At 38.2% G+C, this 144,179-nt stretch overlaps 1 protein-coding gene across 3 annotated transcripts; it reads right to left on the bottom strand.

The window, feature by feature from the left end:
• Positions 1-11,623: 11,623 nt before the first annotated feature.
• LOC136867037 (venom allergen 5) lies at positions 11,624-118,110 on the bottom strand. 3 transcript variants are annotated; one of them, XM_067144134.2, is made up of 5 exons: positions 118,068-118,110; positions 113,683-113,767; positions 95,017-95,158; positions 62,054-62,112; positions 11,624-13,026 (listed from the first exon to the last, which is right to left on the bottom strand). In XM_067144134.2, the coding sequence occupies exon 5, from the start codon at positions 12,984-12,986 to the stop codon at positions 11,808-11,810; it is 1,179 nt and encodes a 392-aa protein (XP_067000235.2). In that variant the 5' UTR covers positions 12,987-13,026; positions 62,054-62,112; positions 95,017-95,158; positions 113,683-113,767; positions 118,068-118,110; the 3' UTR covers positions 11,624-11,807. The 3 variants fall into 3 exon arrangements, with proteins under 3 accessions (XP_067000235.2, XP_067000237.1, XP_067000236.2); XM_067144136.2 differs by having other exon boundaries at positions 118,068-118,104; XM_067144135.2 differs by having other exon boundaries at positions 113,687-113,767; positions 118,068-118,095.
• Positions 118,111-144,179: the final 26,069 nt, after the last annotated feature.

Below are 144,179 nucleotides of genomic sequence, written 5' to 3' on the forward strand. Positions count from 1 at the left end.
TTAAAAACTATGATAAAGATTTAAAAACCATATTATAATTATAGTATATCCGAGTCCATATTGTCCAAGACTTGCAATTATTAAACTTTGGATTGCTAAAATCTGATGCAATTTGCTTTAAATAATCATTAAAATTAAACAAAACTAATAATAAAATCACGATCTTCTTAAAAACATTCACTTGGTTTGACGTTTTTAAAAAAAAAATTGTTTTTGTAGAACCATATTAAAACCGCTCTATAAAGTCCTCAGGCTATTGCCATGTAGTGAACATAATGTCGCAGAATAAGGTTAAACAATCTTCTTAAATGACATTGGCACTGTTTGACACTTCAAAATCTTTTAAAACCATATTAAAATTATTCTATGAAATCTTCAAAATGTTGAAATGTGGCGATCGTGAAAAGAAGCGGACTCAGAAGCAGAAAAGTAAAAAAAAAGTCTTAAAAATTAGTTAAAGTTTCTATATAAGAAAAAAGCGTTTTTGAATCAGCAGTTATATGAGACTCACCTCAAGGCCGCTGCCTTGCTTACTGAAGCGCAATGGAACATTTTTCAGGATTTAGTACAGAAGAAATTAGATTACCTTCTTCCTGCTAAACAGCAAAATTTGGATAAAAAACTAGAAACACTAAAGAAAGAATCGCTTCCAAGAAAGCCAGTCGTAGAAGCTAAACAATATCAGGTTAAAAATTTACTTAGGAATTTTCATACACCGGTTATTAATCTTTCTAAGACCAATTTGAATGAAAGGGAAATCCAAATTCTTTCTAAAGGCTCAAAGCATAACTGGCCTAATTTTAACCTAGCTAAAAAGACAACAAAATTTGTGGTGGAAGCGGAGGTTGCAATTGGTATACTACCGCAGGAGATACAGGAAGAGGTTAGAATAGATTTAAAAAGAAAGTTGCATAATAGTCTAGCTACTGGTAACAAAAATGACGCCGTTTTCAAGGACACCAATATTGATAAAAAGTGTATAATAGAATTTAAAAAGAAGGTTAAAGATGCGGAGCTCATTATCACAAAAGCAGATAAAGGGAATGTGACAGTTATCATGCATAAAGATGATTATATTTATAAGACTAAACAATGTTTTTGAGAATGAAAATTTTTTGTTGATCAAGAAAGATCCAACGCAAGCGCTACAGCGTCAATTAAAGCAGACATTAAAGGATATATCCTTCCTTTTCACCGAACAGGAGAAACAAAAACTAGTAAATATGAACCCGGGCCTTCCCACAGCAAGAGCACTCCCCAAGATTCACAAGGCTGGTGTTCCCATTCGACCTATTATAAACTATAGACCTAGTCCTCTATATAAATTAGCTAAATTCATTCAGAAGTTCCTTAAAAAGCACTATAAATTTACGGCAAACAAATCCATCAAGAATTCCATAGAACTGGTTAATAAATTAAGCAATTTCAAATTACAAGAGCACCATACCTTACATTCATTTGATGTTGTCAACATGTTTCCGAGTATTAACACTAATAGGTTACTTCCCGTTATTCTTAAGAATCTAAGATCCCACAGTCAGTTCAGTGAGCTTGAAATACAAGATTTCATGAAATTGGTCAAGTTACTTGTAAGTAATAATTACTTCTTCTTTGACAATGCCATTTATAAACAAGATGGTTTGGCAATGGGTTTGCCGGCCTCGGGAATCTTGGCAGAAATTTATCTGGATACTTTGGAAAATGCATGATGAAGAATGACAAAGTCTTTGATAATATATTGTTTTGGGCTAGATTTGTAGACGATACTTTAGTAATTTTGGACGAAAGTGTTGGAGAAGCAAAGGCTACTCTTGATTTACTTAACAATATTGCCCCCAGATTAAGTTCACGTTGGAGTCAGAAAGTAATAAATCAATTAATTTCCTCGACCTAAAAATCAACAGATCGGGTTCTGCTTTTGAGTATTGTATTTTTAGAAAGCCTACACAAACGGCAGTCACTATCAGACAGGACTCGGATCATCCACAGAGTCAAAAATGATCTGCATATAATAGTTTAGTAGAACGGGCCTTTAAGATTCCTATGACAAAAAGTAATTTGAAAAAATAACTCAATATAATACGTTCAATAGCTAAGGCTAATGGTTTTAGTGAAGGCTTTATTGAACGTATTATTAACAAGTTTAAATTCCGATTGCAAACCACTTTGGTCAAGGACAAACCCAATCATAAGACATTTGCAACTTTTACTTATAACAAAGATATTTATAAGTTTACTAATATTTTCAAAAAACATAACATGGAAATTTCATTTCGCACTGATAATAATAATACTATAGTATTGCACAATGCAACTTTGGTTAATACGTCGAACCCTTATACCAGATCGGGAGTATACAGATATAAATGCAATGACTGTGATAGTACATATCTAGGCTAAACAGGACGCAGTTTTAAAATTAGATACACAGAACATGTCAATGCAATAAAATATAACAGATTTTCAACGGTAGGCCAGCATGTACATGATTTAAAACATAAATTCACTTCTATAGAACAAGACATTGAAATTTTGAAGAGCTTAGGGAAAGGTAATTTGCTGGATTTTGCGGAGGGCTGTTATATATATTTAGATCAGTATTTTAAACCAAATTTTAATTTAAATGAAATTTCCGAAAAACCAAATATTCTTTTTGATTTTCTTATTGAGATCTTTAAAAATATACATATACCGGACAATAAGACGGTTTTTCATATTATGCGCAGTAGCTTTACATACTGCCTTCCACGATCACGCCCTCCGGAGCTCCAACAGGTTGTCGCCCTTGAGTTGCTCCTCCCTCCTTCCCCTAGTTCCCCTCTTTGACCCAAAAACCAACCTTGGACACTGGATTGCTAACACAACAAGGTTCACTTAGCTACATGCTGCTTTGCAAGGACAGCGATCTCACGAGGTGAGTCACATGTTATAGGACATAAAGTTTCACACTTTTTCAGTTAAAGTGAAGGTTAATATATTTATATTATTTCAGGTCCGCAATGAACTGAGAATGAAATAAGTGGTAGCTTCATAAAGCACCGGCTTCTGATTCCGCCTTTTTTGACGATCGCCACATTTCAACATTTTGAAGATTTCATAGAATAATTTTAATATGGTTTTAAAAGATTTTGAAGTGTCAAACAGTGCCAATGTAATTTAAGAAGATTGTTTAACCTTATTCTGCGACATTATGTTCACTACATGGCAATAGCCTGAGGACTTTATTGAACGGTTTTAATATGGTTCTACAAAAACATTTCTTTTAAAAACGTCAAACCAAGTGAATGTTTTTAAGAAGATCGTGATTTTATTATTAGTTTTGTTTAATTTTAATGATTATTTAAGGCAAATTGCTTCAGATTTTAGCAATCCAATAATTGCAAATCTTGGATAATATGGACTCGGAAATAGTATAATTATAATATGGTTTTTAAATCTTTATCATAGTTTTTAAAATGTGTGTGACGTAGATAAACTTATATATGTTTGCCAATGTTTCCAGTGTATATCAGCTGATGATGACGCAATTTAAAGCGTCGAAACTAGTCCTGATAAAATAAATATACATGTTGTAATTTCATCTTAACAACATTTTTGGTATTGAATAAGGTGGATACGAATTTTAATAAATTGTAACCTCGATAGTTGTTGCAATTCTTCCTGTTCCCTTGCTTATAAATAGGTGCAATTACTGCTTTGGTCCAATCTGAAGAAACCTTACCAACACTCCATGCTAATCTTACTACTCTATGAAGCCATTTCATCCCTGCCTTCCCACTATACTTCACCATTTCAGGTCTAATTTCATCCATTCCTGCTGCATTATGACAATGGAGTTTATTTACCATCCTTTCCACTTCCTCAAGCATAATTTCACCAACATTATTTTCCTCCTCCCCATGAGCTTGGCTGTTTGCAACACCACCAGGGTGATTTCCTTTTACATTGAGAAGATGTTCAAAATATTCCCTCCACCTCTCCAGTGTTTCTCTAGGATCTATTATGAGTTCACCTGAATTACTCAGAACACTGTTCATTTCCTTTTTCCCTCCCTTCCTAAGATTCTTTATTACTGTCAGGAAAGGTATCCCTGCTGCTTGACCTAGCCTTTCCAGGTTGTTACCAAAATCTTCCCATGACTTCTTTTTGGATTCAACAACTATTTGTTTTGCTCTGTTTCTTCTACATACAAATCCCGGTCTGCCTCAGCCCTTGTCTGGAGCCATTTCTGATAAGCCTTCTTTTTATGTTTACAAGCTGCTCTCACTTCATCAGTCCACCACGATGTTCGCTTTTTCCCACCTTTACACACAGTTGTTCCTAGGCATTCCCGTGCTGTTTCCACTACAGCATCCCTGTATGCCACCCATGCACTTTCTATATCCTGAACGTACTTACTGTCTACTGTTCGAAACTTCTCACTAATCATATCCATTCCATGTACTTCTGTCTAAATTCCTTATCCTGGAGGTTTTCTACCCTTATTCGTTTGCAGACAGATTTCACTTTCTCTACCCTAGGCCTAGAGCTACGTAGTTCACTACAGATCAGATAGTTGTCTGTATCATCGAAAAATCCGCAGAAAACTTGTACATTACTAACAGATTTCCTGAATTCGAAGTCTGTTAAGATATAGTCTATTATGGATCTAGTACCCCTAGCCTCCCATGTGTAGCGATGAATAGTCTTATGCTTGAAGAATGTATTCATAACTCCTAAACCCATACTAGTACAGAAGTCCAGCAAACGCTTCCCATTCCCATTAGCTTCCATATCTTCCCCACATTTACCAATCACCCTTTCGTATCCTTCAGTTCTATTCCTAACTCTCGCGTTGAAATCGTCCATTAGCACTATTCTATCCTTGCTGTTGTCCCTGACCACGATGTCACTCAATGCTTCATAAAACTTGTCAACTTCATCCTCATCTGCACCCTCACATGGTGAATACATGGAGACAATTCTAGTCCTAATTCCACCAACTGACAAATCTACCCACATCATTTGCTCATTTACGTACCTAACAGAAACTATGTTGCGTGCAATGATATTCCTGATAAAGAGCCCTACCCCAGACTCTGCTCTTCCCTTTCTAACACCCATCAAGTACACTTTATAATCTCCTATATCTTCCTCCTTATCTCCCCTTACCCGAATATCACTTACTCCTAGCACATCCAGATGCATCCTCTTAGCTGACTCAGCCAGTTCTACTTTCTTTCTTCCATAATCAATCAATCAATACTGATCTGCATTTAGGGCAGTCGCCCAGGTGGCAGATTCCCTATCTGTTGCTTTCCTAGCCTTTTCCAAAATTATTTCAAAGAAATTGGGAATTTATTGAACATCTCCCTTGGTAAGTTATTCCAATCCCTAACTCCCCTTAATATAAATGAATATTTGCCCCAGTTTGTCCTCTTGAATTCCAACTTTATCTTCATATTGTGATCTTTCCTACTTTTATAAACGCCTTTCAAACTTATTCGTCTACTAATGTCATTCCACGCCATCTCTCCGCTGATAGCTCAGAACATACCACTTAGTCGAGCAGCTCTTCTTCTTTCTCTCAATTCTTCCCAACCCAAACATTGCAACATTTTTGTAACGCTACTCTTTTGTCGGAAATCACTCAGAACAAATCGAGCTGCTTTTCTTTGGATTTTTTCCAGTTCTTGAATCAGGTAATCCTGGTGAGGGTCCCATACACTGGAACCATACTCTAGGTGGGGTCTTACCAGAGACTTATATGCCCTCTCCTTCACATCCTTACTACAACCCCTAAACACCCTCATAACCATGTGCAGAGATCTGTACCCTTTATTTACACTGACTGACAGAGCAAATGCAACACCAAGAAGGAGTGGTCAGAACTTTATGCCAATTGCGGGGTAGACTGACGTCACTGAGGTATGCTCATGATGTGAAATGCGCCGCTGTGCTGCGCACGTAGCGAACGATAAATGGGACATGGCGTTGGCGAATGGCCCACTTCGTACCGTGATTTCTCAGCCGACAGTCATTGTAGAACGTGTTGTCGTGTGCCACAGGACACGTGTATAGCTAAGAATGCCAGGCCGCCATCAACGGAGGCATTTCCAGCAGACAGACGACTTTACGAGGGGTATGGTGATCGGGCTGAGAAGGGCAGGTTGGTCGCTTCATCAAATCGCAGCCGATACCCATAGGGATGTGTCCACGGTGCAGCGCCTGTGGCGAAGATGGTTGGCGCAGGGACATGTGGCACGTGCGAGGGGTCCAGGCGCAGCCCGAGTGACGTCAGCACGCGAGGATCGGTGCATCCACCGCCAAGCGGTGGCAGCCCCGCACGCCACGTCAACCGCCATTCTTCAGCATGTGCAAGACACCCTGGCTGTTCCAATATCGACCAGAACAATTTCCCGTCGATTGGTTGAAGGAGGCCTGCACTCCCGGCGACCGCTCAGAAGACTACCATTGACTCCACAGCATAGACGTGCACGCCTGGCATGGTGCCGGGCTAGAGCGACTTGGATGACGGAATGGCGGAACGTCGTGTTCTCCGATGAGTCACGCTTCTGTTCTGTCAGTGATAGTCACCGCAGACGAGTGTGGCGTCGGCGTGGAGAAAGGTCAAATCCGGCAGTAACTTTGGAGCGCCCTACCGCTAGACAACGCGGCATCATGGTTTGGGGCGCTATTGCGTATGATTCCACGTCACCTCTAGTGCGTATTCAAGGCACGTTAAATGCCCACCGCTACGTGCAGCATGTGCTGCGGCCGGTGGCACTCCCGTACCTTCAGGGGCTGCCCAATGCTCTGTTTCAGCAGGATAATGCCCGCCCACACACTGCTTGCATCTCCCAACAGGCTCTACGAGATGTACAGATGCTTCCGTGGCCAGCGTACTCTCCGGATCTCTCACCAATCGAACACGTGTGAGATCTCATTGGACGCCGTTTGCAAACTCTGCCCCAGCCTCGTACGGACGACCAACTGTGGCAAATGGTTGACAGAGAATGGAGAACCATTCCTCAGGACACCATCCGCACTCTTATTGACTCTGTACCTCGACGTGTTTCTGCGTGCATCGCTGCTCGCGGTGGTCCTACATCCTACTGTGTCGATGCCGTGCGCATTGTGTAACCTGCATATCGGTTTGAAATAAACATCAATTATTCGCCCGTGCCGTCTCTGTTTTTTCCCCAACTTTCATCCCTTTCGAACCACTCCTCCTTGGTGTTGCATTTGCTCTGTCAGTCAGTGTACAATCCCATTTATTGATTACCTCAATGAAGATCTTTCCTTATATTAACACCTAGATACTTACAATGATCCCCAAAGGGAACTTTCACCCCATCAATGCAGTAATTAAAATTGAGAGGACTTTTCCTATTTGTGAAACTCACAACCTGACTTTTATCCCCGTTTATCATCATACCATTGCCTACTGTCCATCTCACAATATTATCGAGGTCATTTTGCAGTTGCTCACAATCTTGTAACTTATTTATTACTCTGTTCAGAATTACATCATCTACAAAAATCCTTATCCCTGATTCCACTTCTTTACACATATCATTGATATTCATAAGAAAACATAAAGGTCCAATAATACTGCCTTGAGGAATTCCCCTCTTAATTATTACAGGGGCAGATAAAGCTTCACCTACTCTAATTCTCTGAGTTCTGTTTTCTAGAAACAGAGCCACCCATTCAGTCACTCTTTTGTCAAGTCCAATTACACTCATTTTTGCCAGTAGTCTCCCATGATCTACTCTATCAAATGCCCAGGTCAATCGTGATACAGTCCAATTGACCTCCTGAATCCAGGATACCTATATCTTGCTGGAATCCTACAATTTGGGCTTCAGTGAAATAAACTTTCCTAAACCCAAACTGTCCTCTATCAAACCAGTTATTAATTTTGCAAACATGTCTTATATAATTAGAGAGACTGCTTTCCCAAAGCTTACATGCAATGCATGCCAAACTGACTGGCCTGTAATTTTCAGCTGTATGTCTATCACCCTTCCCTTTATATACAGGGGCTACTATAGCAACTCTCCATTCATTTGGTAAAGTTCCTTCATGCAAACAATAATCAAACAAGTACTTCAGATATGGTACTATATATCAACCCATCGTCTTTAGTATATCCCCCGAAACCTTATCAATTCCAGCTGCTTTTCTAGTTTTCAACTTTTGTATCTTACCGGTACTGTAAATGTTGTTGTTGTCATAGGTAAATTTTAATACTTCTTTAGTATTAGTCACCTCCTCTATCTGGATATTATGCTTGTAACCAACAATCTTTACATACTGCTGCCTGAATATTTCTGCCTTTTGAAGATGCTTGCATACACACTCCCCTTGTTCATTAATGATTCCTGGAATGTCCTTCTTGGAACCTGTTTCTGCCTTAAAGTACCTATACACACTCTTCCATTTTTCACTAAAATTTGTATGGCCGCCAATAATGCTTGCCATCATGTTACCCTTAGCTGATTTCTTCTTTCAATTTCTGCTTACTTCCACAGACATGTCTATATCTTTTCTTTCCAACCTGCACCTCCTTCTTAGTATCTTTATTTCTCTGTTATAATATAGTGGATCTTTACCATTCCTTACCACCTTTAAAGGTACAAACCTATTTTCACATTCCTCAAGAATTGCTTTAAACCTATCCCAGAGTCTGTTTACATTTTTATTTACAATTTTCCACTGATCGTAGTTACTTATTGAAAACTCCCTCATGCCTGTTTTATCAGCCATATGGTACTGCCTAATAGTCCTAATTTTAATACCTTCCTTTCTTTCACATTTATTTTTAATTACCACGAAAATAGCTTTGTGATCACTAATACCATCTATTAGTTTGATTTCTCTATAGAGCTCATCTGACCGAACTCAATAGCTGCAGTCGCTTATGTGCGGCCAGTATTCAGTATTTGGGAGATAGTGGGTTCGAACCCAACTGTCGGCAGCCCTGAAAATGGTTTTCCGTGGTTTCCCATTTTCACACCAGGCAAATGCTGAGGCTGTACCTTAATTAAGGCCACGGCCGCTTCCTTCCCACTCCCAGCCCTTCCCTGTCCCATCATCGCCATAAGACCTATCTGTGTCGGTGCGACGTAAAGCAAGTACCAAAAATAGAGCTCATCTGGTTTTACCAGCACCACATCCGGAATATTCTTCTCTCTAGTTGGTTCCATCACTTTCTGAATCAGGTGCCCTTCCCATATTTATGCACCGCCAGCAGTTTTTGTAGTTTATCGGTTTCTTGTAATTAATATTGGATTATTATTATTATTATTATTATTATTATTATTATTATTATTATTATTATTATTATTATTATTATTATTATTATCATAGTGTAAATATAAATAGTATTTAGCTTTTAACTCATGTTCATAGATCACTGTTTATGGCCATACTTGTACTTCCATTACCGTACTTAATTATGTATTGTGTTCTATTTATGCATTGCTTGGTTATTGTCTCAAAAAGGACTTTACAAATTTGACAACTCATAGACATAGTTATTCATTCATTTTACCTACAGACATGGTTTTGGAGTCATCTTGACTGACAATAGATCAAGTTTTATCTAAACAGGTTGAATGTGACCTCCATCAGTCATGGGACACACACCCCATCTGAAGTCAATTTCTTGCCAAACTCGCTGCAGTATGTCAGGCATGACTCATTCAATTGCAGTGCAGATTCTACATCTGAGTTCCGGTAGAGAAACTGGTAAGGATAGAACAAACGCTGTATCCTTGACAAATTCCTACAAAAAAAGTCAAAAGGTGTCAGGTCCATGTACATGGCACACCTAGGCCAATCCACTTACGCGGAAAGCGTACGTTCAGGAAAACCCAGACATCAGAGAGGTGGTGTGGCAATGCGCCGTCTTGCATAAAGTGTATGTTACGTTCTTGGTCATCAACTTCAAAATGGGGGATTAAAAACTTTTCCATAATATTTACGTACACTATTCTGTGGATAGAATTTTCACTAAAGAAGAAAGGCCATAAACTTTGCTCTTGCTCAATGCACAAAACACGTTCAATTTTGGGCTATCAGGTTCATGTTTTAGGACTTGTCAGGGATTATCACTGTCCCAAATCCTATAGTTATGTCTATTAACTTTATCACTTAAGTGAAAAGTCAACTCATCGCTAAAGATAATCTTAAGTAAAATTATTTCAAGAATAAAATTTACTGTATCCACCTATTCACTACAATTCACAGTTTATAGTGATTAAATTCTACATGAATTACATACACTTTTTAAGGGATCTTCAGCATATTGACAATCTTAAGGTCAAGTCCAAGGCCTTGTTTGGGTTAAACATTTGAACTTCATACTATACAAAATTATCTTATTCTGATTTTTTTTTTTTTTTTCTAAACAAGTTTTTTTTAGATGCTGTGTACATGGGTTTAAAGTGTGTACATTGAATAAAACCAAATTTTATGACATGAATACAATAAAAATTATCTACATTTAACTAAAATTGTCCAAAGCAAAAAATGGATCTTTATCAATTATGGGATGAATCATTAGGTTAATAAAGTTTGTAAAAAGTATGTTCATCCAAAGCCAAGAATAACGGCCAAGCCAATTTGTCGTGCTGACCACATGACACCCCGCAATCTGCAGGCCTTCGGGCTGAGCAGTGGTCGCTTGGTAGGTCAAGGTCCTTCAAGGGCTGTAGTGCATGGGGTTTGGGTTTTTATATATCTATTAAATTAGTTAATTCTATTCCTTTGTTTACAATACTTCTACAGTTCAACACTAACATTTCAATGTCATCCCTACTTGACTTCCAGATCCCTGGACCCTTATCACCTCTCCATAGACCATCCCGTTATCTTTGATTTTGTAACATAATTGTACATTTCTTTTATATGTGCAATTTATGTGGTTAAGTGTAAGAAAGGGCTACGAGCCGTAACTTTGCCACTGGTAAAGTCAAATAAATTAAATAAATAAATAAATAAATAAATAAATAAATAAATAAATAATCACATAACCTTCGGTGGTGCTATTTTGAGATCCAACCTAACAGACAACTGTTTGGCGCCTCATTTTGTATTAATGTCATGAATACCAGGAGAATCCCCAAAATCAGAGGTCTGTATGGAATATGATTGCCAATTTCCAGCTTCTCCTTATGTAATAGAAATTGAAAAATTCTCCAATGTACTGAATTTTATGCACAAAATTTAATGTTAGCTAACAGAATATCCCATTCCATATTGTGAAAAGAAACAAGTACAGCAGTAGTAAATATTAGTTCAAGCTCTTGAGAAAAATTATATTCTATTAAACTTTAAACAAAATTCAGGTTTTAAAAGAAACAATTCATTTACACTTCCATAACATGAGCAAATGATGGTAGAAGTTCTGAAAAATAATTGAACCATAAATTACTTCTTCACAATTGATGAACAGATGGAATAATGTGGCCAAATACTACCAACAAATTTACAATAAATTTCTTCTTCAGAATTAAAGACCATACTATCCAAACTGGAGAATCCAGCTGTAAATTATGCTTTATTAAAACTAACAGAATCCATAAGGTATGGCTGTTTGATACCAAACAAATTGGTATCAAAATCACTAGATGAAGACTGTTATCTATGCAGACATTATATTTTAATACAGTGTAAAAAATACACATGTTTTTGAAATAGTAAATATAAATATAAAACTCAAATAGTCGGCATTTTCAGTTTCTCTCATTTTCCATCAATTCTTAACCAAATGTCCAGTAATATAAACAAGAGGAGAATTCATCAAACAACATTTAATGTTAGCTAACAGAATATCCCATTCCATAACTTCCTTCTTTAGGGTGAGTTAGTTGTTGATAATGCACTGATGGAGGAAAACGTTGCTCTGTCTGAGCCTGAAACAGTTTTGACTGATCATCTGTATCCTGACTTCTGAATGGATATTTTATCTCAGAAAATTCTGGATAGGCTGCCTTATACTTACCAGTATTCTCTTTCTGTTTATAATTTTGTGGAGAATATGGTGGTATATTAGATTGAGAATTACTATCAAAGCTATCAGACATCTTATGAAGATCATGATATGAGGTTTCATCATTTTGTTCCTGTGAATGGTCTGAAGATTTGTTAGGTCCGCAATCACCGGAGCACTGTGTGTTGCTAGAGGACTTATCATGTTTTTCAGATGGCTCTACAATTATGCCAACATTATTACTTACTTTAATCATTTTTCCTTCTGATGCAGTTCTTGATATTGCATTTGGTCCAACAATCAATTTGAGAACTTTCAAATCCTGTTGCTCTCCTGGTGATTGGTCGATGATGATAGTGAGTTGATCTTCTTTTGCATGGTTTCTCAGTGGATCATATTTCTTATGGCCATTAAGTGAAGAATAATTATTCATTTGAAACTGATTTTCTAATGTTGATTGTGAAGCTGGATGAGGAAATACCCTTTGATTATTTCCTTCTGTTGCAGGCTGATTTCTCGATGAAGACGCAATGTTATTTGCATGTGAATGTTCAACAGGTGTTGAAGGAGTCGTGAGCCATTTGTTGTGTTGTGGAGAAGGTGAAGTTATCCAAGAGTAATTCATATCAGGATATCTAGTATATTGAGATGATGTCCTCCAGTTACTTAATGGTTTTGGTGTTGACCACTTATGTCGTCCACCAGAACTTGGAATATATGATGGAGGGGAAGGTGGTGGAGGAGGAGGTGGAGGTGGTCTCTTCAAAATACTTGTGTTCATGTGAGCTGCTGAAATAGGTAGGCATAGTCCACTATAATTTGGGCTGATCAAACCAGCAGGACACTGAGATGCTGGAGGTCCTCTCTTATATACAGGCATCGTTAAAACATTACCAGCAGGGCCATAGTTACAAACAAAGTGTTCCATGAGGAATATATCTCCATCCACATTTTCCTTGTAGACGGCACGACCACATCCTATCAGATACGTCACTGCCCAAACCATCTGTGTGTAGTGGCCAACTTGGTTCTTTTTGTTTGCTTTCCTAATAAAACAAAAAATGGAAATGAAGTATAAGAGTAATTTTTACTTGTACAGAAAAATTCTGTGTCATTATATGATTCAGCAAAATGTTAATTAGAGTTCTTAAATACGGGAAAGGAAAAAACAAATGACAAATCAGTGCATGAAAAGAAACACATAATATGATAAACATGATGACAGGTCAGTGTGGGGGGAAAAGGGAACAATAGAAATTGGAGACAAGGACAAAAATGAAAATACAAAAAGACAAGAATGGTCTCCACATTTTCATACATTGCCATATTCAAATAGATTGTCTTCATCCTTATCAGTCCTAGTTATTCTACATCTATTTCATCTTGTAACATTTATAATCCTCAGCCTGTTTCTCAGTCATTCAATCGGGTCAGGAATGGAATAAATGAAGCCCCCATCTAGCGGTGAGGATAGGAACTGTGCCGGCTGCCAAAGCCATGATTAATCAGGCATGATTAATGACTGACAGAGAAAAGGAAATGATATTGGAGAGTGTTGCTGGAATTAAAGATAACAGGGAAGACCGTAGTATGCGGAGAAAAACCTGTCCTGCTTCCACTTCCAGCACAAATCGCACCTGGAATGACTGGGATTTGAAGCATGGAACCCAGCAGTGAGAGGCTGGTGTACTGCCGCCTGAGCTATGGAGGCTTCACCAGTTTATAATATGCATAAAAAATTATCTTTGGGGTTGCATGTGTAAAAGGGGGATCCTTGTTCTGCATTATTATTACTATTGTTATTGTTATTGTTATTATTATTATTATACCAGAGGTATACTGGCTCCGTACATTTAAAATGACCGCCTTTTAGAAGGCCATCTGTAATGTGAACCTTGAACTGTGTACTGGAAGAAGTTTGAACTTTAACCTTCAGATGTCTCTACTATCGACTTACGTCTTCTGGTGGGAGGATGGACAATTAATTTTCAAAGAAATTTGTAGTTTCTAAGTTAAATAACCTGAAGTGTTTGCAGATTGTTTTTGTGTTCTAAGGTTAATAGCACTTCTATCTCTTCATTCTTCATGAAATTATTAGCCAATCAGAAATTTTGGTGTGCCGGTATATATTAGGTAGAGTAGCCAATCAAAATTGAGAGTGTTTACTGGCCTTCAGTCTAGAGATTTCTGGAACCTTCTCCTCTACTATAAAAGCTAGGAGCTTAAGGGCCATGTTGTCTTTTCATCGCTCAAGTCTTGAGGTCTAGAGTGCATACATAGTGAAGGCAGGGGTAAAGCCTTGCCTGCTGTCGGAAGGCCCATCAGCTCAAGGTAATGGCAGACATATTTGAATTATGTGATAGTTTTAGAAAGCTTACTTGAGGCAAAGGTTTCAAAATTCATTCTTAATATAAATTTCTAAAGTTCAATATCATCTTTTAAATGTAAATTCTCCAGCAATTATAAGGACTTTATTCTAATTTAGGGAGTAAAGACTGTTCGCCCTCTTTTAATTCCCAATCAACTTGGTATTGGGGTGACTATGATTTTGTAAAACTTTAAATTCTATCTCTTCTTTTGGAACTTAATATTTTTCTCCAACTAGTCACCCTCTGTAGTATAGGCTTAACCTCTGTAACTGTAACTGAGGTTATGCTGTTTTCCCCTTCATTAACATTTTTAGATATGACATCCTGCCATGGAAATTTGTGTTACTGGATAATTTATTTCTCATTATTATTATTCTTTTATCTTCTCTGTGACTGGATGTCACAATTTTATTTTAAAACTTTACTTCACCCCTGAGCGCTTCTCTCACATTTGTTCAGAGAATCTCTCCATCTCTGCTCTTGGAGCATTCGTTCCTGCTTGGTGCTGCTCCCAGCTGGCAGCGAGTCTAACTTCATTTACTCTGACCAATGAACACACGGCTGCTTCTTTCTGCCTAACAGTAGCAGTGAGTGAGCGTTTGTACGCCATTCTGTGCTCAGGCGTCATGCTGTCAACTTGTGGAGTGGAACACGGTGGTGTATGGGCTTGGCCTGTAACGATGGAGCCGGGATAAGCATCCTTGTGTAGGGTATGATTGCCCAGAAATGTTTCTCAAGTGTCTTCTATTCTATCATTTTATTCTATCATCTTTGCTGTGGATTACCCTATTTTAGAATAACTTAAGGTGATTTAAACAAAAAAAGATCCTTCTGGACCAAGACATCAGCTTCTCATGGTCATCGTTTTGAACTAGGTCGCGGAGCTTGTGAATATTACATCCATGTTTCGAACCTTTGAAAATGTTTTCTTCCTAAAATTATCTCTTTTCTTTGAATTGCCATTCTTTTGTGTAACTTGAAATTTCAGGCTGCTAACAAGTTATGTTATTTCCATTTGGGTTGAGTTAAACCATCTCACCACATATGAAGTGGGGTTGATTACCTTTATTATTATTATTATTATTATTATTATTATTATTATTATTATCATTGCCAGAAGGCTCCTTTAAAATATTATGTAATGCATTATTGATTTCAAAATTATATTAGAGGCGGTTTAACTACCATGTGAGTTTCTGCAAGTTTTTCAGATATTATTATTATTATTATTATTATTATTATTATTATTATTACTATTTGATGCCATTCTTAATATTATTTTCTGTTTCCCCTTTTATTATTTTATATTAACTTGTAATTCTTTGAGTTTGGGATATAATGGATTCTCTTCGTTTAATCTCATGTGAGCTTCCTATTGTTGTGTATTGTTTCAGGATTGGTTGTTCCATCTCCTTGTTTGGTGATAGTCATGATTTTTGTTGACTGAGGAAGCCATCGTGGGTGTTTTTCTGTGGACATACTTAGTGTTTATGGTGTATTTTATGTTAATTCTTCAATTGTAATTGATTTTTGCACACTTTCTTTACTTCCTCATGGTAATATTTTTCTGGTTTATTTGTATTTTAATGTAAATGATAGAAACTCAAACTAGTGAATTGTTACGGTGATATGCCTTGCGGAAACTCAGTGGGACTTCTTGGTAACATCAAGAATTTAAGGAGAAAACTGGGAATTTGTTAAAAGAAATAAGTTAAGGATGTACATGCAATTATTATTTTAAGTTAAATTTATGATAGGTTTAGCATTTCAACTACTTTCCTTTTGAGTTGGCTGATCGTGTTTAAAGTAGGGTTAGTCTTCTGGTTGTTAATCTTGTTCCCATTTTAAAGGATTGTTCTTATTTATACACTCCTGGATTTTTAGTTGAAGATGACCTTAATTTTTGCTCTCTGTTAATTTAATTTTAAAGCTTAATTTTTCCTAAAGTAAATTTCGTTGTTTGACTTAAAAAGGTTGTTTTCTTTAATTGATATTAGTCAGATACCATATATTGATGTTTCCTGATCCACTCCTTCCATGTCTCACCCTGGGTTTTAAGGTAAGTTTTTCTCCCTGTCTTCTTTTGGCCCTTGTGTTTTAATTCTGTTATTGTAATCATTCCTTTTTATTACTTGTGTCTGCTCATTTTGGTACCATGGCAGTGCAGTAACTCAGGGCCATAAGCCCACATAGGATCTTAAGTCTTTCAAGGTATATTTTAAAAGGAGTGCAAGATTTTTGCCTCCTAGCATTTTGTTTATGGCTGATTTCTTAAACCTTTTCTTTTGACCACTAAGGCTATTTAGTATGGGCACTTATTACACCTGTTTGATTTCTAACTATTCATAGTCAAGTGTGAATCAGACTGTTAAGCAGGTAAGACAGCAATTGTAATGATCTAAGGTAAAATCTGGATTAGAAAATTGTGTATTAATATTAATATTATACTTATTATACTATATTATATTATTATACTATATTATTATACTATTATACTTATATTATCTCTGCAAATAACCTTACTCCTTGTGGGTGGGGTTAACTTCCAATAAGTAACCAGGGGAATCTGACCCCTACAGAGCGCGTCCCCAGGTGGCAGATAGGGGGCCCCTACAGTATGTAGGGCTGGTTGAAATAACCAATACAACCCGGGGACCAACAGGTAGCCCTATTCCTGGGGGTTTTAAAATACTGGGACACCCTCTCTCCAGGGGTCATAAATATGGAGGGCCCTTGTCCTGGGTTAAGGGTGAAGACCTCAACGGCATCTACGGCGGAGAAGATGGACTTCAGTACGGCGGAGATGGCGGAAGAGGCAACCCATCCTTCTGGGGTGTACAGATGGAACCTACTGCCTTGTAGGACAAGGAAGGCATCCTCAAAGGCTAAGGGAGTAAACCCTGAAAGAAAATCCTCTTATGTGTTAGGCCTAGCAAGTCAGCAGGAGAGTATTGAGTATAGTTGCTTTCAATAAGAAAAAGAGCCTTGGAAAGAATATTATAGACCGGACTGACACGTCCTCTCAGACAATTGTAAAGTATGATGACCGTAAGGCTGATGATATACAATGTTCTGAAAGGAAACCCCAAATAAAAAAGAGACCCAAATACCGAATTGGAACTATGAACATTCTATCATTAACTGGAAAGTTAGAAGAACTCCTAGACATGATGGATAGAAGAAAAATATCAATATTGGGATTAAGTGAGACCAAATGGAAAGGGATTGGAAGTAAGACACTTCGTGGAGGTTATAAATTATACTGGAGTGGACAGGAGAAGGTAGCGAAAAATGGTGTTGGATTCTTAATTAACGAAAGGACTGATGCTACAGCTGAAGTTATCTGCAAAAGTGATAGAATCATTAAAATGTCCATGAAACTGGAGAACACTAAGTACACCATCATACAAGTGTATGCCCCACAGACAGGCTGCAGTGAGGAAGACAAAGAGAAATTTCAGCAAGACCTGGAAGATACAGTTAATGAGGAAAATGTTATTATTATTGGAGATCTAAATGCGCAAGTTGGGGTAGACAGACTTGGGTACGAGAACATCATTGGTCCACTTGGATTTGGACAAAGGAACCCAGAAGGAGAACAACTATTAGATCTGTGCAGAAGAAATGATCTTATAATCAAAAATACATTCTTCAAAAAAAGAGACAGTCACAGAATAACAAGGTACAGTTGGGATGGCCAGTATAGAACATTAATTGACTACGTAATCACAAATAAAGATGGTGGCAGGTACACCACAGATGTAAAGGTCATCCCTAGTGAAAGCATGGACAGTGACCACAGATTGTTGGTAGTAGACTTCAAACATAAGACAAATGAAACGCAGAAACTTATTACGAAAAAACCAAGGATTAAAACTTGTAAGTTGCAAGAAGTCCAAATAAAGGAAGAATACAATTTAAGGATTCAACAGAGTTTGCCGAAGTGTGAAGTAACCAGCATTAATGAAGAATGGAAGGCCTTCAAAGACACCTTTGTGGGAGAAGCCAAAAACCTATGTGGAGTTACAAGTTCTATCAAAAGAAAAAAGGAGACACCATGGTGGAATGATAGAGTGAAAACAGCGGTGAAAGAAAGAAACCAAATAAAGAAGGCACTGGACAAGGAGAAACAAAAACAGGGACAAGAACGAAATGAACAAGAAATACAAAGACTTCAAGGAGTATACAGGAACAAGAAACTTGCTGTAAAGAACATTGTAAGGGAAGAAAAAGAGAAGTAATGGAATGAGTTTGCAGACAAACTGGAAGAGGACAGTAGAGAAAATATGAAATTGCTATACAGAGTTGTGAAAAACAAGCGAAGGGATCAAGAGACCATAAAAGCAATAGAACATGATGATGGAACTCTGGCACAAGAAGAGGGAGAAATTAAACAAGAACTCAAGATCTATTTCGAAAAGCTGCTGAATGGAGATACAGAAAACATAACAACGGATAGAGGAGAGCCAAGTCGAGGAACCACAACTGAACCACCAATTACATGGCTTGAGGTTGAAAATGCGCTCAAGAGCATAAAGAAAGGAAAGGCAGTGGGCATAGATGAACTAAGTGCAGATATGCTGAAAGCAGCGGGAGTTCCAGGAATCCAATGGCTCTATAGACTGCTCAACAAGATATGGGAGGAAAATAATATTCCTGAGGACTGGAAGATGGGCATCATTGTACCTCTGTTCAAGAAAGGAAGCCGACGAAAATGTACTAATTACCGTGGTATCACACTACTGTCTCATGTCCTGAAAATATTGGAAAAAATAATCGAGACCAGAATCAGAGATATTGTTGAACCAATTTTGGAAGAAGAGCAGTATGGTTTCAGACCAGGAAGGTCAACTACAGACCTTATATTTGCAATTAGGATGCTAATGGAAAAATACTGGGAGAAGAACAAGCCTTTATTCCTAATATTTTTGGACATTGAGAAAGCATACGATAGTGTACCAAGGGAAAGAATTTGGCAATGCATGAAAGAACTTCAAGTGCGAGACAGCCTCATAGACAAAGTGAAAATGTTGTATAGTGGGAACAGAAGCTGTATTCAAGTAGGATGTGGTTTGTCGGACTGGTTTGAAACAAAGAGAGGAGTGCAACAGGGCAGCTCATTGTCACCACTTCTATTTATTATTGTAATGGATGTAGTAATGAAATCTATTAAAAGGAAAGAACATGGAGATATCAAAGCCTTCACATTTGCAGATGATGTTGCGATCTGGAGTGACTCAGAAGATGAATTGGGAGAGAGAATACAAATCTGGAATGAGGAGTTTAAGAAATATGGTTTAAACATCAGCAAGACCAAGACGGTGGTGATGAAAGTGTATGGGGAAGGAGCAGAACCAACAGTCATGTTAAATGAAGCTCAACTGGACAGCGTTCCAGTTTTCAAATACTTGGGTAGCGTTATATCAAATGACAACCTAGCAAAACATGAGGTGAACAATCGAATCAATAAGGCAACACAATTCTACCACCAGGTAAGACACCTGCTGTGGGATGAGCAAATACCCATGAAAACAAAAATTACATTGTACAAGTCCTATTATACACCAATTCTTACATACAGTCTCGAAACCACAACACTGACCAATAGAGATAATTCCAAACTTCAGGCAGCTGAAATGAAATTCCTATGCACTATGATCCAGAAAACCAGGAAAGACAAGATTAGGAATGAGAAAATTAGAGAAGAAGTAGGAATAGATAATGCTCTCCTAAATAAGATTCAGATATCAAGACTGAAGTGGTTTGGTCACATGAAGAGGATGCCCGTAAACAGAACTGCAAGGAAGGAATTTGACAGAAAGGTAGAAGGAAGACGACCCATGGGAAGGCCACGAAGGAAATGGATAGATTTAGTTAAGAGCGATGTAATGCTGAGAGGTCATGATTGGGACAAGTTGGTGGAGGAAGAATGGTACAAGGACAGGATGAGATGGAGGAGGCTCATATACCACACCCGGGAAACTGGAGATGGTTTATATTATGCTAGTTGCTTTACGTCGCACCGACACAGATAGGTCTTATGGCGACGATGGGATAGGAAATGCCCAGGAGTGGGAAGGAAGCGGCCGTGGCCTTAATTAAGGTACAGCCCCAGCATTTGCCTGGTGTGAAAATGGGAAACCACGGAAAACCATTTTCAGGGTTGCCGATAGTGGGGTTCGAACCTACTATCTCCCGAATACTGGATACTGGCCGCATTTAAACGACTGCAGCTATCGAGCTCGGTGGAGATGGTTTAGGATGATGATGATGATGATGACTTATATTATACTTATTATACTATATTATTATTATTATTATTATTATTATTATTATTATTATTATTATTATTATTATTATATTTTCCTCTACAGCTTAGTACATATCTCTGACAATGAGTTGAATAATGGACAACTTCCTCTCGAAATATACAAGATAAATCCAGTATTTGACCACCTGTTAGCAAAATTTTTGGAAACTTATACCCTGATGGCAAAGTGCCAATTGATGAGAACCTCTTGCTATGGCAAGGGTGGCTAGGGCGGAAAGTTTGCATACCAATAAAATGATTGCGTTTTGGAATGGAATCATATAAATTATGCAAAGCCAAGACAGGTTATATAACATTATGTGCTTCCATGTGTATCATAATGAACAGCTGTAAAAGACATAACACTGTGAAGACTGTAAATACTGTAAATATTACCTGTATTGTAGTGTAATTTAGTCCATGTGTGTCACTTATGAATTGTGGGTAGGCTATATAAACTTGATCCTCAAAAGCGCTAACCAACATAACAGAAATTTTGTGAGTATTGTAACTTATTCCGTTGTAAATCTTTTAAGTACATGTAAACTTTGTAAATCTACTATTTATGTATACAGAAACATTTATTTCCAGGCAGAGGTCGATAGTAAACTGCCTTAAATATTCAGGTAAATGTTACTGTATAAACGAAAACCAGACTTTTGATATTAGGAAGAAGCAATCTTGATATCACAGTGTGAAAGCACTTAGTATGTTTTTGCACAAAGTATTGAAAAATTAAAATAATAGAATTTTTCAACAATTGAATATATTATATTCAAATTAAAATAATAGAATTTTTCAACAATTGAATATATTATATTCAAATAAATATTTCTCTTAGGGCCCTTCAATAGTTTATTTTAGTCTAAGATTGTTTTTAATCAAGTAATTAAATATTTTCTTCAATCAGGGAAATCGCTTCCCACCTGGGAGTGAGCCATTGTGTACCGAGCTACCCGCATAAGGGGTTACGAAAAGCGAAAAGAATTAAAGTATGGAAGTTGAAGGAGAAAAGCATACAAGAAGAATTTCAAAGGGAAACAATACCCTTGGTGACCAGGAAGGAATTGGGGAATGTTAAAGATGAATGCAAAAGTTTTAAGGAAGCACTGGTTGGATGTGCAGAAAAGGTATGTGGTAGAACATCAGGAAATGTGAAAGACAAAGAGACACACTGGTGGAATGATAGGGTAAATAGTAATGTGAATGAAGAGAAAATGGCATGGAAAGCATGGAAAACATTTAAGACTGAAGAAAGTAGAAGAAAATATCTGGGGGCAAAGAATTTGGCCAAGAAAGTAATGGAGGAAGAAAACAGAAAAGCTGGGCCTTATTAACACAGAAATTGAGAGATGATATGCAGGGCAGCAAGAAATTGTGAAGGATGAAGGCGGCATAATATTTAAAAAGCCAGAAGAAATAAGAAATAGATGGGGAGAGTATTTTTAGATGTTGCTGAACAGGAACTAATGACAGTCATTCAATGGACCACCGGAAAAGGCAATTAGTTGATGAAGAAATGGATAAAGAAATTACAATGAATGAAATTGAAATGGCATTAAGAAAGATGAATAATGGAAAAACTGCTGGAATAGATGAAATTTTAGTGGAGATGATAAAGGCAGCTGCAGCTCTAGGCCTGCAGTGGACATATCAAGTTCTTAGGATTGTCTGGGAGAATAAGGAGGTCCCTGAGGATTGGCAAAAAGTAATAATCATCTCAATTTTCAACAAAGGCAATAAGAAAGTATTGAAGAACTATAGGGGAATTACTCTGATATCCCATGTTGCTAAGATGATGGAGAGGATACTGGAAAGTAGGATAAGGTTGAGAGTTGAAAATCAGATACGGGAAAATCAGTTTGGTTTCCAAAGTGGAAGGTCAACAATAGAGCCCATTTTCTTTATGAGACAACTAATGGAAAAGCAATGGGAGTATGGGAATATATGGTGATGACATTCATTGATGTTGAAAAGGCATATGACAGTGTCCCCAGGACTAAAGTTTGGGACAGTCTGATGCAAAAAGAAATTGGACAGGGATTAATAAAAATGATCATGGCAACGTACATGAGATGTTGTAGTTGCGTGCAAACATAAGTTGGCAGGACAAGTTGGTTCAAAATCACTAGTGGGCTGAGGCAGGGAAGTGTTCTATTGCCAATCCTGTTTACAATAGTAATGGATGATCTCATGAGAACAGCAAAAGCAGCATATGGAGAAAGAGAAATGAACATGTTGTTATTTGCAGATGATATTGTGATTTTGGGAGAAGAGGATATGAAGGTTCAAGAACAGTTGGACATGGTGAATGGGAAGATCAAAGAATGTGGATTGAAAATAAGTGTAGAAAAGAGTAAAACTCTTGTTATGACTAGAGGGGAGAAAGAAGGGAAAGGTCAGATTAGACTTGCAGACAAGCCCCTGGAATTATTGGAGATGTTCAAATACCTACAGAGTGAATTAATGGAGAATGCTCAAGTGGGTAGTGAAATTAGTAAGAGGATTCAAGCTGGAAGTGGTTTCTAAAATAGTGTAAGAAACATGTTATGGAACAAAGATGTACCAATGGAAGCAAAGGAAACTATGTACAAGATGTATTACGTAAACATAACAACTTACGGAGCAGAAACTTGGACAATGACAAAGAAGGATGAGAGTTGAATACAGGCAGCCAAAATGAAATTCTTGAGGAGTATGATACAGAAGAGTAGAGAAGGGCTGATTCAGATGGTTTAAACACATAGAGCGAATGAGTGATGAAAGAATGCCAGAAAAGGTGATGGAAATGCAAATGCAAGGAAGGAGAGACCACGGACGACCATGATTGAGATGGAAGGACACAATCCAATGCAGTATTAGAGAAAGAAACCTGGACTGGGACACAGTGTTGGAGGAAGAGTGGTGGAAAGACCGAAGAAAGTGGAGAGGAATCATATTTGCTCCTACCCGGCTACAGCCGGATAATGGGAAATCATTATAATGATGATGATGATAATGATGATGAACAATGACATTTACAATAAGATACAAAAGTTGAAAACTAGAAAAGCAGCTGTAATTGATAAGATTTTTGGAGGAGTGGTCTGCATCCACTTTGCAGTGCCGAGCCGCTCAGCTTGGGTCACACAGTCGCTCCGCCAAGGTACCCCTCCGTGGTGGCGTCGCTGGTCTCCGACTGGGTGGCTTGGACTAGGTCGGTGTTAACCGCCCTATGCCTTAGTCTCCTCGGCGTCTGGGTGGTGGCCTCCCTGGTCTCCGTCTCCTTCTCGGCGCCGGTGTTCATCCCTGGCAAGCTGTCCCTCTCTGGTAGACGGATGACCTGGAACAGAGTAGTGAGGTCCTTCTTTGCATCGCACATCCGCTCCTGGTTGTGATGCCTGATGATGAGGCCTCCTGCTAGAAAGCTCTCCATGGACATGGTTGTCGAGACGATCCTGCCTCCGTGGTGAGGGCGCCGCATTCTGTCCAGGACTAGGCCCCATTCAGGAGATACAGGGTGCCCCAGCCTTTGTAGCCCCCCGGAGAAGAAAAAGCCATTAGATTTGATTTGATTTGTTTATTTATCATCAACAGAGTTATTGATTCTCCAATTCCAGATGATATAATACATTCAAATAATAACAATATTAACAGAACTTACTACTACCGCTAATTATAACTAAGCAATATATAATATATACATATTTACAAAACACATAAGGCCGAGCTGAGTGGCTCAGACAGTTAAGGCGCTGGCCTTCTAACCCCAACTTGGCAGGTTCGATCCTGGCTCAGTCTGGTGGTATTTGAAGGTGCTCAAATATGACAACCTCGTGTCGGTAGATTTACTGGCACGTAAAAGAACTCCTGCGGGACTAAATTCCAGCATCTCGGCATCTCTGAAGACCTTAAAAAGTAGTTAGTGGGATGTAAAACAAATAACATTATTATTATTAAAACACATAAGGAAGGGAAAAAAGACATGAAAACAGAAAAGTGTTTATACATTTGAAATGACCAAAGGAAGGAAATAAAACTTTCAGTTACTAAATGGGCAGAGCAAGATACAAGGAACACTCTGTCTATGAAGCGTCCATAAGATGTCTGCGAATTTCACTAGCTGACGAGTGAAATATATTCACCATCCCACTAATTTCGTTCAGATTCTTAGGGCCTGCATAAACCAGGAGCTCCTGTGTGATTCCGTTCTGCACCTGGGTAAGTGAAAGGTGACAGCCTGTCGGGTATTGCGGGAAGGAACATGAATTGGTAGCAACTGGAGTAAATTGGGACAGTCAAGGAAATTACCGATACATTTGTGTATGAAACGTGCATTGACATACCTGCGCCTAGTCCTAAGCGAAGTGACTCAATACACATGTTTGTACAAAACAAATCATAATCTGTCGATGACAGCTTGATACCCAAACACATTTTACTGATCCATTTTGAGAATCTGATCTGTACTTGCTCTAAGGCATTAACTAAGTATTGCTGTGAGGGGATCCACACTTCAGAGCAGTACTCTAGAATAGATCGTATAAGCGAAAAATACAGGGTTTTCAATGGGGCAACAGATTTAAAACTGTTGCAATTTCTTTTGAGGAAGCCTAACGTTTTAAATGCCTTTTTAACGATATTTAACACATGCTCATTGAAAGATAGACCATTTTGATTACTAAAGATAATACCAAGATCGTTAATTTTATTAACATGCTTTACTTCTTGATCCCCTACGTGATAATTGAATACATTAACTTGCATCTTTCTCGTGAAGGATATTGCACTGCACTTTGAAATATTTAGGGTTAAATGCCACTTTTTTTTCACCAATCACTAATATTATTTATATCAGACTGTAACAATTCACAGTCATTTATCTTTTCAATTATCCTGTAGATTTTAAGGTCATCAGCATAGAGCAGGTAGTTGCTTGAATGGATTTATGATGGCAGATCATTAACAAATAAAAGGAAACATAAAGGTCCCAGAAGTGAACCTTGAGGGATGCCAGACATAGGCTGATAAGGGCGAGAAATGATACCTTCGTATTTTACTGAATACCTTCTTTCATAAAGATAGCATTTAAACCATTCAAGCAAGCTTCCATGAATGCCATATGCTGACAACTTAGTCAGAAGAGCATTATTCTGCACTGAGTCGAAAGCTTTGGAAAAGTCCATGTACACGGCATCAACCTGCTTGCAATTGTCCAGAGCGCTAGATATGAAGTGGGAGTACACACCAAGATTGGTGGTAGTAGAGCATTTTTGGACAAAACCATGCTGGTTAATATTAATTAAACCACTGACTGCACTGTACACGGCTTTGTATACGACTCTTTCCGCTACTTTGGAAATGAGTGAAAGAAGAACTACTGGTCTGTAATTGACAAATAAAGATCTGTCACCTTTCTTAAAAACTGGAATAACATATCCTTTCTTCCATTTGGACGGGAAATTGCCTGCACAAAGAGACCAGTTGATTAACGTGGCTAGTGGGGTTGCCAGCTCCTCAGCACACTCACGTAACACAATTCCTGGAATTTGATCTGGACCACAAGACTTCTTCGTATCCATCGACTTCAAGATGTTGCAGACTTCCGATGCTGAAGTTACTACTCGTGATAAAAATTAATTTCCCCGAATTGTTCGGTGTGAGAATTACAGGGAACACTGGGTGGATGGAATGTTTTGAAAGTGTCACCAAAGTTATCCAGAATTTCTTTCAATGAGCTAATTTCCTTGTCTTCATTAATCATCATAGATGGTAGCCACCTAGATTTTGATTTGCAGTTAATAAATTTCCAAAATCTTTGTAGATGTCTGATAATATCTTCCTCAGCAGACCCGAAATAATCCCTGTACTTTCTCCACTGTATTTGTTTGTATTCCTTTCTTAGCACTGTGAATTCGATGTAATCTGAAGGAAGTGAAGACCTTGCAGCTCGTTTCCTTGCTCTTTCCTTTGCCCGCATTTTGTCAATAAGTTCGGAATCATACCAAGAGAGAAGATGCCTAGTCTTCATTATGTGGGAAGGTACGGCGTCCTTAAGAGCGCTGTGCAGTAAGTCATAAAACAAGTCAACTGCGACATCAAGAGATGGACAGGATTCGAGTAAGTTCCACGGACAACGGGATAAGATATTTCGTAGATGGGGAAAGTCTGCTTTTGTCCAAACGAATAATGATTTTGTAGTCTGTGGTAAACGAGGAACACAGGAAATATGAAGTCTAAGCTCAAGCGCAGAATGATCTGATTGTACTAACTGTTCTGTTGCTTCACACAGGGTATTATTAGTGACTTTTTCAGACATGAAAGCAAGGTCCAGGAAGTTATTTCCTCGTGTTGGAAAACCACAAACTTGGTGAAGGTTAAATTCGTTGGTGATCTCTAAAAGAAAGCAGGCTTCCTCGTTGACATGGGCAAGACTAGGATTAATAGATCCCGAATCGTCTGAGACTCAGGCTAATTGGCTTATATTGAAATCTCCGCACACAATAATAGTGTCATTTTGTTTTGCTACACGATTGATTCGAGCCAGGGTTTCTCGGAAGTCTGTGAGCCGTACTTTCACCTCGTCCGGGGGCAGGGTATGGGGTGGCTTTCACAACAACACATTCCCAGTTTCTCGTTAAGTTAGGTCGTTGCACTGGACCGTACACAGAGTTCACTGATAATAAAACCCCACCTCCCTTGTTCTTACTAGTAATGATATTTTGCCTATCTTGGCGGAAAATAACATAATTGTCGTGCAGTATTTCACTATTGTCAATTGAAGAGTCAAGCCAGGACTCCGTTAAACACCAATTCTTACATACAGTCTCGAAACCACAACACTGACCAATAGAGATAATTCCAAACTTCAGGCAGCTGAAATGAAATTCCTATGCACTATGATCCAGAAAACCAGGAAAGACAAGATTAGGAATGAGAAAATTAGAGAAGAAGTAGGAATAGATAATTCTCTCCTAAATAAGATTCAGATATCAAGACTGAAGTGGTTTGGTCACATGAAGAGGATGCCAGTAAGCAGAACTGCAAGGAAGGAATTTGACAGAAAGGTAGAAGGAAGACGACCCATGGGAAGGCCACGAAGAAAATGGATAGATTTAGTTAAGAGCAATGTAATGCTGAGAGGTCATGATTGGGACAAGTTGGTGGAGGAAGAATGGTACAAGGACAGGATGAGATGGAGGAGGCTCATATACCACACCCGGGAAACTGGAGATGGTTTAGGATGATGATGATGATGATGACTTATATTATACTTATTATATTATTATTATTATTATTATTATTATTATTATTATTATTATTATTATTATTATTATTATTATTAGGTTTGTTCCAACAAGCAGTTTGTGTACGGTTTGGTATCGATCATGCACTGATGTGAGAGCATGCACGAGCTATGTACTCATTGGGAACCGTCGCTAAACAGCAGTCTGTTGGAACGGTTCTTGAACAGTCAAGAAAAACTACAATGCACATGCGTTCACAATTATGCGGGAGAGTCCTGTTTGAGGATAAACAAACAGCTGTTTTTGTTCATCTCTGCTAAACAACTTGTTAGGCCTACTCAATGGAAGGTAATTGGCAATAAAATGACTCAACTAATAAAATTATAGACTAATGGACCTGTTTCTAAAATAATAATTACTTTATTCCAGAATTACGTGAATTTATAATTCTACCACGAGTATTGGCAGCTTAAAAACCGATGATGTAGACGGTTCTCTTCAGAGGATAACCATGTCACCTAAAAGAAAATATTGATCACATTTTTTTCTTATAAATTATGGCCAAGAGGTGAACTTCTAAATACTCTGGTAGTTCGGCCCCACAGTGTAGGGGGCAACGCGTCTGCCTGCCACCCAGTGGCCCCGGGTTCCATTCCCAGCCAGGTCAGGGTTTTAAAATTGTAATTACGTCCTTTGTGACATCCTTAATCTTCCTTTCCTCACACATAACATTCCACACTACCGCCATTCCAATTACACGCAGGTTGATACAATATGGTGCCAGCAGGGGCAAAAGATCCACATGGGTTGACGCCCTGAACAAATAGCATTAAAAAAATACTCAGAAACACATCCAAAATGTTTCACCTGTGGTCACAAACAGCTTGCATTAATTAATTCATTAATAATAACAGTGGTTTACTATGAAGACATATGTTGAAAAATAAAATATACCTGTATGGAATAGTGTCCTTTTCTATTTATGTACGAGTCGGGGTCATTTGCAGGCTTATCAATTTCAATATGACAGCCACCTATGGCACCAATGACACCTGGAACTCCATTTTCCCTAAAATGTTGCTCAATATTTACTTTCTCATCTTCTGTAGGCCAAGTGATCACTTGTGGAGATAAGTTGCTGATGAAGACAGTCGATCATTTGACAATTCTATGTAGAGAGGTGAAAGAAATGTCAAACCAATATGCAACATCCCAGAAACTTGCAGTCTGATGCTCAATAAACCACAGGAAAATTTGAACCTTTATTGGAATAGCAACAGTTTATCATCATCATCATCATCATCATCATCATCATCATCATCATCATCATCATCATTATTATTATTATTATTATTATTGCAGCAGCAGCTGCAGACAAACCTGACTCAGTGCAGAAAGTTTTCTATATTGACCAGAATGATTTTTGTACTGGTCACTTCCTTCATACCGTTCTGCAGTATTTTCCATTATCTCCCTACTGAAGCGAAAATGCTCCTTGAATGTTTCATTCTCATAGAGAGGTACTGTTTCTTCTATAGGTGGAGAGCAAGAGAGAAAGAGAATTTTGGTTACTAAATTATGAGTTACTCGTACATGTAGTGAAAACAAATATCATTTAAACATAATTGCAAACAAGTATAAAAAATATATATATATATATATATATATATATATATAATAACTTGCCTAAATAATCTTCATCCGAGTTCATAAGATCATCATCAGAATTTATTTAATTTATTTATTGTTATAGAATGTCCCAGTGAGCTAGTGGCTCAAGGAACTGCCTTCAAAATCGTCATGCATCATTCTCGCTTTTATCTCGTGCCTCTTACTTCATTGGTGTGTAGTCAAATATGACTTTTTAACTGTATAACTTTTTAACTTTTACTGTATAATTGTATAACAATGCCGTACTTCTATTTCATTGTACATGTAACATGTCGGCTGCTCGTGCTGATGATACCTATCAGCTGTTCATGGTTCACCGAGTGACAGCTATGGACCACAAAGCACAGCTCACACTTATTTTGGTGTACTGCGCATGTCTCTGACGAATAGTACTTGTCCTGGAGCACGAACTGCTTTACCAGTCCGCAAACTGGTTCAGGAACGGTCCATAGCCTGTTGGAACAACCAACTCCGAGTCTGCGTTTGAGTTTGAAGTTTGCTGGACCGCTCTTTCAATACTGTGTATGTGTCAGCCAGCTTGCAAACTGTTCCCATTCTTGTTGGAACAAACCTATTATCATCATCATCATCATCATCATCATCATCATCATCATCTATACAACTATGATCATTTTAAATCCATTAGAGTGGCTACATTTTTGGTTATAGATCTTCATTTCATCATCGGGCATAGATTTGATAAAGAACATCCAGTACTAATTTTACACAGTCTGACCTACATAATTACTGTCCCCTATTTGTGCTAAGGTATGTAAATCATCTTTAGCTCACCCCAAAAGCAGGATATATAAAATATCTAAGCAATATGCCATCAACAACACAGCCCCTTGTAATTCTAATTCCATAATCCAAACAGCTGTGAATAGAAACAATGACAGACGTGTAGAACCAATACAGAGTAATCCAGTAGTCGAAGATATCCCAAATGAAAATGCTATTGTAATGCAGGAGTGGGGAATGTTGATCAGTTAGAAGCCCTGGCTTCTCACATTTTACTGCTTTTCACCGACCAAGAAACTGAATTGTCTGCTCCTTGACACCCTGTAGTCAAATACTTTAAAACTAGAAAGCTGCAAATTAATCATAAAACATATAATAACCAAGAACAAAGGTCTAAGAGACAAGAAAAAAGTCAATAACATTATGATTACGAGGTAGCTCAATACCAGTTTTATAACCAAAGACGAAAAGTTGCCCGTAAATTAATGGAAAAAGTGAACAAGCGTCAACCTTGCAAAATTCCAATGCCAAGAACAACAGAACATTTTGAAAATATGTTGGGTATCAAAAACAACAACTCCTCTCTCTCAGATAAATACTGACTTATCAGTTGATATTACCATTAGTGACAATGACGTATATAAGGCGCTTAACAGCATAAAAGTTGACACCTCACTTGGACCCAATCCTATAACAGTTCATGTTTTAAGACTTCTTAAAGCCACTAGACTTCCTTACATTGCTTGCTACTGCAATGCTGCAATTCTCTTATGTACCTTCATAGTTTGAAAGGGGACTAACGATATTGATACACAAAGGGGGAGATATAAACAACATCAAGGAATGGAGACATATTGCCATAATTTGGTGGTCAGGAAATTCATAGAATGTGTGTTAGATGCTCACATCACTTTAAATCCATCTCAACACGGTCTTATGCCACTACCTCGAACCCATATTAACGCCTCTCTTGTCAATGGTTGCCTTCAAGATACAAAGCGCTACCGGAAGGATTGTTGCACCATTTTCTTTGACATATCAAAAGCGTTTGATTCTATTGGACATCAGTACATCAGATGGGCTCTACAGCAGTCTGTTATTCAAGATAATTTACGTAAACTTACTATAGCTTTCCTTTTGCAGAACAGTATTCGAGAAGAAGCAGATTTTAAGAAATCCAAACCTATAGAAATTAAATGTGGAGTAGCACAAGGTTCCCCTACTTCACCATTCCTTTTCAACTTGGCAATTAATAAAATATAACATGATCTTACCGACCATGATGTCAGCGGTAAGTACGGATACATTTTATCTGAAGAAATCCCACCTTGTCTGCTTTCGCATACGCTGATGATATAGCAATAATCAGCAGAACCGAAGAAAATGCAACAAAAGTAAAATTGCATTTAGCCATACATAGCTTCACAGAAATAGGTCTAAATATCAACCCACAAAAAGGTAAATCTATTATCCTAAAGAAAGGAAAACTGGTTCTGGATAAAAATCACCACTCTTCAAGGATCAGTATTACCATCATTAACATTAAATAATGAACGAATCAAATATCTAGGAATTGATTTCAATAACAAAATATCTCTTGACAGATCTAAAGTAAATATCCTAAATTCAGTTATCCAGCACTTTTCTTGAAGATCTGGATAAAATTATAAGAAGTTCGGTTAAAGAAATAATGATACTACCCGATGATATACCAAATTCCATGTTATATAGTCTGTAACGAGCACTTACCTATTTGAGCTTGTGTGGCCGGCTGTTGCTCCGCACATCACCTGACTCAACATGCCGCTACACACTGAACTTCTATTTGCTATTGCCTATGGCTTACGTCACTCACCATGTCATGGTGTGTGTTGTTTCTTGAAGTTTATTGTGCTTCAAGAACCTTCCTTTGCCCTATAAATTCTTCAGCCCGACTGCTCAGTCTCCATATGACGGACAACAAAGAGGGCAGCCAGATGGAACCGAAGATGCCCGAAGAATGTGCGAGGGAGTTCGGGCTCATGGTCCGAAGCCTCTTCAGCTGAGTGCCACCGGAGCCGGAGAGCAACACAGAGCCGGAGACATAGGCACCCGAGGTGGAGCTGGATTAGGAAGCGCCGGAGATCGAGGTGGAGACGGAGCCGGTGGCAGACGGTTGCAGGCGTGTTGTAAGTGTGTTCCTGATAATAATCGTGTTTCTTGTGGTCCAAGTGCTTTTATCGCAGTTACGTGTGAATGAAATTGAACCGACTAGCGTATACTTTGTTAAGTGCGGTGTGACTTGTTCGGAAGATATACTCTCCAATAATAAGCTTCAAATAAGCACCCACGTGTTGTGTATTAATGGCAAGCAGCAGCGAATGGCGTCCAGTCAGCGTGTAAAGCACAAACCTTCGGCCATTGACACATTGATCCTGACACTGAGTGTTCTACTACTAGCAGTTGCCGGCGATGTCCAGCTGAACCCAGAACCAGAGGTAAATACCAGAATTAGCATCTACTACCAGAATGTCTGCAGTCTTAAGAAATCACTCGTGGACTTTAACGTCGCTCTGAGTGACGTGCATTACGACTGCGTGTGTTTAACGGAGTCCTGGCTTGACTCTTCAATTGACAATAGTGAAATACTGCACGACAATTATGTTATTTTCCGCCAAGATAGGCAAAATATCATTACTAGTAAGAACAAGGGAGGTGGGGTTTTAATATCAGTGAACTCTGTGTACGGTCCAGTGCAACGACCTAACTTAACGAGAAACTGGGAATGTGTTGTTGTGAAAGCCACCCCATACCCTGCCCCCGGACGAGGTGAAAGTACGGCTCACAGACTTCCGAGAAACCCTGGCTCGAATCAATCGTGTAGCAAAACAAAATGACACTATTATTGTGTGCGGAGATTTCAATATAAGCCAATTAGCCTGAGTCTCAGACGATTCGGGATCTATTAATCCTAGTCTTGCCCATGTCAACGAGGAAGCCTGCTTTCTTTTAGAGATCACCAACGAATTTAACCTTCACCAAGTTTGCGGTTTTCCAACACGAGGAAATAACTTCCTGGACCTTGCTTTCATGTCTGAAAAAGTCACTAATAATACCCTGTGTGAAGCAACAGAACAGTTAGTACAATCAGATCATTCTGCGCTTGAGCTTAGACTTCATATTTCCCGTGTTCCTCGTTTACCACAGACTACAAAATCATTATTCATTTGGACAAAAGCAGACTTTCCCCATCTACGAAATATCTTATCCCGTTGTCCGTGGAACTTACTCGAATCCTGTCCATCTCTTGATGTCGCAGTTGACTTGTTTTATGACTTACTGCACAGCGCTCTTAAGGACGCCGTACCTTCCCACATAATGAAGACTAGGCATCTTCTCTCTTGGTATGATTCCGAACTTATTGACAAAATGCGGGCAAAGGAAAGAGCAAGGAAACGAGCTGCAAGGTCTTCACTTCCTTCAGATTACATCGAATTCACAGTGCTAAGAAAGGAATACAAACAAATACAGTGGAGAAAGTACAGGGATTATTTCGGGTCTGCTGAGGAAGATATTATCAGACATCTACAAAGATTTTGGAAATTTATTAACTGCAAATCAAAATCTAGGTGGCTACCATCTATGATGATTAATGAAGACAAGGAAATTAGCTCATTGAAAGAAATTCTGGATAACTTTGCTGACACTTTCAAAACATTCCATCCACCCAGTGTTCCCTGTAATTCTCACACCGAACAATTCGGGGAAATTAATTTTTATCATGAGTAGTAACTTCAGCATTGGAAGTCTGCAACATCTTGAAGTCGATGGATATGAAGAAGTCTTGTGGTCCAGATCAAATTCCAGGAATTGTGTTACGTGAGTGTGCCGAGGAGCTGGCAACCCCACTAGCCACGTTAATCAACTGGTCTCTTTGTGCAGGCAATTTCCCGTCCGAATGGAAGAAAGGATATGTTATTCCAGTTTTTAAGAAAGGTGACAGATCTTTATTTGTCAATTACAGACCAGTAGTTCTTCTTTCACTCATTTCCAAAGTAGCGGAAAGAGTCGTATACAAAGCCGTGTACAGTGCAGTCAGTGGTTTAATTAATATTAACCAGCATGGTTTTGTCCAAAAATGCTCTACTACCACCAATCTTGGTGTGTACTCCCACTTCATATCTAGCGCTCTGGACAATTGCAAGCAGGTTGATGCCGTGTACATGGACTTTTCCAAAGCTTTCGACTCAGTGCAGGATAATGCTCTTCTGACTAAGTTGTCAGCATATGGCATTCATGGAAGCTTGCTTGAATGGTTTAAATGCTATCTTTATGAAAGAAGGTATTCAGTAAAATACGAAGGTATCATTTCTCGCCCTTATCAGCCTATGTCTGGCATCCCTCAAGGTTCACTTCTGGGACCTTTATATTTCCTTTTATTTGTTAATGATCTGCCATCATAAATCCATTCAAGCAACTACCTGCTCTATGCTGATGACCTTAAAATCTACAGGATAATTGAAAAGATAAATGACTGTGAATTGTTACAGTCTGATATAAATAATATTAGTGATTGGTGAAAAAAAGTGGCATTTAACCCTAAATATTTCAAAGTGCAGTGCAATATCCTTCACGAGAAAGATGCAAGTTAATGTATTCAATTATCATGTAGGGGATCAAGAAGTAAAGCATGTTAATAAAATTAACGATCTTGGTATTATCTTTAGTAATCAAAATGGTCTATCTTTCAATGAGCATGTGTTAAATATCGTTAAAAAGGCATTTAAAACGTTAGGCTTCCTCAAAAGAAATTGCAACAGTTTTAAATCTGTTGCCCCATTGAAAACCCTGTATTTTTCGCTTATACGATCTATTCTAGAGTACTGCTCTGAAGTGTGGATCCCCTCACAGCAATACTTAGTTAATGCCTTAGAGCAAGTACAGATCTGATTCTCAAAATGGATCAGTAAAAAGTGTTTGGTATCAAGCTGTCATCGACAGGTTATGATTTGTTTTGTACAAACATGTGTATTGAGTCACTTCGCTTAGGACTAGGCGCAGGTATGTCAATGCACGTTTCATACACAAATGTATCGGTAATTTCCTTGACTGTCCCAATTTACTCCAGTTGCTACCAATTCATGTTCCTTCCCGCAATACCCGACAGGCTGTCACCTTTCACTTACCCAGGTGCAGAACGGAATCACACAGGAGCTCCTGGTTTATGCAGGCCCTAAGAATCTGAACGAAATTAGCGGGATGGTGAATATATTTCACTCGTCAGCTAGTGAAATTCGCAGACATCTTATGGACGCTTCATAGTCAGAGTGTTCCTTGTATCTTGTTCTGCCGATTTAGTAACTGAAAGTTTTACTTCCTTCCTTCGGTCATTTCAAATGTATAAACACTTTTCTGTTTTCATGTCTTTTTTCCCTTCCTTATGTGTTTTAATAATAATAATGTTATTTGTTTTACGTCCCACTAACTACTTTTTAAGGTTTTCGGAGACGCCGAGATGCTGGAATTTAGTCCCGCAGGAGTTCTTTTACGTGCCAGTAAATCTACCGACACGAGGCTGTCATATTTGAGCACCTTCAAATACCACCGGACTGAGCCAGGATCGAACCTGCCAAGTTGGGGTTAGAAGGCCAGCGCCTTAACTGTCTAAGCCACTCAGCTCGGCCTTATGTGTTTTGTAAATATGTATATATTATATATTGCTTAGTTATAATTAGCGGTAGTAGTAAGTTCTGTTAATATTGTTATTATTTGAATGTATTATATCATCTGGAATTGGAGAATCAATAACTCTGTTGATGATAAAAAAACAAATCAAATCTAATGGCTTTTTCTTCTCCGGGGGGCTACACAGGCGGGGGCACCCTGTATCTCCTGAATGGGGCCTAGTCCTGGACAGAATGCGGCGCCCTCACCACGGAGGCAGGATCGTCTTGACAACCATGTCCATGGAGAGCTTCCTAGCAGGAGGCCTCATCATCAGGCATCACAATCAGGAGCGGATGCGCGATGCAGAGAAGGACCTCACTACTCTGTTCCAGGTCATCTGTCTACCAGGGAGGGACAGCTTGCCAGGGATGAACACTGGCGCCGAGAAGGAGACGGAAACCAGGGAGGCCACCACCCAGATGCCGAGGAGACTAAGGCATAGGGCGGTTAACACCGACCGAGTGCAAGCCACCCAGTCGGAGACCAGCGACGCCACCACGGAAGGGTACCTTGGCGGAGCGACTGTGTGACCCAAGCTGAGCGGCTCGGCACTGCAAAGTGGATGCAGACCACTCCTCCAAAAATCTTATCAATTACAGCTGCTTTTCTAGTTTTCAACTTTTGTATCTTATTGTAAATGTCATTGTTCATCATCATTATCATCATCATCATTATAATGATTTCCCATTATCCGGCTGTAGCCGGGTAGGAGCAAATATGATTCCTCTCCACTTTCTTCGGTCTTTCCACCACTCTTCCTCCAACACTGTGTCCCAGTCCAGGTTTCTTTCTCTAATACTGCATTGGATTGTGTCCTTCCATCTCAATCATGATCGTCCGTGGTCTCTCCTTTCTTGCATTTGCATTTCCATCACCTTTTCTGGCATTCTTTCATCACTCATTCGCTCTATGTGTCTAAACCATCTGAATCAGCCCTTCTCTACTCTTCTGTATCATACTCCTCAAGAGTTTCATTTTGGCTGCCTGTATTCAACTCTCATCCTTCTTTGTCATTGTCCAAGTTTCTGCTCCGTAAGTTGTTATGTTTACGTAATACATCTTGTACATAGTTTCCTTTGCTTCCATTGGTACATCTTTGTTCCATAACATGTTTCTTACACTATTTTAGAAACCACTTCCAGCTTGAATCCTCTTACTAATTTCACTACCCACTTGAGCATTCTCCATTAATTCACTCTGTAGGTATTTGAACATCTCCAATAATTCCAGGGGCTTCTCTGCAAGTCTAATCTGACCTTTCCCTTCTTTCTCCCCTCTAGTCATAACAAGAGTTTTACTCTTTTCTACACTTATTTTCAATCCACATTCTTTGATCTTCCCATTCACCATGTCCAACTGTTCTTGAACCTTCATATCCTCTTCTCCCAAAATCACAATATCATCTGCAAATAACAACATGTTCATTTCTCTTTCTCCATATGCTGCTTTTGCTGTTCTCATGAGATCATCCATTACTATTGTAAACAGGATTGGCAATAGAACACTTCCCTGCCTCAGCCCACTAGTGATTTTGAACCAACTTGTCCTGCCAACTTATGTTTGCACGCAACTACAACATCTCATGTACGTTGCCATGATCATTTTTATTAATCCCTGTCCAATTTCTTTTTGCATCAGACTGTCCCAAACTTTAGTCCTGGGGACACTGTCATATGCCTTTTCAACATCAATGAATGTCATCACCATATATTCCCATACTCCCATTGCTTTTCATTTGTTGTCTCATAAAGAAAATGGGCTCTATTGTTGACCTTCCACTTTGGAAACCAAACTGATTTTCCCGTATCTGATTTTCAACTCTCAACCTTATCCTACTTTCCAGTATCCTCTCCATCATCTTAGCAACATGGGATATCAGAGTAATTCCCCTATAGTTCTTCAATACTTTCTTATTGCCTTTGTTGAAAATTGAGATGATTATTACTTTTTGCCAATCCTCAGGGACCTCCTTATTCTCCCAGACAATCCTAAGAACTCGATATGTCCACTGCAGGCCTAGAGCTGCAGCTGCCTTTATCATCTCCACTAAAATTTCATCTATTCCAGCAGTTTTTCCATTATTCATCTTTCTTAATGCCATTTCAATTTCATTCATTGTAATTTCTTTATCCATTTCTTCATCAACTAATTGCCTTTTCCGGTGGTCCATTGAATGACTGTCATTAGTTCCTGTTCAGCAACATCTAAAAATACTCTCCCCATCTATTTCTTATTTCTTCTGGCTTTTTAAATATTATGCCGCCTTCATCCTTCACAATTTCTTGCTGCCCTGCATATCATCTCTCAATTTCTGTGTTAATAAGGCCCAGCTTTTCTGTTTTCTTCCTCCATTACTTTCTTGGCCAAATTCTTTGCCCCCAGATATTTTCTTCTACTTTCTTCAGTCTTAAATGTTTTCCATGCTTTCCATGCCATTTTCTCTTCATTCACATTACTATTTACCCTATCATTCCACCAGTGTGTCTCTTTGTCTTTCACATTTCCTGATGTTCTACCACATACCTTTTCTGCACATCCAACCAGTGCTTCCTTAAAACTTTTCCATTCATCTTTAACATTCCCCAATTCCGTCCTGGTTACCAAGGGTATTGTTTCCCTTTGAAATTCTTCTTGTATGCTTTTCTCCTTCAACTTCCATACTTTAATTCTTTTCGCTTTTCGTAACCCCTTATGCGGGAAGCTCGGTACACAATGGCTCACTCCCAGGTGGGAAGCGATTTCCCTGATTGAAGAAAATATTTAATTACTTGATTAAAAACAATCTTAGACTAAAATAAACTATTGAAGGGCCCTAAGAGAAATATTTATTTGAATATAATATATTCAATTGTTGAAAAATTTTATTATTTTAATTTTTCAATACTTTGTGCAAAAACATACTAAGTGCTTTCACACTGTGATATCAAGATTGCTTCTTCCTAATATCAAAGGTCTGGTTTTCGTTTATACAGTAACTTTTACCTGAATATTTAAGGCAGTTTACTATCGACCTCTGCCTGGAAATAAATGTTTCTGTATACATAAATAGTAGATTTACAAAGTTTACATGTACTCAAAAGATTTACAATGGAATAAGTTACAATACTCACAAAATTTCTGTTATGTTGGTTAGCGCTTTTGAGGATCAAGTTTATATAGCCTACCCACAATTCATAAGTGACACACATGGACTAAATTACACTACAATACAGGTAATATTTACAGTATTTACAGTCTTCACAGTGTTATGTCTTTTACAGCTGTTCATTATGATACACATGGAAGCACATAATGTTATATAACCTGTCTTGGCTTTGCATAATTTATATGATTCCATTCCAAAACGCAATCGTTTTATTGGTATGCAAACTTTCCGCCCTAGCCACCCTTGCCATAGCAAGAGGTTCTCATCAATTGGCACTTTGCCATCAGGGTATAAGTTTCCAAAAATTTTGCTAACAGGTGGTCAAATACCGGATTTATCTTGTATATTTCGAGCGGAAGTTGTCCATTATTCAACTCATTGTCAGAGATATGTACTAAGCTGTAGAGGAAAATATAATAATAATAATAATAATAATAATAATAATAATAATAATAATAATAATAATAATAATAATAATAATAATAATAATAATAATAATAATAATAAATAATAATAATAATAATCTTATTGGCTTTACGTGCCACTAACTACTTTTTATGGTTTTCGGAGATGCTGAGGTGCCAGAATTTAGTCCCGTGGGAGTTCCTTTGCATGCCAGTAAATGTACTGACAAGAGGCCGACATATTTGAGCACATTTAAATACTGCCGGTCTGAGCCAGAATTGAAGCTGCCAGGTTTTGTTCAGAAGGCCGGCCAGCACCTTCAACCGTCTAGGCCACTCAGTCCGGCGAGGAAAAATCTTTTCTGTGTCATCAGATCATAGAAAATAGGCGCAGTTTACAAGCAATTGCGAGAAATATAGTGTCCTAATTTAGGTTTCTGTACAATCCCCTGCGGCAACAGTATAGCCATATAGCCATAAGAAGCTTTATTTCGTCCTCATTTGTTCGGACACAGTCTCGATTTCGACTCCTTCGTTTTATCTGACTAAACTGGGTTGTATGTGTGATTTCCTGCTCGGCATATTTTGTCTGTTCAGCTATGTTCTAGCATCTCTCGTCATAAAAAAGTAATTGAAATATTTCGCTCAGTTTTGTTTTCCCTAAAAACTCTCCCTTTACATCACGATGGAATTTTGGATCAAAGCCAGACTTTCTTTGTCCATTTTCAGTATAAGTTCACGAAGAACTTGCAATGGTTGTATTGTAATCAGTATTATTGTCACAACTGTTACCGTCATGATCGCCACTTGAACTGGATTAGAATAATAACAGTAAGTTATTTATTAAATTGACCACCTAATCAATACTTAAATCATCCAAGACAATGACTTTTTGTATTGATTAGGTGGTCAATTTAATAAATAACTTAGTGTTATTATTCTAATCAAATATCATCAATACAGATCAAAAATGATATTTATTACATGTGATACTTGAACTGGAATCAAACACGTGTTGTTTCATTTGCGACTGCTGAACATTCGCATCAGCTATGCCCAAACCCTGTACATTCGAGCCTGTAGTATAGTAGGCAAACCTTTTCTTGAGCCCTAGTTCCCATTCAGCACTATGGAGTTGAGGGCTAAAGAAAAGGTTCGCGTACTATACTTATTCCAGGTAAGGTAATTCCCCTTCAGCAGAACTTACTTCACTAATATTATAACTATTCTCCCCACTAAATTCCAACATTTCGTTTATCATGACCTGTAAATCATCTTCTACTAACGCTGGGGGCCGGTAAAAAAAAAAAAAGAAATCAAAAATCAAATCTCTTTATTTGCAAATGAGGTGTCTATCTCGGTGGCAAATGGTACACTAAAATACATTATTGTCAAGCACTAAATATTAAATTAACAAGAGAAGAAAATTTTCCTATAATACAATATTATACAATTTACGCTAACAATGTTTTCTATTAAACACACAGCTCATCCTTAATAAATTTATATTGTTTACAAAATCTCCTGTACTGCTTACAAATATAGTCAACTGATATACAGTATGTGGAATTACTTCAAATGATACTATACAACTGGTATAAGATTAATATTTACATTGCATTTATTTACTTATTTACTTTTTTTTTCTTTCTTTCTTTTACCCGTTCTGGAACCTAAGTAGCATAACGACCTGCTGCGTCTTGACCAGAGCCCCTTTTGCCACCACTTTTCAGAGTTCCTGAAGGGCCTTCACACCTACCATAGCGGTCCCAGCGCCCTCGAAGTCCCCACTGTACTTCACCCCTACAGGCAGTCCCCTACTTTGGCTGTCCAAACTCCTTAGACCAGGGGATGGAATTAATTTATTCACACACATTTTTTTTATTTACAATAACCTGCACTGGTCGAATGCCCTCTAACACTTCATTTATTTTCTCTGTTGCTGTTTATTCTCTTCTTGAATATCTGTACAGATTTTGGAAAAGGATCAAACACTACCCCTGGTAAACTGTTCCACTCCTTCACACCCTTCCCAATGAATGAAAATTTACCCCAATCGCTTCTGCTAAAATTCCTTCTAATTTTATATTTGTGGTCAGTCCTGCCGATATAATTACTTTCCAACTGAAGCCTCTCACGGATATCTCCCCATGCTTCTTCTCTTGTATAGGCTCTATATAATCCTATAAGTCTAGTTTTCTCCCTTCTCTTACTTAAAGTTTCCCACCCAAGTTCCTTTAACATTTCTGATACACTACTCTTTCTCCTGAAATCCCCTGTTACAAATCTTGCTGCTTTCCTCTGCACACTATCTATTTCTTTTATTAGGTATTCTTGGTGAGGATCCCAAACACTGTTTGCATATTCCAATAATGGATGAACCATACTCAAGTAACTTTTTTCTTTTAATTCTTTGTTGCATCCTTTAAGTAGCCTCATTATGACATGTAACGATCTGTATGCTTTCCCAACAATGTCATCAATATGACCCTTCCAGTGCAAATTACTTTCAAATCTCACACCTAAGTATTTGCACTTGCCATCTTTTGGGATAACTACCTCATCCAAAGTATATTCAAATTCAGTTTTAAAGCTCCTGTTTGTAAAAGTTGTAACAGTTGATTTGCCTCCATTAACCTTCATATTATTTTCTTCAACCCATTGTTGGATACTTTCAAGGTCCCTTTGTAATTCTGAACAATCTTCAGTGTTGTTTATTTCCCTATAAACAATTATGTCATCTGCATTCAATCTTATTTTTGATGTTATATTGTTCCCTAAATCATTTGCGTATATTAAGAAAAGTAACGGACCGATTATACTACCCTGTGCAATTCCCTTCCGAACTTTCTCTTCCTGAGATACGTTATTTCCTACTTTGACTTTCTGAACCCTTGAATTTAGAAATGTTTTTATCCAACGTGTAACCCTTACATCCAATCATATTCCCTCCAATTTCTTTAATAATATTCCATGTTCCACTCTATCAAAGGCTTTGGAAAGATCTTTGGCTATGCAATCTAACTGACCTCCTGAATCCAGTTGATCTGATATGTCCTGCTGAAATCCCACCAGTTGTGCCTCACAAGAAAATTTCTTTCTAAATCCATACTGGCTCCTCATGAACCAATTTTTATCATCACATATCCCTCTGATGTACTTTGATATTAAACTCTCCAGTATTTTACAAACTATACTGGTCAGGCTGATTGGTCTGTAGTTCTCTGGTTTCCTTTTATCACCCTTTCCTTTATAAATTGGTATTATTATAGATTCCTTCCATTCCTTTGGTATTACACTATTATTTATGACATAGTGAAAGATAAATTTTAAATAAGGCACTATGTACCACCCCATTGTCTTTAATACCTCCCCAGTAATTTGATCACTTCCTGCTGCTTTCCCTTGCTGAAGCAGTTGGATTTCTCTGAAAATATCTTAATTTGTGAATGAGAAGCTTCTTGTTTCCCTCTGTGTCTTTCCCTCTCTATCTTCTGTTTTGGTTTCCAACTCCTGACAATCATCTACTGAATCTCTGAATTCCCTACTAAATAGGTTTGCTTTCTCAGTATCTGTTAAATAGAGTCCACCACCTTCTCCCACCATTGTAGGAATTTGGATTCCTTTTCCTTTTTAATTCCTGATATATGAATACAGCTTTTTCCATTTCCCCTTGTGGTCATTACCCTCTTGAAGTATGCCGTTCATATAATTCTCTTTTGCTTACTTTTTCACTCTATTCGGTTCCTTCATTAGCTGTTTTCTAGTTTCTCTACTCTCCCTACCCTCTTTGATTTTCCTGTTTACTATTCTACATTTTCTTTTTAATTTTCTTATTTCCCTTGTATAATAAACAGGGTCTGAGGTCATTTTACCCTTCTTAACAGGTACAAATCTCTTCTCCCCTTCCCAAATGATTACTTAAAATTTAGCCCCAAGTGTATCCACGTTACTCCCTTCACTTATCCAACAACTGAACTGTGATTTAAGGTAAGTCCCAAATTCATCAACTTTAGTTTTTCTGTACAATTTCTTGTCTTGTGTAACCCTCTTATTAAGCCTTTTTGGTACGAGTCCTACATTGATTATTACAGCCTTATGGTCTCCTATTCCTTCAATTACCTCAGTTTTATCAACAATTTCCCATGGTTTAACCAAGAATACATCTAGTAAGTTAATGAGACGAGTTGGTTCTTGTACTACTTGTGTAAATCCTCCCTCCCAAATTAACTTATTTGCCAGTTTCTGTTCATGGGCTTCACTTGCAGCTCCATTCCATTCAACTTCAGGCAAATTTAGATCTCCCCCAATTATTACCATATCATTATTATTGTTTTTATGAGTATAATCTATTATTTCCTCAAATATTTCCATATCTCTTTCCTCTCTTCCAGGCCTGTATGTTATAGATATTTTAGTGGAAAAAATGTAAGAAAAAGGATCAAATAGAAACCTGGTCTCTGCAGTTTGGATGGAAATCATGAATTTAGCCTGTATTACGGATGCGTACAATAATAAATGTTGTGTAACTCATGGCAAACAGACACTCCAGTCGTGAAGGAAGAACTCAAGACGGGGGATAATAAATCAGGTCGCAGTTCTAATATGTAATTAGAGAGGACTGTTCAGTATCATAATCTCTAGAAATCCCTTCTACAGCAATATTATTACATCCAAGGGACGATTAGGCGATGAGCTAAAGTTTCAGCACAAAGCTATTAGGCCTTAGGTCGTTCTTGCCCAGACATAAGCTGCGTTCTTTATGATGCAACTCGTGGATGACACATTGGTATTGGGAGAATATAGTTGAAAAAATTCACATCAGAGGGCAGACTCATCCAGAATACGCTGCTGAAAAGGAAATAAACCTCCGCAGGCAGACAACTGAGAAAAAAAAAAAAAATTTGAATTGGCGGATATATCCACGTTCCCCGCCGAACAAGTGACTTGTAGCCGCGGATCTCGCCGCATCGCCCACCGAATAGGTTAATGGGGTTTTTTCAATCTTTCCCACTTTCAAATTTCCTATCACCACTCTATGATCTTCACCAAAGGCTTCTTCAGGCATGGCTGTAACATCTAAAAGGTTCTTCTGGTGTTCTTTCTCGATGATTATATGATCAATCATGGTCTTTGTTCGTCTGTCTCCCCAGTCATACTTTGTAATCTTCTGACTGTTCTTCTTCCTAAACCAGGTGTTTCCAACAATCATCTGGTTCCTCATGCAAAAATCCCCCAACAACTCGCCTTCTGAATTTATATTTCCATATCCAAAGGGCCCTACAACATCTTCCTTTCCTTGTCTTTCCATTCCAACTTGTGCATTTAGGTCTCCCATCAATAGCAATTCCTTATCTTCTATCTGTCTCTCCACTTCCTCTACAAAATCCTCTAGATGTTCATCTATGCAATGCATTTGTGGGGCATACAACTGAAATAGATCTTCCATGCCATTTTCAAACTGGAGTCTCATCACCATCTTTCTATCTCTGATGCATTTTGTAGTTTCCACATATTCTTGGATTTCTTTTCTAAGTATGATGGCCACTCCATTTTTTTGCTTCAGGTCCTCCACTGTAATACAGCCTGTGTCCTTCTTTAAGAGGAATCTCTCCTATACCCCCTGCTTGGTCTCACACAGTCCAAGTATGGCTATATCTTTTTTCTTCATGAAGTCAGCCAGTACTTCTGTCTTTCCCATCAGTGTTAGGACATTTACTGTCGCAATCTTGATGTAGTTTGGTGCTGGTTGCCCACTTCTCACAGTTTTCCCAGCACCCAAAGAGCTGCATGTCGCTTTTAGCAGGGGACGTCGTAACCTTTTCCAAGGCACTATATCTGTTTTATCCATATAGGCTATTGTTACGATGGGATCGCCACATCCCAAGGCATTTCATACCTACTGCCAGGTTTAAAATTAGGCTGCTCCTAACATGGAGACAGATGCCTTTCGTAGCCACTCCTCTGAAGTACAGACGCTATGGGTTTGCCTCTTCCGCCATCTCTACTGTACCGAAGTTCATCTTCTCCACTGTAGATGCCGCCCATAACCCAGGACATGGGCCCACCATATTTATGACCCCTGGACAGAGGGTGTCCTAGTATTTTAAAGCCCCCTGGAATTGGGCTACCTGTTGGTCCATGGGTTGTATTGGGTATTTCAACCAGCCCTACATACTGTAGGGGCCCCCTATCCATCACCTGGGGATGCACTCTGAAGGGATCAGGTTCCCCTGGTTACTTTCGGATGTTAACCTCACTCCCAAAGGCTGAGGTTATTTGCAGAGAATTTCATTGTTATCATAGGTAAATTTTAATACTTCTTTAGCATTAGTCACCTCCTCTATCTGGACATTATCCCTGTAACCAACAATCTTTACATACTGCTGTCTGAATACTTCTGCCTTTTAAAAATCCTCACATAAACACTCCCCTTGTTCATTAATGATTCCAGGAATGTAATTCTTGGAGCCTGTTTTGCCTTAAACTACCTATACATACCCTTCCACCCTTCCATTCTTCACTAAATTTTTATGACTGCCAATTATGCTTGCCATCATGTTATCCTTAGCTGACTTCTTTGCTAGATTCAATTTCCTAGTATGTTCCTTCAATTTCTCCTTACTTCCACAGACATTTCTCTCTTTCTAATCTGCACCTCCTTAGTCTCTTACCGTTCCTTACCACCTTTAAAGGTTCAAACCTGCTTTTACATTCCTCAGCAATTGCTTTAAACCACTCCCTGAGTCCGTTTACATTCTTATTTATTGTTTATTTTTTGACAAATTTCCCTCATGCCTGCTTTATCAGCCATATGGTACTGCCTAATAGTCCTACTTTTAAGATCTCTGTTTCTATCACATTCATTTTTAACTGCCACAAAAACAGCTTTGTGATCACTAATATCATCTGTTACTTTGGTTTCTCTATAGAGCTCATCTGGTTTTACCAGCACCATGTCCAGAATATTCTTCCCTCTAGTTCGGTTCATCACTTTCAGAATCAACTGTCCTTCCCATATTAACTTATTTGCCATTTGTTGGTCATGTTTCCTGTCCTTCGCATTACCTCTCAATTGGCATTTGGTAAATTGAGATCACCCGCTACAATCAAATTCCTTTCCATGTCGTTTCCCACATAGCTGATGCAAATGCAAAGTCGTGTCCTCATACTGTGGTGATGCAGCTCTTTTCAGGCACATCCCTAACAGAGGTGAGCTGCATGAACCATTTCAACCACATACCAGCCTTCCTGCCATTGTTAAATTTCTGGCAGTACCGGGAATCGAACCCAGGCCCCCGAGGTTGGCAGATAATAACACTAACTGTTACGCTATGGAGGCGGACACATATATCAAATAATTCTGAAACACCGTCAGTGCTACCCATTGCCGGTCTGTACTCTCCAAAGACATCAAGTTGCCTATTACCTTTAGAAATGAGCCTTACACCTAGAATTTCATATTTGCCATCTTTAAACTTTTTCGTAGCTTACAAATTCTTCTTTCACCAGAATAAATACTCCCCCTCCTACCATTCCTATCATATTTCTATGATTCACACTTCAGTTCCTTGAGAATATTTCTGCATCCATTATATCATTTCTCAGCCATGATTCAACTCCTATTACAATATCTGGTAAGTATATATCTATTAAATTACTTAATTCTATTCCTTTATTTACAGTACTTCTACAGTTCAATACTAACATTTTTTAGTCGTCCCTACTTCACTTCCATATCCCTGTACCCTTATCACTGCTCCCTAGACCATCCTGTTTCCCTAAATGTACCTCCCTATAACCTTTCTATACAAATTTCCTAACTGCAGTTTAAGTGAAGGCTATCTGAGCACAGATCCCTATCTCCTACCCACCCATCAGGATCTAGAAATCTCAATCCCAGTTTCCCACATACCCACTCCATAGTCTCATTTAAATCCCCAATCACCTTGCAGTCAGTATTATTCCTACACAGTATGCTATAGATAACAGTCTCCGCTTCCTTAAACTTTACCCGTGTTGCATTTACCTGATCCCACACAGTAGCGGCGATTGGGAATTAAAAGTGGGGGGGGGGGGGGCAAAAATGTACAGACAACAAAAAGTACATGGGTTAGTGGGATATAGCGGGCGGGGAGGCTGGGAGGGAGGAAGACGGCATGGTGTATGCATGTAAACTGAAAAAATAAACTCCAAAGTGGGAATTATTTATGCTCTCTGAGCTAATTTCCACAGAGATAAATGTTTTACCAACTTAAGTGTGGCAGTAATTTGAGATTCTGATTCAATAATAGACTATACAATAAAAATTTCACCAAAGGAACAATATATACATCTATTACAATTAAACAGAAGTACGGCATGATTATGCAATTAAAATCATTTGGTATTTGACTAGGCCTATACACTAAGAAACTAATAGACAGTAAAGAGACTGCTAGACGGACAAATGTGCACAGAAAGTCATTGAATCATACCTCAGTTGGCAAAAAATTATACCCCTGGTACCCATTCTCACAGCATATGCAAAGTCCCCACTACTTGCTGTGACGCTATGCAAATAAGTTAGTCGCGACGAGCGACATTTTGTGCATATTTCCACTAAAAGTTAACTAAAATAAAGTAAAGAATTAGCTGATAAGAAAACAGGGCTTGTACAAAGTGCTTCTATAAAAAAAATTACTCCTATATTCCTAGTTTCAGACGGCTAAAATGGAATAAGTTTTTCTCCACAAAGTAGGGGGCAACTGCCCCCCTCACCCCCCTTTGTTGCCGCTACTGATCCCACACACCCCCAACTAAGTTGGTACTTATACCTGCTTGTCGTACGTTGTTGGTACCAATGTGAAACACTACCAGCTTCTCCTTTCACTCCTCCTTCTCTTCAACATCTACCTCAGCCTAATTCCTGGATAACACTCTACCATAGTTCCCTTTCCTCCACAAACTTTTCCCACATGTCGAATAATAGAATCCCCCATGACCAGAGCCTCAACCCTACCCACCTCATTTGATTTCCTCCCGTCTTAGTCAGCCCTATCTTTCCTGACAGCTGCAGAGGCTACTTCCTCCTCCCTTTTCTCCTCACCTCCCCCATGACCCTGTCCCATCTCTTTTCCTATTCTCTACTCTACATTTCCCTTTTCTACCTTTTCTCTTCCTCCTACTTCCATATTTCTCAGCAACAGTTCCCTGTTCCTCATCTTTCCTCTGTTGTTTTACCTGCAGTGACTTGTAACGATTTCTCACAGACACCCGTCCTGAATTCTGATCCTGAATAGAGCCCTTAGCCTGCAATCTCCTTTCCCTTAGAACATTCAACCACCTGTCTTCTACAATTTCCTCCTTTCTTCCAATCTCTCTTTTACACCTACTGTATCCTGTACATTGTTTGAGGGAGGCCTACCTTCCTTCCTGCCTTCTGAGAGAATCCTAATTATCTCCCTCAAACTCTCCAACTCCTCCCTCATACTCCTTAATGCCTGACCACACCCACAGCTCTTACACTTGCACTCCTTAACCATTTATGAAAAAATGAAAAGAAAAGGAAAATGAATAACTTATTATATGCAAAGAAATGAAAGGGAAGGAATATTTTCTAGGATAGTACACAAAGATCACATGACAATAAGGTAATTAATATACTACTATACTACAATACTACTTAGCCATACTATAGTTTTATTCTATAACACCCTAACAGGATAAAAACTGCCATTAATTACTGAATATAGAAAGGAATATACACGAATTACACAATTCTAAACTGCATTTAAACCTATCCTAATTACAAAAGAATTCTAGTAAGACAGTTTCTACAGATACTTCTGCTACACTAAACAAATATTTTACAATAGAATAAGCATGCTTATTTCCAATAATATACTACAATACACTACAATAATTTTAAACTACGTTCAGACATATCCTAATTACAATATGTTACTACTAAGCACGAAGACAAATGAAAATTGCAAGTTTGTAATTTGCAAGAACTACTCAAAGATTACCAACAAAGCTAAATGCATAGACAGATTATTATTGGTACTATTATATCCTACTTTGCTGTAATAGATACACACAAAAGATACACACACAAATATAACAGGCAAGATATATATATATATATATAATTTTGTGTGGCTATTTCTAGCCGAGTGCAGCCCTTGTAAGGCAGACCCTCTGATGAGGGTGGGCGGCATCTGCTATTTGTAGGTAACTGCGTGTTATTGTGGTAGAGGATAGTGTTATGTGTGGTGTTTGAGTTGCAGGGATGGTGGGGACAGCAGAAACACCCAGCTCCCGGGCCATTGGAATTAACCAATTAAGGTTTAAATCCCCGACCCGGCCAGAAATCGAACCCGGGACCCTCTGAACCGAAGGCCAGTACGCTGACCATTCAGCCAACGAGTCGGACACAGGCAAGATACTATCTAAATATACCGTATTTACACTACAATTCTCAACTAAAATGTGGTTATATGATTTTTACAGCTGGCGGATTACTATTATTCTCCCTATTACGTGGGACGGAGGTTCTCTGCTCTCAATAAAGTGATGATGAAGTCAGGATGTTTAATGGAATTCAGTAGAACATAAACACCAGACAATGCTTCATTATCCTGACAAGTATTCATTATCTCTTCATGGACATTGATTAAAGTAGCATTGTGTCTTTCCACATCCATGGTGTGGCATAACTACTTGAGTTATCTTGATCAGGTTGATATCATTTCAGCAATGTGTCTTGGGAGATAAAATTTACAACTTCTTTTCAACTGTTCCAAAGTAATTTATTATTTCTGGAACTTCTGCTGATCTTTCACACATCATTGTGATGCCACCATATTCTTGATCGTGCAAAAATTTTGTCTCAATATGATATTACTCCTGTCCTGGAATTAAATTTTCACTTAGATTTGCATCATTGGTAGATTTCAAGTGTGAAAACTGAAGAAATTGATCACCAATGTTATGTTTTCTCGGGACTGCATCAACTTTGACTAAGATATACATAGTGATAATTGTTCCACATTTGATATGTCTATAGTCTCATTTGCCAATGTAGTGAAGCACTCTTAGAAGTATTAAGTTCTTCAGCTATTTTGTGCTTGATTATAGCATCACCTGGGTCAATAATATCATTCTAAATTTGTCAGCTGAGGTAACTAGCATTACAACCAGTGAACTCTACATGTGTATTCAGAATGTGGTCACTTGCAACAATCCAGATCTGTAATTAAGCTTGGAAGTTACCTTCATTTGAAGTGATTCTACATTTACATCAAATGTGCCAGAATTTCTGTGCCCTAATAAAAGTATGCCCTGCATACCACAGAGTACAACTGTCTTTACAAAAGGATTTTTATGCAGTTACCTGCTGTTTGGTCTGTCAAGCATGCTCATATTCCCCAGCTAAATGCATTTACTTTACAAGATATTTTCTGGATGGCCTACATATAACATAATTAGGAGGTACCATACCCAAACCAGTAGCCTCTGTGGCTCAGGCGGCATCGGTCTCTCACCGCTGGGTTCCGTGGTTCAAATCCCGGTCACGTCGTATGAGATTTGTGCTGGACTAAGTGAAGGCAGGACAGGTTTTTCTCTGGATAGTCCAATTTTCCCTGTCATCTTTCATTCCAGCAACACTCTCCAGTATAAATTCATTTCATCTGTCAGTCATTAATCATTTCCCCAGAGAAGTGTGACAGGCTTCGGCAGCCAACACAATTCCTATTCTCGTGGCTAGATAGGGGACTTCATTCATTCCATTCTTAACCCGGTCAATGACTGAAAAACAGGTTGTAGGTTTCATACCCAAACCATTTTTGGGTGGAGGCCGTAGAATGCATCCACGGTATCTCATGCCTGCTGTAAGAGGTGACTGTAGTGAATATTCCCCAGGGGCTCCTAACTTTGGAGTGTAGGTTGACGATCACAGGTCTTCCAGTTGAGTCAGGCATTGCTTTCACTTACTTGTGCCAGGTTTCTCACTTGCATCTTTCCTACCTGACCTACCTAGCAGTCTTTAAAATCATGGGAAAAGAACCAGTTTTTGGGTGGTTAGGCCGTGTGCATTTTTGGAAATGGAGAATTCAGTTCTCCTTTAACAGGTTAGCAATCTCTATTGGCCAACACATTGGGACCATGCAGCTGGGTCTGCTGCTGTGAAGCAGAGTTTTGGAGGGGCGTGCCAATCCATCTGATGAGCCCAAATGGCACGTTTGGGCAAAACTCTGCAAATGCACATGGCCTAACCACCTAAAAGCTGGTTCTGTTCCTGTGATTTTAAGATCTGCAGCAGTGGAAACCATTTTTGGAACTACCTGGCAGTATTATGTGTGTGATACCTAGGGAACTTCTTATTTCATGCCCTTCATGGCTCTTCCCATTTTTCAGCCCATACTTTCATGTTTTGAATAATTGGATGTCTTCCACTTTTTCCCCCTGATTAGTGGCCCCACTTAAATAAAGCAATAACCCCTAGTGAATGGGGGTGGTAGAGTACGTCCATTGTATCCCCTGTCCATCGGGAGATGAGAGGTTCTCAACTTGGAAATATGGGAAAGCTGAGTCTGGCTTTGATTCCACTTACTTCCAAACAATCAACATTTTTATCTGATTCTCATTAGTCAACTCTTCTTCTATTTCAAACGTGGCCATGTTAGGTTTGGAAGGCCTAGGTAGTCTTGCATTTTTTTACTCTTCATGACCTTCCCCTTTCTTCAGTCTGACCTTTACTATCTTTTCCTCCTATTAGTATTACAATAACATTATTTCAGCCATGTATTTCCTCTTAAAGCAATAATCACCACCACCACCATATCCAAGTCTCACACTAATTCTGTAACTCTATGAGGCCATTTTATTTTTTCCTTCCCACTATATTTCAAATTTTTCAGCCAATTTTTATCCACTCTATTTTGTTCCTGCTGTATATCACACTAATGATGGGATAGGACTAGAAAGGAATTGACCATGGTCTTAATTAAGATGCAGCCCTAGCATTTGCCTGAAATGACCACGGGAAACAATCTTCAAGGCTGCCAACACTGGGATTTGAACAAACTCTCTCCCAAATGCAAACTCTCAGCTTCATGACTCAAACAATGCAGCTAACCCTCCCCCCCGGCACTACAGCCCTTGAAGAGCCTTGGCCTACCAAGCGACTGCTGCTCATCCAGAAGGCCTGCAGATTATGAGGTGTTGTGTGGTCAGCACAACGAATCCTCTCGGCCGTTATTCTTGGCTTTCTAGACCGGGGCCGCTATCTCACCCTCAGATAGCTCTTCAATTCTAATCACGTAGGCTGAGTGGACCTCGAACCAGCCCTCAGGTCCAGGTAAAAATCCCTGACCTGGCTGGGAATCGAACCCGGGGCTTCCGGGTAAGAGGCTGGCATGCAAATCTTATACCACGGGGCCGGCTAACGCAGCTAACTCACTCAGTAATTCAGTTTTTGCAAAGCAGAAGTCTGCAGAGACAGTCAATTCAACATATAACAGCCCTCAAGAAATCTGTTAACACACCCATCAGGTTCAAATTCCAAGTATAGTCAGATTTTCAGTTTTTTCTTAGAATCATGTCACGAAGCAAGTGACTGTGTGGTTTGGATCACGTAGCTATCAGCTTGAATTCAGGAGATAGTGGGTTCGAACCCCGCTGTTGGCAGTCCTGAAGATGGTTTTCCGTGGTATCCCATTTTCACACCAGGCAAATGCTCTGGGTGTACCTTAATTAAGGCCACAGCTGCTTCCTCCCCACTCCTAGCCCTTTCCTATCCCATCATCGCCATAAGACCTATCTGTGTCGGTGCGACGTAAAGCAAATTGTAAAAAGAAAAAATAATAATTCACATCTACTTGAAGAGAATCAACCCTCTAAACCAGGGTCCATGGACCCGCCTGTGAGTCATGGATGGGCTTCATGGGGTCTGTGAAAGTCAAATAAAAATTTAATATTTATATTTGCTATAATTTTAATATGAAAGGAGAGTATCTGAGGGATTTTATTTACACCAATATGTAGTATTAATTATAATTCCTTACAAAGTGCTCTGTCACCTTTGCTCTTCATTGTAGTATTGGACGAGCTAATGACAAAAATAGCAAGGAAAATTAGGGAAGGAAAAATGAGTGATGATGTTTGCGGATGACTTGTTAATCTGGGGAGAGAAGGAAGAGGATATCCAGGAACAGTTAGATGCATGGGAAGAGGAGGTGAAACAGTATGGACTGAAATTTAATGCCAAAAAAGAGCAAGATAGTGATCACAACTAGAAAGAAGGAGAGACCTATGAGAGGAACAGGCGAACAGCTTAGGAAGGTAGAAAGTTTCAAGTACCTGGGAAGTATCATAGAGGAAAGTGGAAGAAATGGTAAGGAAATAATTGAACATGAAAGAAAACCACGAGCATTCCTGGAAAGTGTCAGAAGCCTGGTTTGCGGCAAGGATGTCCCCTCAGAGAAGCAAAAGAGTGATATACAGGACATACTATACTATGTACCTATTCTGACGTATGTAGCAGAATCTTGAGTAACGAGGCAGAGAGCCGTAACTATGATACAGGCAAGTGAAATGAAATTTCTGACAAGCAGGATAGGAGTGACAAGAATGGATAAGATGAGAAACAAGAAGGTTAGAGATATATAGTAAAAGAAGAGCCACTACTAGAGGCATCTAGACTTAGGTGGTATGGGCACATGAAGAGAATGACAGAGGAAAGGATACCGAGGAGGATGTCTGAAATGGAGATGATAGGAAAATCAACCAAGAGGAAGATCAAGAGACAGGAGGATGAAAGGAGTGGAAGAGTGTGTACAGAGAAGAGGAAGTGATGGGGGAGAAGTGGTGGGAACACAAGGGGAGATGGAGAAGCTTATGTTCCAAGCAGACCTGGCCAACAGCTGGAAACTGCATATGATGATGATGATAATGATGATGATGTTGACAGTCAAACAGCCATGGGTGTTCTGATTGCCTTTGCCACTATATGCCTTTATGAAGTGAGAGTTTTCAGCACTTGTTTCTATCAGAACAAAAAGTCAAGACTGACTGGATGTCAAATATAACATGCATCTTGCCTTGTCAAAAACCGTGCCAGAGTTTCGTATTCTTTTCATACCAAACAACAATATTCTCATTGAAATGAACATTAAAGCTGAATTCAATATAGTATTTGTAAAATTTTCATTTGATAGTAGTATTTCATTTTTTCTGGAGTTGTCATTTTTGTATGATAAAGACAGAAAAACATCATTTTTGGTTGAGCTTGTTTACTTTATTCATACTCTGTGCATGCCATATGCTGTCTGAGACAATCAGTTCTTAATAAAACTGAAGTATATTTATTGCCTACAAAATTGTGTTTATGGTCATCATTTTTTAGGAAGGGGATTCATAGATGTGACCAGGTTTTCAAAGGGGTCGATGACACAAAAATGATTAAGAAACTCTGTTCTAAACCTTTTCCTAAACATAAAGTTATACACTGTATACCAGACAGATCTGAGGACAATAGCCTCTGTTGAAGCTGTCGAAACACTTGCGCACATCCTGGGATCCTGTCAGCATGGTGAACTACTACACCATACTCACCATCATGCCATCAGGTCCCTGATTGCTGACAGTCTAAGGCTGAAAGACTACGCAACCTACAGTGGGCTCAACCTATGACAAGATACATGATCTCTCCATTGACAGGAATACCAGGCGAATAGACGTCATTGCCACTCAACCTCGCACATCAGTAGACTACAAAACTGACCCAACTATCCACTTCGAGACAAATGAAGACCAACCTGAAGAAGCTGACCTTGAAAAAAAAAGTGAATCTATTAATCCACAGCAGCTTACTACAAAGTAAGTACAGTCTTGAGTCTATGAACATCACTGACCTCATGATTGGTGCTCAAAGGACCAGCTACTTATGGACTTCTTGAAAATGTTTGGACTAAGTACTGACTTTCTCCACTCGACTGTGACACATCTATCTACCATATCTACAAACATAAACAGCCACTTTGAAGCTACTCTGTTTTCATTTGAATTTTGGGATACATAAATTGGTTATTTTTCTCTTTGCACTTGTGGCAACCTGCAAATATTGTAGGAAGGTATCTAAATTTTTAAATCGAGTGCATTGGCCATGCGGTTAGGGTTGTGCAACAGTGAGGTTGCATTTAGGAGCTTGTGGGTTCAAATCTCACCATCGGCAACCCTGAAGATGTGACGTTAAACAAGTAACAAAAAGTTAATGTGATTTTACCACTTAATTTTAAAAATAAAGTATTTTAGCTTTGGCATGGGTTCTTTGTGTGTAACAAGTTTGATATGCTCCTTTTTTTTTTTTTTTTTTTTTTTTTTGCTAATTGCTTTACGTCGCACCGACACAGATAGGTCTTATGGCGACAATGGGACAGGGAAGGGCTAGGAGTGGGAAGGAAGCGGCCGTGGTCTTAATTAAGATACAGCTCCGCATTTGCCTAGTGTGAAAATGCGAAACCACGGAAAACCATCTTCAGGGCTGCCGACAGTGGGGTTCGAACCTACTATGTCTCGAATACTGGATACTGGCCACACTTAAGCAACTGCAGCTATCGAGCTCGGTGCTCCTAATTTCAGCAGGAAGAAAATTTTATCCAAATGTAAAATACCCGTACATACAATCACGCCAACTAAAGAGTATGTCCAAAAGCAGTCCAAGGTGTTTTGACTATTTTAGTATGTCCGAAAGCAGTCCAAGGTGTTTTGACTATTTTAAGTTTTTCTGAAGTTCTGCTTAGGATAACTGGCTAAATTGAAATTCTGTTAACCTGTGCATGAATTTTTAAGGTACCAGTATCTGGTATGTGATTTGAAAGCATTTTTATTTTAAAGTGCATAATCATAAATTCTTTAACATCGTAAGTTTTATTTTTGTCATTTATGTCAGTTTGTAGGAATTGAGGGTGAAAATCTGTGTAGGTTTGTAGGTCATCTACACACACATGGTAAACCTGTGACAAAAATAGAAAAAAATATTGAAAATATGAGAAGTAAGAATGCTGATATAGATGTTGATTTCCATGGTCCAATAATGGACCAACTATATTGGTATTATAAGTAAGAATGCACCGAGAACAGCTTTCTTTCAAGAAGTTGAGGGTGTATAATTTTGTTATTAGAATTTCATGTTAGTCTTCCTACAGTGTAGGAAAGTTAGCCATTTTTTAGTTGTATAGCCCTTCCAATGCTATTTGTGATCTATGATGAGGTGCACGATCTCTCCACTGACGGGAGCAACAGGTGAATGGGCATCATCGCCATTGAGCCTCACACATCACCGATCACGAGGCCAAGACTCAAGACTTGTGATTTATAATTAATGTGATAAGATCTGGAGCCTGATCAATATTCAGTAAAAGTTTTTAGATCCAAATGTACTGTTACTTATCCCTGAATTCGTTGTCATATTTTGAACATATTTACAAACATGTGGTTACAAACATAATGTTATTATTATGGTACATGTCATAGTGCAAATTGTACTGCTCTTAACCATCAGCTACAGTGTTCAGCTAACTGGGTCGCTTGCTCCAAGTTGGTGTTGAGCAGGGTTTCTACAAGGTCAGTCCAATGGGTTAGCAGATATGTTAAAATGCTGATCAGTTCAAAAGTCTTTAGCTGGATTATTAGTCTTTGAGACTGGGCAGACACCAGCAAATTTCCAAAGGTACAAGAATATAACAATCATTAGTGGAGTGTAAATTAGTGTAGTGGATCATTGATGGGAAAATCGTATAGCATATGCAAAGTTATCCAACTCCCCAGCAGCTTTCCAACAATATTCAGGCATGCTATTATACTGGGGACACAGCAGTAATCCCATGTATGGGAGATGAGTGGCAGCAGAAGAGACAAATCACATCGCAACCATGGTCAATATAATGTTACCCTTAATCAAGCTTTGGATACTGTAGGCCTTCACATTTAGTTGTCTTCCAACTCTGTGATATTAGAACATCTAATGTAAAGGGAGTCCTTCCTTCTTTCATGATTCCCTCTTATTTTGTTCTTCCACGAACCTACTACGCTGGTGTAGCAGGGGGAGAGGTGATACTTCCACGTGGTGCGTCCCAGGTGGTGGATAGGGGGGTCCTAACCGGCTTGCCGGCAGACTTGAGGGAAATAAAATACCTCTCGCGGACCAAACACACTACCCCCTGTGAGTGGGGGACACAGATGTAGAATACACCCGCGGCCCGCGGTATCCCCTGCCTGTCGTAAGAGGCGACTAAAAGGGGCCCAAGGGGCTCTCAACTTGGGAGTGTGGATTGGCGACCATGGGGCCCTTAGCTGAGTCTTGGCATTACTTCCACTTACTTGTACCAGGCTCCTCACTTTTGTCTATCCTGTCCGACCTCCCTTGGTCAACTCTTGTTCTTTTCTGACCCCAAAGGTATTAGAGCATTCAAGGCCTAGGGAGTCTTTCATTTTCACACCCTTCGTGGCCCTTCCCTTTCTCCGTCCATTACTTCATCTTTCGAAGTGACGGATCCCTTCTTTCTTATTTTCTCTCTCTCTTTTACCCTGTGGGTGGGGGACACAGACAAATAATACACCCACGGTATCCCCTGCCTGTCATGAGAGGCAAGTAAAAGGGGCGACCAAGGGATGATTGAATTAGAACCATGAAACTACTTTTGATTCATACCATCACGCGGGGAACACCATGGGTTGCCTGTACTTGCGAGTAGTACCACTATATTAGGTACGAAATAGGTTTGTGATTAGTAGCAGCAAAGAGGCTGGTCTGTGGGTTTCCAGTACCCGTGTGTCGTACCCATGTGAGCAAGACGGCGGGTCTGGGCGTTGCCTGTGAGTTGTGCCAGTATATGAGCGACACCATGGGTCTGCGTTGCCTGTGATTAGTACCCACTATGTGAGGAACACCACGGGAATACCGGCACCCGTGACTAGTACACCTAGGTGAGGAACTTCATCGGTTTGCGTTGGCTATGAGTGGCGCCATTGTGTGAGAAACACCATAGGTCTGCGTTACCTGTATGAAGTACAATACTTGTAAGTAGTGCCATCTTGTGTGGAACACCGTGAGTCTTTGCTACTTTTGATTAGTACCCCAACATGACAAATACCATGGTTCTACTTTACTCGTGACATGTACCACTCTGTGGGGCCCTAGACATGGATTTTGGACCCCTTTAGACATCAAGCATCCTCGATTCAGGATTATGCTTTATAAAAGGTCCCTTAGTCAGTAATACTATTCATTATGACCTTTTTTTGCGTTGGATCCACTGTTTTGTTTGTTTGTTTGTTTGTTTGTTTGTTTGTTTGTTTGTTTGTTTGTTTGTTTGTTTGTTTGTTTGTTTGTTTGTTTGTTTGTTTGTTTGTTTGTTTGTTTGTTGTTTGTTTTTTTGTTGTTTTTTGTTTCTTTTTGAGTTCATGTCCATCCATTCATTCTTCATGACATTTTTCTTATTTTGGTCATGGATGATTTTGATTTCTTTTTGCCATTTTATTTCGTACCATTAGGGGCCAATGACCTTGATGTTAGGCCCCTTAAATATAAAAAAATGTTTTGTTCTTCAAGTGATCATTCCTTTACGATCTTTTCTCATTTTTTATAATCATCTTTACAATTTTCCTTGTTGATATGGACCAATAACCACACGGTTTTACGCCTGAAGACAATCATTACAAAAACCATCGCTAATTAACACGATTGAACAATACTTCTGTGTTAGCAATGCTCGACATTGATATGGACTTAGCAACAAAAATCTGAGTTCATCAATTCTATTATCCTAGTTGGTATGGCAAAACTGTGTAAGACATAATAAAGGATCAGAAAATGTATTCTCTAAACCTTTTGTTATGTGGTACTTTTTGATAGGACCAATAACATAGGTATTTAAAAATTAAATTTTAGATGCCTTCCCCCTAAACTACCATTTCACTCAGCGTGAATAAAATTATTTATGGCCTAGATTGTAGTGCCTCATTCTTGTGATGCGCATACATACATACATACATGCATACATACACACATACATACATACATACAGAAAGATAAATCACGGAAAATTAAAAAGTGTATTTCCTTGTTACTGTGGACACGACCGATACAGAAATACCATCCTTTTAAAATTCTATCAATGTACAGACAAAACTCCTATTGTATATTATATAGATGTGAAGCTTCATAAAACTATGTTGATATAATGGAATCATGAGTATTGGAGAAGTAGAATAAGAACATCCAAGAAAAATAATATTGATAAGTAATCATTCAGTGGCTATTCTGAAGAACCATCTATACAGTACATAAGAATGTTACATATTCCACACTTACATATAAGTTAGATTTTTCTAATATCTCAGGATGTTTGTTTCTAGTTTGCACATGCACTTTTCTTAAAAACTCTGTGTCTGTGGCAAATCCAGATTTGGATCGGATAGTAAATTTAAAATATAAAAATATGCTCTTTGCTCCCTCTCCAAAATGCCCTTACGGGCCTTTTTAATTGTTGTCCCATTACTTTACAAGCCTTCTCATGAAATGCCATTTCACCTTATTTATAGGCTATTGTCATTGTAGCTGATCATTGCTGATTGTAAACAGATAAAACAAATCATAAATGTAGATTTTTTTATAGTTTCCACTTTCACCATTTGGGTGAAGCCTAATGCTCCTCAAAATAAGTTTTACTTTCCTACAACAGTCTCTAAGTTTCAAGAAAATATTTGTGTTTTTGTTTGTTATTGATAAGTTGTAGTATTTTTAATGTATCATCAGCTATATAATTAAAATAAATTAATGAGTGTTTCAAGCACTTAAAAAATAAACTGCCTGACAAAATAATTGAAGCACCCAGAAGAAATGGTCGGATCTCAATGTAACTTCATACACATACAGATGGCAGGTATGTAAATGATGTAGAACCCCAACCAGCATTAGTGTTGTTATCAGGTATGCTAGGGTATATTAGGGGCGTGAACAGCATCAGATGTTGAAGAATCACTGTGAAGGACACGGAGATGCTGGATATTCATCTGAGACAGCGTTATCAGCACCTGACGGTTCGAAAGGGGCCTCGTTGTGGGTCTCCATTTGGCCCGCTGGTTGAATCGTGCAATATGTAGATTTGTGGGGCATTCAGATGTGACAGTGGCCCGATGTTGGACTGCATTAGAATGTGAAGGCAGGTATACTCATTGTCAAGGTTCCGGTCGACCACGTCCGACCACCACAAGGGAAGATTGCCGTATTGCGCACCAAGCACATTGTAACCCCTTCACATCTGCACCTGCGTTCGAGAACATGTAATGTACTCCCTGCACCATTGATCGGAGACTAGCAGCAGCTGGACTAGGGAATAACTGTCCAATGTGTAGGTCACCATTAACACTACAATGCAAACGGCAGCATTTGTAGTGGTGCCATGACCAGAAAGCATGGACTGCTGATGAATGGTGTTGCATTGTGTTCATCAATGAATTGTGGTTCTTCATCACCCCGGATGATCATTGTCTAATAATATGGTGGCAAACTGGGGAGAGGTCCCATTCTTCCATTGTTTTGGAGAGGCACAGTGCTGTTACTCCTGGGTCATAGTGTGGGGAGCCAGCGCGTATGACTTCTGGTAGTGATTGAGGGAACTCTCATGACACAAAGGTATGTCACGGACATCCTGTCTCCTCATGTGTTACCTCTCATGCAAAAGTATCGTGGTGCCATTTTTCAACAGGACAGTGCTTTTCCACATACGGCACATATCTCTATGAACTATCTGCATGATGTTGAGGTACTTCCATGACCGGCAAGATCCCCACTATCTGTTCCTGATAAAACATGTGGAAGACCAGCTCGGACATCAACTCTGTCCTAATGCCAGTATCCAGGATATCAAGGACCAGTTACAACAGTTGTGGGCCGACTTGCCTCGGGAGGGGATACAACAGCTATGTGATACTCTTCTCAACCGAATCAGTGCATATATCCAGGCCAGAGGGGATGCAATATCATACTGATAACTGAGCTCATACGGCCAAGTTCTTTGTAAGTTTGACTCAACTTTGTGATCACTGAAATAACATTACATTACATACCCTGCCAACACGTGAAGTTTCATTTCATTTCCTCCACCCCTTCTGAGTACTTCAATTTTTTTGTCAGACAGTGTATAATAACCAGCTTAAAGTTTGTTTCTTATCATCAACTACATTCTAAGAATGTTTTTTCTTTTAACTCTGATATCTTGACTATAAGATGAATAAATGAAGGAAACTGAAAGCCAAGAGGTTTAAGCCTGATTACTAACTCTTTGGTCCAATTTTTTAATGCTATTTAAAACACAACTCTGTCCAATACAATGGTAGATGCAAACCATGAACATTATATGAAGCATTATTTGCATAAATGGATTCTTTCTATAGTCTGAATTACAAACTTTAAATTATCAACTAAAATTAAGATAGTTCATTTATACATTACCAATTTCAGTAGAGATAATATATCAGGACAAGAATTATTCCTGCAGATCTGCTTATGCCCTGAAAATGAAAATAGTTATTGTATAGCTACTAGGAATAAGTTTCCTTCTTCACACTAATGGAACCTACCTCATGTTATATCACTCATTAATTTAATAGGCTGTAGAGATATTCTGACCTTCACTTAAAAACATAAAATTCAGTTGACATAATTAACAACTCTGTCAAAAAGAGAAATAAATATCTTGAATAACAAGAAAAGTTCATAAAGGTATGGATCCCAATTCTATCAACAGTAACAATAGAAGACAATTACATTTTTCCATCTACTTTAAGAATCTATCTAACTGATTTAATGCAGAGTGACTCAGGAAGAACCGGCTCATCGCCACTTGCTTCACTCGAGTCTGCATACTATCAAAGCCAACACTGATGTTGTTACCCTGGCTTGGGCCTCTGTCTCATAGACAAAGTGGGCATAGATCTTGGATGCCATACAGGAAATACAAAGATATCTATGTATTTACTAATTAGAGAGTGTGCTGAAAATTACACGAAGCACCTTTATGCACCCTGCAGCATACTGTCATATCCTCGATTCAATTGAGTGGCATCAATTCTTCGAAGTACAGTCCAAATATTTTTGTTCACATCATTCAGGGTTCTGGAATTGTTTGATAAACTTTCCTCTTCAAAGCACTCAACAGTCACACATGGCACATGGATATGTCTGGTGTTTGCGACAGTGTAACCTTTGCTAACAGTTCCATGAATAGTTCATGAATTCTACCCAGTGACACACAATAAGTGTGACAAGTCCTGCTCAGAAAACATATATTCACATTCATGAGGCATCAGCTGTGCATAGAATTCCTCAATAATTTCCATGTACACATGACTATTGTCTCAAAACATACAGTATCCATAATCCCTGTTGCAGACACCATACTTTGATGTTGTGATTGCATAAGGCTTGTTGATGGATAATCTGTGGACTGTTGACTGACCAATATCAGGTCAATGTTAGCCTTAGTTGTATGCAGACACAAGCAAAGGAAGCAGGTTAACATCAGTCTTGTTGGTATGGCGACTTAAGTAAAGTGATCGGGGATGGGTCGTTTTTTCCTGGGCCAGCCTATACTTCCTGCCTTAATTTTAATTTACATTTGCTGTATTCATCTTCAAGACTGTGTCCACATCATTCAGCAACTCTTCCAAATCTTCTGCTAATCCTATAAGATGACAATATCAATAGTAAATCTAAGTCCATACAAGAACTTGTTTTAGATGAGAAGGTAAGAGGAGGTGTCCCTTCAAGTCTCTTTGGGAATAAGAAGGACAAGGCTGCACACTTTCCTTCACCTCCAATGCAAGATATGAGGGCAGTGCAACTTATTTTATTATTCTGAATAGTAACCCATGACAAAAAATTAAGATATTTCTACAAAAATTTTAAGAGGTAAATAAAACATCTACAACATGATAACATTATCAACTGTCAGCAGACTGTTCTTGAAATATGCAGTCATTATTTAGTGCTGCTTATACACTAGTTTGGTGCAGTACTCCATGACATACCATCCTCTGTTTGCCTTCTCATTTATATATAAATATTACAGTTTACATCTACTCTGATCTGGTGCCCTTATCCTCTCCTTACCATTCATACTTCTTACACTTTCCTACAAAACTAAGTGAGAAATTCTCTATGTCACAAGATGTACCTTACCAACCTATAAATCATCTTCTAGTCAAATTCCTCTCTTTTCACCAAATGGATTACAAATCTCTTATGATCTTTCCATCTTTATTTCTACACTTTTCTGAAATTTTACATTTGAAGTAGATCAGCTCTCCATATCAGAAACAAACCACATTTTACTTATATAGACACCTTTAGAACCATTTTTTAATATGTACAGATGTTCAGGAGGACCAATTTCTCTTCTTCAGAAAAGCATCTCCACCTGGGATAATCTTCATCCTATACCTCCCTTGGCCTCTTTTTTTTTTTTTTTGTCAAAGATTACAACACAATTAATAAATTTTATGATTCCTTTCTTAATTTAATATTCCCTATTTCACCTTTGATTGACATTTGTTCATTAAGACATCAAAACTTTGTCCAAGTCATTGAGAAGCTCTTCCAAATTCTCAGTGCAATTACAATATCATCAAATCTAAGAATTTATCTTTCTCCATGAATTGTGGCTCTTTCCCACACCTATCTACGATAATGTTCTCTGCTTGTTCTCTATGTACTTTAAAGAGAAGGGAAATACAATGGCAGAAAATGAAATTCCAACACTAAAAAGACTTTAGATTAGAGGAATACATTTTAAGCTAAGCAAATGTGTAAGTAATATATTTATTTGATTAAAGTTTCCAGGACACAGATACAAGTATGCACGAGAAAACATGTGACATGGTTGTAATTAATAACCTCTGTAGTTGCCACGATTTTGAATGCAAGCATGCAAACATGCCTGTTGTACTTGGTCAGTCAAATCAGCAACGGTTAATGCTGGTATTAGATGATGCTGGATTTGTCATCCCATGATGTCCCATACATGCTCAATGGGTGAAAGGTCTGGTGATCTCACAGGCCAAGGTAACTGGTCGACACTCTGTAGAGCATGTTGGGTGAGAGCAGCGGGATGAGGACAAGTGTTATCATCTTCTTAGAAAATGCTCCTTTGAATACTGCAAATGAATGGAAGCACATACAGTTCAGTCATCAATCTGACGTACAAATCCACTGTCAAAGTTCTTGCGATAATGACAAGAGTGCTCCTGCTGTGAAAGGAAATTGCTTTCCAAGCCATAACTCCTGGTATAGGTCCAGTGTGTCGACACCACAGACAGTTTGGTTCCAAGTGCCCACCTGGCCCCTTTTTTGTACCAACCTACGGCCATTGCTATCACCAAGACAGAAACATCTCTCATCCGAGAACACAACATATCTCCACTCCACCCTCCAATGAGCTCTAGCCTGACATGACACGACTGAAGTTGCAGATGGCAGTGATTACGAGTTAGTGGCATGAATGCTACAGGATATCTGGCTCGTAGCTGTCCCTTTCTGTCACTCTGATATCAACTGAAGCTCTAATGGCTCCTTCAGATGCAGTACGATCCATGCAGCAAATACGGTGTTCTTCCCCCCTCTGCAGTGGCCCGTGTGTGGCCAGACAGTGCCTTCCTGTGACCATTGTTGCCAACACCGATAACTGTGAATACATCCCTTCCAGGTGTTTCTGCAATATCACAGTCCTATTATATGGCTTCGTTCAAACTCAGTAAGCTGGTGATACTGCCTTCTTCATCTCCTTAAAGGCATGTTTGACTCACACCTACCTCACAACATCAACACCGGATGATGATTAATGCTCACAAAGTGTACAGTGTGTATTTAAAGCAAACTTAATTTGCAAGGTTACTAGCACCACTCTGCATCGGCTAGCACGCAAATTTGAATAGGCATAATCTTTCAGACGTGCAAATGTGCCTCCCGAATTTCGTATATCTAGCATAACTCCTTCTTGGTGTTGGGACCCCTTTTCTGCCAGTGTTTATTGAAAATCTGTCTCAACCCTTTTTTGGATAGTTGATTGCTCTACATCCTTTAATTCATATCACTGATGTTTGAAACATTCAGATTTTTCCTCTGTATTTAATTACAATAAGAATCTCCCACTGTTTCCGCTGGTCTTGTTCTTCTTCATTCAGCCTTTCAAAATTGGATACAGCACCAGTACTGACTCACTTATTTGAAAACTAATCTGATCATCACTCAACGTAATTTCATATTTATCTTATGATTCTTCTGCAAATGACTGATTAAAGAAAATTCAATTCAAAAATCATAATTTGTAGTGATGCTTATTTTTCACCATTTAATAACATATTTAATTTCTTCTCTCTAAGCTTCTTTATTAGCAAATTTTTAGATGAAATTTTGCTCTTTTTAATATTATCTTCAAATGAGTTTTGTACCTGTAGATATGCTAATGGCACTCGCAACATTCCAAAATGGTTCAGATGTTGCTTGTACTTACTTTTTAGTGGCTCTTCTCGTTTTTGTCACATTTTCCTTCATTACTTGTGAAACCAGAATAACAGAATATTTTTATTTTATATGGAAAGTTAGAATTAATGATGTACTTGACTGGAATCTGTAATCCTATATAATACACATTCCACTCATTCACCTTAAGTGAAGATAAATGGAATCATAACTTCCCAGTACCGGAACAGACAATATTGAGCCACTTCCTCTCCTCTCTCAATTACCCTGATGACTCTTACTCTTCAAAATACTTCATGCCACCATAGATTTAAAAAAAAAATATGTAAATTCTTCTTCTTCCATGACACTACAGTCTTATAGCCTTGGCCTTCTCAAGGATCTTGCTCCACTCATCCCTCCTCCATCCTTTCACATCAAAACTATCAGATCTACCTTTAAATCATCTTTCTTCATTCCTTTCTATACCTGTAGAGTTTCTAGAAGGTTTGTATTTTCATATAGTTTTCTCCTTCCATCTTAACAATGTGCTCTGCCCATATCTTTATAAGAGAGACCATGTCAACTATGTTGTCACGTCCAAATTACATTTTCACACTTAGCTCCATGTACAGGGTCTCTCATATAAACCCAGACTGAACGCACGGTGTTTGTACTCTGCGCTACAGCAGCTGCAGTATGGGAGGCGAGCAGATAGTTCTTTGCAAGTAGCCTGCATGTGTTCGACCTGGCAAGCATGAGTTGCCAGTCTGAATCTCAGATGTTAACATGGTGAGACCTTGCAACACCGTATTTTCATGTGTAAAAGTTCTGGTTTCATTTTAGTGGTCATATGAAAAGTCTAGCTATTGGCATGCAGAAAATCTTAATGGTGTTTATGTAGTCCCTCATTATGATAAGAAGATTGGTGTTTTGTGTGCTGTTAGTATAAGATGAATAATTGGGCCTAGTTTTTTTGAGACGATGGTAAATTACAATCAGAATCTCCCACTGTTTTTGTTGGTTTTGTTCTTCTCCATTCAGCCTTTCAAAATTGAATACAGCACCAGCACCAGAACTGACTCACTGATGATCCTGAAGATGACATTTTGGTGTCTTTTTCCCATTAGTTAATGGAAGAAGAATTGTGTAGGTGGTTTTTTGAACAAGATTCAGCCCCTGCTCGTACAGCAGAATATTTCTTTCTTACAATCTTGGAAGTGTTTGCAGACAGAGAGATCAGTGCTGGTCTATTTCCCCCTTGTTCTCCAGATCTAACAGTGTGTGATTCTTACTTATGGGGAAAGCTGAAAGAAAAAGTGTATCGAACAAATCCTCACACATTGCAGGAGTTGAAAGAAAACATTGCAAATGAAATTAGAAACATTACAGTGGCAGAACTCACTGTCGTCAGCCACAATGTGGTTACCCCACCCTCATCGGAGGGTCTGCCTGTATAACCCAGACAGGACAACACTTCCAGATTTCATATATTTCATATAAGATAGCATACACGCTTAAAGTAGGACAGTCATGTGTGACATAAGTACAGCTGAGGTAGCTGCCGTAGCACAGAGTACAAACAGCATGCATTCGGTCTGTGTTTAAATTAAAAACCCTGTATGCTACGTATGCTTCCTTCACAGTATTTTTTATCCTTTCAATTAAATTTACATCATTTACATAGCCCATGATCTGCATACTCCTAGTCAGATGATTCCTTTGATCTCCAAGGACGTTTCTCAAATATCCCCTTTTGTCAATACCCATGTCTCAGGTTCATAAATGTCCGACTCGTTGGCTGAATGGTCAGCGTACTGGCCTTCAGTTCAGAGGGTCCCGGGTTCGATTCCCGGCCGGGTCGGGGATTTTAACCTTAATTGGTTAATACCAATGGCCCGGGGCCTGGGTGTTTGTGCTGTCCCCAACATTCCTGCAACTCACACACCACACATAACACTATCCTCCACCACAATAACACGCAGTTACCTACACACGGCAGATGCCGCCCACCCTCATCGGAGGGTCTGCCTTACAAGGGCTGCACTCGGCTAGAAATAGCCACACAAAATTATTATTAGGTTCATAAATTAAAACTGGTCTCAAAAATTTTGTACATAGATTATATTTTGTTTCATTTGTAAGAAGGTGGGTTTCAATAACTGTTGCAGTCCATAAAATAGCACTTGTTAGCCATATAAAGTAATCCTTTCTTTAATTTATTTTCTAATGTTGATTTGAAAGTTATGTGAGGACTGAGATATTTAAATCAATCAATCACCTCTGGTCTACATTTGCAGCTGTTGTCCAGGGGGCATATTCCCTATCAGTTGTTCTTTCACTACTTACATTTTATGGTTACTACCAATTTTTATAATGTACTAATTGTATAATGTGTAATACTGGTTTTTTCACAGCTTCCATGTAAGTTTATCCTTCAAGTATGCATAATTCCATTCTTTGTGCTGCTGTCTGCAGAGCTGTGTATACCTCCTTTACTGCATTTCCTGTCATACAAATTAAGTCTACATCATCTACATAGGTCAGGATCTGCATGCTCTTCAATCTTCAAGGATGTTTCTCTAACAATGTTTTCCAATGCAAGATTGAAAAGTATACATGCCTGCTTAACTCCTTATTGTAGATTCAACAATACAGGCACCAGCATAAATTTAAAAGCTTAGAATATAATGTAAAAATTACTTCACTGAAACATACAGAAAAAGAAATATTTCAGAGACAAGCAACAGCTAATAATTAATGATCAGCATAATTAGAGGAATTGAAATAATCAAAACCATAAATTAAACCTAAAATACTAAATCAACATTCCCTAACATTAGTTTCCCTAAACCTCTGGTAATAGTATCATACTTGATGTTTACTCTAGCTTCATTGTAATTCCAATATCTAATCTGTTTCTGCACTGATATAAAATGATGGCGCTTAGGAGTAGCCATTTCAGATTTATGCAGGAAGCATCAAACTTTTACAATCAATTCAGAAATCTACTCTTGGACTGCAAAATTCCACAGAAAGATAAAACAACCATGTACCACACCTACTTCATACTGATTCCTACATATGGTTTAGAGGCATGTACTTTACTAAACAATGACTACAGCAGAATTCAGACAACAGAAAAGAGATTCATTATAACTATGAATCAAACTACTCGAAAGGACAAAATCAGGAATAAAGTAAACAGGAAGGTAGCTGCATTTAGGTCCCTATTACCAATGTAATAAAGAAGTGTAGACTTCAATAGTATGGGCGCATTATGAGAATGAAGAACGAGAGACCTGCCAGGAAATACTTTGACCTTACTCTCCAAGGAAAGAGACCAAAGGAAAGGCCAAGGAAACACAGGACAGACACAGTAAAATCAGATGTGGAGGAGGGAGTTCTCAAATGGGAAGATGTCCTGGAACAGAAGATGTATGCCGACAGGATGAGAGGGCAAGCGCTTGTACACCACACCTGGGAAACTGGAGTTGGAAAATGATGATGGTGGTGGTGATAATGATGATAATGACGATTATGCTGATGATTTACATGAACCAAGTTCAGTCTGCTTTCTAGAAAGGTATCACGTCTTTTAAAAACATTTAAAAAACACACATAAACATCAAAGATTCAGTGCCATCAAATTTTAGAGTAACAATTAGGGAATAAAATAGCTCTGCAGGAATATTTCAAGTACCAAATAAGACCAATATCTTCCTTTAAGGTAAAATTATATATCTTATTTTTAAAAATTTTCCCAGAAAAGTTCCAGCATATTACCACTTAAAAATAAAGAAATGGACCACAGAGTTAGCAATGGAAGGCCTTAATGAAGTTATCCTATTTTATATATTTGCTTATGTACCTTAAAAGTAGTTGTACACTCAGAGGCAGATCCAGGATTCCCAAGAGGATAGGGGCTAACTTATTTTTTAAACATATCACACAAAGCAGAAACAACGAGTTTTCATTTTGTAGTAAAGCAAGATGAGAGAGACGAACTAAGAAACTACATATCACTTCAACATATCAAACTTTTATAGTTCCATACATTTTCATGAATATTAAAATGTTTCGAGTTCTCATTGTTATATGATTATCAAAATTGCATTGTTTAGTCCTCAGCCTGAAGGCTGGTTGGATCCTCAGCAGCTCTGCCATCAGCTGTCATAGATGGCCTAGGCATCACTGTAAAGGTGTACTAGGGAAATGAGGAGTGAGGTAGTTTCCTGTTGCTTTCCACACCGAGCAAGAAGTTGTTATTACATATCAGTCTGCCAAGCCCACTGAAATGCATTCACCAACTGACCTTATGAGCAAAATTTTCACACCATTCATAGCAGGGACTGGCTGCAGAAGGAATAGCATTACTAGCATCACTCATACCTCAGTCACTTTCATTTTATCAAAGCCGAGGAGTAAAGCTGAGCCAGATCAATGAAAGTAACAAAATTGCTCTAGCCTATACCAGAAGACATAGTGCACTGTAAACACTAGGTCCTGCTAGCAAAGGCACCAAATTGCATTAGCCATTCAATATTAAACATTTTCATCCATAAATAATATGAAGAAGAATTCTTCAAAGAATTTAGTGAGTTCCTATAATAGGGACGTCACCAGGAATTTTATTAAGTGGGGCTAACTCACATAATTCCAGACACAAAGATTCTTATTTATCAGGTTAAACTATACAGTAGTCCACAATATTACAAATTAATTAATTAAATTCTTTGGTCTTCCTACAACTCAGGTTGACAGAGACAAAGAGCACCAAAAAATTACAAGGCCATAATGCATTCCATCCTCTGCCACCCCTGATGCCCCTGTATATTAGATTACTGTATACATGCGAAGGATACAAAGTCATGCTAGCTATCACTAGCAACTGCATATTCCCCTCTTTTGGTCATGTGTGCAGTTTGTTTTGAATTAATAATAATAATAATGAAACACGTTTCACAGACTACTGTGAAACAATAGACTGCAATAATTACAGAATCTTCAAAAGTGGAACAAACAAGAAAATTGTCAAGGAAGCAGCAGTATTTGGCATGGCCTTCATTGTAGACAAAATGTTTTAGAATCCATAAAAGATATGAAACCCATCAACAATAAACTTATGACTTTAAACAAATACACCAACAAAAGCTACACCTTTATTAATGTCCATGCACCAACAAATTATGACAATAATAAAAAAGCCCAAAAAACAGAGAAAGATTCTAGGAAGAACTTGAAACAGAGATGGCCAAAATCCCAAGTACTAATGCTTGACATGATGATGGATGAAGGCTTCACACTTGTAAAACAAGAAGGAGGAGAAGACATATTTTGCACCCAACGGACTCATACAGAGGAGTGGCACTGGAGAATATTCCCTTCAAGATCTACATGAAGATAATAGCAAACAGACTGGAAGAAGAGGCAAATATACTGGACTGCTAGTTTGGATTCACTTGAGAGAGAAGCACTATACAGGCAGTTAGTTGCTTGCTTGGAGAAATAGAAGAGGCCCTGAGAAAGGGCAATTACTATGCCATCTTCATTGACTATAAGAAAGCGTTTGACCTCTTAGACAGACAAATCATAATGGAAAAAGTTAAAAACATGACTGGAGTGAATAATCAGTTAACAACATCGTTGGAAAACATTTTGAGGTTCAACACAGTTGTTATAGAGGATGGCGTCACTACTTCAGAACCCATCATACAAATGAACGGCAGACATTACTGATATCACTAAGACAACTCCAAGAACTTCACTTATATTATATGCAGATGACATGGTAATAGGTTCCCAGAACAGAGAGGAAATGCACGCGGCACACAAACTCTCAAAACCTCGCTGTACGTGGACGTATCTTCGTAGCAGCACTTCCAGGGTCTTTTGATCAGCTGGGTAGCTTCTTCACATCTATAATAACAGCTCCCATCGACCTGAATCACCATAACGGCCGACTCTTAGTTGGATGTCAGCCTCCCTATTACGCTCAACAATGACGACCACCACCACTACCACCACAACGACTTCCGCCCTCACCTTTTCCTCTCATCCTATGACGACTATTACATCATGCCATCCTACACCACTTATGTGCTCATCTTTCTCCGTGCCACAAACTTTTCCTCAGATCAGTGTACCACCTTCTCGCTTTTTGCACCGCCGTTCACCACCTGTCTCTTCGTCTGCACAGCCACCATCTACGACACCGTCAACTCCAGCCGCATCAGCATTGGCTGCCCGTCAACCAGCATCACCGCCATCAACATTAGATACCAACACAATCTTCAGTTGCGTCGTTCGCGACGTCGACCCATGCATCTCCATAGCAGAAGTCTAACGCCAGCTACGCCTTCACGCCATACCAGTCCAGAGGGCATTTTGGATCTTCAACGCCATGGGCCCAACATACTTAGTGCGCCTACAGCTACCCACTGCAACAGCCGTCGACCATCTCATCGTCACCGGTGCCTCCATCTACGGTCGTCTCCATAACGTTGAACCCTCTCGTTCCTCTCCACAAACTAAACAACCCCTCACCCCACAATGTCGCCACACCCGGCCTGATCATCCTCCTTTTCAACCACCCCACAACGTCCGTCCGCCATCTCCCCCATTTAATATCTCCTTCCCACCGCTGCCAACACTCAAACATCTCCGACAACTCACAACTATACTGTATCATATCGCCTCCACCCTTTACCACCTCACCCTTCCCCACAACTTCCATTTAAGCACTCCCATATAAACGTCCATTCTTCCCATCTCCATAACCAAGAGACCCCATCATCTCTTCTCAGTAAATATTCACATTGCTGACTCATCCTCTTCATTCAGTCACATCGCACTGCTCTCTTCACATCTCCCGGCCCAAGTGAGAGCGTCACTCTCTAGGGGCGTGAAAACGAACAAGGAAATGCAAAAGACACTAACAGAGCTCGAGAAATGGGTGAAAATGAATCACCTTGAAATTAACCTGAATAAGACACAGTTCAGATGACTTTTAGGAAGGGAGGAAAAACCTCAATGAAAGACACACTCTACGTGAATGGGCAACCACTAGAAACAGTTCATAAATTTAGGTATCTAGGAATAATCCTGCAAACCACAGTGTAATCTTTCCGACATCATGTACAAGAGAGAACAGTAGCTGCAATATGAGCAATTTATAATATCAAGAATATAACACACCTGTCCCTGGCCACAGCAATGACCCTTTTCAAGACAACCATATCCCCCATAGCAACTTACGGCTTACAGGTAGTTTGGGAACACTTGTCGATTAAGGACCTGGCAAAAATTGAGAGTGTAAAGAGTTGATTTTTAAAGCATGTATTGAGAGTGGGGGAATTTGCGCCATCAACGCTGGTTTATGAACTAGCTAAAGAATCCTTCTATGTAGAAGATCTAAGGTTACAACTATCACTGCCATCCACAAAAAGCTATATCGACCATATAGAAGGAAGAATAGCCAAGAGGAGAGAAATCGATTTAGATTTCTACACCACAGACGCCATTCTTGATAGCAATAAGAATGTGCAATGAATAAACTTTTAATGTCCACCTGTTCAATACAATAATAATGTTGTTTATAGATGTAATTACAACATTCTAATTATATTCAGTACTAGTTTCGACGCATTTTTTGCGTCATCCTTAGCTGTACAAAGAAATCAGAAAATAGGCAAATTATATAAAACTCATGATAGATATTGAATTGTGCATGATATAAAAACCCTATGAAATCTAGTGTACATTAAAACAATAACACATAATAAAACCTTATTGAACAAGTTAAAGACTTGCGAGTCAAACATGTACGGAATGCTGAATAACAGTTCTCAAGTTGATACATGTCCCTGTGGACATACAGTAGTAAGCTCAATAAATTTGGTATGCATATCTGACTCGAGCTGTTCATTGTTTACTGCACGTTATTTACATTACGATCAGTCTATGGCAGTATGGGGTACCACGTTTGAACTGAGAAACATAGTTCCTATTTACATCTTAAGGAGTTATTTATATGTTTCCACCTCATAGGCCTTAGATATAGAAGAATTCTACCATACCCAAATTTTATTCAGCAATATTCACGATTATTTTAAGATGACTCCGCAGTTTATGAACTGTAGTTGAATTAAGGTGTAAAAATGTTTTAAAACACAAGATATTTTATTATTGTAAATCGCTCACCAAATTCATTGTAATTCTCAGTTCAAAAAATGAAATTTCTTATGTTAAAAAATAATGTACTCACAAAATATAGAAACTCATTATATACCATGCTAACAATGAAAGAGCACACTACACAAAATACATTATCAGTAATTATATCGCCAGAGTGCCATACCTAGTGTTATCAACTTGAGCGGTATCTCACCAAATCTAGCCTTTTTGAAGAGGGCAGTAGAGGTAAAATTTATTCATCACTATTATTACTTAAAAATCTTGAAATTTTTGAGTGATGAGCTGGTGTTTGTAATAGATTCAGTTGTTGAAAATGCATAAACAATAAGCAATAACTTTCAGATTGCCTTAGTTTTATTCTATATGGAGGTCTGAAGCATTATTTTCAATCAAGGTAATGTCACATGAACATTTGCAAATTAATGAAAGTTGAAAATAAACAACTTCTGTATGCAATATGGAGTACGTGTATTATCATCTAAATCAGCTAGCAACCACCATACCATAGTTTCGGCCAGATGTCGTGGTCTCCGACACAGGCAGTGGGTGTGTATGGGTGCGCAGAGAAGTAATCGCACTTTCTCTTTTATACGCTATGCTTTCAAATGTAACTAGGAAGGGGGAGGGAGATATTAAAGCCCCACTTAGCTCTTCCCTTGGTCTGCCTCTGTGCACACTCATAGCAAAAATTTAAATAACCTGAATGAAATATATTCAATTCTTCACCTTATCGTACTTGAATTTACTAAATCTAATTTCTTCCTGTTACAAAACTAATGAGTATGAAGCAAAGTAATACTCAGGTATGCTTGTGACTTTGAAGTCACTTTCAAGAATAATTATTCTTGTATGGAATCAATAAAATATGATGAAAATGCTTTATTTATACAGTCAGTAGTATCATGTGTTGTGTTCTCTTTGTTTTTTAGTTCCTGTTTATGTTGTATGTGAAAGATATTTCATATTCATTGATAATATGATTTATTAGCTAGTAATTTTTATAACCTGTTACACAGTGATGGTAGGATGTGTATTCAAAAATGAAATATACCTTGTCCTAGTGGCAATCTTATAATTAGGGAAGTTATAATAAATAAGTAAATTCACATGCGAGCCTTTATCGTTGTATAATGAACAGAAAAAATCCAGTGTCAAGCAGGTATCTTCTAGGCCAGAGGTGCTCAGCAGGGCATCCGTTGAGGCTAGCCCAGAGTGACGTAAATGCGGGCAGCTTACATAGCAAGCATACATCATTGTGAAGCGAGAGAGCGAATACACTTTGCAGGGAAGGGAGTAGTGACATTTGATTGTGATTATGAAGCTCACCTCAACTACTCAGTGAAATGCTTATGCTTATATTTGATGTATATTGTGCTCAATATAAACAGTGTCTTAATTATATTTATTCATTCGAAGAAAACTGACATGTTATAATGTTTTGTTACAATCTACAAAGGTAGCCTACAGGGTTTAAGCATACAAGCTACAATTTGCAATTCCTTGGGTGAGAATGACAGTATTTCCATTTAATAAAAGTAAAATTCCTGTTATTAATTAAGCAAAAAGTAATATAATTACAGAATTCAACAAATTTACCGTTTGATTTTGCACAGTGTTGTAGTGTTGTGTGACTTTCCCTGTTCACCGAATTTCTGAAAATATTACTTAAAACTTAACAGGAGTCTGATGATAATAGCTACCTCTAAATGGCAAGGGAGTTTTTCATCATGAGTGGGGACATAGATATTTACTATCCAAGTCTGAATCTAAATCTTGCTATACAATGTATGTCTCCAATTGTGAACAAAGTATTACTTCCAATCCACAGAAATTCTGGCAATATCTAAGTTCTAAAAGGTCATGTAATAATATTCCTTCAACAATGTATCTTAATGAAGTTACAGCAGATACTGGAGAAAATATTGTCAATCTTTTTGCTAACCACTTTTCATCTGTTTATTCTTCTGATCAGAATAGTAGTAGTAGGTATGTCATATGATTATCCTTTCTCTGTCAATCTATCAGTTATAAACATTAGTAAGGCAGAAATTTACAACAAACTGATATCTCTGGAATTAAAGACAACTGTAGGACCTTATGGTGCTTCAACTTACCTGCTCAACTACTGCTCATTTATTTTCACTCTTTTATCTATTCAACTTATCATTAAACCAAGGCGTTTTTCCAGTGGAATGGAAGAAAGGATTTGTTAGTCCAGTTTTTAAAAATGGTGAATTACTGACATAAAACAACATGGACCAGTCATAATTTCTTCTCATATTTCCAAAATTTTTGACTCAATAATTCTTGACAAAATCACACCTCTCTTTAGAAACATCATCACTGATGAGCAACATGGATTCTTTTCAGGACAGTCAACCTGTAGCAATCTTCTTTTATTCTATCAGTTCCTCTTGGATGCAATAGAGAACCACTCCCAAGTGGACTGCATTTACACAGACTTCTCAAAAGCTTTTGACACTGTCGACCACAATATCTTGCTGCAAAAACTAATGGGCTAGGGAATTAATGGGCCTCTCCTCTCATGGTTTGAATCGTATCTTAAAAATCGCCTGCAGATTGTTAAAATAAGGAATCATTTTTCTGCGCCTATTATTGTTACCAGTGGAGTTCCTCAAAGGTCTCACCTTGCACCCTTACTTTTTACTCTCTACATAAATGACATTAAAAATATACTTAAGAATTCTGAATTGCTTTTGTTTGCTGACAATGCAAAACTTTTTATGCAAATTAATTGTCCACTTGATTGTTTAAAACTTCAAGAAGTTTTACATCATCTGGAAAAGTACTGTGTTCAAAATGGGTTGAAACTTAATCGTGAGAAATGTAAAATAATATCATTTTTTAAAAACAAGAAGAAAATATCATTTCAGTACAAATTTAGTAATAATAACATTCTAACTCCTGTTTCACAAAATGACCTTGGTGTTTTATTCACTTATAATCTATTGTTTAATGAACATATTGAAAATGTTTGTAAGAAAGCATTTCAAAGATTGGGTTGCATTACTAGATATTCTAGAGAATTTTCAAACTTAGCTACCTGTCGATTGCTGTATGTGTCTATGGTATGGCCTATACTAGAATACTGTACACCTGTATGGAACCCTTCTCATCAAACCCCTATCCATAGATTAGATTCAGTACAACATAAATTTCTTCGTCTATATTCATTTAGAGCAGGATTCTCATATGATAATGTTGATTATACATCCCTACAACAGTCCTTAAATCTGCATAGCCTGTCACAACGCTGTGAATTATTGGATACACTCTTCATTTTTAAATTGCTTCATTCCTTGGTGAATTGTCCACAACTCCTTGCAAAAATTAACATACATGTACCAGACAGACGCACAAGGTTCAAGAATACATTGTCTACAAATTGGCACAGAACTAACTATGCATTCAATGGGCCAATTGAACGACTGTCAAGATCTCTAAATAAAGTGGATATTGATATATTTAATTGCTCATTGTCAAAATTTAGAAATCACTTATATAATCTCCAGAATTGACTATTACTTTCCTGTGCTTACTTGTAATATAACCTGTGTATATATCTGTACATATTTTTCTGCTTATACTCCATTGAACTTTCTTTTTAGTATGTTTTTTTTGTTTATTCTTCTCTACTGTTATGTAAAATGGTATTACCATTAATAAAGTATTATTATTAAGATTAAAGTTCAAAAACAATGTAAATGTATCCACCAGATAGATGTACAGTATGCCTTCAAATAAATATCCTTACTGATTTTATTCCCAGTAAGCATGATTGGATTGTTGGTGAGTTTATCAGATAATGTAAACCCCAACAATCACAAGCCAAAGCTTATCCACCTTAACTCCGTATTAAATTAGAAATATTTCTAAAACACCCCTTGAAATGCAATAGTAAAAATTGTAATTCATTACGTTCATTATAAACATATTCGAGGTTGTAGGCCTAACTCTTTACTGTATCAGGTCAAGAAACATAAACTGCAATTAACATAACTTATTTCTTACAGCATAAATTGAAATGACATGGATTTCTGCCCTCTTTCTTTCGGGATCACTGCAGTGATCAAGAGTGACCGGGAGAACTTCGCCCAACCGTCATGGCCTTTGACGTAACCACAACGTCACTGTGATTGAATAGCATAATATGCTCATTGCCTGCTTCCAGTGCTGGGCACCCATGGGATGGATGCCCAGTGTGAGCACCTCTGTTCTAGGCTATTAAGCCATAAAACCATGATAAACTCCTTTGATATATTGTTGACATTTCATTTTTATATGTTATTTAACTGCTTGAAATTAGCTGATGAACTTGAACTGTGTTCCTTACAAATAATGGATGTGACACTGCTGCTCAGGTGATATGTTTTCTCTGTAATCTAGTTTGCACATGGAATATACTGGGCACTGGAATGGTACCATCTCTAAAATTGTCAAGTAGCCAAATACTACTTAAATCTTATATAAGTATATATTTATCAAATTTATCAGATAATTTAAACACCAACAATCATAAGCGACAGCTTATCCACCTTAACTCCGTATTATATTATAAATAGTATAAAGTATATATTTGTTAGGTTGATTTTTCAACTTGTAATATGTAGTATAACACAGGATGAAGTCGTGAATCTTTTTGCAAAAGTCATTAGCACTATATGAACATGGTCAGAATTGTGTTTATATTGTAATGGTTTTAGCATCAGCCATGCGAATTTGCACGCTACTTGTGGACAAGTCTAGTGCAAGGCCAGCCCCCTCTTCATCCACTCGTAGTAGCAGCTTGAGACCGAGTGGAAATTATAAGACGATTAATCTAGAGTTTTCTACAATGTGAGGCCTCGGGACGTCCCCAAATTCTGGAGCATTCTATAACATTTAGTCTTCCTATATAAAGGCGGCAGTCGGACATGAGCCGGTTCAGTTTGAGCTCAGCCTGAGAGCGATATGGTCCAGTCCTGTTATTGACTGTGGACCACTGAGTGCTGTTGTGTGTCATACTGATGGCAGATATGAGTAGTCCAGCTATGCAGCAGAGCAGCGACATGGGACCATGAAGAACGAAGACTATCCTGGGTATGGATGTAAGACTGTGTTTATGCGCACGCAAACTGTAAAGTGTGCAGCCGATATTGGAATATAGAGCACAGTGAACTGTACAGAGGGAGAGAGAGGAGAGAGAGAGAGAGAGAGAGAGAGAGAGATGTGTCACATACTTTTTAGAATGTACTGCTAGTGCAAGTGAACAGAGATAATAAGAGAGAGCACTAACGAGTGTACTGAGTACTTGTGTAAGTGTTTGTTATTAAAATGAATAAATCATAGTGTAGAAGCTACCAGTTGAATATTTATTTACCTGTTCAGCTCCATGGCTAAATGGTTAGTGTGCTGGCCTTTGGTCACAGGGGCCCCGGGTTCGATTCCCAGCAGGGTTAGGAATTTTAACCATAATTGGTTAATTTTGCTGGCACGGGGGCTGGGTGTATGTGTTGTCCTCATCATCATTTCATCCTCATCACGACACGCAGGTCGCCTACGGGAGTCAAATCAAAAGACCTGCATCTGGCGAGCCAAACTTGTCCTTGGACACTCCCGGCACTAAAAGCCATACGCCATTTCATTTCATTTATTTACCTGTCAACCTGTTACAATATTGAGTCTCAAGCTCTGTGAGATAGAGAGTAGTTGCCAACCAGCTGCTAAGATAAATGTTATGTATTGATGATATGTCAACAAGCCACAAAAATAAATTATGAAACCTGAAATATGGCTTGTCATCACTATCAATGCGTTTAATATAATTCTAACCATGCCTACTGGAGACAGATAGTAATAGTGGCAAAGTATGGCACTGAACTACTTTGCATTGTCACAAATGGAACTCATCATTCCTTCAGACTCCACACAGCAAGATGAATAGTCTACTTGCTTTTTCGTTTGAATGCTCACTCATAATTTATTTCCATGCAGCAGAAAAGAAGCATAATGCAAGGTAGTTTCATACTGAAACTGTTGAAAAGCCTCTTTCTTATCTATTAAATGAAATATTAATTAGAGCATTATGCTTTATGTTTATGGCACTAACCCTTCACGGGCAGCAGTCATTTATGGCCTTAGGCAGCAAAGAAAATAAAAAAAATAAAAATGCATGCAGAATTTTAGGAAATTTACTAAAACCATGAAAATATACCACATACCTTGTTTAGGAGTGGAAATCCAAATTTGAAGTGGTTTGAAGGCAAAATAAAGATCATAAAATCATTTTTTCATTGGAAGAACGGCACAAGGCACATTCCACTTTATCACGTGACAGTGGTTAACTTGAAGTACACTGTAGTCTGCTATTATGAAATATATGTACAAAAAAACTACTTTCAATGATATTGTGGTTTAATTTTTTGTCTTTGTCCAACAAAAAGTGAAAAAAATCTGTCAGAAAATAGTCATAGCAGTTGAACCTACGCTGTACACAAATAATACCCTAAATTTATAAGTGTCAAGGTGATGGATCCTCAAAACTCATGTTGAGTGTGGTAGCTATACCTTGAAGCACTTTGAAGTGCAAGTTTTGCAAAAATATACAGTGCACTTGCATTGACCTTGAGCCCTACACACAGCACAAGTGAGGGACTTGACACCGCCTTGGTCTATGGAGTGTGGTATTCCATTTAGGAAGTGACTTGCAGAAACCTACCCTTTCCTATACTAAGGGACTCCACCAAACATCTCCTGAACTTCTTATGACTCATGGGGTTTTTACCACCTTGGTTTTGCACCCTAGTGTATAGCAAGAATGAATTGACTATACATACTTCAAGTAGCCAAAAGAACATCTTTCTGTACCACTTACATGAGTGTCTCATAAGTAGGTATCCTGCAATATAGTGGTCAGTTCTGTCAACCCCACCCATGCTTTTAGTGTAGTCTAGTACTACATCGGGCTTGGAGACAGGTGGCTGGTTGGGATATTTAGAGGCAACTTCCGTGACTGAAATTTTATCACCATTGTGAGAGGTATTCAGCATGGTCACTACGTGCTTATCTTTCCACGCAATTTCATTTTTCTGGTAGCTGATTACAGTATGTCCCCTCCTTTTCATTTTCTTTACATTGCCAGATTTGAGATTATCTGGCATGCCTCTTCAGGAGGGCATAATAGTACCAGTTGTGACCATACCCATTCCTAGTAGTTTGTTAACTAGCTCTGGTGAGGTGTTATAATGGTCAGTATAGATATGGTAACCTGAGGGTGGAATACTGACATTTTTTATGAGGGATGAGCACAGGCTTTTCACAACCTGAGTTGTCTTCAAAAGTGTTTTTTTCAAGGTCAGATTTTCCCACATAAGGAATGAAATTATATAGGTAACCGTTGGTACTGTCAGAAAGAGCAAAAACTTTCAACCCAAATTTTGTAGGTTTGTTCGGGTTATAAATCTTGAATAAAACTCTTCCTTTGAAACTAAATGTACTTTCATCCACAGAAATGTCAGGACCTGGTTGATAAAATAACATACATTTTTTCCTAATTTTCTCTAGAACACCCTGTATGTGTTCACCCTTCTTCAGAGGCATATTTCCTTCCTCATGAGCAAAGTGAAGATTCCAGAAAATAAGTAAAAACTCATCCCGGGGGTAAACATCACTAAAAAATTGCATTTTGTTAATCCAGGCTGTTGAAAAATAGTTTGACATCTGGCAAGGGGTGAAGCCCCATGTTGATGATGACACCAATAAATGCCTTTATGTCACGCAATGTTGGGTGATGCCAATTTCTGCTTTTATTTGTGGTCCGTGTTGCTTGTATTTTCCTTTTTTCCCCATGTAATTTAGTTTCACTGAGAATATCATAAAATATTTCGTCATCAAAAAATAGATGAAAATATCCTACTGGGGGTGTATCAGTATTAAAGTGTGATGGTAATATTGGCCCTTAATCAATATTATGAATGGGAATAACATTTGTTGGCCCAGGGTCGCTATTACTCACACCCATCCAGTAGTCCGCTCTATCGCTATCTGTGTCAGCATCACTTCTGTCGTCATTCTATTCAGACGAGCTGCAGATGAATTTTCATCCTCAGACCACATTCACTAAAATCAGACACTTCTTTGACTGTATCATCAATACTGACACTATGTCTGTATCACTGATCTGTTTTTGCAATGCCATTTTACTGGAAAACTGCAAAAATACATAAAAAGTATGCACGCGAGAAAACTGCATCACACAGCTTATCTATTACGTAACTCCCACAAACAGGAGAACAAACTCAGCAAGATACCGCAGGGATTTCCCTCACCAGAAGAGTTGAGAGAACAGCCCCTGCCATCTCTAAGCATATTTGGGTACCTCCTCGGCTAATAAACCCACGATGCTGCTATATTTGATTGTTTCTAAATCATGCATATCTCTGTTTACTAGTGATGGGACATTTGATTCATTTTACTGAATCAATTCATTTGATTCCGTTCACGTTATTGAATCGATACAGTGATCCGATTCACGGCTCATTGGTCACCGCTCCTACTGCATCTGTGTAGTATGTGCTGGTAAGACTGCAGCAACAGCATTCAGTGCTCGCAGCTGCCATCTGGTCTTCATACTATGAACTCCTTTTTTAGAAAAAATGCTAGTTACTCTAATACATCGAAGGTTTCCGGCGACGCAGGGTGGGAAACGTTAGGATTAGGAAGGTAGCAGCCATGGCCTGAATTAAGGTACATTCCCAGCATTTCCTGGTGTAAAAATGGGGAAACTACGGAAAACCATCTTAACGGCTGCCGACGGTGGGATTCGAACCCACCATCCCCCGAATGCAAGCGTATAGCCACGCGATATTAACCGCACGACAACTCGCTCAGTATTTTTCTATCAGCTGAGGATTTTTTTAATCGTATTTTGTATAGGCTACCCGAGATGTACAGTAGCTCGCTGGTTTTCTGATTCAACATACTGTTATTGCATCTGTCCACATATGATTGAAGTCTTGTGCAACGATGTGACATATGAACCGAGAGAATACTGAGCCGTTCTTCCCAATATAAAACAGGTACTTTTGAGTGGTCATGAGCATGACTCATAGTCATAGGACAGGCTAGAGTCGAGTTTAATTGTCAAAAGTCAACTAAGTTATAATACTAAGATTCATTAAACTAATAAATAGTATAACCTAATAGCCTACCTACTTACTAGCTACTTCAGAATTATGTTGTGACTACCCTTTTAACACTGCAAATAAATCCATCTATTATTTAAACCTCCCTGTAAGAAGAGGACAGTGAATGCAAATGGGTATTCGAGAGTCCATTATAGCATACGATTCTTTCAGTGTAGCATGGCTCACTGTATGTCTCGCTGCAGTGAGCCGATAAGGAGCCGTGCGTATCTTGTGTCTCACTGAGCCGGCTCGTTCACGATTCTTTCGGTGTGCCATGGCTCACTGTATGTCTCGCTGCAGCGGAAGCTCGGCTCCCCGCATGTCCAGTGAGCCGATAAGGAGCCGTGTGTATCATGTGTCCGCTGGGAGTAAGCTGAATTGTGTGCCGTGAGCTCGCTGTTCCTGTGAATCGATTCACTCGGACACTTGAATGAATCGATACACTGCTTCGAATCATGCATTCAGTAGCCAACACTACTGTTTACTTCATCAGTAAACTGTCCTTCTCTAGTAATGAACTAAGAAACTCAGCCAATACAGTCTGTGTAGTAAACACTTCTTAGAGAGGAATGATAGAGACCAGTTCAAAACAAAGTGGTATATTGTACTGGAGTCAGGTATGGACATCTTTTTCATGTACAATATCATATATTAATCAGCTATTTAATAGCACAACCATCAGATCCCAACTTTCATGTTTCTATAAATCATCAAGCTACTATTAAAAATGATTTCTGGATTAAATTTATTTGACTGAAGCAAACAGGGAATGCTTGATGGAAAAGTACAATATATTCAAAATTCTGTAACAATAAAAGAGAATATGATGGGAAGCAATTAGTTAAAGCAAGATAATGCAGACTAAACTTGGTTCAAGCTTTAACTTAAGTAGAAATGGCAATGTTAAAAATATTCTGTCTTGATAGATAAATAAGTTATTTCAATACAGTCCATATATTGGATATATATACACTTTTTTCATGTAATAATTCATATCATTGAAAATGTAATAGGAAGTTGAGAATCCTAGGCAGAGCATGAGGTATTATTAATACAAGGTGTGTCTAAAGTACGGTGAATGGACCAATAAATCAATAGCAATGTGCGGTAACACTACGTACATGAGCATGTCAATAGAGAGACATCTCAAGAAGCACACATGTAGCTGAAGCTGGTTAGTCTGCTGCGGCCAGTCGAACATAGTGCGTGTAAAGAGTAGTGTCCAGTGCAATGAAGCAACGCATACACATCACGTGTTGTTACAAAATTGGCAAAATGGGTGATGGAGACACATGTGATGTTGGTGCAAGTGTACAGAACAGAAGCCGTAAACAGAAAATGCATTTAAGACTGGTTCAAATGCTTTCGGGATTCACAGGAAACTCTTGATGATGCAGCGCCACGTCTCAAACATCCAGCATAATGCCTGTATCTTCAAAACTACCATGGATAGTTGTTGGGTCAGCCCTGTCAATATTTTTAATAAAGTTTGTTGCTTTACACAATTATTGTTCATGCATGTTTCGAGAGATGGGCCACTCTCTTCATCAGCAAACTTGGCAACATGGGGCAGAGTTCCTCACATTCTGGGATCTGTTAGCCTGGCTTGCACTTGGAGCACAAATAGTTGTAGTCATAAAAAAAAATATTTTAACACACACACTAGAGGGTTTCCTTAATAATGCTTGTCCAAATAGCATTAATAGTTGTTATGTTTGTTGATATTGTTGAGGAAGTAATTTAAAAAGCAACTATTATTGCTATTTGGATAGGCATTGATAAGGAAGAGAGTGTGAGTGTGTGTTTTTGTATTTGTTTGTTTTTTGGTTATTTGTGTTTCTTGTGTGAGTTGGGTTGATGGATCTTGGAATGTAAGGACTTTTGTTTTGTGATGTGAGGTTTGCCGATGGAGAGAGCAGCCCATTTCTTGAGGCATGTGGGAATGGTGGTTGTGTAAACTAGTGAGTTTTGTGATGAATATTGACAGGGTGGACCCAGCGACTACCCATGGTATTTTTTATGAGCTTAGTTAATACAGACCAATTGCAGACCAAAAATGGTTGAATTTATTGTTTCTCTCCATATCTGGCACCTGCCTTCTCCCAGCTTCCCACATACTTACTGCATAGTCTCATTTAAATCCCCAATCACCCTCCAGTCAGTATCCCTCTGACACAGTATTCCACTAATAATAATCTCCGCTTTCTTAAACTTCACCCATGCTGCATTTACCAGATCTCACACATCCCCAACTATGTTGGTACTTATATTAGCTTCCCTTGCGTTGTTGGTACCAACGTGAAACACTACCACCTTCTCTTTCCCCTCCCCCTTCTCTTCTACTTTTCTCATCATCTGCTTCAACCTAATTTCTGGATAACACTCTACCCTGGTTCCCTTTCCTCCACACACTTTCCCCACGTGTCTAATGATGGAATCCCTCATGACCAGAGGCTCAACCCTACCCACCTCCTTTGATCCCCTCCCTTGCTGGTCAGGCCTATCTTTCCTGATAGCTGCAGAAGCTACTTCCTCCTCCCTATTCTCCCTCCCATAACCCTGTTCCACCTGTCTTTTCCTATCCTCTACTCTACATTTCCCTTTCCTACCTTTTCTCTTCCTCCTACTTCCACACATCTCAGGAACAGTTCCCTGTTCCTCATCTTTCCTCTGTTGCTCTACCTGGAGTGGCTCGTACCGATTTCGCACAGACACCTGTCCTGAATTCTGATCCTGAATAGAGCCCTTAGCCTGCAAACTCCTTCCCCTTAGAACACTAGACGACCTGTCTTCTACAGTTACCCCCTTTCCTTCCCATCCCTTATTTTCATCTGCTGTAACCTGTACATTGTTTGAGGGAGGCCTACCTTCTGTCCTGTCTTCTGTGAGAATCCTAATTATCTCCCTCAACCCTCCAACTCCTCCCTCATACCCCTCAATGCCTCGCCACACCCACAATTCCTACACTTGCACTCTTTAGCCATTCTTATGGAAAAAATGAAAGAAAAGGAAAAATAAAATGACTTGTTTTTGTGCAAAGAAAAAAAAAAAGTAAAAGAAATATTGTCTAGGATAATTACAATTAGGTAATTAATATACTACTACACTATAATACTACTTAATTGTATTCTATTTTTATCCTACAACACCCTAACAGATAAACACTACTGTTAATTACTGAAAACCGAAAGGAATACAAAAAATTACACAGTTCTATACTGCAGTTAAGCCTCTCCTAATTACAACAACAGAATTTTAGTAAGAGAGTTTCTACCGATACTTCCACTATAGTACACAAAAATTTTACAATAATAACATAAGCACGCTAATTTGTAATAAGATATTACTCGTATACTACTCTACAGTACACTACAATAATTTTAAACTACGTTCTGACATATACTAATTACAAAATCGGTACCGTATGTCACTACTAAGCACAAACAGAAATTGAAATTGCAAGTTTGAAATTTGCACGAACTACTGTACTCAAAGATTACCAACAAAGCTAAATACTTAGACAGATTATTATTAGTAATATGCTCTAATAGATACACACACAAAGATACACATGAATACAGTAGGTAAGATACTGTACTATCTAAATATACCGTACCTGCACTACAATTCTAAACTGAAATGTGGTTAAGTTTATATGAATTTTACCGCTGGTAGATTACTATTATTTTCCCTACTATGCGGGACAGAGAATATAAGTGTCCTTAAATGCTGAAAAATAAGAGGTTGTCTACAATAATTTCTGTCAAAACTACGCTGAGGGCTTGAACTGCAATATTATTATGATAGGCCCTATAGGAATTTAATTATTAACTTTTAATCGATGTATGAACGAAAGTGCAAAGTACAGTACAAAGTATGCTGGGACCTTAGGCTACAAATTATCGGAATAAAGTAATGTATTGATTTTGTATTTGTTTACACAACTACCATATGCATGTAGCCCGTACTCTTTGATCTCGCCGGAATGTACGGTATCAACAATCGTCAACAATCCAAAAACTGTTAAGTACCGTAATTATCCAGTGAAATTTCCGTGTAATCTCTTTAACTTCTTTTTAAATTGAAGTTTACAGGTGTATTGTTTTATTTAATTTAGTAAATTATTATCTTTGCGATAGTTTGAACAGATATCTATGCAAAATACCAGATGATAATATATGTATGTATGTATGTATGTATGTTTGTATGTATGATAAAAATGTTGTATTGTGAGAGTAAAAGCAGTGTACATGTGGGGAGTGTTGACTCTGAAACATTTTATACGAAAAGAGGTCTCAAGCAAGGAAGTGCACTGTCACCTTTTTGTTTATTATATTAATGGACGAAATCATAAAACGTGTAAAACAGAGTATCAGTAGTGATGAAGTGAATGCTTTGGTATTTGCAGATAATATGGTGATTTAGGGAAAGGGAGAAAAGGAAGTACAAAGGAGACTGTACATTTGGAATGAAAATCCAAAGGAGTTTGGAATGGCAATTAGTAAAAAGAAAACTGTAGTCATGTACTGTGGAAAAGAGAAGAAGAAAAGCCCAGTGAACATAGACGGAGAACATTCAGAGAATATAGAACAGTTACATATCTGGGTAGCATTATTAATGGAAGTAATGAAATCAACCCTGAAATTAATAACAGACTAAGTAAAGGTACAACATTTTATCATAGTCAGAGAGCTTTTATAGGATGACAAAGTACCCAAGAGAACGAATTTAACATTATATAAACAGTATTTCATACCAATTGTAACATATGGACTGGAAACACTGGTAACTAATAAGAGGAAAGATAGTAAGATCCAAACAGTAGATATGAAATTTTTAAGAACATTAGTTTAAAAGACAAGAAGAGGGAGAATTCAAAATATTAAAATCCATGAAGAGCTAAATATAGAACCATTAGTACAGAACATACAGAAAGAAAGACTGAGATTGTTCGGACATGTAAAAAGAATGGGAAAGGAATGGGTTGCAAGAAGGGAATTGGAAAGAGAAGTTAAGGGAAAGAGACCAGTTGGAAGACCGAGAAGAAGGTGGATGGATCAGATTTGGAAGGACATTAGAGAAGCTGGATTGGATGTGGCAGAAGTAATGGAGCAGGAAAAGTGGAAGGACAGAAAGGAGTGGAGGAAGCTTGTTAATCACGCCTGGGCGATTGGAGTGGTACATTAATAATGATGATGATTTTCAAATTCTGTAAAGTTATTTAGAATCAAAATATCTTTCATTTAGTACTATTGAATTATAACAAAATTTTCATGAAACTTGCGGATGTGTCAGTGATGTTTGAGATCATGATCGAACTATTCCAAGCGGAATGGCCGTGCTTTTTAATGCACTATGTGTATGGAGCAAAGTTCTGCATTCGGAAGATGAATGGGTTTGAACTACACCATCAGCTGTCCTGAGAATGGTTTTCTATGGTTTACCATTTTCATTTCCAGGCAAATGCCGGGACAGTTCCTATTCACAGGCCACAGATGATTCCTTCCACTTCCTTACCCAATTTCATTTACCATCATTTATTTCATCTTCATTAGCTCCTCCACTTAGGTTGGCGTCAGGAAGGGCATCCATCCATAAAATAATGCTGTATGACTTCATCTCACCTCATCCTCCATCCCATATCAGGGAACAGGACTAAAGAGTGGACATCAATGTCACCGGCCGCTACTCATTTCCAAGAATACGTTTTTCTCCTGCGATTCTTCTTAAAGTCTGTTGGTTCTGTGGAGATGTCGCTGATAACTGATCAAGCCAATCTTTGCATGAAACATGCAGCTACACAGGTCACATCTAAAGGTAGGTGGAGGATGCAGTTGGATCTGATGTAGTTTCCGCTTTTCATGGGTTTCAGTTTCTTGTCTGCAACATGCCTGCTCAAACAGTGAGACATTTTCTCCACTAGCTTTGCTCCAAAGAACACAGTTTTGTGCAGTTGTTGCCCATGTGTTAGCATTAATGTTGGTGCTATACATAGCCTTCTTAAGCTGGTCTTTATAACGTTTCAAAGGCGTACCTTGAGGCCTTTTGCCATGACCAATCTCATGTAGAGATGTTGTTTATGCAGTCTGCTATCATTCATATGCTGGATGTGGCCAACCCATCTAAGCCAATGAAAGAGTAGACGTACATCACAATTAAACTACCACTATTAACGATTAACAAGTTAATCAGCAGTCAGAATGATGCGATAGTGAGACATGGCTTGCCTAAACATGACTTTACACCGACTAACTTTCTTACATTTTTCCATTTTGTTTACTGCACACATGACGCTTTAAGTGGGGAAAACATAAAGAAATAAAATTAGTATGCTAGGTAAAACATGTCCAACATCTGTTGGGTTTTTGCACAAATTTCTATGGCTCTGAATTTGTGTAACATCACTGAGTTTTCCTCCAGCTAGAGGTTCTCATTGCGAGCCTTGATTTTCAAACTTCTGAATCAGTGTATGGCCTTCTGTTAACATGTTGACGTAGGTAAAGATTTTACAATTAATCTAAAGAAAATTTGAAATGACGAAATGTATTTTTAGGATCACCATGACCTGTTTAAAAATACTTAATTTTCATTTAAAAGCTTGAATGTGTAAAAATTATTCAGGATGAAGTCTAGTAGGAAGTAAAGCAAAGTCATCTCTGTACAGGCAGTGAAGGCCCTGGGAAGGGTAGAGGGTAAAGGCTTCCACAATCCGTAACCTCGGCCCTTGGTGGGTTAGAGTGGTTAGCTCTAAGCCCAGCCACCTTTGTACCCAGGAATTAACCTGGTGCTCATTTTTGGGGGAGGCTGAGTAAACCTCAGGACCATGTGCACCTCCAGAAGTAGAAATCCCATTTCTTAAATTTTCGACTTCCTGACAGGTAATCAAACCCACATCCACCTCAGTGAATTAAGCACACCTTTAATGCCTCAGCTAGGCAGCCCCTGAATTTGAGTAGGGCACTGTAAAATTGGAGACTAAAAGCAGAATATTTTGTTTACAAAAACAAAAACAGTTATTTGAATTCCTTATTATCGTCTATGGAAAATGTTTTAAGCCTGCCTCCTTGGCTGAATTGTCAGCATAGTGGACATAATTTCAAAGGGCCCCAAGACTGATTCCTGGGCAGATGGGATTTTAATCACATTTGGTTAATTCCTCCAGCTCAAGGACAGGGTATTTGTAATTGCCTTCATTCAAGTCACCTCCACACAATAATAACCACATAAACACGCAGTGAATATGTCTCTCCACATAGGGTTGGTATCATGAAGAGCATCCTACCATAAAACAGGGCTTAATCCACATCAGTCAGAAAAATATTAGAATCTCTTAAGTAAAGTTGAAACATGATCTCCATGAACTTGTAACAAGTAGACAAAAATTGTAATAAATTTTAGGCTTATAACCATTCAAAGTTATGAGTTGTCTATTTCAGCATTTATAATATTAAAGACAAATCATGTTTAGAGAGATAGGAACATGTTTGTCCTTGTGTCCTCTTTCTGTTGGTCCCTCTTCCCATACTGACATGTCATTATGTTGTTCTATGTTATCGTATGTCCCTTCTTGTTCCTACATTTCCCATTCTCTTTATTTGTACGACGCTAATAAAATGCTCAAGCAAACCATTTTAGAATGAAGAATTTTGTGTGGAGAGGAAATAATTTAACAAAGGTGCAAAATTAATTAAGAACATTAAAAACAAACGATCCATATAGCTCACCAAAATTTGTTAACTATATTTAGAGAGAAACATTTAACACGTTCATGGCTGCTGGGATATTGCTAACTGTTACTATGGTACCATAATCCCTTTTCTTTTTGCTTAATGGAGTTTATTTATGTGTTTTAGATTATAATTTGAATTATTTCAATAATATTTCTGTGCATGGGAGCCATAATGCACACGGTGTGTCAGTGGTACTACCGATGAGCTTTTGGCATGCAGTGCCATTTGATGCAGCATTATCTGGCAAAAATGCTATGTGGTAAAATCCATGTTATTCCTGTGTGAACAATCACTGTATAATAGACGTAGTCAATGCAGTAGCCTCTAACAGAGTGCTGCAACGAATACAGTTAGATATGGCATTGTTTGGAGTCAATTACTTCTGTCTTTTGCAGAATTTCATGAGATATTGCTCAATACATAAGCCTGGCTGTCCTGGACACACTCTACAGTAGAGCACACAGTCCCTTTCTAACACTGCTTGCACGGCTTCTGCGATCTACGCCCATTCCCCTTAGCCACACTTTTACTGGCATTATGTGAAAATGTGTTCCTGTAGGCAGTGTGATAGATTTTGGGAGCCTACAATTTGGTGTTTCTTCCACTTAGAGGACCATGCAGCCTCACTGTTCTCTGTTGACATTGCAGAAAATTATGCCGAATTGTAATGACTACAGAGATAGTGACTATCATAGGTTATGAACTTCATGGTTCTGATCCGTATTGAATTTTAAGTAGCATATAATTATTAATTAATGTAGTAATGGTCCACCTTTCAATACTAAAATATGTAATATTCTAAATTACATTAATTAGGGACTAGTTTCAGCTGGGGCTGGCCATCTTCAGCCTTAATGTAAAACATCTAATAACTAAACAAATGTACATGCACACAATTGACATAAAACTAATGAAACAAATATATACAAATTAACATTAAAAACTGGGATGGAATTATGATTAAATTTGAAAATATACTAGGTTCTAACATCTTGAGTATGCTCATCATTGAGACTATTTCAAGTATTAATTTATATACACAGAACTGTTAGTTCTAATACTGCTGATCATTAATACAGTATTTCAATAGTAAATGGAACTGGTAAATGTTGATCCCGTAGTTCATCACCAGATCTATTTGAGTGGTGTTAGCCATATACAATCCATTGGACACTGCTGTAAATAACCACTAGCTGATGGGGAACTGTTAGATGTTGTTTCATCCTCAATCAAAGTAATAAAATGAGATGCTCTTGTGGTGATTGTTAAATCATGCTGAAATGTTGGACATTGTTGGGACGGCACATGAAGTAATTATGGATGAGAGCATTACAAACGCAGCTACCACTCTCATTAAACTAAATAACATCGAACCACAAATAAAATTCACACTTGAATCCGACATTGAACAGAAAATAATTTTTTTATACCTAACTATTATCAGACACCCAAGCTACTTAAGATATAAGATTTTCAGAAAACCCACCCAAACAGTCGCCACAATCTGTCAAGATTCTTCACACCCCCGAATTCCAAACGAGCAGCATACAACAGCATGGTATAGCGAGCCTTCAGTGTTCCAATGTCTAAAAGAGACCTCAAAAATGAGTTGAACACTATTCATAATATCGCTAAATCCAATGGATACAACAGTTTCTTCATAGAAAAAAATAATCAATAAATATAAATAACGCCCCTCTACCACCTTGAAAAAAGATAAGAAAAACAACTCCTCTCTTTCTATCTTTACCTTCAACGAACAAATCTACCAAGTCACCAACATCTTTAAAAAGCACGAGTAAAAGTAGCTTTCAAAACAAACAATAGGAATGCACAAGTCTTACATAATGCCACATCCATAAACGAGTTCAATAGTTATTCAAAATCAGGAGTATACAAGATCATTTGCAACAGTTGTAATTCTTCTTACATCAGACAGGCCGGGAGAAATTTTAATATAAGGTACTCAGAACATGTCAATGCCCTGAAATACAATAAATTTTCTGCTGTAGGATAGCATATGCATGACTATAAGCACAAATTCACAGACATAATACAAGATATGGAAATTCTCAAAATCATCAACAAAGGACTCTTCCTTAACACTACCGAAAGCTGCTTCATACATTTAGATCAATATTTCAACACAAATCATAACCTTAATGAAATTTCAGAAAAGCCTAATATCCTTTTTGACCTTCTAATTCCCATTTTCAGTAATGTCAAACCAACAAATCATAATTCAGTTTTTCATAATATTCACAGCACCTTTCTTCAACAACCATCCTTTCCCCACATCCTTCAGCCCCGCCTTAATCCCCCTCCTCCCCACCCCACCCTCTTCCCCACCACCCTCTCCTTCAGGACCTTCCCCTCCCCGTCCTTTTCATTTGAATCTCACAACAGTTAGTCTGAAGCACACACAACAATAGACCACACACCTCATGCTGAATAGAGAGGTCTCATTTAACCTATGCCGTCTAACTAACACATTCTCTCATTCAATTCATTAATTTAATTTTATCTAATTTATCCGGTTAACTTAATGGGCACCACAATGAATTGCAAATTTTATACTAGACACAATGTATCTGTGTTAATCACATCTTCATGTGCCATCCTAACAATGTCCAACAACATTTCAGCATGATTTAACAAGCACCATGAGAGCATCTCATTTTATTACTTTGATTGAGGATGAAACAACATCTAACAGTTCCCCGTCAGCTAGTGGTTATTTACAGCAGTGTCCAATGTATTGCATATGGCTAACACCACTCAAATAGATTTGGTGATGAACTACGGGATCAGTTCTGTGTATATAAATTAATACTTGAAATAGTCTCAATGATGAGCATACTCAAGATGTTAGAACCTAGTTTATTTTCAAATTTAATCATAATTCCATCCCAGTTTTTAATCAATTGTTTTATGTCAATTGTGTGCATGTACATTTGTTTAGTTATTAGATGTTTTATATTAAGGCTGAAGATGGCCAGCCCCAGTTGAAACTAGTCCCTAATTAATGTAATTTAGAATATTACATATTATAGTATTGAAAGGTGGACCATTACTACATTAATTTAATAATTATATTGAGATAGTAACTAACCAATGAACCTGATGCCTAGTTGGAGGATATCTTCAACAACAGCTTAACATTGCTCAGATCAGAGGTCCGTTTGTTTACATATGTTTACATATGTACCCACCGGATGAGTTGACCATACGGTTAGGGGCGTACAGCTGTGAGCTTGCATCCGGGAGATAGTGGGTTCGAGCCCCACTGTCGGTGGCCCTGACGATTGTTTTCTGTGATTTCCCATTTTCACATCAGGTAAATGCTGGGGCCACTTCCTTCCCACTCCTAGTCCTTTCCTATCCCATCGTTGCCATAAGACCTATCTGTGTTGGTGCAATCTAAAACCAATAGCCGAAAAAAAAAAAAAAAAAAGAAAAAGAAAAAGATACGTACTAGCAGAAATATGAGCTTTAATATTTGGCACGGAGTATGACGTATGTGTGTCGTCATCAGCACTAAGTGAAAGTGAAGTCATGTCACACGTGTCGTCAGCGGCCACAAATGTGTTAAAGATGGCACAGATGTTATAGGCTTAATTCAGTTGTTTATTTCTTGCAAATACTTGTTTTTGTAATAGTTCTCATTTATTGTATTTCAAAACCGGTGTGTGGTTTGTCAAGTTCATTTTTATTTTGGAGGGGATTTGAACTCCCCTAACCTGTTCCCAGGGTATGGCCTTGGTGCTATGCCTCAGGAAATGGCTTAATGGGCTTCAGAGAATAATGAGGCAGTTTTAGGCAACAGAATATAATAGAATTGACTTACTTTCCAGTGTATGAATCCACAAGTGAACTGTCTACATATACAACTTCATCGTACCACATGTTGATAAGGTCAGCATGATTAGCCTCGAATTTTAGTTCCATATCTCCTTCTTGAGCCATATTCTGCCCAACATGGAATCGTTCTGAAACCAAATAAGCAATCACCTCCAAATTAGATATAATGTCAGGAAACACAATAGTTAATGTAGGTTTTCTGACAGTGATTCAACTGTCAAACTCTTGGTGAAGTAGCTGCTGTTCCACTCTTGGTACAGTAATATGGAACAAAAAAAGGAGGAAACACAGGTACAAATATAATGTAACATGCAAATCAAAAGTAGAAAGCTAGGAGCGAGAATAAGAACATGCATGAGGATAGACACAATTACTGGCCAATGTGGGAAGCAACAACAGAAAGGTGAAACAATGATAAACATAAAATCACAAAAGATCATGGATAAACTCAATATCTTCATATACTGCCATCTTCATATAAGTTTGCTCCTTCCTCACTGATTTTAGTTCTTCTAATACAATTCTTGTCAGTCCCTGATGACTTAATTTCTGCTTCCAACTTCTTCAGTGGCAGAAATCCACATTCATTTAGGGGACCATTCCTGGATGATATCTTCAGTCTTGAAGTGGGAAGTATAGGATATAATATGGCTTTAGACACATGGAGTTTGGTAAAAATAGGCTACAGCTTAATAGAAAAGGAACTTCTAAGTTTGGTAAACTTCTCAATAGAATATCTAATAAAATACTCTCAGGAAACTAATTAAGAAAACGGGGACTGTTAACTTGATATTGATTGCAAATCCTAAGTGATACAGAAACTGATTTAGAAAGTACAACCTACATTGGTAATGAATTTCAGCACATGGCTATAGAATGAATTCAGAGTGATCAAATACTTACTGGAAGTGAGGTCAAACCAACCAATTTTTGAAGTTTTCCAGTTTAAATTTTTTTTATTTTCCTGGAAGTTTAGATTTATATTACCATAATTTTTCCAACATAGCCATACAATTATATAGCATTAGATGATATAAATTTAATTATTTATCTGTATTAACAGCTAAAATAATAGATTCAATAATTGATTTTAAATTCATCTCACCGAGAATTGCAATTCTAACTTTATAAACCACAAACATACTTTACACCATCATAAATACTCATCCTCTACCAATAAAAAAACATTTCCTAACAAAATCTCTGCAAGAAATCAATAATTTCTGGGATCTGCCCGAGCAGATAATGAATAAAATAAATATGAATAACATCAAGAACCTTATAGGGAACTTTAACGCTCAACTGGGTAAGGAAGAGAAGTATCGAGATGTAGTAGGAAAGTGGGCTCCTCATAAATAGACTAGGAGAAATAGCCAAAGACTCATAGAAATTTGCAGAACCCATGGACTAATCTCCAACTCTACATATTTTAAAAGAAAACCACACAAACTTAAAACTTGGAAACATCCTGATTGGACAAAAGGAGAATGGCAGCTAGACCACCTATGTATGGACAAATTCTTTCACAAGGAAATCCACAATGTCAAAGTTCTAAGGGGAACGGGCACTGGTTCAGATCATCACTTAATTAAAATCAAAATTAAATTTATTCCATTAAGAGGAAAAAGACAAACTATAGTTGGAGAGAAAAGGTCATACAAACCTCATCAGTTAATCCTGAATGCCCAGTATTGCAAAGAACAAGAACTACAAGACTAACAGATAATTTAGATGACCTAATACCAATTCTTAAACAAAATGCAGAAGATCTAGCTCCATTAAATCCAAGGAAAAGACATACCTGGTGGAACTCTGATTGTGATAGAATGCACGAAGAAAGACATCAAGCTTGGTTGAAATTTCAAGCCCACAAAACATAAGAAAATGCCATGAACCTCAAGAATGTCAGAAAAAAATTCACCTAAACAATTAGAAGAATTAAGAGAAAAAATAAAAAAGATTTAATAAATTCTATTGAGGAAAATTAATACAAGACCAATTCTATAGATTATTACAAAGCCCTTGGTAAATAATTGCAAAATTACCCCTCCCCCTAATTTACTGTTGAAAAATAAAGATGGAAAAATAGCACATAACCATAAGGAAAACGCAGAAATCATGGCGGAATCATTTAACAGGCTCTTGAACAATGATGAACCTGAAAAGTTCTTATTAATTGATACACATACCCCAATAAAAACTAAACCAGAAAATATAAGCCCACCTACAGCAAAAGAAGTTGAAACATTGCTTAAGGAAATAAAGAACTACAAAGCATGTGGAGAAGACCAGGTTTTTGCACAGATGCGGAAATATGCTGGCAGTGCAACTCAGACACCCTTCCATGTAGAAGATTTAGATATCAGAAAAATTCCCAGAATAATAGACAACAGCTATAATTAATCCAATTCACAAGAAAGGTGAAAGAAGTAATCCAGACAACTATAGAGGTATTTCCATCCTTGACTGCATGTATAAGATTTTCTCAAAGATACTATATAATCAGATTAAAGAACAACTTGATCAAGAGTTAGGTGAATACCAGGGAGGCTTCAGACCTTCAAGAAACTCCTCTGAACAAATAATAACTTTGAAGCTAGTGATGGCATATTACAGAAAATGAAACAAGCATTTTCAATAACATTTATGGATTTCAAGAAAGCTTACTACACTATAATTGGTGACCCTGACGTGACAATTACAATCTTGGTCTGCAGTTGATGTGTACGTAATGCAGCAATCTTTCCCGCATTTTTTCTTTCTCGTTTTGCTAATTAAGGTCTAAGATGCAGACTACTTCACAATATAGGCCTACCTTGTCTGCTGTTCAAACAAGTACAAATACTTGATAATAACCTATTCCTCATGCATTACAACTGACTGAATTGTTATTGTACATGTTTTTTATAAATCATAATCATAATCATGCCTTCTAGTGGTTTGTAAGTTGTTATATTACAGGTATAACATACAATTGCATTATATGGACATTTCTCAAGACTTACAATAGATATTCGAACCCATGGTTTATGCTTAATATCGTCATATAACCTAAATTGACGTATAATCTCCGCAAGGTTATTTTGTCAAATTATCATAGTTTATATGTTTGTGAACCTCTTACCATATGCTACCTGCATAATATTTCATGTTTCTAGCTAACCTTTCTCAAGCTGTCTCAAGCTATTTGTGAATTTGTACTTGTGTTTCTCATCCTCACACATCTTCACACATCTTCATACACTTACAAACACAACTAGACGTCGTACCTCTGACTACTTCTTTGTAATCATGTCTGGTATTTTCAGAATTCTTTTCTTTTTGCCCCTTTGTTTGACCCATCTTGATTATGGCAGAGGATCGATTGAGAGCTTCAGAGGAACAAAATAACAACTTAGAGAACCAACTCCAACAACTTAACGAAGCCTTTGCAAGAGCAGAGCGAAGCGTTACTAGCACGGCTCCAGGAGTATGAGTCTGCAAGTGCTGTTGCTATGTCTGGCAGTATTGGCCAAGTTGCCAAAATCTCTGCTAAGTTATCACCATTTTGGTATGACAGACCAATTGTTTGGTTCGCCCAAGTTGAGACTCAATTCAGGCTCGTAGGCATTACGGCCGACCAGACTAAATTTGATAACGTAATTTCACAACTTGACACCAAGGTCATAGCCGAGGTAGAAGACCTTGTCATCCAACTCCCCTACCACAGGATGTTACAAAAAACTAAAATCCGAACTGATTCATCGCCTTTCAGTATCCGAAGAGCAGTGAGTTTGCCAACTTCTTGGTGACGAAGAAGTCGGTGATAGGAAACCATCACAGTTTTTACGTCACTTAAAGTCATTAGCTGGTAGCTCACTTCATGACAATAGTATATTAAAACAACTCTTCATGCGTCAACTACCCCAGCACTTGCAGGTTATATTAGCGGCCCAGTTAATGCCTCTAGTTGATATAGCAGAGCTTACAGACAAGATCTTGGAACTTTCACCTAATGTCACACCACTATATAGTCACTTGGCTGTACATGCTACAGCTCCGCCAAACACTTTCGCTGCCCAGATGGAGGAATTGACGCATAAAGTCTTGTCTAGTCTCAGACAGATTTGTTTGGCCATCTACTCAGAAAAACACTCATGCCTAGACACATGCTTGTTTGTCATGTTAACAGAGTAAAGTGACAAGGCATAATATCTCTCCTTTGGGGAATTTTGAAGCACCCACAAGCCTTCAGCCACATTCACTTGGATGTTGTTGGCCCACTGCCTGTCTGCAAAGGCTATCATTATCTCCTCACTGTTGTTGACAGATTTACTCGCTGGCCAGAGGCATGGCCAATGCGCAACATCACTGCCGAAGAAACAGCCAATACCCTAATGAGTGGTTGGATGTCCCAATTTGGTCTTCCTACCTGTACAACTACTGACCAAGGAAGACAATTCAAGTCTACCCTTTTTTGCAGACTTATGACACAGTTTCATACCTGCCAACTTTACAAAACCAAAAATCAGGAGATTTTGATATGAAAATCAGGAAAAATCAGGAGAAATCAGGAGAAATCAGGAGATACAATTGGTTAAAACTGCTTATTCTATGTGTCGTGCACAATACATACATTATCCTAGCAAGCTCAATGTATCATGTCATGAAATCCACATTTAAATTAACACGTATTTCCAGAGAAACTGAGTGGAATCAAAATCCACAAATATTTTACTCTCATATGTATTCATATTAGTGATCAATGGCGTATACTGAGGGCTACCAAGATTTATCGGTGAAGCCCTAACCTCAAGTGAGAACAATGTAAAGCTAGAGCACATTCTAATATAAGCATCTGACACAATGTTCCATTTAGAAATCTTGAATGCAATGGGAGAAAAACACCGCTCGTATTTCTGAGTGCAAGGCATTGGAGAAAGATATCACAGGCCAGGCACTCCGTCCCTCTCCCTTTGCCTCAATCGCACGGCTTGCAGCTGAATGCCCGATGGGAGCGGGGACAGGGTGGAGGGGGGGAGGGGGGTGGATAGGTGTGCTAGGCTTCGGTCTGTCAGATCGCCACTGCTAACGGAGTGATAGCTTAAAGACTCAAAGTTCTCTGCAAGTTTCTGAATAGATATATGCGTACCTAATCGTATATACTTCCTCACCTCATACTCAGATAATAGAGTGCTGACATTCACTCCCTTTTGCTCCTACATCCTTGTAAAAGGACATTGCAGGCATACTGTTATAGGAGTAACACAGTCTTCTTTTTATAGGTAGATCTGCTAAAATGAAATACAATCTTTCAGGTTTAGTGTTCCCTTTGGTTGGTTGGAATCGAACCTGTGATCATGGGCCTTCCTTCCATCCACCTTACTAATTTACAGAAACTTCTCATCAGTAGAAAATTTCTGTTGATTAAAAGAAGCAGCAGTGGAAGATTTTACCTGTCCGAGAAAAACTCTGTCAGATGTTTGTTGAAAGCAGTTGCCATGTAGCCTTGATTTTACTATCAACAACCTCTCCAAGTTTTCATCACCAATAGAATACTTGAACTATGTTTGTGTTTTAGTCAGCCGACTAAATATCCTCTCACAATCAGCGTTATTGTGTGGGATTGATAAAATACCAAGAATAACACGAACTAATCTATCAGTGAAGTACCTTCGAACTAATGAGAAAAATTCCTCCTTCTCGCCATGCTTCAGATGCTTTATGAATTGGGAAGTGCAGCTACCAATGACCAAGTCACAATCATTCTTCTGGTTTCCCCTGCTGTTGTAATCGACTCCCAAAAGACAGGAGGATTTAACCACTTAAGGTTGTACAAATTTTGATATCAAATTCCAGCATCAGATCTTGCAGAAAATGGATGTGAGGCACACTTGACTGCAAAATTAAATTTGATTTATCAAATGTAGGTATAACATTTGATAAAAACAGACAAAGGCTTATTTAAAATTGATGAGAGGAACATAAAAATTCTTTCTTCACAAGACAGACTGCATTTAATGAAGGAATGCTGTTTAACTTTTGGGTGAAGAAGTACATGGGACTGGTGATTCATTGGTTCTTTTCCTTGAAGGGACAGCACCCTCTACTGATGTTTGTTTCATCTTTGGAATATGGTAAGTTTCGAGACTTCTAAGCTGACCTGTCTTATCAGACTTCACTTCATAATTGAGCAGACTGGACAAAGGCTGCCGCTGTTCCAACAAACTAGATAAATATTTGCCCACAGAAAGCCACCGGGTGTACACATGCTAAAATTTTCCTTGTCACGACATTGTACAATTAGCTTTACCTCACACCGACACAAATAGGTCTAATGGCGACAGTGGGATAGGAAAGGGCAGGGAGTGGGAAGGAAGTAGCCATAGCCTTAATTAAGGTAGAGCCGTAACATTTATCTGGTGTGAAAATGAGAAACCATGGAAAACCATCTTCAGGGCTGCCGCCTGTAGGGTCCACTATCTCCGGAATGCAAGCTAACAGCAGCGCGCCCCTAACTGCACGACACCAACTCACTTGGTCCAATTCCTTAGCTTTGTAGATATGACGGCTTCCCCATAATCACACATTCAATTCAATAACACTTCTAACAAAAATTAAGAACACTACCATTACAACTTCAAACAATACAGGAGTAGTATGGTATATATTATGACTTATTGTCTCAAAACCTGACTATTGCTACAAGGCTAAAAATTACACATCTCTATTCTCTCACAGGAAGTATGTGAGTGAGACGATCAGTCTCTAATAAGCCTTCTGAAAAAATTATAAACTCATGCTCCACACATGTGAATCACTCATGCACTTAGATGCCATTACTTAGCAAATGCATAGAATAATGTACTGCATCATGCGCCCGTGCAATTATGAGAAGCGCAATGCTATTTATCTATGTATATAAAATAGCATGCCCTGAATGACTGATTCATCATTGCCGAGCCAAAACTACTGAACATAAAGAAATGAAATATTGAGGATACATTTATATTACATTGTAGGTGCTCATAAGGAAGGATTTTTGGATATTCCATCGCTAAGGGGGTGAAAAGAGGGGTGAATTTTTAAAATAAGTATATCTATATCTCAAAAATGTAACTATTTAAAGACGTCAAAATTGATATTTGGAATCTCCATTAAAAACAAAGAAACACATTTTTTTGTTTGTTTTCGGAAAATCCACTTACAGGGGGTAATAATAAGTGAAAAAGGGGTTGAATCCTTTTTATGACGATACTTATATATATATATATATATATTATATATAAAAAACTGAAGATGTTACTGACGTGAAGTTTGGTAACATGGAATCTCCTTTAAAAATTAAGAAACATGTATGTTTTTTGTTTTCTGAAAATCCACACAAAAAGAGGGGGGGTGAAAGAAGTGGAAATGGGGGTGAATTTTTAAAATGAGTATATCTCAAAACTCAAGATGTAAAAATTGGTATTTGTAATCTCCTTTAAAAATAAAGAAACACACATTTTTTTTTCGTTTTCAATGAATCCACTTAAGGGGGTTAAAAAAAGTGAAAATAGGGTAAATTTTTGAAATTAGTACATCTCAAATACTTAACATGTTATAGACATAAAAATTGCTATTTGAAATCATCTTTAAAATGAAACACGTATCTTTTTCCGGAAAATCCACTTAAGGGGTGGGAGGTGAAAAGGACTGAAGAAGTGGTTTAATCTTTTAATGGGGATACTAATATCTCAAAAACAGAATAAGTCACAGACGTTAAAATTGGTATTTGGTACCTCCTTTAAAAGTAATGCAACACCTTTTTTATTGTTTTTGGAAAATCCATTTAAGGGGGTGAAAAGGACTGAAAATGGATTTAATTCTTTTTATGAGGTTACATATATCTCAAAAAATTGAAATATTACAAACATGAAAATTGGATTTCGGAATCTGCTTTTAAAAAATGCATTTTTTGTTTTTGTAAAATCCACTTAAGGGGATGGAAAGAAGTGAAAAATGGGTACATTTTTAAATGAGTATATTTACAGTATTGTATCTCAAAAATGTAACATGTACCAAAAATTGGTATTTGAAATCTCCTTTAAAAATAAAGAAACATGTATTTTTGTTTTGGATAATCCACTTAATAGGGGGAGAAAAGAAGTGAAGGAGTTGAACTGTGATACATATATCTCAAAAACTGAAGATGTTATAGACTCCTACTTTAGGGATTTTCAGATAATGTCTTAGTGCAGTACCGAGGAACGATTACTGTTATTAAATTACGAAATCCAAGCAAGCGAAGCAGCAGGTAAAAGCTAGTCAAGTAATAAATTAAAATTCGCCAGATTTGCCTCCAAATGGCTCCTAAAATCTCTAGAAAAGTCACTAGTTGCTATCTTTGAAATTCTGTCACTAAATTACCTTAAAAAAACTTCAAATCTAGCGACTAGTCTCTAGAATCGACTAGACTGATGCGAATGAACATGAACGTAGCACACGAGAATGAGAGATTGACAATCGATGTACGTGTTGCGATATACAGGTTTCAATAAACAGCGCCTATTTGCGCGCATTTCTCGTATTAATAAATGTCGATATTTAATTTTAATGCAGCCAAAGAATGAAGGACTTCGGGACAGTGGCGTACAGAGCTGAAATGGTGGGATTTGAATGTTTGAAGTTCACAAAAAAAAAAAAAAAAAAAGGCTAAAATCAGGAGAAATAACAGAATAATTGGGAGGTGGGAAAAACGGTCGAAAATCGGGAGTCTCCCGCCTAAATCGGGAAAGTTGGCAGGTATGCAATTTGGTACAACAAAAATCCGTACAACCAGTTACCACACCTCCGCTAACGGTATGGTGGAGCGTCTTCATAGACAGTTAAAAGCTTTGCTAATGTGTCACAGTGCAACATGGATTAAAGTCTTACCCCTGGCATGCATGCGGTTCTAAAGGAAGATCTGAAAGCTTCCCCCATTGAACTGGTTTTTGGGGAAGCACTACGCCTCCCTGGAGAAATGTTTACTTCTTCACCCAGTTCTACTTCAGTTGAACCTTCTGATTTTCCAAATCATCTAAGGAACAAAATGGCTGAACTCAGACCTGTTCTTGCCTCCTGCCATAGTCAAGAGAAAGTATTCATCTTCCCATGTTTTTCTGAGAGCTGAACGTGTTAAGCCTCCTTTGTAGCCCCCATAGTCTGGTCCTTACCCTGTAGTTAGCCATAATGAGAAGACTTTGACACTAATGATAGGTAACAAGGAAGTAGTAGTGAGTACAGACGGTGTGAAGCCTGCATACATAGAAACAAACCTTGCTGTTCCTCTCTGCACCAACACACCTGACACATCTATTACCCCACTTCATCCAGTAACCCTAGCACTTCTTTTACACCTTACTACCCGATGCATCGTCACCACTCAGAAAGTACACAACACGATCAGGACAGAGAGTTCGCTTTGTCCGTCCATTCGATTTGTGAACATTTCTTTTCCGTGGGAGGGGTGATGTGGCGACATTCAGAAGAATGAACTCACCCCACATACAGAACTCACCCTTGTGTACGATGCAACATTGCATCAGGTTGTATAAATTCTGGAACGAGCATCATTCGGTGGCATCATGTGCGTTTAAGCATCACGTCTCTTTGTGTCTTATTTGGTATAACCAATGTACCCTATCGGCTAACTGTACTAAAACTGTATGTGGTGACTGTGTGAATAAATCTGTTATCCATGAGGATTGATTCATTTATGGTAATGATGTGGAGCCACCTGCAAACCATGACTCCATATCCCTTTCAAAGACTATGATGTTTTAACACATGGTAGAATGGTATCCCCTGTCTGTCAGAAGAGGTGGCTAAAAAGGGAACTCCAGGGCCTCTTAGCTTGGGAGCGTGGGTTGGGAATCATTCAGCCCCTAGTTGAATGTGCCATTGTTTCCACTTTCTTGGACCAGGCTCCCCATTTTGATCTATTCTATCTGACCTTCTTTGGTCAACTACTCCTCCTCTTCCTCCTCCTCCTCCTCCTCATCATCATCATCATCATCATCATCATTGTACAGCTCCAGTTTCCTGGGTACTGTTAATGAGCCTCTTCCACTTCTTCCTGTCCATATACAACTTGTCATGGAGAACATCATCCACTGTCCATCCTCTGGCAACTAGATCAACCTTCATCATGTCCATCCATTGGGCTTTAGGTCTTCCTGCAGGTCTTTTCCCCTCTACCTGTCTTTCCAAATTTATTCTGGCTGTTCTTGTAGGCTCCATCCTCATCATCACATGCCCGTAGCACCATAGTCTGGACATGCTGATTCTGTCTAATACGGATGTCTTTATTCCGGCTTCTTTCCTCACCTCCTCATTTCTTAACTTGTCCATCTTGGTCTTCTGGATGGTGGATCTAAGAAATTTCATCTCTGATGCATGCAGTCTTAACGAATCTCTTTTTGTGAGGGTGCACGCTTCAATACCATTGGTGTGAAATAGCTGTTAAACATCATCAGATTGGCCAGTTTTGGAATCATGCTATCCCATAAAACTCCTGTCCTCACTTAAAGCCAGTGGCCCTTCTCTTTCTTCTCCTTATACCTTCATCCTTCAAAAGATTGGAACTCTTCTTTTTTTCTTTTCTGGTTAATGTTGAGATGATAGTTGCTGAGTTGTAACTCCTCTTCAGACAATAAGCACTATCACCTTTGGGTATCTTCCTACAAAGTTAGCATGCCTGCCTTAAATTGGAGGCTATTCTTGTTCAACAAATACTCCACTGAAATAACTGTGACAACTATGTGATCCTCGTATCAAGGGCAAGGTATTCATCAGTACTCATGGACATGAGAAGGATGACAACAGCAGACTGCAATTCCCGTCCAATAGGAAGCTGTGGTTTCTGAAAATTATTTATGATTTTGTTTTAAAGGTGAAACTATTTTTACACAAAAACCCAACCCCCAGAGTGTGTGACTATATAGTGCCAGTTTTGCACGAATCCCTTCCATCTCATTTGCTTGGACAGTCATAGTTGTTGAGTAATATCACATGCAAGAACACTAGTCCTGTTTCCCTTGACAACACTGCCACATTAACAACAGAGATGTATGAAGAAAAAAAAAATAAGACGTATTTAAATGCAAAACCATAAGGGAGGAAAGTGTTACAACTGTAACCTCGGAAATGAAGTGCATAAAATCACACTTTCAACAACATTTTAAACTTATTAATGTTTTGAATTGAAGGGCTTATTTCCAAAGTGATGCATCTCCAAGAAATACAAATTTTCAGGAAATGCCATTTTTTAATAAATGGTTTTCCTAATAAGACAGAGACTTCACATTCTTTATGTAGCCATGTCATTTCAAACAAAATTTGCTTGTCATGGTGACTAAACTCGAAGTGCAAAGAATAGCATTAAAATGGGGGTCTTGGATTTACATCACTCTGAAACAAGAGAGGGGCTAGAAATGCGAATGATCCAGACTGGTGTAGGCTAGGTTACTTTGTAGGTGCTCAAACTTTCAAATATAATGCTTAATGATTATATTCAATCAAATACAAATGTGTCAGGGATGGAATGAACTAACCCCTTAACTGGGGAATAGTTTCATAACAACCAGCCAATGGGTAGTTATTCAGCGCAATGCGCACTTTTGGAATTGGTACAGTAGCGTGCAGCAGATGTAAATACAAAAAACAAAAACAAACCGCATGGCACTACAGCCCTTGAAGGGCCTTGGCCTACCAAGCGACCGCTGCTCAGCCCAAAGGCCTGCAGATTACGAGGTGTCGTGTGGTATGCACGACAAATCCTCTCGGCCGTTATTCTTGGCTTTCGAGACCAGGGCCGCTATCTCACCGTCAGATAGCTCCTCAATTCTAATCACGTAGGCTGAGTGGACCTCGAACTAGCCCCCGGGTCCAGATAAAAATCCCTAACCTGGCCGGGAATCGAACCTGGGGCCTCCAGGTAAGATGCAGGCACGCTACCCCTACCCCACAGGCCAGCGTAGATGTAAATACTCAACAGAACAATATATTTTACTTGATTTATTTAAATTATGAGTGATATAGTAGAAATTCAATAGCATTATGTTATTACCATTTTTCTTGTACATGCGTAAATATATACATATATACACAGTGTGTTCATACAAAAGTGAATTTAAAGAGCGTTCCTTTCATTATTATGATGACATTTTTCAAGTTTTCAGATATGCATCAATAGGTTCTACATACTTTCGGGTTCATAGGTCATTCAGAAATTAAGCACAGTGTGGTAAATATGGAAGCAAGGGCAAGCACAAAGTGCCACGTCACATTCCTCAGAGTAGTAGACAGTTTTCCGTCGCCTCTGGTTTGACAGGCACACAACACAACATTTCCTTGAGTGATTCCTACATCCGGTCGGCAGATTCTCAGATAATTCAACGTCCTTCCTAACTAAGCCATTATCACGTCACACGGAACAGTTTACCATCTTATACAGACCAATTTACAAAAAGTTTCACAACATGGACAATGGAGTTCGCAGAACAACTGTATCATAGTAACAACAAAAATGACAACAACAACTCTCAAATTTAGTTATTTCAATGTACGTACACACAAATAAATGATTTACGAAGAATTTGGCGCGGACCGTACGAGGAAATACAAGACAGTTGTTGGACTGCCACCTAGGCGCGAACTACCTGACTGGCGTGAGACCGGATAAAAATGAATAGGACAGCAATAATCACATCTAATATGAATGGAATTTGTTTTAAATTATGATAGTAGATGGCAGAAGTGATTAAGAATAGTCAGACGCCTATAGGAAGCTAACCATACGTAAGAACACATTTACAAGTACAAGAATGCCTAAAGGTGTCAAACCCAATACTCGTGCGACAGCTGTTGATGCCTTTAGGTGTCAAACCCAGTTAAGGGGTTAAGCCACATCTAGCGGTAAGGATAGGAATTGTGCAAGTTGCTGAAGACTCTCACAATCCTCTGGGACAATGATTAATGAAATAGTATTGGAGAGTGTTCTTGGAATGAAAGATGTCAGGGAAAACTGGAGTAACCAGATAAAAACCTGTCCCACCTCCGCTTTGTCTGGCACAAGTCTCACATGGAGTGATCAGGGTTTGAACCACAGAAACCAGTGGTGAGAGGCCGGCACGCTTCCGTATGAACGATGGAGGCTTCCCTCAAAATGCATATAATACGAATAGAAAATAAAAATGCCTACAATGCAAAAGTTAACATATGACTGGAAACAAACATAAAAATGATTGTCTCGAGTTATATCACATTTTTTTAACACATAAATTTTTGGGGGCAAATATTTGGAAGAACTTACTGGTCCATACGCATCACATGTTTAACTCACAAAATAAAATTTAAAGAAATCATTCTTACATTCGAGTTGAAAGACATAATGTTTTTCTTTGTGGATTTAAATATTTCAGCAGTTGAAGTAGAAGAAAAAGCCTCCATGGCTCAGGTGGCAGTGTGCCGGCCTCTCACTGCTGGATACCGCGGTTCAAATCCCAGTCACTCCTTGTGAGAGTTGTGCTGGACAAAGCGGAGGCAGGCCAGGTTTTTCTCCGGGTACTCCGGTTTTCCCTCTCATCTTTCATTCCAGCAACACTCTCCATTAACATTTCATTTCAACTGTGAGAGGCCACTGAGTGAATCCCAAAGACTATTGAATGTTCTGGGTTATAACAATGCACATTTGAACACCACTATTTTGTAATTGGTAATGAGTAATTACAATCTTTTAATTAACCACGTCCTGTCATTAATTCATATTCCAGATTCGTGTTAGAAAGTGGTTATTCAGTTGCACAAGCAGAGAATATTGTACAGTGTCATGATTGTCTAGAAACGACGTAGTTAACTAGAGTAAATGTGTTTATTCATCATCATCATCATCATCATCATCATCATCATCATGTTACAGTTCCAGTTTCCCAGGTACTGTTGGCGAGCCTCTTTCATTCTGTCTTATTGAGATATATTCTGTTGTTAGTGACGTCCTCCAGTGTCCTTCTCCCATCTGCAATGTTCATCTTTACGATGTCCATCCAGTGGGTTTTTGGTCTTCCCACCATCCGTTTCCCTGCCACACGTCGCTCCAAGTTAACATATGCTGTCCTTGTTGACTCCATCCTCATTACATGCCCAAACCACCTCAGTCTGGTCATGCTGACCCGATCTAATAATGATGTAACAATCCCAGCTTCCTTCCTAACCACATCATTCCTTAACTTGTCCAGTTTGGTTTTTTAATTGTGGACCTAAGAAACTTCATCTCAGATGCCTGCAACCTTCATGAGTCTTTCTTAGTGAGAGTGCAGGTTTCAATGCATAGGTTAAGATTGGTATGAAGTACTGGTTGAACATCACCAGCTTTGATTTTAATGATACTTTGGGATCCCAGAGGAGTGTTTGTACTTGCTGGCAAAAGTGAGAGCTCGTCTACACTCTATTTGCCACCTTCTTTTTGGTTAGTGTATCTCGAGATATTACACTGCAGAGGTATTGTACCGGTTACGAGCGGTACATGCCGTATTTTTTGACAATCAATTATGTTTCATTATCACACAAGACATTCACTGTGAACTCGGTTTGTTTACGCTCAGCAAGACGAGCCGGCTTGAGGCAGCCATAGTTGTGACGTAGATGCAGGAACAAGATAGGCCACCTGCCTGACACGCCACGTGAAGCCTGCCTGGACTGGCGTCTGACTCTCCACGCTGCATCATTACTGTTCGTCAAAGTGCTAACCAAATCTCTTTTCAAATAATTCAAGTCTTCATAGTGGACTTAAACTCTGACAGTCGAGTTGAATTTTGAATTTGTGCACATGTAGAAACTCTAATTATGACAAGTCTTATAGTAGACTTAGGTGCAAACAGTCGAGTTGAACTTAGAATCTGTGCACATGTAGAAACTTCTAGATGTGACATACCCTCATGATTGTGGAACTTAGTTTATTACCATGTTGCCATAGTGGAACTTAGTCTCTGAACAAGTATTATTAATTTCAAGTGACACATTACTGCAATGTATTGTTAACTGTGATATTCTCCTTGAAACTCAGTCAGCATAATTTCTTTATTAAATAAGAGTGTTCATGAAAGTGTTCAAACTTCCCACTAATATAAATGCAAGCGCGTACCTATTGTAAAAGGTATACTCGTGTGCTTTGACATAAGTGGTTCATTCTGACAGATAATCAATTTAAACTGTGATAATGTACAACTGTACTTCCTAACTCTCTTATTTTTTTCAATTTATGAGTTGAAGTGAATGCTATTTGATTCAAATTGAACTACAGTACTTTTGAACTGTGCATTATTTCTTCTTCGAAGTGTTTAAATATTTGTGCATTACTGACAGCAGTGTCTTTTGATAAACTCTTAAGCATTTGCATATTTTATGTCAAATGCGCCCATATTTTAGTGGAAAGTAACCACGAACTGTGTTCAATGATTGCTAACCTTATTTCTTCATCAAAGTGTTTATTATTAGTGCATGACTGACAGCATTGTCTTTGATAAACAGTCATACATTTATTTAAATGTCAAGTGCGACCATATTTAGTGGAAAGCCACCACAAACTGTGCCTAGTGCATGAACAGTTTTCAGTTTCATTATTTCTATTCATGAACTGTGATTTATTTATTTCCAAACCCGATGTTATCCGAATCTCCATCTTTAATGAGTTCGACTGCATATCATGACAATACTAATTAAACAGTGCTGTTAAACAAAGGTGTTGGGGGACTGTGCAATTGTGAACACTTGTGTGAATAAAGTGACGATTGATTACCCTGCAACATCGTCGGAGAACATCCAGAACTTCAGAGGTTCGAATTTGATCCCATGTCAAGCCAACCTGGGTGTTCCAGCCTCATCTCATCGTAACGCGAGCGGACTGCAGAACGAGTTCCAGTCCAGTTCAGCATGGTGACCTGGGAGTACAGGTTACCTGATAGGCGATGTTGAAGACAGCAAATATCTACAGTAAGGTGATGTGCACGTCAACATGCATTTATCTGAATAAAACTTTATTCTTTAGTTAATTTTCAATTTTTCTTGTAGGTAGGACCCTTCCTCCTGTACCAAGCCTGATTTTGGCCTGAGAGATACTTCATGCAAACTTAAAATAATTGATAAAGTTGGGCTATATTTACTGGTACAGTATGTAAAGCTTTCCACACTTTCTATTGGATGGTTTCCTAGCATGATGTTTGCTGGTCATCCCTCTCTGTTTATTGCCATCACTACTGTTTTGAGTTTGCTTATCTTGAGACTGAATGAACTCCGGTAACTTAACCTTCCATTCATTGAGTCTCAACTGTACTTGTTCCTCAGTTTCTCCCCAGATCATAACATCATCACTGAAGGCCATTGCATTTAGTTCACCAGAAGTTTTTTTGATATTCTTCATTATGTCATCCATGATGGTGATAAACGATAAAGGGAATAGTGCACTGCCTTGCTGGACTCCACTTTCAGTCTTGAACCAGGATGAAAGTTCGTCACCCAAGCACACACAGCTGGTACACAGCATCTGAACTTCCCTCACTAAAAAATATATCACAAATTAATACTTGGAATGCTATGTTTGATCATTTTCCAGTGCCACACTTCCAGCACTCAGTGAAAAAAATAATGAACTAGGCCTGTTTTGCTGATAAAGACAGAATAGAAAGGCAGTAAGAGCATAGTAGAAGGGGATATTTATACAGTCAAGAAGATAACAATTTTTCATTAGATGCATGTCTAAATTAATAAATAATTTTCATTTCTTATATAGGATGTATCCGTGATGATGTCACAAACTTTCAGGGATGATGGACAATGGCAAATGGATCATTTTGAGAAAAGGAACCAAGTTCCAGAAACGATTGAGTCAAAAGTTAAGCAAAATTCTACTCATTCAAGTCCGTTTACCCGCATAAGTTTCACAGGCTGCTCCATTTACAACATACAACAAATGTTTGAAATAGCATTCCCTTGCATCAATGCAGACATGGCATCATCGGATAAAGTTTGGATGTACCCATTCAAATATCCCCAGTGTTGTTTGAACAGCATCACAGGCATTCTTGCCAAGAGATCCTCTTCAGTCTCAACAGGTGTCTCATACACAAGGCTTTTCACATGGCCCTACAAGAAGAAATCAAGTGGGGTGAGATCAGGTGAATGAGCCAGCCACGAAACAGGACCTCCGCTTCCTATCCACTTTGTAGGGAATGTCTGATCCAGGCGTTCACACGAACCCTCAGTTCAAAGTGAGGTGGGGCTCCATCATGTTAGAACCACATCCGTCGACGAAGGGCAAGTAGGATGTGTTCCAGGAACGTGGGTAGTACATCTCTGAGCACCACTGTTTACACTGCTGCATTTAGGCGGGGAGGAAGAAGAAATGGGCCTTCTACATAATCATTGACCCTACCTGCCCACACATTGGCTGAAAGTTTGTTCTGATGGCTCTTCACAACTGTAGCATGGGGATTATCATCGACATTGTTACTATGTAGCATTCAGTCTTTGGTGAAACAGGCTTCATCTGTTAAAAGCACATACACAGGAAAGTGAGGATTGACTCCAAGGCCCTACAAGGTCCAATGTCTGAATACGACTCGAGGTGCAAAGTCAGCAGGACTTAAAGCCTGCACTTTCTGAGCATGGTCAGAGTGTAGCTGTATTTCACATAACACTCGCCACACAGTCATATGCGAAACATTCATTTCACGTGCAACTGTTCAAGTACTGATTGCAGGTGCCTCATCCATGCGAGCAAAAACTGCATCTTCTATGTCAGGAGTCCATATAATTTGTTATCCTCTTCGGTCATTGTACTGCGGTACCAATTGCCCTGTTTCACTTAATCGCTGGAACAGTCGTAGAAACATGGTGTAAGCCAGATGTCTCCTACGTGGATATTTGGTCCTGTATAACCGTTCAGCTTCTTTGCTGTTTTCATTTACTTGCCCAGACATAAATACCATATTTGCAAGTTCTGTAACTGGGTACAGCTCCATTTGTATAGGGCTGATCAACGTACCACATCAACCTGTAAACACAGACTGAAGCCTACAGTACAGACATCGCACACCAAACATGTCAGTATACAGTACGCCATCTGCTTTGGGATTGTTGAGTTATTATCCTAGCCTCTTTTGCTCATCGGAATTGTCTCCTCTATAGTGGTCTTATGTAGTATACAGTACAGTCGGAGATATCAGACCGATTTTTGCTTTAACATCTGACTGCCAGCCACAGTGGTGTTGTGGATATGGTGTTGGTCTACTAATCCCAAGTCAACGGGTTCAAACCCAACTGAGGTTGGTGGCTTCTAAGGGTGTTTAAAGGTGACAACACCATTTCATTGGCTCTGGCACATTAAAGAAATACTGTGGGACAAAAATCCAACACCCTGGCATCTGTTAAGGATGGTCGGATGTTAAACAACTTGGATTATTAATAACTTTTGACTCAAACGTTTCCGGACTAGTGTTCCTTATCTCAAATTGATCCATTTGCCATTCTCCATCATCCCTGAAAGTTTGTAACATCATCATGGATACACCCTGTATATTCCTTGATTTTCAGATATTTCAACTTACAATAAATGTTAAAGTAAATCTTAGATTGTAAAGTAGATGTAAATACTCACTAACATCTCGACATGTATCATGATCCTCTCCTTGACATTGATTTGCCCAGCGTTGTGCTATGTGAGCTAATTCATCATCCCATGACTACAAAGAAGAAAATTGACTTTTAACTAAACTGAGAATCATTTTCAAAATTATACATGAGAAATATAAGAAAGGTAAGTAAGTCTATACTCATGTACAGCTAAGAAATCAGTATTAGAACCTGATATAACATATACGTATTACAAAGTACAGTGATATTAAGGGAGAGGCTATCCAAATGAAGTCCATCAAAATATCTTAGAAAAAATAAAGATCCTTAATCAAAATTAAAATCTGACAAACAATAGGGTCTGGCAGAAAATATCTGCCATTTTAATGTATGTCCCATAGTAAGACAATTGCTTGTGTAACATTTATGCACAGTTCAGTGGTAGTTTTTTGCAAAATAATTTAGAGAATCCTGTCACCCAAAACTCAGAAATTCTGCAAGAAAAGAAAAAAAAAGAGAGAGAGAATCTCTACATGTATTGGAAAGTGAAAGAGAAGGAAAAACTAATAACACTATAATATAGAGATAGCAACCTTATCTCGCATCCTTTCTCATCGTATCTTTTATATTCCTTGATTCTTATCACTGAAGTTTTTTTTTTTTTTTACAAGCAAGTTGCAAGCAAGCATGTAATTATACATGACTTTTGATAGGCAATCCACATTTGATAGTTACCATGTCCTGATAGCTCCCTCTCTGAACTGGTGGTAGAGTGTCAGTCTCCAGATCCCAAGATCACAGGTTCAAACCCGGCAGAGGTAGTCAGATCTTTGAAGAGTGGAAAATATTACATTCAGCACTCTACGCTGTATGATTGTAGTGACTCATTTGATTTGACGCCCGTAGGCAACCTGCACGACATGATGAGGATGAAATTGTAATGAAGAAGGCACATTACACCCAGCCCCCCATGCCAGCGGAATTAACCAACGATGGTTAAAACACCTGACCCTTCCATGAATCAAACCCGGGACCCGCGTGACCAAAAGCCAGCATGATAAACATTTATCCATAGAGCCGGACTTCACTAAACAATATTATCAAAGTAATATCTCTTCATGTCAGATCACTTGCATTGACATTTGTCAATTTCAATGAGGCTTATGATTCAGTCGACTGACTCACTCTTCTAGATATCCTCAAAGAGATGGGCATGGGCAACAAGACACATTACATTATCAATCAAACTCTGACCAGCTCCTATTGACAAGTCAAATTCACAGGGGAATATCTCTACATTCTTTGAGATTATGACTGGTGTTCATCAAGGTGATGGGCTCTCACCCATTTTTTTCAACTGTGTTGTTGTAAAGGTACCCTGTGACTGTTAAAACAGTTTACCTAATAAAGGTACCAGGCTGACCACTGGATCAACAGCAGTGAACACTGACTCCCTTGCTTTTACAGATGATGTGAGTGATGGGCTCTCCCTCATAAATGAGTATGATTGTCTTCCTGAAGAATTTAGTTTTTGTGAGATCTTAAGTGACTGTAGAGGCCAATCCTAGAACTGCAGATTTTTCCACATTTTTGACACACATTTGTTCTCTTAGGTACCGGCTGTGTAGTTTGGTTTTTCTTCATGAGCTTACGTTGTTTTCTTGCATTGCACTTGTCAATTTCTGTTCTCCGCCTTTCTTGCTCGAAGCGCTGAATTCCTTCCCAGACATTATGATGCCAGATTGTGTGGTTACGTGCCGCAGCTTCCCAGTTGTTAGTTTTCATTTGACACTTTTCCATGTTGTTTTTTAGTGCATCTTTGCAATGCTTTTGTGGTCTTCCAAGTTTTCTATGACCATCCTTTAGCTAGAAGTACATAATTTGTTTTGGGAGGCAGAATTCAGGCATGCAAACGATGTGGCCTGTCCAGCGAAGTTGGTGCTTGATAATCATGGCCTCAATGCTAGTGGAGTTAGCTTCTTCCAGAACACTGATGTTAGTGCGTTGACCTTGCCATTTCACCCTCAGGATCCTTCTCAGGCAACGTTGATGGTATTTTTCCAGGCATCTTATGTGCCTCCTGTAGGTAGTCCACGTTTCGCATCCATATGTAAGAGATGGTATAACGGTAGCTTTGTACACATAAAGTTTGGTCTGAGTGCTGATATTATGATTATCAAAGACCCTTACCCGAAGACGACCAAAAGCCATACTAGCACATTTGAGGCAGTGTTGAATCTCATCATCAAGATTTGCATTTGCTGAGAGATGGCTGCCAAGGTATGAGAAATGTTCTATGTTCTTCAGAACTTTGCCTTGGACTGTGATTGTAAGACATACGGAGGTGGAGTAGGGTGCAGTCTGGTAAAGGATCTGAGTATTTTGGACGTTAAGGCTTAGGCCAATACTTGTATAAGCTTCATCAAATGAATTTAAGATTGCTTGTAAATCATGTTCAGAGTTTGCAAGAACAACATTGTCATCAGTATACTGAAGTTCAGTGATGGATGTAGTGGATGTAGCCCTAATGGTAAATGACCTCAACATTGCCTACCTTCAAGTTGAAACATTACAAGAAGTAGCTGAACCTGTAGGTCTCAAAATTTCCTTTGAAAAACTGAAATCAATCAATCAATCAATCAATCAATCAATCAATCAATCAATCAATCAATCAATCAATCAATCAATCAATCAATCAATCAATCAATCAATCAATCAATCAATCAATCAATCAATCAATCAATCAATCACTCAATCACCACTGATCTGCATTTAGGGCTGTTGCCCAAGTGGCAGATTCCCTATCAGTTGTTTGCATAGATTTTCCTTAAATGATTTCAAAAACGTTGGATATTTAATTGAACACCACCTTTTGTAAATTATTCCAGTACTTAATTCCTCTTTCTTCCCCCAATTTCTCCTCTTGAATTGCACCTTTATCTTCATTTTATGATCTTTTCTACTTTTAAAATCTGCACTCAAGCTCATTCACCTACTAATGTTATTCCATGCCATCTCTCCTTTACAGTTGGGAATATACTGCTTTCAATTTTAAAATCTTATGTTTAAATTGTTCCATATTGACTGTATATCACATGAAATTCCTAACAGACTATCTAGTCATACTGTTTCTTGAACAAGTTCTTAAAGTTAGTTCCTGTTGCAGCACACGTTTGTTTACATTCTTTGAATTCAGTTCAACATGCCACATTAATTTCTTAATTAGAGCAACACACTGTTATCCCAACAAATCTTTGTTCTGTGTTGGCATCATATTTTAATCAATTACATCTTTGTTTTCTTCCATCAAATGTGTTCTTCAAGTACCTCTGTACCAATGAACAGGTCTCCAATCTAGTATGAATGCATACTCCTTCTTGTCAAGACAGAATATGAGTGAAAAAGTTCTTAATAACGAGTGTTTTTCATGTTTGTCTTTTTTATGTGGCAGATTACTATTTTTTTTCAGACTACTTTAGAAAAAACTCATTTTAAGTGTTATGTTGTAATATCAGTGTCATTTGTATTGTTTTTATCATCGTAATTTATTTCTATGGCTGAAGAAGGCTGGAATATGTACCTATTCTTGCGTTAGTTCTTAAAATTCTTTAGAACTAATTTGTATTGATTAAGGTGGAAACTTTTAATTGTATTCTATCATACAAAATTCATGTGATATACTGCTTAGTTGAGTTGTTTGTCTCCTTACTCTTAAGTCTTCCCAGCCCAAAGTTTGCAACATCGGCAGCCCTGAAAATGATTTCCCGTGGTTTCCCATTTTCACACCAGGCAAATGCTGGGGCTATACCTTAATTAAGGCCATGGCTGCTTCCTTCCCATTCCTAAGCCTTTCCTGTCCCAACGTCACCATAAGACCTATCTGTGTTGGTGCAACATAAAGCAACTAGCAAAAAAAAAAAGTTAGCAACACTTTTGTAACACTACTCATTTGTCGGAAATTGACCAGAACACATCATGCTGCTTTTCTTTGGATCTCTTCCAATTCTCAAATCAAGTAATCCTGGTGAAGGTTCCATTGTAACCAAACTCAAATTAGTATCTTTCCACTGACTTATACTTCCTCTCCTTTTCATCCCTACTACAACCCCTAAATATCTCCAAAACCATATGAAGATACCTGTAACCTTTATTTATAATCTCATTTGTGATTACTCAAATGAAGATCTTTACTTATATTTCATAACACCTAAGTACTTACAATGGTCCTCTTGAGGTACTTTCACCCCATCAACAAAGTAATTAAAACTGAGAGGACTTTTCCTCTTGGTGAAACTTTCAAATTGACTTTTCGTCCCGTTTGCCATCTTATCATTATCTGCTAATTCTGCTAACTAATATATGAGTAATCTTTATTATTAATAATACAAGTACCTTTAAAACAATACTGACCATTTCCATCATGTTGCAAGAACTTGGCTGAGGGCCAGAGTTACCACGGTGCTCCTTCCCCATTGCAACTTTGCTCCGCAGTTCATTGTGGTGATGAACAATTGCTTGCTTCTCAGACTCAGTGATAGGGTGAAACTCATATTCCAGACAACGTGTGGAAGGAGTTGGATCCTATGGAAAATATGACATATATTATTAAAATAATTTAAACATATTGTCATTCAAATCAAAATACTTTATTTGCAAATGAGGTCTCTACCTTGATGGCAAATGATACACAAAAATACACTATTTTCAACAACTACATTTTAAGTTGAAAAGAATAGAAGACATTTTTCATAAAATACAGTATTATACAATTTACATTAACATTTTTTCTATTAAACACAGCTCATCCTTAATCAATTTATATTATTTACAAAATTCTACTCATAATATCTTCTGTACTTGCACACATAACCAACTCATATACAGTATGTGGAATCACTTCAAAAATACTAGACAATATTGCTATAAGATTGAAATGTACATTGCTTTTTTCACCCCATTTTGGTACCTAATATGCATAACATGTCATAATTGCTTAGAGAATCATACACATTTAGGAAGATCTTGACATGAAAAGAGTATGGGAAGAGTATTAACCAAAATTACTGAATATTAGATTCAAAGAACTAGCAGCTAAAATGGAGCATGAAGAAATAGTGGTTGAAAGAGAATAAGAGAAGTGAAATGATACCTGATGTTATCTTAATCAGAATTCAATTTGGTCTTTCAACAGTTACATTTTTTATGGCTATAAAATAGTGCCTACTGCCACTTTCTGAATGTTAGTGTTCAGAAGTGGATTGATCTTCAAGGAGCAGTAGATTATTCTATTAGCTTGCGAGATTTAATTCCCTGTTTCCTAAAAGTCTGGGATAATGTCAGCTACTAAAAATCATGGAATGCTATCACTAAAAGATTTCAGACATCCATTGAGAGTAATGGCTGGCATTTTAACAAAGACTGTAATTTTATTGTGGCTCATAATAAAAACAACACTTATCATTATACAACAGAAAACTGCATACTCAAAAATTCCTACTTCTGTCAGTGGAATTTCTATCCATGACTGAAAATCAGGACTTTCATGTATGTCTATGTTCCTGAGAGAGCAGTAGGTTGAAGTTCTCTCTCATCTAAATAATGTTCAGTTTGATACCAAAGTTCTTTTGTGAGGCCAACATTCATGATTTTCTCTTTTAATATCAATACCGGTAGTACAAGTAACTCATCAAAGCTAGAAAGAATCATGTAGTCTAATTGAACAATGTATGAGAAATAGCAACAACCACAGTTTATTTCTGAATTTTCAGACACTATTTCTAATATGAAAAGCTATCATGCAGTAACTTCAGAATTAACCATTTTCAATCTATCTATCTATCTATCTATCTATCTATCTATCTATCTATCTATCTATCTATCTATCTATCTATCTATCTATCTATCTATCTATCTATCTATCTATCTATCTATCTATCTATCTATCTATCTATCTATCTATTTATCTATTGACATTATTTATTTATTTATTTATTTATTTATTTATTTATTTATTTATTTATTTATTTATTTATTTATTTATTTATTTATTTATTTATTTATTTATTTATTTATTTATTTATTTATTTATTTATGTCTAAAACACTAAAGGTTTACAATAAACATATTTATAAAGATTTGAAAGAAATCTAGACCATTAGTAACCCACAGAATTTTATGATCACTTAAGATACATTATTTCAAAGAAACAAGGTATGAATACTCACAGAATATTTGCACAAAGTATGATCTTCACAAATTTTACAGTAATCAGTTCCGACAAATGCACTGATTCTGATTGCAGCTGTAATGATGAACAATATCTGTAATGTCATTCCTGAAAAATCAGAAGGAAAATAAGAAGATAATGTTACATACAATAATACTACTTAATGAAAAGTGTCATCTTACTGTACGTTAAAATTTGTACCTTGCTGAAATGTAGAATGTATATTTCTTTAGGAAGATTAGAAATTAATCAAACCACATATTTAATTTTACTCAAAAACCCTACTGAATCTGCACAAACTTCAGGATTATTAAAAATTAGTTGTTTCTTCATGTTAACCTCTGTAGGTCATGGTCAACAGCCCAGTCTACTTTGTGCATGTGAAGTCAGTTGCTGTGGTATCTGAGGTAGTGTGTGTACTTATAATTAATTGGGTCTTTGGATGGAAATGAAGCTGCTGAGGCTGTAGCATCTGATCTGATGTATTGTCCACAAGGACCCACAACATTTTCAACAACAGTGATGGAGGCATAAATCCAATAAAAAAGATCATAGTAAAGAACAAAATAATTGGAGAGGAAGTGACTGACTAATTCCACAAGTACAAGGACCTTTGATAGATTTGATGTGCCAGTATTATGCTAGAAATTGTGGGTCTAGAATTGATCTCTTTAGCCATCTAAGGACCTAGAGTCAACAACATTGATACACACAGAAGACAACTGTTTGTTTCTTCCTATATTACAAACTAGCAAGATACCCGTGCTTCGCTACGGTATTATAATGAAATTTATAATTGAATGCTTAACGTTTTATATATAATCCGCCGAAATTCGCGATCTAACTCGTTTTCTGAAAGAATATGCCAAAATTCGTGATCTGACTCGTTTTCTGAGAGATTACGGCAAAGTTCCTCCCATTTTTCAATCTTTCCTTCCAGCAATCGATTTCGTACTTCCCGGGCTAGGTCCAGGTATTCCACCCGGCCAGTTGGGTCTCTAAATCTTTGTCATATTTTCCTATAAGCATTTTAATATGGATCAAACCTTGAGGAGATCCGGTGTGGTGTCGTCTTGGGTGCCCTGGCGGTACTGAACCCGTGGTCGGACTGCAGTCGTAGTCATTACCCGGCCAGGACCCGTTTTCAGCGCGGTCCGCACATTTTGACGATGGTCCAGAACATTATTATTATTATTATTATTATTATTATTATTATTATTATTATTATTATTATTATTATTATTATTAATATTATTATTGATGGTTTGGAACCCACAGCAAGATGCAAGACCGCTACTTGGCGGTAAATTACATCCTCTACCATTCTCATTGCTGACAATGTGACCAGCACCATCGTCGCGCGTAGGCAAGTGCGCGAGATTTCTGGCGGCACGAATGATATACTTCCGTGAATTGTTGACCTTATTATAGAGGTGAACAATTGCACGGTCAATATCATTCGTATCGTTTATTTCAAAGGTGTTTAAATTTTTATTATATGCAAGGACAATCTACTGTAATCTAACTTTATGTACTCCAAACGAAAAGATGGTACTTGAAAACAAACCGAGGAAAGATTAAAAATGATCAGTTTATGATCAGAATAAGTATGTTATGAACAGTAAAATCAATTGGTCTCAACTCCTTTTTCACCCCACAGCCGTTAAGTTGATTTACCCCCCCCCCCCCCCACCAAAAAAGAAGCCGTGTTTCCTTATGTTTAAAGGAGATTTCAAATACCAATGTTCACGTCTGTTACCTTCAGTTCTGAGATATAAGTTTCCCCATAAAGAGAATTCGCTTTTTTTCACTTCCTTTCACACTCCCCCTCGCCCCCCCCCCCCCTCCCAAGTGAATTTCCCGTTAAAAATACTTGTCTCTTTAATAGTAAAGGATCTTCTAAATACCAATTATCACGACTCTAACATCTTCAGTTTTTGAGATATGTGTCCACTTAAAAGGAATTCAACTCCTTTTCACCCCCGCCCAACAAAAGGATTTCGCCCAAAAACGCTTTTTTCTTTGTTCTTAAAGGAGATCCAAATATCAATTTTTACATCTGAAACAACTTTAGTTTTTATTAGATGTAAGTATCCGCATACAATTAATTCAATTATATTTTTAATTTTTCACCTGCCCCCATTTATTGGATTTTCCGAGAATACATGTTTGTTTACTTTTAAAGCAGATTCCAAATACCAATTTTTACGTCTGCAAAATCTTTCGTTTTTGAGACAATAGTATCCTCATACAAATAATTCAACTAATTTTTCAATTTCCCTCCTCCCTTTAGGTGGATTTCCGAAAACAAAAAAATGTGTATTCCTTTATTTTTAAAGGAAATTCCAAATACCAAATTTCACGTCTGTAACATCTTCAGCTTGTGAGATATCAGTATCCTAATTAAAATAATTCAACCTCATTTTCAGTCACTTTTACCCCTCCATCCAAGTGGTTTTTCAGAAAACAAAAAATGCATGTTTCTTTATTTTCAATAGAGATAAAAATACTATTTTTCACTTCGGTAACATGTTAAGTTTTTGAGATATACTGTAGAAATGCCCATTTTAAAATTTCACCCCCTTCTTAGTTCCCCTTAAGTGGAGTTTCCAGAAACAAATCACCTAGTTTCTTTACTTTTACAGAAGATTCCAAATACCAATTTTTACGTCTATAACATTTTACGTTTCTGAGATATACTGTAGATATAGTCTTTCTAAAAATTCACCACATTTGTCACTCCTGTTTAACCCCTATTAATTTGATTTTCAAAAAACATAAAAATGCGCGTCTCTTTATTTTTAAAGGAGATTCCATATACCAATTTTCAGGTCTGTAATATCTTCAGGTTCTGAAATATAAGTATCCTCATTCACCCTTTTCCACCCTTCCTATTGGGATTTTCCGAAAACAAAAAATACGTGTTTCTTTATTTTTAAAGGAGATTCTAAATACCAAATTTCACATCTATAAGCTTTTAAAGTTTTGAGATATAGATACACACATTTTAAAAATTCACCCCCTTTTCACCCCCTATTAATTGTATTTTTCAAAAACAAAATTATACATGTTTCTTTATTTTTAAAGGATATCCCAAACACCAATTTTCAGGTCTGTAATATCTTCAGTTTCTGAGATATAAGTATCCTCATTAAAGGCATTCAACCCATGTTTTACCCCTTTTCACTCCTCCTATTGGGATTTTCAGAAAACAAAAAATAGGTGTTCCTTTAATGTTCTAAATACCTATTTTTACATCTGTAAACTTTCAAAGTTATGAGATATAGATACACTTATTTTAAAAATTCTCCCCCCTTTTCACTCTTCCATTAATAGGATTTTACAAAAACAAAATAAATAGTGTTTCTTTATTTTTAAAAGAGATCAAAAGTACCAATTTTCAGGTCTGTAATATCTTCAGCTTTTGAGATATAATTACCGGTATCCTGATTTTAGGCATTCAACCCCTTTTTCACCCTTTTTCACCCCTCCTACTGGGATTTTCAGAAAACAAAAAATACGTGTTTCCTTATTTTTAAAGAGGATTCTAAATACCAATTTTTACATCTGTAAACTTTTAAAGTTTTGAGATATAGATACACTCATTTTCAAATTTCACCCCCCTTTTCACCCCCTTAGCAACGGAATATCCAAAAATCCTCTCTTAGCGAATACCTACATCTTAATATGAATGTATCCCCAAAATTTCATTTCTTTACGTCCAGTAGCTTTGGCTCGGCGATGATGAGTCAGTCAGTCAGTCAGTCAGTCAGTCAGGACAAGTTATTTTATATATATAGATAAGTGGTATGTTCCGAGCTGTAATTGGAGAGATGGTGTGGAATGACAATACGTTTGAGTGGTGTCTTTAACAGTAGGAAAGATCACAATATGAAGATAAAGTTGGAATTCAAGAGGACAAACTGGGGCAAATATTCATTTACAGGAAGGGGAGTTAGGGATTGGAATAGTGTACCAAGGGAGATGTTCAATAAATTTCCAATTTCTTTGCAATCATTTTACACACATTGATAATGTTTGTAAAAAAAATATCACGAGTGACATATCTGATATGGAAACTGCGGGATTTAGTTAGCAGTGACTACCTAAGGATGGCATATTTCGGTCTCTGCCAGTCAGATATTATTTATGGACTGTTATTAAGTATATAATATTCTTCTAATACAGAAAGTGGTTGCCCACACAATGTGTAGGGCTGGTGCAGTTGACAACTGTCAACCTTTCTTCATTAAGCTTAAAATACTGACAATTATAAACTTGTATATTTATGTCTCTTTGACATATATTAAAAGAAGAAGAAAGAATTCGGTACTAAGGAAAATTCACCTTCATGATACTCAGGGCAAAGCAAACATTGATATCCCAATTCATAGGCTGTCAAAAACTGCTCACTCACATAAAATCAGTTGTTTAAGATTATTTAATAAATTATCGTATTCTGGACGGTCTACTCCTTTAAGCAATTTTAGAAGGAAATTGTATGATTGGTTAATATATCCATTTTATAATACCTCTGAATTCTTAGAAATGCATAGTGTTAGTATTAAGTATGGGCGCCCGCAGGATCTTTTCCAGGGGAAAGCACATTAACAATTTTCTTGGATATAAAAACCAATATAACATCAGCAACATTAAATTCTTTACAGAAATTTCCAGTTATAACAGATGCTACATGACTGTCTGGAAGTTCAGTTTATGAAATAATCTGATATGATATTAAACAATTGAACATCAAGCCTTTTAGAATTCCATGAGGGGCGGGGGCAAGAGCCCTCCCTTGCGGGCGACCATGGTGTTAAGTTTTAATAAAAGGTGTTCGTTCATTTAGCCTTGTTAATATTATGTACTAAAGTATTATCAGTTGTCAAAGCCTATTTCATTATATATGGTCAATGCCAAATAAAGATTCTTGATTCTTGAAACTCAAATAAACTAGTCTTTGCAGGTTAGAAGTTGGATACATAAAATGCATACTTTGGATTGCAACTTAGTAAACAGAATAGCATTCTTACTTTCTAATGAATCCTTCTTACTGAATGATATAAACTCATCAATAAAAATATTAAAATCCTTTAGTTACAAAATGTTTAATGATTAACTTTTCAACAGGCTTTCTTTTGTTGTCAACTTCAAACTTTTAGTTCTAGTTTTAAATTTATAGGCGTGGCATTTTTCAGGAAATGTACAGTGGACAAGATAGAAATCCACTATTGAGTAGCCATGGTCTTACTAAGAATATGAAAGGTCGAGCAACTGTCATTGCTGCTATTCCAATTCAAATGACATTTCCAGTGCATATAAAATGTCAATGTGAATAATGTTTTGATGCCAGTCTGAGGATCTGAGGAACGTTTTTGTACAGACTAGAAGAATGTTGTTCCCTCTCCACTCTCTTCCATGAACCAGTGATGTCACACATCGGCAGCATTATAACGTGGGCACTGCAGATTCTCTCAGTTGTAACGTTTGTATAACATACTTCAAAAACAATGGGCAACTTACTGTCCACTATGAGTAGTTATAGTTGTCTGGTATTAGTTTTCAGTTATCAGGAAATATTCTAAGAAAGTGCCATTGTTGCTGCATTCCAAGTTCTTCCATGAAAATTATGTTAGTGTAGTAAAATATTCTATTACTTGTACTACACGACAAAACATACATCTTGTATTTTGGCTGTAAAGTAGGAGACCAGAGAAAAAAATAAGCAACACCTGTGTGTTACATAAAAGTTGTTATTCAAACTCAATTCATGGATCAACAGAAAACAATGTTGCATGTTGTTTGGAGTGTCTATGAAATGGAAGGGTTCCTGCAATCGTATTGCTGTTATTTCTGTACATTGTACCCTATAAAAAAAGGTTTATTCATGAAAAGAAAAGAAAAATGTGTAGCAAAGTAGTTTGTATTTCTGAACCTCCAGACCCTTTTACTGTAGATGCTAATGAAGATATCAACGGCAAATATATTGGTTAGAGTACGACTCCAGTGTATGGGACCCTCACCAGGAATACTTGAAACAAGAACTGAAAAAAAAAAATTCAAAGGAAAGCAGCACGATTTGTTCTGGAAGATTTCCGACAAAGGAGTAGTGTTACTAAAAAGGTTTGCAAACTTTGGGCTGGGAAGACTTGGGAGTGAGGAGATGAGAAGCTCGACTATGTGGTACCGTATGTGATATAGGTATTGATTCCCATAGGGAACTTGAAATACTTTTCCTGAACAAGTAAATTTATAATACCAATATCAATGGTCCTTTATTGGACATTATAAATTTTCCAGCTAACTCATTCCTGGTTGCCAACGTTTTGCCCCACTGTGCTAAGTTGGCTCATCAGTTTTGTAAACAGCACATCCACCAAGATGCATGGCTAGTGCATACCGTGGAGGCTACTACTACTAAAGTTTTCATTCCCCACCCTGAAGGGGTGGGGCAGGCCACCTAGAGGGTTACGCCCTCTCTCTGGCCAAGAGATGCAAACGGGTCAAAGAGATGTGTGGAAAAGGAAGGTGGGTAAACGAAGTAAGAAATGATAGGAGATGTGTGTGAAGAGGAAAAGTTAGATGAGAGTTCCAGGGTGGAGATGAAAGGTTAAGAGGTTGAGAGTGGTGGTGAGATTATAAAGGGAAGTGGTGAGGAGTCGAAAGATATCTAGTGTCAGAAGGGGTTGGGGAAGAAATTTGTTGGAGGAAGGGGTGGACAGACGGGTGGATGAGATTGAAAAGGAGGAGGGGCTGGCCGGGGTCGACAATGAGTTTTTGTGGAGGGATTGCAAATTGGTTGGGGTGGGGAACGAGAAGGCTCCACTTTGTAGTGCTGTTGGTAGATACTGGCGCCGGTGTTAAGAAGGTGTTGTATGTCACCTGTAGTTGTCGGCGTTCCGAATCCTGAATGAACGACGGGCAGGGACACCTGCGGCTTGAAGTTCCCGGATGATGTCCCGTTCAGGGATGGTAGGACTATGACCCGAATGACACAGCTAGACATAGCGTGGAAAGTTCGTGGTGGCTGCGTTGGCGATGAGACTGTTGCGGCATTGTCTTGCGTAGATGTTGGTAGAGATGGCAGCGTTGCTGCGGGCGAGTCCAAGGTGTTATCAGGGAGTTGCTGGGGACGAGGTTGTACGGGGGTTGAAGAAATTGGGATAGTTGAGGACATTATGGCGAAGGATGGCATGTCGTAACCGAAGTAACGGGAACATAGGAAGGAGAATGAGCTGCTGTCATAGTGGTCGTCGAAGTGGTAGTGGTAGTTGTGTAATGAGTGAATAAGGAGAACGATGACTGCTGTTGCGATGTCCTGCGTTGGGGCAGGGTTGCGACTGGCAGGGTAGTTGGGTCTGCGGTGAACTGATCTCTTATAGATTGAGGAGGTGGGTCCACTAAGTAGTAACGTTGTTGAATAGTTACTCCACTGTCGAGGAGGCGATTCATGTCAGCTAACGTGGGTAGATATAGAGGAATCTGCGATGATGGTGAGGAATTGGAGCCGTCTAACAGCCATTAGGCATCGTGAACTGGGACACTGGCGGAGCGGAGGTGGCTGTAGATGTCGTCTTCAGATACGGTGGGATCAACATCATTAATGATGCAGTTAAACATGGTGGTGGGGAGGCTGACTTCCAACTTGGTGCCAGCCTATGTGATTGTGGTCGGCGGGGTGTGAAGTAAAGTTGTGGTGTCACCCGGCCGAAAAAAGAAGAGAAGTTGCGGAGAAGTAGTGCTCTGTCCACTTGTAACAGAAGAGACGTGATGTGTGTGCTGTGGAGGCCACTGCATAGGCTACTTGGAGCCACCGGCAGTGCCAATGCACTATGAGAGACTTTGTCTCATTACCAAAAATTGATGCCTGTCTGGCTATCAGATGATATAGATATTGATTCCCATAGTGAACCTGAAATATTTGTCTCAAATGAGTAAATTTATAATACCAATATAAATGGTCCATTATTGGACAATATAAATTTTCCAGCTAACTCATTCCTGGTTACCTGCATTTTGCCCCAGTGTGCTAAGTTGGGTGCATGATATGCACTAGCTATACAAGTTGGTGGGTGTGCTATTTACCAACTGATGAGCCCAATTTAGCACACTGGGGCGAAACACTGCCAACCAGGAATGAGTTAGCAGAAAAGTTTATAAAGTCCAATAACGGACCATTTATATTGGTATTATGGGGTATGTTTTGAGCTGTGAGTGGTGCTTTTAAATGTAGGAAAGCTCATAATATAAATATAAGATTATAAAGTTGGAATTCAAGAGGACAGACTGGAGCAAATATTCATTTATAGGACGAGGATGTTCTCCAAGACAAGTTGTATATGGACAGGAAGAAGTGGAAGAGGCTCATTAACAGTACCCGGGAAAATGGAATTGTACATTGATGATGATGATGATGAGGACAAGGAGTAAGAGATTGGAATAAATGATCACGGGAAATGTTCGATAAATTTCCAAGTTCGTTGAAAATATTTAAGAAAAAGCTAGGAAAACAATTATAAATACATGTAAATATGATGTGAACAATTGATAGGGAATCTGCCACCTGGGCAACCGCTCTAAATGCAGATTATTGATGACTGAAGACGTTCCGGGGTCAAAAAGTTATACATTTGAACATCTTCAAATTTTTCCTCAAAGGAAAGAGTTTCCAGGTTTCTGGATTAGCACTCGCATACATGCGGAGTAATTAAGGAAAAAAGTGTTAACTTACAGTTAAGAAAGTTGAAATGAATAGAAAATATGATTATAACCGAGGACAGCCAGATAGGACAAATATATAAATACCAAGTGGATGTATTGTAAAATGAAAGGTCCCTCACTAAATTGTGATGATATGAGTTACGGATATAAGAAGGCAGTAACAGAGGAGAAAATTAGCAGCAGGGATTCTTAGGTAAACAGATAAGAGGATGACTTATGATGTTATCACTTAAGCCTAAAGAGGCAAGACAGAAGCAAGAAATTAAAGCAGAAAACACAAGTAGAAGGAAAATACAATAATATTTATAGCAAATGCCTGAAAATACCTTACGGTGTGAACTCATGGGCCACACTCCATGGTACTGTTCAAATATTAACAGTCCGTTTAGAGCTATTCAAAGGCTAAAAATATCCTGCAAAATGGCAGCATGATGTCTCTCTCGCCTTCCACGCAAGAAACAAACTCGAGTTTACAGGAATGTTGACGAGAATTGCATTATCCTATGTTACATTTCTGCTGGCAAGCAGCCAGAGAAGTCGCCATGGTAACCGGTAGGTTTGTTGTTGGTCTGCTGGCCACTCAATGCAGAGCATAAAACCTGCAGAAACTAGTAATTTTCTCCATCATTTGAAGAGAAAGAGAAATGATGCTCATAACAAAAGTTGTTTAAAATGAAGGGACGTTTCACATGTAGTCAATGGATTTTACAGAAAATGAATTGTATAAGAGAAAATGGAAGAAAACTGTTGTGGTTTCCCTCTAAACCCCATTCTATTAAGTGATTTTAAAATCATATACATATCTAAACCTTCCGCTTGATGAGTATACTATATTTGTGAAGTTTGGTAGAGATCTATCAAGCTGTGATGGAGGAAGAGACGGACAAACAGACAAACAGACACGAAAGCTAAAAACCACTGATACAGTCTTGAGTTGACCTAAATTGGATAAATATCTGAAATATTGGCAATACAAACAAAATATAAATCTTTATTTATATAGATAAATAACTGAACTGAACTACAATATAATATAATACAATATGATATGATATAATAATAATAATAAGAAGAAGAAGAATAGACCAATAATAATAATAATAATAATAATAATAATAATAATAATAATAATAATAATAATAATAATAATAATAATAATAATAATAATAATAAAAAGCTGTGTAAGGCATTTAACCTCATAATGAAGTCTACTGCTTTTAAACACCTGCCCAAGAAACAGAAAACCTGGAAATTCCCAAATTCGCACCTTGGTAAATTCCAGATTGATCATGTTGCGATTGCCCGGAAGGCTCAAAGAGAAATTCAGAATGAGAAAGTTCTAAGAAATGCAAAACTGCGCTCACATCACTATCTATCCAAGATAAAAATCAAACTGCTCCTGAGAAACACAAGGAGAGTTCGAGCCAAAAAGATTGAAAGATTTGATAGAGAAAAACTAGGATCTAACCGTGAGTTTACGCAGAAACTGCAATCTGTGGGTGCAGAGAACTGGGAACAACTATGCAAGGCCCTGGTCAAAACAGCTAAAGAGACGGTTCAGCTTACTAATCCCAGGAAGCATGCTTGGTGGAACAGTGAATGCAATGTAGCGATAAAGCAAAGACAGTTCACCTGGTAGAAATGGAACTCGCTAAAGAACCAAGTCAACTGGACAAACTTCTTGAATGAGAGAAAGTGTGCAGCAAAAACCATCCGCAGTATTAAATGTGCTTTTGATAAACACCAGCTGGCTCAAATTGAGCAGGATTCCAAGAAGAACAATACACGCGACTTTTATAAAACATTCAAAAGCAACTTGAGGAAATACGACCCACCGAGCCTACAGTTCAGAGATTCCAATGGAAGACTAGCCAATAACGACAAGGAAAACTGCCGGGTCCTTGCAAAATGCTTTAAATCCCTTCTTAACTGCGAGGCCCCAATATCCAGATTCACATTTGAAGATAAAACACAAGTCCACCCAGATTCAGCCCCACCCACAAAAGAGGAAATCAGACAGATTATTCAATCCTTGAAGAACAACAAAGCACCAAGTGAAGATTTGATAATAACTGAATTGTGGAAGTTTGCTAGTGACAATGTAGTGGAGAAATTAATGGACATCATGCATGAATCTGGAATACCGAAAGACTTCCAACTGACTGGACATCTGCCCTAATCCACCCACTTCATAAGAAAGGCAACAAGTTGGATGTTAACAACTATCGCGGCATCTCCCTCCTACTCATAACGTACAAAATTCTCTCTAAAGCTCTACAAATCACGGCAGAAGAACAGCTAGATCCAGAGCTAGGTGATTACCAAGAAGATTTCAGGAAAGGACGGTCATGTGTGGAGCAGATTATGAATCTGATATCTGTCTTTTCATACCTTAAACTAAGGAGCAAGCCTTTCGTAGTAATATTCATTGACTTTAAGAAGGCCTATGATTCAATTGACAGAACTACCTTAATTCAGATCTTAAAGGAATTTGGTTTGGACGGTAAAACAAGAGTGATCATCCAACAGACTCTCACCAACACCATCTCAAAAGTGAAGTTCATTGGAGAGACTTCAGATGCATTTGAAATACGGACAGGAGTTAGGCAGGAAGATGTTCTCTCACCTCTGTTGTTCAGTTGAGAAAGTGATCCGTGAGTGGCGCAGAGAAATGAGTTATGAAGGAGTCAAAAGCAGAGTCAGACTAGGCCACAAGAACAAGACCCTTTCAATTGACTGTCTAGAATTTGCAAACGATTGTGCAGTTTTCGCTGATTCCTTAGATGTGGCCACGAAGCAGATCAACCAGCTTCAGACACAAGATCTCCTTTGCAATAACAAAATTCATTACAAACATCAAACTGGCACCAAGTGAGCTAGAAGGAACTCATGGAAAAGTCAAGTGGGTTGAAAAATGTTAGTATCTTGGTGAATGGATAGAACCTAACATGTCTGAAAAAGAAGCCTTTGCATCACGCATGAATAAAATTGAAATGGCTTATCATCCAACTAAAAACGTCTATAACAAAAGATCTATCTCGGAATGCAAAAATCATACACTATTGCACTGTCGATATGTAGTGGAATGTCTTGCCATGAACAAAAATGGCATGATGGAGAAATTGGAGGTTGAGGAAAGGAAGATTTTGAGGAAAATCTCAGGTCCAGTCAAAGAAAATGGCGAGTTTAGTAGACCACACAACCAGGAGATGTACTCGCATGTGGAGAAAATAACCGACGTGATGCATAAAAGGAGGATATTTTTTTATGGAAACATGGCCCGAATGAAGTCAGCACGGTTAACCTACCGCATTTTCACTTTCCTCTAAGAGAAAAAGGCAAAGGGGGCATGGTTCAGTGAGGTACAGAAAGATCTGCAGGAGATTGGGATCTCATTTGAAGATATCCAGGAGCATGACCCACTTAAGAAAACACTCCAAGAACATCAGAGTTTCCACCAAAGCCAAAGCTGAAAACTGGAAAGGCACGGATAAAAGAGCAAAAAGGAGCAACAACATTTACGAATGAAGGAATATTGGATCAACGTTAAAGCTCGAAGGAAACAGCTGAAATGACGTGGTCCTGAGTTAGCCAAAACTAAACAATAATAATAATAGTATAGCCTTAGCTATCATGTGCAGACATTTTAATTTGATGCCATCTGGCTGTCTGCTTGTCATATTTTGACATTCCGCTTTACTCTAGGCCTACAGACAGAGTAAACTGAATTTCTCTTGGGCATCTGTGGCTGATATTTAATGAAATTTTAATGTAAACACCAAATATATCACCAGAGATCTTTCACATGCCGACATCATATGATATGGAGAGTCGAATGGACTTTCTTCCACCCTCCAAAAATACGACTTCTGCTGGGTTTGAACCCACTATCTTGGGATCTGGAGGCCAACACTCTACCACTGATCCACAGAGAGAGATGTGATGTGATGCAATGCGATGCGATGTGATGTGATGCCATGTCTCTGGTGCTGAAGTAGAAAATAATCTAAAATCAGTTTTAAGATACCTAGTTGAGAGTGGAGCTGGTCCGCTGTGTAATAGTGTTGGCTACTGAGTGTATGATTCGAAGCAGTGTATCGATTTATTCAAGTGTCCGAGTGAATTGATTCACAGAAGTGGCAGCTTATGGCACATGATTAAGCTGATGCGCAGCAGACAGTATGCACTCATAAATCAGTGAGACACAATACACACACGGCTCACTAGCGGGACACTGGACATTGGCGGGGAGCTGAATTTCTGCTGCAGTGAGACATATAGAGCCATGGCACACTGAAAGAATCATACACAGTCTCAGATTAGTGAGACACAACACACACATGGTTCATTATCAGTACACTGGACATTGGCGGGGAGCCAAACTTCCGCTGAAGCGATACCTACAGAGCCATAGCACACTGAAAGAATTGTTTACTATAATGGACTCACATGCTCAGCTTATTTGAAAATAATACCCACTAAATTATAGACAGATTTATTTGCAGTGGTTAAAAGGTAATCAAAACATAATTCCAAAGTACTTAGCTTGTAAGAAGATAGGCTATTAGGCTATTCTATGTCCGACTTGTTGGCTGATTGATCAGCATACTGGCCTTTGGTTCAGAGGGCCCCAAGTTCGATTCCCAGCTGGGTCGGGGATTTTAACCTTCATTGGTTAATTCCAATGGCTCGGGGACTGGGTGTTTGTGCTGTCCCCAACGTCCCTGCAACTCACACACCACACACAACACTATCCTCCACCACAATAATATGCAGTTACCTACACATGGCAGATGCCGCCCGCCCTCGTCGGAGGGTCTGCCTTACAAGGGCTGCACTCGACTAGAAATAGCCACACGAAATTAAAATTAAAGGTTATTCTATTTACCATATTAGTTTAATCAATCAGTATTTTCATAACTAGTTGGCATTCGACAATTAATTAAACTTAGCTCTCTAGCCTACCCGCCAGTCTGAGTGGCTCCGACAGTTGAGGCCTGGACTTCTGGCCCCAACTTGGCAGGCTTGATCCTGGCTTAGTTTGGTGGTATTTGAAGGTGCTCAAATATATCAGCCTCATGTGGTAGATTTACTTGTGCGTAAAAGAACTCCTGCAGGGCTAAATTCCGGTACCTCAGCGTTTCTGAAAACCGTAAAAGTAGTTAGTGGGTCGCAAAGCCAATAACATTATTATCTAGCCCACCCTATGACTATGAGTCATGCTCATGACCGCTTGAAATTGTCTGTTTTATATTGGGAAGAACCGCTCGGTATTATCTCAGTTCGTATGTCGCATCATTGCACAATACTTCAATAATCGAATCATGAGATCACCAGTGTATGTGGACAATGAGAAAATGAGCCAACTGATTCAAAAGATTAAATAAAAATAACTTTAATCAGAAAACCAGTGGGCTACTGTACATCTTGGGTAGCCTATACAAAATATGATGATTTAAAAAATCCTCTGCTGATAACAAAAGACATTTTCAAAGATGACCGAGCTAGTTAGCTATGCGTTTAGCGTCGCTTAGCTATGAGCTTGCATTTGGGGAATGGTGGGTTCGAATCCTACCATTGTCAGCCGTTTAGATGGTTTTCTGTGGTTTTCCATTTTTACACCAGGCAAATGCTGGTGCTGTACCTTAATTAATGCCACGGCCACTTCCTTTCCACTTCTTTCCCTCACCTATCTCATCATCACCATAAGACCTATCTGTGTTGGTGCAACATAAAGCAACTTATTTGATTTATATTTAATATGTAGGCTACTTATTGTGGACGTAGGTATTTTCACATCTAATTCTGTATATATAATAGAGTTTTGACTTTCAGAGGACTGTGAAAAACCATAAGGTAGTGTATAAAATTTGAGTTATATAAATTATTATTATTATTATTATTATTATTATTATTATTATTATTATTATTATTATTATTATTATTATTATTATTTTATTATTATTATTATTATTATTATTATTATTATTATTATTATTATTAACTACATAAATTTTGTGTTGTAATAAGCATGTACAGTATTGCATAAGTAGCTATTTTTTCCTGCATTTCAATTTTTAACTTATTTATTTCGTGTTATGTACTTATCGAGAATGTAATGTAATTTCCAAGTTCCTTGAAAACATTTAAGAAAAGACTAGGCAAACAATTGATAGGGTATCTCCCACCTGTGCAACAGCTCTAAATGCAGATCATTGATGACTGTTGTACTGTATCAATCAATCACTACTGATCTGCATTTAGGGCAGTCGCCCAGGTGGCAGATTCCCTATCTGTTGTTTTCCTAGCCTTTTCTTAAATGATCGCAAAGAAATTTGAAAATTATTGAACATTTCCCTTGGTAAGTTATTCCAATCCCTAACTCCCCTTCCTATAAACGAATATTTGCCCCAATTTGTCCTCTAAAATTCCAACTTTATCTTCATATTGTGATCTCTCCTATTTTTAAAGACACCACTCAAACTTATTTGTCTACAGATGTCCTCCAACGCTATCTCTCCTCTGACAGCTCGGAACAAACCATTTAATCCTGCAGCTCATCTCCTTTCTCCCAAATCTTCCCAGCCCAAACTTTGCAACAATTTTGTAACGCTACTCTTTTGTCAGAAATCACCGAGAACAAATCAAGCTGCTTTTCTTTGGATTTTTTCCAGTTCTTGAATCAAGTAACCCTGGTGAGGGTCTCATACACTGAAACCATACTCTAGTTGGGGTCTTACCAGAGACTTATATGCCCTCTCCTTTACATCGTTACTACAACCCCTAAATACCCTCATAACCATTTGCAGAGATCTGTACCCTTTATTAACAATCATATTTATGTGATTACCCCAATGAGGTCATTTCTTATATTAACACCTAGGGACTTACAATGATCCCCAAAAGGAACTTTCACCACATCAACGCAGTAATTAAAACTGAGAGGACTTTTCCTATTTGTGAAACTCACAACCTGACTTTTAACCCCGTTTATCATCATACCATTGTCCACCGTTTGTGTGTATAAATAGTTTTCATCTAACTCCATATACTTATTTAATGGAGTTGTCACTGTTGGGGGAAAGCTTTGTAACATCAAAACTTGATTAAGTAGAAGGAAGGATCCACCTTTTCAATACTCTGTTATTAAGTTGAACCAAATAGAAGTTACAACCTGTTCATTTGGGACCAGTTTCAACACATTTGAAGTGTCATCATCAGCCAATAAACAAGGCAGAGCAAAAATTAAATCATAAAGTTCTAAAAATACATAACACAATGATCACAGTCAAAAAGAGTACATAGAATAATAAACACTATTTCATGTCAAAGCAATTCCAGTTGATGTTCATAACACAATGATCACAGTCAAAAGAGTACAAAGAACAACACTATTTCATGCCGAAAAAATTTCAGTTAAAGTTCATAAGCAGGTCTTGTATAATATTGCTGTGCTACGTTCACATATGAAGATGTAAGAAGACATTGTATTAAAGGTCAATAATGAGTTAAAGGACTTGTTCTAAGATGAAAACTTGAAGGATAACTCATTATGAAATTGAACTTGTGATATGCAGTTATGTATAGATGTTGCTAGGCAAGGTCTTGTAGGCATTTGCTTTTTCGGATGAAGAGTGGAAAGCGATTTAATTGATGTCTAAGGAATACAGTGTAGGAATTAATTTCAACAGTTCAAAGCAAATATATAAATCTTAAAAAGAAATTTGAAACATTAAAAAAGAACAAAACCAAATAAAAAATATTTAAAAAATAAGACAATTTTAAAGAAGTACAATGTGAGGCTCAATTCGAACAGCTTGCCATGGTGATTGATAAATATATGGGAGACGATAAATAGAGAAAAGGGTGGGAATAACGAGCGCTTATTAGAGTAGAGGGTGGGAGGGAAAGGAAAAAAGAAAGGGGGCGGGGGATATCTAAGGTGGATCATGGGGGTGTTACAGAAGGGGCAAGTAACATGAGAGGGTATTGTGTAAATTGTGAAAGATTGACTGCTTACTTGTTGACTTGAGATTAGTTAAAATGGAGCTGAGAAAATCGAAAAGGGCATTAGGCTTCTCAGAAATATAATTCAGGTTCAGGTTTGGATTGAAAAACTGCTTGCAATAGACCAGGATATCAAAATTCTCAGCACTCTTAATAATGGCCCTCTCCTAGACATCACTGATAACTGTTTTATACACCTTGACCAGTTTTTCAATCCAAACCTGAACCTGAATGATATTTCTGAGAAGCCTAACACCCTTTTCGATTTTCTCATCTCCATTTTAACTAATCTCAAGTCAAGCAGTAAGCAATCAATTTTTCACAATTTACACAATACCCTCTCATGTTACTTGCCCCTTCTGTAACACCCGCATGATCCTCCTTAGAATTACCCCCCCCCTTTCTTTTTTCCTTTCCCTCCCACCCTCTAACAAGCGCTCATTATTCCCCACCCTTTTCTCTATTTATCATCTCCCATACATTTACCAATCACCATGGCAAGCTGTTCAAGTTGAGCCTCACATTGTAATTCTTTAAAATTTCTTCTCATTTTTTAAATATTTTTAATTTGGTTTTGTTCTTTTTTAATGTTTCAAATTTCTTTTTAAGTTTTATATATCCGCTTTGAATTGTTGAAATTAAGTCCTGCAATGTATTCCTTAGACTTCAATTAAATCGCTTTCCACTCTTCAGCCAAAAACAACAAATGCCTACAAGACCTTGCCTAGCAACATTTATACATAACTGCATATCACAAGTTCAATTTCATAATGAGTTATCCATTAAGTCTTAGAACAAGTCTTTTAACTCATTATTGACCTTTAATACAATGTCTTCATACATCTTCATATGTGAACGTAGCACAACAAAATTATACAAGACCTGCTTATGAACTTTAACTGGAATTGTTTCGGCATGAAATAGTGTTGTTCTTTGTACTCTTTTGACTGTGATCATTGTGTTATGAACATCAACTGGAATTACTTTGACATGAAATAGTGTTTATTATTCTACGTACTCTTTTTTGACTGTGATCATTATGTTATGTATTTTTAGAACTTTATGATTTAATTTTTGCTCTGCTTTGCTAATTGACTGATGATGACACTTCAAATGTGTTGAAACTGGTCACAAATGAACAGCTTGTAATATCTATTTGGTTCAACTCAAAAACAGAATATTGAAAAGGTGAATCCTTCCTTCTCTTTAATATTGTATATTTCTCTATTAAATATGGAACAATCATGAAATTAACTTTAAATCAAAACTTGATGTGAAGAAGTGGCTGCAGGATTGAGAATCTGAAAGCTAGATGATGCATAGGAAAGCAGTTCATACAATGAAGACCAGATGCCAGCAGCAAGCATTGAATGTCGTTGCTGCTGTCTTATCAGTACACACTACACAGATGGAATAGGATTGATTACTCTAATGAGCCGTGAATTAGCTCACTGTATCGATTCAGTAACGTGAATGGAATCCACTGAATTGATTCAGTAAAATGAATCAAATATCCCATCACTATGGTGTAGGGGTTGCATGTCTGCCGCGTAACTAGAGGTCCCAGGTTCAATTTCTGGCCAGGTTAGAGATTTTTACCTGGATCTGAGGGCTGGTTCAAGGTCCACTCAGCCTTCATGATTACAATTGAGGAGGTATCTGATGGTGAAATAGCAGCCCAAGTCTAGAAAGCCCAGACAATGGCCGAGAGGAATCATCATGTCGACCACACTACTCCTTCGAGCTGAGCAGCGATCTCTTAGTAGGCCATGGCCTTCTGGGGCTATTGAGCCATGAGGTTTGGTTTGGGTTTCAGTTGAATGTGGGATTTTAAAATAGATCTTCTCTTCTGAATCTTATATATATATATATATATATATATATATCTGAGGTAGAGTGCAACCGGTCCCAGACTCTCAAGTTCGTCTTAACTTTTTAGCAGAGCTGGGATTCAAATTTTGGACAAGTGGGGAGAGAGCTACGAAGTTAACACCAAGGCTACACACCCGAAGGCTGGTTTGATCCCAAACAGATCCACCGTCAGGTGTCACAGACAGCCCAAGTGTCACCTTGGGAACAAGGAGTGTGGTAGTTTCCTATTGCTTTCCTTACTTGCCATTACATATCAGTTTACTAAGCCCACTTAAATTTATACACCAAATGACACTTTCACACCATTCATCAAAAGAACTGGCTACATAAGGAAATATATTACCAGTAATCCCCATATCCCAGTCTCTTTCATATAGTCAAAGCCAAGGATGGTACTGAGACACAAAATGAAAGTAACCCACTTTTTGTCCTTTATATCTTATATGGTCCTAGTGAGATACGGTGTACACAGTGCATTATACCTTCTGGCATGGGCTAGAAAAAGTTTTTTTTCTATTTTTCTGTATGTCTCATCCTTGATTTTGACAACATGAAAGTGACTGAGATATGACCCGTATTAGTAACTCCGTTGTCAACACTGCCGGCTATCTGACTTTGAGATAGTTCCTCAATTTTAATCGCATAAGCTGAGTGGACTTGGAACCAGCCCTCAGATCAAGGTAAAAATCCCTCACCTGGCCAGGAAATGGGGGCCTCCAGGTACCCTTACACCACAGCACTAGTACCAATAAAGAAAAATCTTCTAAAATATCCATTTCATGAGAAAGATATAGATAATAGCAAAGAAGAGACAATGACTGTGAAATATAGTCAGTATCCTTTCAAATTTCTGCCTTTGTCAGCTTTCTCTAGTTCATCAGGCAAACTTGTTTGCTAATACAGTTAATGTAACAGTACATTATGCAACATGCCTATAATGGCAATAATTAAGACACGAGTATGTTTATAAAATGAGCGAAGCGAGTTTCGTAATTTCCATACGAGTGTCTTAATTACCATTTTAGGTGAGTTGCATACAACTGTTTATGCTCGACAATGATTATAACTCTATTTTTTAAATATTCACAAATTTCTGTCGAGATATTGCTTGACAGTTGAGTTTACTGAACAGAGAGCAGAGCACATGTACTGGGTTATTGATTTTCCGTGAGTGGATCAGAGACTTTGACAATGTCACATGTTTTCAAAGCTTTGATAGAAGGTTATCATAATCTAGCTTTATTTCAAATACAAATTGTTTATTGTACAATTTGGTGAATTGAATTTGCAGAAATGTGCCGTGTGGTTGTGGAAGTAGAAAGTGCATTTATGTTAATATGTGTGTCCGACATGTTTGATTTTGGAAACAAGTGCGAAGCTAGTGTGTTCAGCGCAGGTGTGAAGCTATCCTTACCTAATTGGCCAAACAGTTGTATCATAATGAAAATGTGAACTCTGATTGGTGGAGAACCTGTTTCGTAATGAAAATCTGAACTCTGGTTGGTGGAGAACCTGTATCATAATGAAACTTGAATTATAATAAGCTTCATTAAGATTCAGTTTTCTGGCATATAATATTTATATTTCAACATCATCAAGCATAAATAATATAATATATCTGGTAGTAAAGGCTGTAAACAAGCTGTGGTCCCTCAGTATAAAACAAATACAATTTAAAAGCTCTCTTATCCAGTGGGGATTGTCATCGGTCCAACAATGAATGTTATGGCAATTCATGGTACCATTATTGTGAAACTGTGATTCATTTAAAAACAAGTTTTAAAAGTTTTAAATGAATGCCTTGTAATCCATCCATCCATCCATCCATCCATCCATCCATCCATCCATCCATCCATCCATCCATCCATCCATCCATCCATCCGTCCGTCCGTCCATCCATCCATCCATCCATCTCTGTATTTAGGGCAGTCACCCAGGTGACAGATTCCCTATCTGTTGTTTTCCTAGCCTTTTTTTAAATTATTGTAAAGAAATTGGAAATTTACTGAACATCTATCTTGGAAAGTATTCCAATCCCTAACTCCCCTTCCTATAAACAAATATTTGCCCCAATTTGTCCTCTTGAACTTCTTCATATTGTGATATTTCCTACTTTAAAAGGCACCACTCAAACTTACTCGTTGATAAATGTCATTCCATGCCATCTTTCTACTGACAACTCCAAACATACCTCTTAGTCGAGCAGCTCGCCTCTTTCTCCAAAGTATTCCCAGCCCAAACTTTGCAACATGCTACTCTTTAATCAGAAATCACCCAGAACAAATCAAGCTGCTTTTCTTTGGATTTTTCCCAGTTCTTGAATCAGGTAATCCTGATGAGTGTCCCATACACTGGAACCGTACTCTAGTTGGGGTATTACCAGAGACTTATATGCCCTCTCCTTTACATCATTACTATAACCCCTAAACACCCTCTTAATGATATGCAGTTGATCTGTACCTTTTATTTACAATCCTATTTATGTGATTACTCCAATGAAGATCTTTCCTTACATTAATACCTAGGTACTTACAATGATTCCCATCAAGAACTTTCACACCATCAATGCAGTAATTAAAACTGAGAGGACTTTTCCTATTTGTGAAACTCACAACCTGCTTTTAACCCCATTTACTATGATATATCTGTCCATCTCACAACATTAATGAGGTCATTTTTTCAGTTGCTCACAATTTTGTAACTTATTTTTCACTCTATACAGAATAACATCATCTGCAAAAAGCCTTATCTCTGATTCGTCTTCTTTACTCATATCATTTATATATAAAAGAAAACATAAAGGTGCAATAATACTGCCTTGAAGAATACCTCTCATAATTATTACAGGATCAGATAAAGGTTTGTCTGCTCTAGGGGCCGATGACCTTACTTGTTAGGCCCCTTTAAACAAGCACCATCATCATCATCATCATCATCATCTTCTTCGTCTACTCTAATTCTCTGAGATCTGTTTTCTAGAAATATAGCCACTCATTCAGTCACTCTTTTGTCTAGTCCAATTGCACTCATTTTTGCCAGTAGTCTCCCATGATCCATCCTATCAAATGACTTAGGCAGGTCAATCACGATGCAGTCTATTTGACCTTCTGAATCCAGGATATCTGCTATATCTTGTTGGAATCCTACAAGTTGAGCTTCAGTGGAATAATCATTTGCCACATGCCTCGCTATTCATTCACAACAGTTGAGCCGAGCTAAAAATCTGCCCTCTGAAGTTCCTGGTGCAGCTGCAGATGAAAGCAACTGTTATGCAAGGTACTTACTACAGACAACTGGCTGATATAAGTCTGTTGTGCCACTGCCCGTGTACTTGCGTGTGGGTTATCCATGATAGCATTCAACACAACCTCTGCACTAACTCCAAGTCATAGGTACCTCTCTAACTGGAAGTAGTCCGGAGAGTGACCCTGATGTACACAAACGGCATTCCAGGTTATTAAAAGTAACTGCAGCCAGTTGACATCTGTGTGGTAACCTCTCTTGGTAAATAAATTGTGCTTGTACAGTGTTTGCTCTTGATTCACTGTTAATTAGAAGCATATGAGTGTACTCAACCACTGAATACATACGGTATCTTAAGAATGAACAGCAATACTGAGACCACAAATTACGGTATTTTAGTGGGGACAGTTAATATCTATATCCTAATAAAACATTGTCCTTTTGGTCAAATGCGACACAAATAGGCATGTTTGATAGCCAAACCTCTAATTAAAAATAGAAAAAAAAATTATTTCAAGGGAAGATTTGAACCATCGGTGAATGGCATGAGGGACAGTACCTATGCAGTTTAGCCAACTGAGCAATGTCAACACTACATGTCAAATGTCTACAAATCGTCCTCAATGTGCATTCACTTTCATTTCACCAAGTTGAAAATATTTCTGTATCATTGTTTTCAGCATTCCACTAATATTTTCCAATGTCAGATCCTTTGGCACAATCTATTAACATTATCATTTAACACAGAGATGCATTCTGTAACCATCAGATGTATACGTATTTTTACAATGATCTTGCTGTGTTGACATTGTACAGGAAAGAGTTTGCAATATTGTTTTGGCAGAACAGTGTTAATGTTTTAGTAAAACAATATTATACATTCATGTTCATAAAAACCAGAACACCTAGAAAGACTAGAGATAGGAAGTTCATATTCACAGGACATGTGCATTAGTGTGTTATGAAAAAATGATTAGCATTTGAACCATGTCGGCTCTCAGGTTCAAGGTCCACATCGATATCTCAGTGCACCACCACTGATTTGTAAAATGTGCTTGCAACTCTCGTTGTCACTATAAACTGAACATAATGGATCCGTGTGACACGAGCAGACATGCAGGATGTCTTGCAGACATATGCGAGATCCATACCATCAAATGAATAAGTTTGAAAGAGGGCACATTATTGGTATTAGAGAACATGATGCATCCATCCAGAAAATTGTTACTTGTGTGGGACGAAGTGTGTCGGCAGTGCAACGAGTGTGTACAGAATCATTCAAAGAAGGTCATAGAGCACGAATAGATGGGTCTGGGTGCACCATCCAGACCACCCCTCAAGAAGATTGACACCTCATCTGAATGGCATTGCAGGACAGATCTGCACCCTCCTCAGCTCTACCGCAACAGTGGAACAGTGGAACAGTGTAGCACATCGTACACTAGCAGGAGTGACAGACCGTCACCGCTTATTACGGTCTGGGTTACTGGAGCGTCGTCCTTCTCCGCCTGCCTTTGACTAATGTGCATGTTAGACTGCAATGGTATATGGCATGTCAGTGGGGACAGGAATGGCAGCAGATAGTGTTTTTGGATGAAGCCAGGTTCTGTTTGTTTGAAAATGATGGCTGCATTTTTGTTCGCCGCAGACAGGAGGAGAGGTATCACGTTGACTGAATTTGCACAAGACATACAGCACCAACTCAAGGTCTTATGGTGTGGGGTGGTATTGGGTACAACCACGACCAGTTTGATCTATGTGGATGACATCCTGCGACTTGTAGCCATACCCTTTCTGCACGACACCCCAGACGCCATATTTCAGCAGGAGAATGCGCGACCACATGTTGCTGCACAAAAACGTGCCTTCTTGTTGTCACAGGATGCCGGACTGTTGCCCTGGCCAGTCCGATCACTGGACTTGTCTCCAGTAGAAAATGTGTGAGATATGGTGGAACGACGGGTGCAGCACTGTAACCAATGCCAACCACCAAAGATGAACTGTGGAACTAGGTGAATGCAGCATGGATGGCTATACCCCAGGGTGCCATTCGCGCCTTATACGCTTCGATGCCATCACGCTTGGAACAAGATATCAGTGCCCATGAAGGACCCAGTACCTACTAGGCAACAGGACACATGCTGAACCTAGGTGATTGAAATGCTAATCGTTTCTGCAGAACATACTAATGAACATGCCCTGTGAATATGAACTTCCTATCTCTAGCCTTTTAAGGTGTTTTGTTTTTATGAACATGAGTGTAGTTTCTCCTAGAAAATAAATAAGAGAATAGTTGTTAGTGTTGAGAAAAAGATCTTGAATTCCTCAACTTCCTTTTCATTTATTTTCTAGAAGAAACTACAATATTCTTTTACTAAAACAAAGACACTATTCGGCCAAAGCAACATTGCCAACTCTTTTGTCTGCAACATCGTCTGATGTCGTCTAACCTT

This window comes from Anabrus simplex, chromosome 3, assembly GCF_040414725.1.
Source record: "Anabrus simplex isolate iqAnaSimp1 chromosome 3, ASM4041472v1, whole genome shotgun sequence".
Lineage (NCBI taxonomy): Eukaryota > Metazoa > Arthropoda > Insecta > Orthoptera > Tettigoniidae > Anabrus > Anabrus simplex.

Bases quoted from the DNA above. Each gene is read 5' to 3' on its own strand.
- LOC136867037 (XM_067144134.2), bottom strand. From the start codon at position 12,986: ATGGTTTGGGCAGTGACGTATCTGATAGGATGTGGTCGTGCCGTCTAC.